This window comes from Anomaloglossus baeobatrachus, chromosome 1, assembly GCF_048569485.1.
Source record: "Anomaloglossus baeobatrachus isolate aAnoBae1 chromosome 1, aAnoBae1.hap1, whole genome shotgun sequence".
Lineage (NCBI taxonomy): Eukaryota > Metazoa > Chordata > Amphibia > Anura > Aromobatidae > Anomaloglossus > Anomaloglossus baeobatrachus.
In genome coordinates, this window is record NC_134353.1 from 197,861,748 (window position 1) to 198,005,926 (window position 144,179).

Here is a 144,179-nt window from a genome sequence, read left to right on the forward strand (position 1 = left end):
AGAACCAGTCTAGTACATCTGGGTGTCCGCCTCCAATAGGTGTATACTCCTAAAAATGGTGCACGACGGAGCACACGGTGACTCCATCTGCACCATTATAGTCAGTGGTCCTGTCAATGCATACGTTCAAAACCCGTTTTTGTGTGGCGTTCGAACAGAAGTCCCGATGGGGCCATTGAATGGGTAGAGGAACGCAGTGTGAAAGCGGCCTGAGATGATCCAATGCAGGAGTACAAGAGACGAGCAAAAAAGAGTTGTCACTGAATAAGAACCAAATTTTGCACTGCAATTTATATAATTGGTTATCATTTGCAATAGTGTTCAGACATGTTTTAGTGATTTGAATTGTTACTAAGTTTCCTCTAAATAAATATCAGGTAACTATCATAACAAAATATTCTGCATCTTTATATTTGCAAAAAATAAGAATATTTCAAATTACTGAAACTTTTATGCCTTAAAGGAGTTGTCCGACATAAACTCAAAAATTTTTGTTAAGCTAATCTGTGCTGTATTGTTATATAAAACACTCCTACATTGTTATTTCTTGTTTTCTAACTTTTTTTCCTCTTGTATTATCCCTTTATTCTCTGCAGCTCTTTGTTTACATTCAGCTCCAGCAAATATGATAACTTCCTGTGCTAAACCTCTCAGTCACAGCTGGCACCGCCCGCCCTCAGTGTCCAGCCTCGCCCCCTGCCAGCCCCGACCCCTGCCCGCCCCCTGCACACACACATTCCCTGTCAGTAATCTGCCCAGCACTGACCTGTTATCACTACAGCATTGGAATTAACAGCCCCACATCGGGCTCTGCGCTCCCCACCACATCGGGCTCTGCACACCACATACACATAGGGCTCTGCACACCACACACACATATGGCTCTGCACCGCACACACACATATGGCTCTGCACCGCACACACACATCAGACTCTACACCGCACACACGCATTGGACTCTGCACCGCACACACATAGGGCTCTGCACACCACACACACATAGGGCTCTGCACACAACACACACACAGGGCTCTGCACACCACACACACATCAGGCTCTGCACACCACACATACATAGGGTTCTGCACCGCACACACACATAGGGCTCTGCACACCACAGACATAGGACTCTGCACCGCACACACACATAGGGCTCTGCACACCACACACACATAGGGCTCTGCACACCACACACACATAGGGCTCTGCACACCACACACACATTGGGCTCTGCACACCACACACACATCGGGCTCTGCACACCACACACACATCGGGCTCTGCACTGCACACACTCATAGGGCTCTGCACCACACACACATAGGGCTCTGCACACCACACACACACATAGGGCTCTGCATACCACACACATAGGGCTCTGCACTCCACACACACATATGGCTCTGCACCACACACACACACACATAGGGCTCTGCACACCACACACACATCGGGCTCTGCACCGCACACACACATAGGGCTTTGCACCACACACACATAGGGCTCTGCACACCACACACACACATAGGGCTCTGCATACCACACACACATAGGGCTCTGCACACCATGCACACATAGGGCTCTGCACACCATGCACACATAGGGCTCTGCACTGCAAACACACATAGGGCTCTGCACACCACACACACATAGGGCTCTGCACCGCACACACATAGGGCTGTGCACTGCACACACATAGAGCTCTGCACCGCACACACACATATGGCTCTGCACCCCATACACACATCGGGCTTTGCATCGCACACACACATATGGCTCTGCACCGCACACACACATCGGGCTCTGCACTGCACACACACATCGGGCTCTGCACACCACACACACATAGGGCTCTGCACACCACACACACATAGGGCTCTGCACACCACACACACATCGGGCTCTGCACTGCACACACACATCGGGCTCTGCACCGCACACACACATAGAGCTCTGTACACCATACACACATAGGGCTCTGCACCACACACACATAGGGCTGTGCACCGCACGCACATAGAGCTCTGCACCGCACACACACATATGGCTCTGCACCCCATACACACATCGGGCTTTGCATCGCACACACACATCGGGCTCTGCACTGCACACACACATCGGGCTCTGCACACCACACACACATAGGGCTCTGCACACCACACACACATCGGGCTCTACACCACACACACACATATGGCTCTGCACCGCACACACACATAGGGCTCTGCACTGCACACACACATCGGACTCTGCAACCCACACACACATCGGGCTCTGTAACCCTCCCCCCTCAACAAACACATACAGCACTCTGTACCGACCCCCCCATCATTCTGTACCAACCACCCTACCCCCATAGGGAACACATGTAGGGAATACATACTTACCCCTCCTCAGTCCCCGCCGCTCCTGCAAGTTCGTCCGCTGTCTGGTCTGGACATATCAGCACAATATTGACGTCACCGCTATCCTGAACTGTCAGAGATAGACAGCAGGACAGTGATGAGAAGCAGCGCTCCCTCTCATCAGTGCTTTCAAATATATCGGCATCTGTGATCTGTGATGCCGGTACATTTGAATGTGCGATCCTGGGCAGGGGGCTCGGTGCTGGCAGTGACACCGTGGGCAGCCGCTGCCAGGCCCCTCCCCTGAGCTCACGGGTCACACAGCAGTGCCGGGGAAGGTTGCGGGGCGAGTAAGGGGAATGTGTGGGAGGGTGCAGGGAAGGGGGGCGAGGACTCACACACTGTACCCGCCCAGCAGGGTGGCAACATGCTGTTCACAAATTTGCATGTCAACATGCTCCTGCCCATGTTGACATGAAATGACCGGAAGCAGCAAAATCGCGGCAGGAGTGGTCACATGACCGCTCTGAGCCAGGGGAGAGGGGCTGACAGCAGGGCAGGTAAGTGGTCTCTATCTACTTACCTGCCCTAATGTATCCCCATAGGGAAATAATAAAAAAAGTCAAAATAAGCCGGATAACCCCTTTAATTATATGTAACAGTACAAGGAAAACTCTTTGATATCATAGAAACAAGAGGCAACTAAAAATTTCCATTGTCAGATTTGAATGCAGGAGGTAAAAATCATTAAGAAATGGCTTATTTCATAATTGAACCTGACAACGTTTCAAAATATGTAGAACGGTGTTATTTTTCTTGCTTTTTTTTGTATTTAATACAGAAGCCCTGAAGTTATTGACCTACAAAAGCTACATTTTTCAGCAATAGCAACACTAAATGCAACAGGTATAGCAAGATTACCGTAAGTGCCCGGGGCTTTAGAAATTCATTTCCCGATTAAAGGATATAGCTTGTTATGTGAAAGTCAAATTATCTGTTCTGTTCTCTGTAACATGTAGAGCTTCAGCTCCAAATCCAGTATCTTAGCTGGGGGCCCTCGGAGACTACTGAGCATCTGAGAGGAGTACATTGCAGTGATACATATAATAGTGCCTCAATAAATGACCACAGACAGCTTCATTCAAGGTGCACCGCACTGATAAGATGTAACAAGCAAAAGTAGTTTGAGTCTTACATGAGAAATACAATAGTGTAGTTCAGAATGATTGCTATAGGCTGCACATTCTGTCAATAATGAGCCAATTATGTTTATCATTTTTGCAACATCATTTAACTTGTGCACATGTAACCAATACTAAACCTTTAGTCATTCACCAGCCGAATGGCAACTAATCAGCAGGAGCTTAACCCTTGTGAAGTCTGGAGGATTTCTATAAGATGACAGAAAAATGTGGCAAGCTAAAAAACATCGAAAGCCACTATAATTTTTGTTCAGTGTAAACATTTATTTCTCATCGTTCACTCCTATTGTCTATTTTCGGCCTACAGGATGCAGTGATCGTTTTAAATATGTCATTGCATTTTGAGATTCATTGTTTTTTTAATTGGCACCAATTTCACTATTCTACAGCCTAATTGGTTTAGAGGCGAAAACAGTTGAACTCAACTAATTTGGTGGTGCTAAAAACAAATATGATGCTAAATTTGCTGATTGGCTTTAATTTTCAAGATCCAGAGAAGGTTGTAATTACATAAAACACCTTTCATGCAGCCTTATAGAAAAATGGCACCTTTATTATTTCATCATCATTATTGCATTGTTAGTATCTAGTCTAGTACATCATCTATTTAGTCTATTGAGACTGCAGTATTCTATCATCTTAGGGTGACCAAAAACGCCAACTCAGCTCCGATGCCGTAATCCTATATACAGTTGCATCACCTACTTTAATAAATGCTCTCTGTGTAAGTGTACCACCCTGAGAGGGGCCGAGCCGCTCGAGTTCTGGGCTGGGGTTGTCGGTGGCACGAGCGCCTCTGGACCGGGGGCCACGTCGCTCTGTTAAGGAGAAGGAAGTGGGGTGGTGGTGGTGTGGGACAAGGTGGGCAGTCGGAGGGGCCAAGTTATCGTCTAACGGGTCATGACGCTACCCACGGGTCGTGGTGACGGGATGCATCACTGCTGCGGCTGGAGTGGAGGGGGCTCCCGGGATCGGTGTTGAAGGTGCAGCCTGGATGTTAGCCCCTCCGTGGGTAGGGGCGGTGTGTCCCGGGGCCCGGTGGAGGAGGGACTGGCGACAGTGTTGTTGTCAGTGTGCAGGGTGCCGTGCTGTGGTGCAGTGTCGTGCCCGGATGGCACTGGTGTACTCACGATTAATTCACACTCAGAGTCACTGGTAAACCAAAGTTCGGGTATGGTTGTGTCCCGCAGCTGGCTGCTTGTGTCCATTGTGAGGCTGATGGTGGCCCCTTTCCCTTGCACCTCTTGTAGTAGTTTTCAGCTCCCCTGCCTGGGCAATGGTAGTCCGCTCCCCGGCGTTTAGCTGCCGGAGGAGCCCTCGGTTGCCCGCAGGTGCTGGCCCATCGGATGTTTGGACCTTTGGCGGTGGCTCTCACCCGGTATCGGTGGGCTTTTGCCTTCTTTCGGGACTTTGGGTGAGGATGAACCCGTGAGGTCAAGCCTGCAATCAGTCAATTTGCCTATACTCACTGGCTTCTAAGCTAGGACGGGGTCTGACTACCTGGTTTCTGGTGCTCCAGTACACGGTTGACTCCACGGTTGAGGGCCGGTGGGCTGCAACCCTGGCCCGGTCCCTACGGTTCCACCGGTTGCTGTACCGGTACTCCTGCAGGTGGCCACCACCATCTGCCTGCCTGACGTTATGGGGATCCCAGGCTCCAACCCGGGTCCCTGACAGCTCTGCTCCTCTACACCTCCTGTCAACTCTCTGTCCAAAAGTTCACTGTTTGCCTCAGGACAGTAGTCTCCTCGGTGGGCGTGCCTTTCCGCCTGACTACGCCTGCCTGGTGTGCCCTACTGGCCCTGAGGGAGGCATCAGGTCTCCCTTTCGGGTGACTGTGTGTGTCCTCACAAGGGATGGGGGGGGGTGTGTAATGTGGTAGGCATTGTTACCTGTGACCCCTGGGGTCCAGGGCGTCACATAAGGTATACAGCTTTAGGATTTCTTAACTTAGTTTTTTTAGCATATTGACATGTTTCTATGTGTTTTTTTTCAGATGGGCCTCATTCTTACATTAACAAAGCAGAGAATTTATGCTACATACGCAAAGAAGTTACTTTTGCGTCACAAAGGCGAAACTTGACTGATAAGGAAGGCCTACAATGTTTATTTTCACTACAGAAAGCGATCAGTACAAGAATTGGGCTCTCTGCTGCAATAGATGTGTGTGACACCCCAGGGCTGTGGGGTACTCGGTCCCGGGTGTGCGGTCCGCAGTGTGGAAGCAGTCATGGTCGCATCCGATGCCCGGTTCCATGACCCTGGGGGTCGGTCCAAATAAAAAGGGGTGAAAAATAAAAGAAAAATAAAAGAAAATAAAATAGAAGAGTTTTTTAACTGCGCCACTTGCGGTGTGCGGCCAGGTTATTGAGGCCGCCGCTGCAGGGTCCTGCTGGGGCTGGTGGAGTAGTGCAGCTTAGGTGTTTTGGGACCTTCACAAGCAGGGCTAGCCCCCAGCAGTGGATGATGGGGATTGTAGTGGGGAACTGTCTGTGTATGTGTACGGAGGTGATAAGGAAACAATCCACACCAGTATTGCAGTTTTAACTTGCCTTGTCTTTACTTGGTTTCAGGGCTTGGACCCGCTGGTGCCGGTTCCAGGTGTTCCTGCTCCCCTTGTTCTCCATGCCAGTTGTGACCTGAGGTAGCTGTCCTCCGTGAACTTTCATTTGTGTTGGGTTTCCGTGGCTTAGAGCTTCTCAGGAACTTCTCCGTTTCTGTCTTGGTCCTATTGCAGGCAGCCTGGACTATTTAAGGGATTCAATCTCCGGTCCCCTCTTTGCTGCTGATGCTTCAGACTCTTTGGTTGGTGATGGACCCTGGAGATCTTCTCGCCTGGCAAATTTAACAGTTGACCATAAAGTGTCCCGCTGTCCTAGGGTTTGCACCCCACCTCGTGCTGAGTCCTGTGAACCTAGGTTCCAGACTTCCACAGATGCCCCGAGGTTCCTGAAGTATTCCACTTCCACAGGTAACCCACGGTCCCTGGAGTCCTGGTTCCTTACTCCACAGTCCCTCACTCCTGTTACAGCTTTCCATTGTTACTGCAGGTCTTTCTACACTTTTCTTTCTTTACTTCACTCTTTCACTCCTCCGACTACTACTACTCTCAACTCCTACACCTAACCGACTCACTCCCTTCTGTCTTTTTCTCAGCTCCACACTACTTCCTCCCGCCAACTCCCCAACTGACCACTGGCCCCTCCCCTTGATGAGTCTCTCCCTACAGATTGGGTGGTAACTATCCAATCAGTGCCCATCACTTTTACCTGTTGCTAGGCAGTCCCAGTCTGGAATTGGGGTTATGTATGTAGCCTGAGGGTGCTGGTGTGTTGACTGGCACGGATATTCCGGGGTTTGGGTTTCCATGTTCCATTTTGTGGCACCTGGTACTGCAGGAGTGTTACATTTGCATAACATCTTACCCAGTGGCTGCATGGCAAGAGGCAATCTATGCCTTTGGTCATCCCAATGATCTGGAGAGAGCCAACCGATCACACTACCAATTGCCTTTTTTTTTATGCCTAGTATCACATACAGAAGAACTGCCAGTTTCAAAAATCACCAGAAACATTTTCAGTTAAGTCAAGTGAGGAAGAATAGTGCGCTTGCTGTCATGAAGCAGCTTACTCTCATGACCCAGACTTTCTGCCAGCAACTTAAACTGAACCATACCTTATAACACAAAGTGAACTGAATGATCTTGCAGGAAATTTGGATTATCCCAAGAGTAAAGCCTGTTTTACACGTTTCAATATGTCGTGCGATCGCATTTGCGATCATACCCGCCCCCATCGTTTGTGCGGCACGGGCAATTTCTTGCCCGTGTCGCACAATGCTGTAACCCCCCGACACACGTACTTACCTTCCAAACGACCTCGCTGTGGGCGAAGAACATCCACTTCCTGAAGGGGGAGGGACATTTGGCGTCACAGCAACATCACCAGCGGCCGGCCAATAGAAGCTGAGGGGCGGAGATGAGCGGGACGTAAACATCCCGCCCACCTCCTTCCTTCAGCATTGCCGGCGGGACGAAGGTAATCTGTGTTCATCATTCCCGGGGTGTCACACGGAGCGATGAGTGCTGCCTCGGGAACATTGAACAACTGGACATTCGATTTTTAGAAAATGAGCGACGTGTCAATGATGAATGAGAAGGTGAGTATTTCTGCTCGTTCATAGCTGTCACACACTACGATATCACTAACGATGCTGGATGTGCGTCACTTACGACGTGACCCCGCCGACATCTCGTTAGATATATCGTAGCATGTAAAGCCCGCTTAAGGCTGAGCTATTAGATTCCAGGCTACAGGAGTAGAATTTCATAGCGGGCAATGTTTGGATTTCTTGGTTTCGCAACTGTGATGAAGATCTTGTCTATTACATCTTCATAGAGGATGATCTTGTGGCATGCAAACACATGAACAGTTTAATGGAAGCTCTGGAGATACGTCATAATCCAGAGGAATGGAGGCTCTTCATTGATTTGTTCAAAACAAACATACAAGCCGTCTTGCTGCATAATGGCAATCCCTACCTTGAAATCCAGTTGGGTGTGCAGTCCACATGAAAGAAACCTATGACAACATGAAACAGCTGTGGAGGTATCTGAACCATGACCAACATTTGGGCCCCTCAGTGGTGCCTTAAAGGTGGTTGCCATCTTACTTGGTCTCCAGGGTGGAAACACAGAGTACTGCTGTTTTCTGTGTGAGTGGGATAGTCGTGCAAGTGGATCTCATTACAGTAAAATAGACAGACCTCTTCAACATTCACTTAAGCCAAGGAGTAAAAATGTCCTGCATCAAACACTTGCTGACCTACATACGATTTTGTTACCACCATTGCATATCAACATGGGCCTAATCAACAACTTCGTAAAGGCAATGAATTGCTTTCAAATTATCTCATGAATACATTTCCAAGTTTGAGTGAATCAAAGATAAAGGAAGGAGTCTTCATTGGACCTCAGATTCATAAGTTTCTTTCTCCGTTTGTTATAGGGCAAGGAAAAGACTGCATGGGTAGCATTTGCATTTGTGGTCATTAATTTTTTGGGAAACTCAAGAGCAGATAACTATGAAGAGTTGGTGGAAAATCTCTTCAAAACATAAGGATCTTGGCTGTTACATGTGCTTAAAGATTAATTTCTTACATTTGCATGTAAATTTCTTTCCAGTGAACTGTGGAGCACAATTAGAGATTTTACAGCTATGGAGAAAAGATATCAAGGAAAATGGAATCCATCAATGCTTGTAGATTATTGTTGAACAATTTTAAGAGATAATCCAATCCAGGAGTACAAGAAACAAGCAAAAAGGAGATGTCACTAATTGAGGACCAATTTTGTATTGCAATTTCTGAAACCCGTTATAGACCGCAATAGTGTTTAGACATGATTTAGTTATTTGAATTGTTGATAAGTTTCTTCTAAATCAATATCAGGGTATTGGCATAACAAAATATTCTGCATCTTTATAGTTGCAAATATAGTAATGTTTCAAAGGTTAAACATTTATGCATTATATACTGTACATGTAGCAGTAAATAGAAAACTGCATGCTCTAGTTTCTTCCACGGGTCAGATGAGACTCACCCGTTCAAGTCTATGGGTGTACAAAAACATTCGGAGCCACTGTAGAGCATTCATTTATTTTTATGGATATATTGCAATTCTTTAAAATAGAAAAGTGTAAATGGTCCTTAAAGTGATTTATAACTGCTGATGTAAAAAAATGATTGCATATGGATTGCATATAGATGTCAAGTGAGAAAAAATTGTCTAAAGTGGGCTTTACACGCTGCGATATCGGTACCGATATCGCTAGTGTGCGTATCCGCCCCCATCGTTTGTGTGACACAGGCATATCGCTGCCCGTCGCGCACAAAATCGCGCACCTCCATCACAACGGACTTACCTGTCCTACGACGTCGCACTGGCCAGCGATCCACCTCGTTTCTAAGGGGGCTGGTCGTGTGGCGTCACAGCGACGTCACACGGCAGGGGTCCAATAGAAGCGGAGGGGCAGAGATGAGCGGGACGTAAACATCCCGCCCACCTCCTTCCTTCCCCATTGGCAGTGGAGGCAGGTAAGGAGATGTTCCTCGCTCCTGCGGTGTCACACATAGCGATGTGTGCTGCCACAGGAACCAGGAACAACATCGCTAATTAGAAGCAAACGATTTTTTTGTTTTAGGACGACCTCACTGCGGCAAACAATTTTTGTCGCTTTTGTGATCGTTTTAGGTCGCACAAAAGTGTCACACGCTGCGATATCGGTAATGACGCCAGATGTGCGTCACTAACGACGTGACCCCGACGATAACTCATTAACGATATCGTAGCGTGTAAAGCCCCGCTTTAATGTTCTCTATGAAATAGGCAATTTTTTAAATGCTCATGTGAACTTAGCGTTATACTATCTGAACTTATTTATCCATTGTCTTGACTTAATGAGTAAGGTCACTGTTTTCCAGTGAGCACTTCATTAAGGCTGGTGTACCCTATGTCACTCTTAAATCACCTCCACTATCTTTGTTTTTTCAAATTGAATTTTTTTTTGTTCCCACTGGTCACTTGAACTTGTGATCCTTCATTAGTATTATATTGCATTTTAGAGCTTCTATACTGCTATGTATTATGCCTACATACCACACTGTACTATGATGGCACATTGTGGAAAGAGGGTAAGGGGCACTTTGCACACTACGACATCGCAGGTGCGATGTGGGTGGGGTAAAATTGAAAGTGACACACATCCGGCGTCACAGGTGATATCGTAGTGTGTAAAGCCTTTTTGATACAATTAACGAGCACAAAATCATCGTAATCGTATCATCGGTGTAGCGTCAGTCATTTTCATAATTTGGAAATGACCGATGCTACGATGTTGTTCCTCGTTCCAGCGGCATCACACATCGCTGTGTGTGAAGCCGCAGGAGCGAGGAACATCTCCTACCTGCGTCCTGTGGCTCACGCCAGTTATGCGGAAGGAAGGAGGTGGGCGGGATGTTACGTCCCGCTCATCTCCGCCCCTCCACTTCTATTGGCTGCCCGCCGTGTGACGTCGCTATGACGCCGTATGACCCGCCCCCTTAATAATGAGGTTGGTCGCCGGCCAGAGCAACGTCGCAGGGCAGGTGAGTGCATGTGAAGCTGGCGTAGTGATAATGTTCGCTACGCCAGCTATCACCATGATATCGCAGCTGAGATGGGGGCGGGGACTATTGCGCTCGGCATCGCAAGCATCGGCTTGCGATGTCGTAGTGTGCAAAGTGCCCCTTAGTGTACCGATACAATCTATGACCAATTTATTCTCTTTCTGGGACTATCACATGTATGTAATATAAGAGTGATATAAAAATACAACTGATCTAAGACCCGCAACACACATCCATTTTTTTTTGTACGTGTGCGGGACGTATTTGCACGTACCGGAGACACAGAGACATGGAGACCCATGTTATTCAATGATAGATGGCACACACACATAAAATCACACGGAACGTGTGTCCGTGTGGTAAGTATGTGTGTGCGCTTTTCTACAGGACAACATGTCTGTTTTTGGCCGGCAGCACGCAGGCACGGACCCACTTTAGTCTATGGGTCCGTGCCTGCACGGACCGCACATGGAGTATGTCCGTGTTCAGCACGTATCGTCCGTGTCCGTTTTTCATCACAAAATCTGAAACACTTGTTACCAATCTATCAGGTCAATTGATGGCCATTAATTTTGGCGACAAACATACATTTCCTGTCTCATTTGCACGCCAGACAGCAGCTGGGCACCTGTCCTCTCACTGCAGGGGAACTTTGAGCACAGAGAACACCACAGGTACTGAGCATGGCGCCCAGGATCGATACAGAGAGGCTGATTGGAGAAGTGGAGAGGCATCCAGAGCTGTGGGACACACGTGTTGATGGCTACCATGACAGGTTAATGGTGGAACGAGCATGGATGGCTGTGGCAGAGCTAGTCTACCCTAGGAATGGATGGTCTCAATGTACCCCTGGAAGGAAAAATAGATATGGTGAGTACAGATATTTGCATTGCTTCTGTTTTTACCTACATGTGCTCATTCTGTAGGCAGATTATATCCATATTTGTATAGTTTGTTTGGCATGTATTAATGGGCCTGACTCATTTTGAGCTACACTGGAGACTCACAAACAGGATAGGGTAGTTTTTTGGCCCTTTGAACTATTCATTGCAGTTTTCTAGTAATGTCAGCATGTGTATATGTGGCCTGCAAAGCATTTTATACGTCGCAGGGCAGGTAAGTGCATGTGAAGCTGCCGCAGTGATAATGTTCGCTACGGCAGCTATCACAAGAGATTGCATGTGCGACGGGGGCGGGGACTATCGCGCTCGGCATTGCTACAATCGGCTTGCGATGTCGTAGTGTGCAAAGTACCCCTCAGTCTATAGGCCCCGTCTCACACAGAGATAAATCTTTGGCAGATCTGTGGTTGCAGTAAAATCATGGACATATTGTTCCATTTGTACACAGCCACAAACTTGGTACTGATTGTCCACAATTTCACTGCAGCCACAGATCTGCCACAGATCTGCCACAGATCTGCCACAGACCTGCCACAGACCTGCCACAGATCTATGTGTGTGACAGGGCCTTAAATCTATGTGATATGGACCCTAATTACTTGTTTACAACATTTGCAAACGGATTATATACTATATATACCGTATTTTTCGGACTATAAGACGCACCGGACTATAAGACGCACCCTGGTTTTAGAGGAGGAAAATGGGAAAATAAAACTTTAAGCAAAAAATGTGGTCATGACACACTGTTATAGGGCGAGGATCTGCTGCTGACACTGTTATGGGGGTAATGTCCCCAAATTCTCTACTAAGGTACCCCATCCTGGTAATGATCCTCCTGCCTTGTATATGATCCTGCTGTAAACCCCCATCCATCCTGTTCACATACCCCCCCCATCCAGCCTGTTCACATGCCCCCCCCCCATCCAGCCTGTTCACATGCCCCCCCATCCAGCCTGTTCACATGCCCCCCCCCCATCCAGCCTGTTCACATGCCCCCCCATCCAGCCTGTTCACATGCCCCCCCCCATCCAGCCTGTTCACATGCCCCCCCCATCCAGCCTGTTCACATGCCCCCCCCATCCAGCCTGTTCACATGCCCCCCCCATCCAGCCTGTTCACATGCCCCCCCCATCCAGCCTGTTCACATGCCCCCCCCATCCAGCCTGTTCACATGCCCCCCCCATCCAGCCTGTTCACATGCCCCCCCCCATCCAGCCTGTTCACATGCCCCCCCCCATCCAGCCTGTTCACATGCCCCCCCCATCCAGCCTGTTCACATGCCCCCCCCATCCAGCCTGTTCACATGCCCCCCCCCATCCAGCCTGTTCACATGCCCCCCCCCATCCAGCCTGTTCACATGCCCCCCCCCCATCCAGCCTGTTCACATGCCCCCCCCCATCCAGCCTGTTCACATGCCCCCCCCCCATCCAGCCTGTTCACATGCCCCCCCCCATCCAGCCTGTTCACATGCCCCCCCCATCCAGCCTGTTCACATGCCCCCCCCCCATCCAGCCTGTTCACATGCCCCCCCCATCCAGCCTGTTCACATGCCCCCCCCCCATCCAGCCTGTTCACATGCCCTCCCATCCAGCCTGTTCACATGCCCCCCCATCCAGCCTGTTCACATGCCCCCCCATCCAGCCTGTTCACATGCCCCCCCATCCAGCCTGTTCACATGCCCCCCCATCCAGCCTGTTCACATGCCCCCCCATCCAGCCTGTTCACATGCCCCCCCATCCAGCCTGTTCACATGCCCCCCCATCCAGCCTGTTCACATGCCCCCCCATCCAGCCTGTTCACATGCCCCCCCATCCAGCCTGTTCACATGCCCCCCCAGCCAGCCTGTTCACATGCCCCCCCAGCCAGCCTGTTCACATGCCCCCCCAGCCAGCCTGTTCACATGCCCCCCCATCCAGCCTGTTCACATGCCCCCCCATCCAGCCTGTTCACATGCCCCCCCATCCAGCCTGTTCACATGCCCCCCCATCCAGCCTGTTCACATGCCCCCCCATCCAGCCTGTTCACATGCCCCCCCATCCAGCCTGTTCACATGCCCCCCCATCCAGCCTGTTCACATGCCCCCCCATCCAGCCTGTTCACATGCCCCCCCATCCAGCCTGTTCACATGCCCCCCCATCCAGCCTGTTCACATGCCCCCCCATCCAGCCTGTTCACATGCCCCCCCATCCAGCCTGTTCACATGCCCCCCCATCCAGCCTGTTCACATGCCCCCCCATCCAGCCTGTTCACATGCCCCCCCATCCAGCCTGTTCACATGCCCCCCCATCCAGCCTGTTCACATGCCCCCCCATCCAGCCTGTTCACATGCCCCCCCATCCAGCCTGTTCACATGCCCCCCCATCCAGCCTGTTCACATGCCCCCCCATCCAGCCTGTTCACATGCCCCCCCATCCAGCCTGTTCACATGCCCCCCCATCCAGCCTGTTCACATGCCCCCCCATCCAGCCTGTTCACATACCCCTCCATCCTGCCTGCTCATATACCATCCTGGTATATGGCCTGTATCCTATAGCACAGAGAAAAAAATAAACGTTTATACTCACCTTTTCCTCACTCCCTGCAGCACCGATCACATCTTCCTCTCTGGCACGCTGATCTGTGTGTGTGGAGCCGTTCCCCTGCAGCACGCGATGTCTTCCTGTCTGTGCCGATCAGCTGACCAGCTCAGCACAGATCAGCTGACCGGCACGGATCAGCTGACCGGCACAGACAGGAAGTCATCGCGTGCAGCAGGGGGGCGGCTCCACACACGGGGACGGGTGAGTGTACTGATTCACTGCACTCCGCGCTGGTAATGACGCGCGGGGGGCAGTGAATACAGCCGCACATGATCACTCCAGGCTGTAATTGCCAGGGGTGATCATGCCGGCTCTTTACTATGCGCGCGTCCCCGCTCGTCCTCCCGCCCACCTGTCAGTGCCGGCTTCAGCGCTGAGAGATGGCCGGGAGGATGGGCGTGCATATGTAATGAGCGGGCCCACGTGGTCACGAGCAGGCGCTGCTGCTGCCTGCTCGTGCCCCCGATGACCCACAGCACCCTCATTCCCAGCCGCAGCCCTATAGTCAGACCATAAGACGCACCCCCAACTTTCCCCCAACATTTGGGGGAAAAAAAGTGCGTCTTATGGTCCGAAAAATACGGTAATTCTTGAGTAAAATAATAGGAATGTACTCCAAACAGCATCAACATGCTAGAAACACTGTTTAGAATTTTTAAAATACAATTTAAATAGTATTTCCTAGTTTTTATATTATCATAGGTAGATGCCTTGGGAACTGACTGCTCCTGTGTTTGCTACATGTCATGGAGTCTGGAATTGATATTGGATAAAGTGGGGTTTAAAGAAAATGCTTATAATTGCCTAAAAAGAATTAAGGACATTTCAGCTGTATCTGGTAATATACGAACTATAAAACTACTATTTAGATTGTATTCGAAAACACAGTAAAAAGTGTTTAGAACATCTTGGTGCTGTTTGCAGTGCATTCTTCTCATTTTTGCTCTGTTTTATGGGTGGGAAGAATCCATGTTTGCACTCGTATCTTTGACTCTTTGTAATACCTTTCAAAAACACTTTTTGATCATTTTGGATGATATTTCTTAGATTATATTTCTATACATGAATGGGTATGACAACTAGGGTTGAAAAATTATAAGTCCAACACCAACTTCCAGCTAAAATCCTAGATATTTATGAAGATCAGTTATAAAACCAAACACTGGTTCAGTTCTGTAAGTTTTTTAGGTATCACGTGTCCTTAAATGCACCAAGCAAATATCTCAGCAATTGTAGACACTGTAGATATTTTTTTATGATTGTTTCTCTATAATCTTCCTTTTTTGTATCTTTTATCATGATTGATTACTGGTTGCCTAATAGCTATGTGTTATTGCACAACTAGTTTTTCATAAAAGTGAAAACAAACAAGTGCAATAAAGTTTTAATAAAATTATTCAGCTGCAGTAATTTATCGAATTTATTGCACAAAAGCGACTGACATTTATGAGAATACATAACGCATCGATCTTTTCTTACATAAATGACCATAAAGGCCGAATATCCGTAATGTGCGGATGGTGTTGCTGCTTACCACACTTCATGCCTTAGCACTTGTTCTTCTGTGTGACCATTGAGTTTATGCCATGTCCAGGGTTGCCAACTCGGAATTTATTTTTTCCCGGAATAACTAAGCCAAAAATCAAAGACAGACAACATTTTTTTATTGACACTTTGGAAAACCAAAATTAAATATTAAGATATTAACCTAGAAATGTCTACTGTTTCTGTCATGTAAAACTCTTGAAGGGTCCTTACCCCCCTCCCCACCGAAAGCTCGCACACAGATGCAGATCGCCATGATGACTATCTGATCTAGCTGTAGAGCAGGTATTTACGACTCGGGTGATGGTACAACTACAACCAAGGTAGTGCACTCAGAACCATCTCTTTGTTCTGTTGGAGGGAAAACTTCTAATACAGTTTTTACATGGCCCGTTAATGCTAGAAAAATGAAAAACATACTGCCAGAATCCCTGTGGAGCGCTGAATCCAACCCGCAGTCTCTGCTCACTCATTGAGTGATTAGACAGCACGTGGAGCAGAAGCATTCTTCCTCCCCCTGATATAGCAGAGGTGCATTGGTGACAAAAGACAGAAGACCAGGTGCGTGGAAGGGTGAGAGGGAGTAATAAAGATGGTGTCCCTAAGTGTGTCTGTGTATTTATTTCTAATAAAGTATTTTTTCTCTGTGTGGTATCTTTTTTTTAACCCTTTATTGGAGATTCTTAATGGCTGGGTCAAACTTGGCCTGACGCTAAGAATCTCGGGCTTAAGACCAGCTGGTAAAACAAAGCTGGTATTAACCCCTGATTACCCAGTGTGCCACCCGGCACCAGGACTGCTGGAGGAGCTGGATACAGCGCCAGAAGATGGCGTGTTGTGAATGCTAGTTATGTTTTGGCTGCTGGGAGGCTCCCTCTGGTGGCCAGGAATGGTTTGGACTTGGACCAGGTGTGTTGTGCAGTGGGTGTTTCCTTTGCTAACTCTCTGCTTATTTAAATCCTGGTCTGATTGCAGGCTGTTGCCAGATGTCAGTTGTTCTTTGTATCTCCAGCCTGCTTAATCCTGCCCTACACCACATCTTCCCCAGATAAGTGCTTGCTCTTTATTTATTGTCTGGTTCTTTTGTTTATCTGGGTTTGTCATTTGCTGTGGCTGGTTTCAGTTTATTTGCTTGCAGGGATTTTCCCCCTCAGTGGTTTGTTGGGGAACTCCCTGCAGTTCTGTGTGGAGTATAGCTCCTTTGGGTCCATGTGTTTGTGGCTTGTTGACTTTGTTATGATTCTTGTTTTCTGTTCATTGGTATGACAAGGGCACCTGGTATAGGACGGAGTTCAGATCGTGCGATCTGAGGGCCTTTTTGTATTATCAAGAAGTTGGTATTTTGCAGGGTTTTTCTCTGGCCTTCATCAGTCCCTTTCCTTTCCTTTCCTATTTTAGTCAGCGGGGGCCTCACCTTTTGCTGGTCCTGTCATCTACCTGTGTGTTGTGTTTTTCCTATATCACCGCAGTCTTTGAATGTGGGGGGCTAGCTATTCTTGTCTATTTTCTGAGGCAGAGAGTTATTAATCTTTCCTACCTTTAGGATAGTTAGTTCTCCGGCTGGGTTCGCGGTGCACAAGATGTTAGTTCACCCCTCGGCTACTTCTAGTTGTGATGGTTAGTAAGGGGATGGCGGCCAGATTAGTTGCCAATGCTCTTGTCACCTTTTGCCAATGATTTGTGGTGGTCTTCCATGGTTCCGGATCATAACAATTGCGCTTCTATGACTGCAATTCGCAGCGGGGGGCCCAGAAAGCTTGTGCCACCCTGGACTGTGGATTCCAATCCCCAGCTGCCTAGTTGTACATGGCTGGACACAAAAATTGGGCAAATCCCACGTCGCTTTTTTTTTTAATTATTTCATGAAATTCATGAAATAATTAAAAAAAGGGCTTCCTTATATTTTTGGTTTCCAGCCGGGTATAAATAGGCAGCTGGGGGTTGGGGGCAGCCCGTACTTGCCTGCTGTACCTGGCTAGCATATAACTAACTACATATTGTGTACATTATATATGTATATGTATATATATATATTAGGGGTGAGCGAATGTATTCGCCACTATTCGGTATCCGACGAATAATGGGGTATTCGAGGTATTCGGTATCCGAAGGCTAATATGGTATTCAGTTTTAAATATTATGACGGAACGGATCAAATAAGACCGCACTTTTATGCTTTTATTTTTATTCATATATTTACATTAATTATTATTAGATATCTTTAATCAATTTGACCAAGAGGAGTGGGGAGTTATTAATTTGCATGTGTTATCCAGTCTGCATTTTTAGATCCTACAGAATTCCTGAAATCTATAATAATTTCCATTCATCTCCCTTTTTTCCCCCCTCGGGATCAAATAATGATCTGAGGATTAAGTAAGATTTAGGTATTTTTTTTATACTCCTACCAAATATATCTGTTTCTGAAAGGACTTATTAATTACATATTAGATCATTACTAAATTATTTATTAATTGTATCTGTATCTGTAGTAATTTTTGAATTTTATTGAGTTTTAGTATATTTTAATGGTTTTTTATTAGGGTTGAGCGAATATATTCGCCACTATTCAGTTTCCGACGATAATGGGGTATTCGAGGTATTCGCTATCCGACTGCTAATATGGTATTCAATCCGATACTTTCATTTTCATTTCTGGACTTTCTGGCGCCTTTTTCCAGCCAATGAAAACATCTGATGTTGCTTGCCCTCACAGTAACGCCGCAGCCATCTTTGTTGTGGTGTTACTGTGATTGGCTTGGCCGCACGGTGCCATAGGGGCTATATAAGCCAGCGGCCATTATGGTCAGTTGGTCTCTCCCTCTCTCTTTCTTACTCACTGATCACGGGCATGGTGCTGCACGGCGTTCACACTGTGGCGGGTTCTCCAGCTTTTGAAAATGCCAGCCACACATTATTCCATCTCGTATTCCCTGCTTCCCCCGCCCACTGGCGCCTATGATTGGTTGCAGTTAGACACGCCCTCACGCTGAGTGACAGCTATCTTACCGTAACCAATCACAGCCGCCGGTGGGCGGATCTATATCATGTAGTAAAATAAATAAATAAATAATGTAAAACAACGACGTGCGGTCCCCCCCCCCCAAATGATACCTAGCCAAGATAAGCACACATCAGCGGGCCGTTATTCTCAGGCTGGGGAGGGTGAAGGCCATGGTTACGGCCCCCCCTCTCCCAGCCGAGAATATCAGCCTGCTGCTGCCCTGTGAATGTTGCATCCATTAGATGCGACAGTCCCGGCATGTTACCGGTCCTTCCCGATTGCCGTGATGTGGTGGCAATCAAGGTAATAGGCAGTTAATAGCAACCCATAGCTGCCACTAAGTCCAAGATTAGTAATGGCAGCGTCTATGACACGCCATCACTAATCTGTAAGTAAAGTAATTAAACACACACCGAAAAATCCTTTATTTGAAATAAAATACCAAAAAGCCCCTTTTTCACCACTTTATTAACCCTCAAACACCCAAGTCTGGTGTAATCCACATTGATTCAGCGACCTATGTGAGCGAGTGCTCAATGCAGCCTTATTCCGTGAACAATGCTGCAGAGGTAACTCCAGGTCATTTCTCATGGTTGGTGATGTCAACACATTACCGTTCGCGAGAATTTCAGTGCTGCTGTAAAGCACAACTCAGAGTGATGTCACTGACCGGCAGTGACCCTGCGAGAACTCAGATCCAAGCTCCAGCAGGGTCACTGCTCCATCACACATACTGTTGGGGTGGGGAAACACATACATCACAAATAAAAGCTGTAATAACCTCCATCTATCCATCTATCTATTCATTATCTATCTATCTATCGATCTATCCATTATCTATCTATCTATCCATCCATCCATTATCTATCTATCCATCCATCCATCCATCTATTCATCCATCTATCCATCCATCCATCCATCCATCCATCCATCCATCTATCCATTATCTATTATCTGTCTATCCATTATCTATCTCTCTATCTATCTATCCATTATCTATCTATCTATCTATCATCTATCCATTAATCTATCTATCCATTAATCTATCTATCTATCCATTAATCTATCTATCTATCTATCTAGCTATCCATCCATCCATCTATCAACACTCTGCAAAGCCTCATCAAGACCCACGTCCACGGCAAAAAACAGGGGAAAATATTTGCATGTTTTGTGGACTTCAAGAAGGCCTTTGACTCAGTGTGGCACTCAGGCCTGTTCCTTAAACTCCTGGAGAGTGGAATAGGTGGCAGAACCTACGACGTGATCAATAGCTCATACACTGAGAACCGATGCAGCGTGAAGGTTAACGGAAAGAGGATGGCCTTCTTCCGGCAGTGCCGCGGGGTAAGACAGGGCTGCAGCCTGAGCCCAACTCTATTCAATGTCTACATAAATGAACTGGCCTCAGCCTTGGAATCCTCCCCTGCCCCAGGTCTCAGCTTGCATGACCAAGAGGTGAAGATTCTTCTGTACGCAGATGACCTCCTGCTGCTTTCCCCATCCGAGAAAGGCCTCAAAGATAGCCTGGCTGTGCTAGAAACATTCAGCACCACATGGGCTTTGCCCATCAATCAAAAGAAGACCAAAGTCATGGTGTTTCAGAAGAGGAAGTATAACGAAACTTCCACTCCCTCCCTCACACTAAATGGCACCACACTAAAGAAGACCAGCAGCTATACCTACCTTGGTCTCGAGCGAAGCCAAACTGGGAGCCTTAAGCAAGCAGCAGAAACCCTGAAAGGGAAAGCATGCAGAACCATTTATGCTATCAGAAGACAACTGTACCAACTCAAACCACCGATGAGAGTCTGGCTCAAGATATTCAACAGCGTCATCACCCCTATACTACTGTATGGCAGCGAGGTATGGGGCCCAGTGACCTATCCAGACCAAACAAAGTGGGATTCCAGCCCAACTGAAGTCTTCCATCTGGAGTTCTGCAAATATCTCCTCCAAGTCCATCGCAGCACCTCAAACATAGCCTGTCTGGCAGAGCTGGGCCGATTCCCCTTATGGCTCAGTATACACAAGCGGGCGCTATCACACCAGGCGCACATGCAGAACAGCAACCCCAGCTCCTATCATCATAAAGCCCTGCTGAGCCAGAGCCCAGAGCAAGCCAGGAACCCCGGCAGCCAGTACAGCCAAAGTCAGCAACACACCTTGACAAAAGCCCAAATAAAAGATCTCAGAGAGCTGCAAGATGCAATACATCGAGGATTGGAAGAGTGAATTAGAGAACTCCCAGAAACTCACCATCTACCGGTCACTGTGGAGAGACTACACTCTGGCCCCATATCTGGAAAGGTTACGCCACCCCAAAGACAGGTGTCGCGGGCAGGGAGGACGCTGGCGCTGCTGCGCTCTCGCTAACGCTCGGATCCGGTGCTGCTGCGGCTGCTGCCACTGCTCGGTGGCTCGAGCGGTGGGCCGGATCCAGGGACTCGAGCGGCGCTCCTCGCCCATAGGTGAAAGGGGTGGTTGGTTTGGGGGATTTAGTCCGTGACGCCACCCACAGGTCATGGTGAAGATGGGGACCACCGCTGCTGGTGACGGGGATCCCGGGAGCGATGGTAGGGAGCAGCTGGGATGTTGTTTTCCCCCTCCGTGGGTAGGGGTCGGTGGTCCCGGGGCCCGGTGTTGTTGTGACGGGGAGACAGGGTTGGTGAAGTGCAGGGTTGCAGGGACAGCGCGGCGCGGTGCCGGATGGCACGGGTGTACTCACTCAGCAAGAAAGGTACAAAGTCCTCGGTAAACCAAACGGCTGGATGGACGGGTACCGCAGCCGGCTGCAGTGCTTCTCCCCGGACAGGTGATGGCGGCTGTCTTTCCCTGCACCTTGATGTTCTCTTTCTGACTACTATGGATTCCCAATGGTAGTCCGCTCCCCAGTGTATGGGTACCGGAGGAGCCCGTTTACCCACGGACGCTGGCCCATGGGTCTCTAGCCTTAGGCGGTAGCTGTATACCCTCACGGTGTGGGCTGTTACCTTCAATCGGGAGTTTTGGTGTTGTGAAACCCCTGGGGTTCCAGTCACATTCGGATCTGACTATTGTCGGCGGCTCCAAGCCTGGTCAGGGTCCAATGGCACTGCCTGTGTGTGCTGGCTTCACTTCGTTCCCTGGTCGGTACCGGCGGGCTGTCGCCTGTCCCGGTCCTACGGTTCCGCGTTGCTCCACCAGTCCTGCAGATGGCCACCACCGTCTGCCAACCTTGCTGTCAATGCCTGGGCCACAAACCCAGACACCCAAGTGTTTACTCCTCACTCCTCAAACTACTAAAATGTTCTGTCACTTTTCCCGCCTCCAGGCCTGTGAACTCCTCGGTGGGTGGAGCCAACTGCTTGACTCCGCCCCACCTGGTGTGGACATCAGACACTGGAGGGAGGCAACAAGGATTTTTGTTTGGCTGGTGTCCCTGTCTAATGGGGGTGGGGGGTGTTTGTATGTTATCTGTGACGACCTGGCTAGGCCAGGGCGCCACACAGGCAGACCCTGAGCTTGTACAGACTGAGTGCCCACAGCCTAGAGGTGGAAACAGGGCGGCACCGACAGACATACAAGCCGCAGGAGAACAGACTGTGCCAGCACTGCCAGCAGGGGGCCCTGGAGGATGAGGCGCATTTCCTACTGCACTGTGACAAATACTCAGGAGTGAGGGCCTCCCACTTCCAGATACGTACCGCTCATACCCCCGACTTTCCATTCATGGATGAGGAGAGGTAACTTTGCATCCTACTGGGGGAAGAAGAATCAATGGTGGAGATCGTCGCCCCATATGTCATCACATGTCATAAGATGAGGGGTACTAAAGACCTCCAAATGGACCATCATTCCCCAAATTGTGACCCCAACACCCTATCCCCACAACCCTAACCCACTCCCTTGTCACACTTCTTTTTTTGCTTTGGCAATGCTAATAGTTTTTTGGTCCTGCCAATAAAGCCTATTTGATTTTATTTGATTTGATAGATAATGGTTAGATAGAGGGATAGATAGATAGATAATGGATAGATAGAGGGATAGAGAGATAGATAGATGGATGGATAGAGTAATAGAGAGATTGATAGATAGAGGGTTATAGAGATAGATAGATTGATAGGTAGATAGATAGAGGGATAGATAGATAGATAAATAATGGATAAAAAGAGGAATAGAAAAATAGAGGAATAGAGATATAGATAGATAATATAGATATTTGGTCCTGCCAATAAAGCTTATTTGATTTGATTTGATTTGATAATGGATAGATAGAGGGATAGATAGAAGGATAGACAGATAGATAATGGATAGATTGAGAGACATAGATAATGGATAGATAGATGGATAGATAGAGAGAGATAGATAATTTATAGATAGAGGGATAGAGAGATGGATAGATAAAGGGATAGAGAGATAGATAGATGGATAAATAGATGGATAGATAGATAGATAGATCGATAGATAATGAATAGATAGAGGGATAGAGCGATAGATAGAAGGAGGATAGATGGATGGATAGATAGAGGGATAGATTGATAGATAGATAGAGGGATAGATAGATAATGGATAGATAGAGGGATAGAGAGATACATAGATAGATAATGTATAGATAGAGGGAGAGATAGAGTTATAGATCGATAGATAATGAATAGCTAGATAATGGATAAATAGATATACAGATAGATAATGGATAGATAGATAGATGGATAGAAAGAGGGAAAGAAAGAAGTATAGATAGATAGATAATGGATAGATTGAGAGACAGATAGATAATGGATAGATAGAGGGAAAGAGAGATGGATAGATGGATAAATAGATGGATAGATAGATAGATAGATCGATAGATAATGAATAGATAGAGGGATAGAGGGATAGATAGAGGGAGGATAGATGGATGGATAGATAGATAGAGGGATAGATAGATGGATAGATAGATAGTGGAATAGATAGATACTGTAGATGGATAGATAGATAGATAATGTATAGATAGAGGGATAGATAGAGTTATAGATAGATAGATAATGAATAGATAGATAATGGATAAATAGATATACAGATAGATAATGGATAGATAGATAGATAGATGGATAGATAGAGGGATAGATAGAGGGATATATAGATCCAATGTAGGAAGGAACAGGCACTCACCAGGTCTTTACTGTGCAGGGTACAGTTTATTTCAAACGTGGAGGTTACATGTGCGGAAAGGGCTGGTGGGGAGGGAGAGCACGCCAGACACGTCAGACGACGGCCGTTTCGCACTTACACAGTGCTTCAGCTGGTCTCAGGGATAGATAGATAGGTAGATAATGGATAGATAGAGGGATAGAGAGATAGATAGGTAGATAGATGGATAGATAAATAGAGGGATGGATAGCGGGATAGATAGAGGGATAGATAGCGGGATAGATAGAGGGATAGATATAAAAATAGATAGCTAGAGGGATAGACAGAGGGATAGATATAAAAATAGGTATAAAAATAGATAAATTGGGGGAGCAGATAGATAGATAGAGGGATATATAGATAGATAGATAGATAGATAGATAGATAATGGATATATAGAGGGATAGAGAGATAGATTGATAGATAGATAGACAGATAGATAATGGATAGATAGATAGATAAAAAAGGATAGATGGATAGATAGATAGATAGATAGATAGATAGACAGGCAGACCGATGTCAAACACATATATAATGTCCCATCTCCATGCATATTCTAAGCTGGCACTCTTCAGTTACTTTCATGTGTCACTAAAGGGTGCCTAGCCTTGTATGTAGCCAAACAAAAAAAAAGTTATTTAAAAAATCCAAATTGGAGGCCCCTAGGGTCTTTTTTTATAATTATTTATAAATAAATAATAAAAAAAAAATGTGGTTCCCCCCAAACTGGTTCACCAGCCAACGTAAAGCGGACAGCTGTGGTCTGGTATTCTCAGGGTGGGAAGGTCCATAGTTATTGGCCCTTCCCAGCCTAAAAATAGAAGGCCGTAGCCGCCCCAGAAGTGGCGCATCCATTAGATGCACCAATCCTGGCGCTTCACCCCAGCTCATCCCGTGCCCTAGTGCGGTGGCAAACGGGGTAATAAATGGGGTTGATACCAGATATGTAATGTCACCTGACATCAAGCCCAGCAGTTAGTGATGTCATGGCATCTATCAGATACTCGACATCACCAACTGTCTGTAATAAAAGTAAAAAAAAAATAGACGACAAAAAAAAAAATATTTGAAAAAGCACTCCCCAAAACATTCCCTCTTTCACCAATTTATTGTAAAGAAAATAAAATCCCCTATAATCCATTTTGGAAGTCCCACGATGACTTTGGACCTTATAGAATATGGAGGGCATGCTCAGGGAACGTGTCCCCCATTTTCTCGGATTGCAGACCCTCCATGTGAGGAGTGTGGATGCAAAGAATGTGCACCTACCCTCCCCGAGCCACAGCAGCAGAGTGCGTGCAGCCAGCACAGCTCAGCAGCCGTTTTCACTGAACACAGGAAGCTGAGCTGAGACTGACAGCCGCGCTCTGCGCATGCGCATACCGTGTATTGTGAAGGAGGAGGGATGCGGGGATCAACACTGCAAAAAGGTAAAAACACCGGGGGAACACCAGAAAACACCGTCGGGGTATGGGGGGTGACTTAGCTGGACCCGGGGAGGAGTTTTTTGTCGCATGTTATGGCACATGTGACAGAAATCAGAGGAAGAGGGCCAATGCGGGCAGCACTTTAGTGTCCTTCCTGTCATCTTGGATAAATCAGGAGGGGGCATAAATGCAGTGAGGCACCTTCTACAGGCTGTGCTCATACTGTTTCTGCCTTTTCCATCCATTTCAGCCTCTTCCTCAGTCACCACAGCTCACCGACAGGTCTAACATGAAATTATTCTGGTTTCCCATAGACTTGCATTGGTGGTGGAATATTTTCAAATACTCGAATAGCTGTGAGGTATTCGTCGGATATCCATCGAAACGAATAATAGGGTATTCGATTATCTCTAAGTTATATATATATGTGTGTGCGTATATATATATATATATATATATATATACAGTGTATATATATATATATATATATATATATATATATATATATATATATATATATATATATATATATAATTGGCTTATTCTGTCTGTCTGTCTGTCTGTCTTCCTCCAAAACGAGTCATTACAGTGACAACCGCCGCATTGGCCCTGCCCCCCGCACGCATTGGCCGCTCAGCTCGGCCCGGCCACGTCCCCCACACGCATTAGCAGCATGGTTAGGCCCGGCCACGGCCCCCAAACACTGTGCCCGCTCGGACACGCCCCCACACACTGTGCCCGCTTGGCCATGCCCCCCACACTGTGCCCGCTCGGCCATGCCCCTCACACACTGTTCCCGCTCGGCCACGCCCCCCACACACTTTGCCCGCTGGCCACGCCCCCACACATTTTGCTTGCTCGACCACGCCCCCAAACACTTTGCCCGCTCGGCCACGCCCCCCCCACACATTGGGCACTTATACATCTCCCCCCCAGGTCTACTCCACCTATTAGACACCTCCCGCAGGACTACTCCACCTATTATTTTTAGAGTTATACCCAGCTCACTGTGATATAAACTTTAAGGTGCATGGACAAAAAAAGGTCCATACAAAATAGAGATAGCTCTGGCACATTAATGAAAGGAATACGGGAACAGAATGCTTTAATGCTTCAAGATATTTATTTGTGCATAAGTCAAAAAAAGGTTTTCTGGACCAATCCAACGTTTCGAGCGTACACTCGGTCTTTCTCGAGGATAGGTTATCTGATGTAACAGCAGAAGAACAGAAAAAAGAATAATACAATAAACATGTGTATAATACATTAGGATTTACAAATTCCATACAGGATGGAAACAAAATCAAATGTCCATAAATTGTTATGCACAAAATGTGACATAATTACATGAACAGCTTGAGAGACATGAAAATTACATCCTATCAGAGAAAACAATCGGATCATGTGATACATGAAAGGAGTCAAGGTAGCAAACCATACACCCACCTATGGGGAAATAGTAGTAAATGACTGGTCGTCGTCAATTGGATATTAGAGTGGGCTAGCAAAATTGGAGAACCTCAAATAACGTTCAGGAGACAAATATCAATATGCTTTTTATGTCATATATGTGACAAATGGTAAACAAGAATATTTGTTAAGAGACCATAAACAAAGAACCCGGGAGTTCACCAGCGGTATGTATACCTTATGCACTGTTGAAGGAATAATGGATTTGGCGGTCCGCTTTTGTAGCTGGAATAATTGTACTAGTACTGTAACAACATGAGTTGATCTGGATAGATGAGATAAATGTAGGTTAACCTCAAAAAGTCAGTGTACATTTTTTTGGATTTTTCTGATACAAGGCTTAAAGGGATATGTTTCCATGAATTATAACGAATTACTGTTAAATCCATAGAATATCTACCTTGTGCGCTATATGGTAACAGTGGACACCGCTTTATGCAGCTCAGAAGGAGTACATATTCTTTTGTATTGCACAGACACAGGTAATTCTGGATCAACTGAATAACAATATAGAGGTTAGCATTAGTCATTCAATATATGGCACAGATTACATGATTATACCTCATCTTATCACAAGAAAATCATTATGGAGGTATATCTACCTTACATGTTGTCCGTCATTATAATGGATTATGTGCACAAATAAATATCTTGAAGCATTAAAGCATTCTGTTGCCGTATTCCTTTCATTAGTGTGCCGGAGCTATCTCTATTTTGTACTCCACCTATTAGACACCTACCCACCAGGACTACTCCCCCTATCAGACACATCCCCCCAGGACTACTCCACCTATTATACTCTTTCCCCCAGGACTACTCCAACTATTAGACACCTCCCTCCAGGACTACTCCACCTATTATACTCCTCTCTCCCCAGGACTACTCCTCCTATTCTACTCCTCCCCAGGACTACTCCTCCTATTAGACTCCTCCCCCAGGACTACTCCCACTATTAGACTCCTATCCCCCAGGACTATTCCTCCTATTATCCTGCTCTCTCCCCAGGACTACTCCTCCTAATATACTCCTCTCCCTCCAGGACTACTCCTCCTATTATCCTCCTCTTTCCCCAGGAATAATCCTCCTATTATACTCCTCTCCCCCCAGAACTGCTCCTCCTATTATCCTCCTCTCTCCTTAGGACTACTCCTCCTATTATACAACTCTCCCCCCAGGACTGCTCCTCCTATTATACTCTTCACCCCCCAGGACTACTCTTTTTATTATACTCCTCACCCCCCCAGGACTACTCCTCCTATTATACTCCTCACCTCCAGGACTACTCCTCCTATTATACTCCTCTCTCCCCAGGACTACTCCTTCTATTATACTCCTTTCCCCCCAGGACTGCTACTCCTATTATCCTCCTCTCTCCCCAGGACTACTCCTTCTATTATACTCCTCTCCCACCAGGACTACTCCTCCTATTATACTCCTCTCCCCGCAGGACTACTCCTATTATTCTCCTCTCCCCCCAGGACTACTCCTCTTATTATACTCCTCTCCCCCCAGGACTACTCCTCCTATTATACTCCTCTCCCCGCAGGACTACTCCTCCTATTATCCTCCTCTCCCCCAGGACTACTCCTATTATTCTCCTCTCCCCCCAGGACTACTCCTCTTATTATACTCCTCTCCCCCCAGGACTACTCCTCCTATTATACTCCTTTCCCCCCAGGACTACTCCTCCTATTATACTCCTTTCCCCCCAGGACTACTCCTCCTATTATACTCCTCTTTCCCCCCAGGACTACTCCTCCTATTATACTCCTCTCCCCCCAGGACTACTCCTCCTATTATACTCCTCTCTCCCCAGGACTACTCCTCCTATTATACTCCTCTTTCCCAGGACTACTACTCCTATTATACTCCTCTCTCCCTAAGGACTACTCCTCCTATTATACTCCTCTCCCCCCAGGATTACTCCTTTACTCCTCCTGTTATACTCCTACTCCTCCTATTATACTCCTCTCTCCCCAGGACTACTCCTCCTATTATACTCCTCTCCCCCCAGGACCGCTCCTCCTATTATCCTCCTCTCTCCCCAGGACTACTCCTCCTATTATACTCCTATCCCCCCAGGACTACTCCTCCTATTATACTCCTCACCCCCCAGGACTACTCTTTCTATTATACTCCTCACCTCCCAGGACTACTCCTCCTATTATACTCCTCACCTCCAGGACTACTCCTCCTATTATACTCCTCTCCCCCAGGACTACTCCTCCTATTATCCTCCTCACCCCCCAGGACTACTCCTCCTATTATACTCCTCTCCCCCCAGGACTACTTCTCCTATTATACTCCTGTCCCCCCAGGACTACTCCTCCTATTATACTCCTCTCCCCCCAGGGCTACTCCTACTATTATACTCCTCACCCCCCAGGACTACTCCTACTATTATACTCCTCACCCCCCAGGACTACTCCTCCTATTATACTCCTCTCCCCCCAGGACTACCCCTCCTATTATACTCTTCACCCCCCAGGACTACTCTTTTTATTATACTCCTCACCCCCCCAGGACTACTCCTCCTATTATACTCCTCTACCCCCAGGACTACTCCTCCTATTATACTCCTCTCCCCCAGGACTACTCCTCCTATTATCCTCCTCTCTCCCCAAGGACTACTCCTCCTATTATACTCCTCTCCCCCCAGGACTCCTCCTCCTATTATCCTTCTCTCTCCCCAGGACTACTCCTCTTATTATACTCCTCTCCCCTCAGGACTACTTCTCCTATTATGCTCCTCTCCCCCCAGGACTACTCCTCCTATTATACTCCTCTCCCCCAGGACTACTCCTCCTATTATCCTCCTCTCTCCCCAAGGACTACTCCTCCTATTATACTCCTCTCCCCCCAGGACTACTCCTCCTATTATCCTTCTCTCTCCCCAGGACTACTCCTCTTATTATACTCCTCTCCCCTCAGGACTACTTCTCCTATTATACTCCTCTCCCCCCAGGACTACTTCTTCTATTATACTCCTCTTCCCCCAGGACTACTCCTCCTATTATACTTCTCTCTCCCCAGGATTACTCCTTCTATTATACTCCTCTCTCCGCAGGACTACTCCTCCAACACAAACACACTGCACAAAACATACCTCATCCCAAAATACACACATCCACCCCCCCCCCCCCACACACACACACACAAACCGCACAACACACACAGCACCACACACACAACGCTGCAGACACACAGCACTCCACAAAGAACGGAACACACAAACAACACCGCTCTCACACACCCCCACACCCAGACAAAACGCAGAACATTTACAGTGCCCTACACAAACATTTGACAACTACACACAACAACATGTATATAATATATATATATATATATATATATATATATATATATATATATATAAAAAAAAACAAAAATCATACATTAACTACACAATAAATTCTACAATACCTGATGCATTAGAATCGGGCCATACCTGATGCGTTAGAATCGGGCCACCTTCTAGTATGTATGTATATATATATATATATATATATATATATATATATATATATATATGTACATAAATATATATGTGTGTATCTGTATATATAATTTCCTTATTCTGTCTGTCAGTCTGTCTGTAACGAAAATGACGTCATTACAGTGACAACCGTCGCATTGGTCGCTGGGCTCGGCCTGGCCCCGCACCCCTGCATGGATTGGCTGCTTGGCTCGGCCTGGTCCCGCCAACTGCACGGATTGGCCACTTGGCCAGGCCCCGCCTCCTCACGCATTGGATGCTTGGCCTGGCCCCGCCCCCGCACGCATTCCCCGAACCCACACAGAGCCCCGACTCCCAGGTGAGTGCTGCACCCCCAGGAGCCCACACCGGCAACCCAGCTGAGACATACCCTTTCGTTGCTGGGGTTGCCGGCGTACGCTGGTAACCATGGTACACATCGGGTAACCATGAAAACCGTTTTGCTTAATTACCCGATTGTGTACCATGGTTACCAGCGTATGCCGGCTCCCTGCCCATTCAGATCGTTGGTCTCCCACTGTCAAACACGCCGATACGTGCTGCACAGCAGGAGACCAACAAACAAAAAGTGAACCAGCACTGTCGCTTTGAATAGTTACCTGATGTGTACCCTGCTTACTAGCTTACCCCGGCTCCCGACACACGTGTCCCGGAGCCGGTGTATGCTGGTAACCATGATACACATCGAGTAACTATGGAAACCGCTTTGCATAGTTGCCCGCACGACAATGCCCCCCACACACTCTGGCCGCTCGGACATGCCCCCACACACTCTGCCCGCTCGGACATGCCCCCCACACACTCTGCCCGCTCGGCCACGCCCCCTACACACTTTGCCGCTCGGCCACGCCCCTCACACACTCTGCCCGCTCGGACATGCCCCCACACACTCTGCCCGCTCGGACACGCCCCCCACACACTCTGCCCGCTCGGACACGCCCCCACACATTGTTCCCGCTCGGCCACGCCCCCCACACACTGTGCCCGCTCGGCCACGACCCCCACACACTGTGCCCGCTCGGCCACGACCCCCACACACTGTGCCCGCTCGGCCACGCCCCCACACACTGCCCGCTCGGCCACGCCCCCACACACTGCCCGCTCGGCCACGCCCCCACACACTGCCCGCTCGGCCACGCCCCCACACACTGCCCGCTCGGCCACGCCCCCACACACTGCCCGCTCGGCCACGCCCCCACACTCTGCCACGCCCCCACACTCTGCCCGCTCGGTCACGCCCCCACACTCTGCCCGCTCGACCACGCCCCCACACTCTGCCCGCTCGGCCACGCCCCCACACTCTGCCCGCTCGGCCACGCCCCCACACACTCTGCCCGCTCGGCCACGCCCCCCACACACTCTGCCCGCTCGGCCACGCCCCCCACACACTGCCCGCTCGGCCACGCCCCCCACACACTCTGCCCGCTCGGCCACGCCCCCCACACACTCTGCCCGCTCGGCCACGCCCCCCACACACTCTGCCCGCTCGGCCACGCCCCCCCACATACACATTAGGCACCAATACACCTTTCCCCAGGACTACTAATCTAATAGACACCCACTCTGCCTGCTCGGCTACACCCCCACACACTCTGCCCTCTCGGCCACGCCCCCCCCACACATTGGGCACCTACACACCTTCCCCCAGGACTAATCCAATTAATAGACACCTCCCCCCAGGACTACTCCACATATTAGCAACTCCCCCCAGGAGTACTTGTCAGGACTGGTAGACCCAGGAGGTGGATCCTCTGGACCGAGCACCCCACCGGGGGGCAGGGTACATGGCAGACGGAGCACTGGCGTAGCCGGGATGGGAGCCGCGTCCCACAGGGGACGGGAAGACCAAAGTCACTGGTACAGGTGCCAGGTAGCAAAGACAAACAGTAGTCCAGGTAATGGGACACGGCACAAGAGGACCTGATCACCTAGCTCATAAGACTAAGCTTCAAGACACATTGATCAGGCGCCGCCCACATGGCAAGGCCAGTCTTATATACCCAGCACAGCGCCTCATGTCATTTCCTGCTGCAGGTGTGCTGGGCCTATAAGAGCAGGAGAGTGGGCGCGGCCTGGTCATATACAGAACCATGTGGCTAAGACTCAGACTCATAAGACCAGGAGCAGGACACAGGAGAGCACGAGCAGCAGCCATGACCGGTGGACACGTGGACTGGATCAGTGGTTAAGGAGCAGTGCAATGACGGTGAGGCCGGATCAGTGGGTACGGAGCGGTGCCAGGATGGTGCGACCAGATCAGCGGGTAAGGAGCGGTGCTGAGGCATCGGGAGCGTGACAGTACTCCTCCTATTATGCTCCTCTCCCCCCAGGACTACTCCTCCTATTATTCTCCACTCTCCCCAGGACTACTCCTCCTATTAGACTCCTATCCCCCCAGGACTACTCCTCCTATTAGACTCCTATCCCCCTAGGACTACTCCTCCTATTAGGCTATGTGCGCACGTTGCGTAAAAACATGGTTACGCTGCGCTTTGTAGCGCAGCGTAACTGCATGCGTCCTGCGGCCCCAGCACAGTCTATGGAGATTGTGCAGGGGCCGTGCGCACGTGGCGTCTAAGAGCGCAGCGCTTCGGCTACTGCCGAAGCGCTGCGCAAAAAGAAGTGACATGTCACTTCTTTCCTGCGCTTTGCCGGCAGCTCCTGCTCTGTCTATGGCAGGAGCTGCAGGCAGAGCGCATGGAATCGGCGCTCACTACGGACATTTCTGCAGCGATCTAAAGCGCACATGTGCTCTTCAGATCGCTGCAGAAATATCTGCAGGGCTAGTACGCAACGTGCGCACATAGCCTTATACTTCTCTTCCCCCAGGACTACCCCTCCTATTATACTCCTCTCCCCCCAGGACTACTCCTTCTATTATCCTCCTCTTCCCCAGGACTACTACTCCTATTATCCTCCTCTCCCTCCAGGACTAATCCTCCTATTACTCTCCTCTCCCCCAGGACTATTCCACCTATTATGCTCCTCTCCCCCTAGGACTACTCCTCCTATTATACTCCTCTCTCCCCAGGACTACTCCTCCTATTATACTTCTCTTCCCCCAGGACTACTCCTCATATTATCCTACTCTCTCCCCAGGACTACTCCTCCTATTATCCTCCTCTCTCCCCAGGACTACTCCTCCTATTATCCTACTCTCTCCCCAGGACTATTCCTATTATACTCCTTTCCCCCCAGGATTACTCCTCCTATTATCCTCCTCTCCCCCCAGGACTATTCCTCCTATTATACTCCTTTCCCCCCAGGACTACTCCTCCTATTATCCTCCTCTCTCCCCAGGCCTACTCCTTTTTTTATACTCCTCTACCCCCAGGACTACTCCTCCTATTATACTCCTCTCCCCCCAGGACTACTCGTCCTTTTATCCTGCTCTCCCCCTATTATCCTGCTCTCCCCTCAGGACTACTCCTCCTATTATTCTCCTCTCTGCCTAGGACTACTCCTTCTATTATCCTGCCCTCCCCCTATTATCCTGCACTCCCCCCAGGACTACTCCTCCTATTATCCTGCTCTCCCCCTATTATTATTCTCTCTCCCCAGGACTACTCCTGCAATACACACACTGCACAAAACATACCTCCCCCAAAACACACACACACCCACACAAACCGCGCAACACACACAGCACCACACACACACAACGCTGCAGACACACAGCGCTCCACAAGCAATGCAATACACACAACGCAACACACAAACAACACCACTCTCACACACCCCCACATTCAGACAACACCCGGAACATTTACAGCGCCCTACACAAACTCTTGGCAACTACACACAACATATATATATATATATATATATATATATATATAACACAAATCATACATTAGTACAAATTCTAGAATACCCGATGCGTTAGAATCGGGCCACCTTCTAGTATATATATTGTGAGATGCCGAGGGGAGAAGTACTAGAGAACAGGTATGTTTCCCCTCGGTTCATTTCATATGTCTCCATTAGTGATGAGCGAGCATGCTTGTAACTACTCGGTACTCGCACGAGTATCGCTGTACTCGGGCTGCTCGGCGGGGACCGAGTAATCTCGCGATACTCGTGCTGTACTCGTGGTCTTCATCCCTGCATGTTGGCGCTCTTTTGAGAGCCAGCCCTCATGCAGGGATTGGCTGGCAGACCACTGCAATGCCACAGCCCTGTTAGTTGTGGAATTGCAGTGATTGGCCGGCCTGCACAGCGTGACCGAGCCTTTATACCGGCCGGCGCGCTGTGCTCTGCTCACAGCTATCCAGACAGTCAGTGCAGGGAGAGTGTCGCTGATTCAGGGAAAGCTTTGCGGCCCTTTTTTAGTTAGTTCCGTAGCAGGGCTGCAAACAGTGTGACCAGAAGTCCTTCTCAGGACTATTCTAGTTGTATACAGGCAGGCAGGGTATAGCCAGGTCGGAGTACAGGCTAGTGACCAGAAGAGTCCTTGTCAGGACTATTGTAGCAGTATACAGGCAGGCAGGCAGGCAGGGTATATAGCCATTCCTAGTGGTGACCGTATACCAGCCTTCATCATATCTGGGGCTGGTGTACACAGTCTAAAACAGTCCAGATAGTGTCAGACTTCTCAGTAATTGTCGCTCTTAAAAACCAGTTAGGTTCTTATTGCGTCCATGCTTGCATTTAAAAACAGCACGTGTGTGTCTGTCGGTGGCAGCGTACAGGTGCACGTTTTGCACAAACTATTATATAACGCACAAGTCTAGTGTATAATACACGTCAGTCAGCAGTGTCTGATAGTGTCAGACTTCTCAGTAATTGTCGCTCCTAAAAACCTGTTAGGTTCTTATTGCGTCCGTGCTTGCATTTTAAAAACCGCACGTGTGTGCCTGTTGGTGGCAGCGTACAGGTGCACGTTTTTCACAAACTATTATATAACGCACAAGTCTAGTGTATAATACACGTCAGTCAGCAGTGTCTGATAGTGTCAGACTTCTCAGTAATTGTCGCTCCTAAAAACCTGTTAGGTTCTTATTGCGTCCGTGCTTGCATTTTAAAAACCGCACGTGTGTGCCTGTTGGTGGCAGCGTCAGGCTCCATATTGTCCCTGGATAGAGACGTGCATGATGGCCTGTAAACATGCAGTGCCCATTGTAAGGAAATGGGTCTATTGTAGTATAGCCCTTAGGCAGGGCAGCCAAAAATTTGGAGGCTCCACATTGTCCCTGGATAGAGATGTGCATGAGGGCCTCAAAACATTGTTCCCATTGCAAAGGAGCGGGTCTCCTGTCGTTGTAATGCCCATTCAGAAAGAATGGGCGAAAAAATTTACCACTGGGGGTATACCTGAAACAACGGCTTAACTATTGTAACGGTCACCATGATGGCGCATGAGGAGAAGGAGGAGCAGTCCAGCGATTAGCCAAAGTCCAGAAGTGTTTTACCATGGGTGAGTGGAGGTACATGGCAAATTCCCGTTACAAACTTTAAATTCCGCTGTCATTTGCTGGTGGTGTGTGGTGAAGTCTGGCCAAATCCAACCCTTGTTCATCTTGATCAGAGTCAGCCTGTCAGCATTTACAGTTGACAGGCGGGTGCGTTTATCTGTAATGATTCCACCTGCGGCACTAAAAACCCGCTCTGACAAAACGCTAGCGGCAGGGCAGGCCAGGACTTCCAAGGCGTAGAGAGCCAATTCATGCCACGTGTCCAGCTTGGATACACATTAATTGTAAGGCACAGAGGAATGTCGGAGTACAGTTGTTTGATCTGCAAGGTACTCCTTGAGCATCTGGCCAAACTTAGGATTTCTTGTGGCACTACCCCTCACCTCAGGGGCTGTGGTATGTGAGGGGCTGAGAAAACTGTCCCACATCTTAAAGACTGTTCCCCTACCTCTGGCGGATTGGACTTGTGCCCCTCTCGGCTGTACGCCTTGGTTGTCCACTGATTCCTGACCTATGCCGCTAGCGTTTTGTGAGGGGAATGCTTTGCCTACTTCCGTGACTATGGCCTTCTGGAACTGCTGCATTTTGCCTGACCTCTCCGCCTCGGGAATAAGAGACATAAAGTTCTCCTTTTAGCGTGGGTCTAACAGTGTTACCAACCAGTAATGATTGTCGGCCAAGATGTTCTTAACGCGAGGGTCACGAGACAGGCAGCTTACCATAAAGTCAGCCATGTGTGCCAGACTCTTAACAGCCATCACTTCAGTATCCTGACCAACACGATGACTGAACATGCTGTCCTCCTCCTCCTCCTCCTCCTCATCATCTACCCTGTCCTCTGGCCAGCCACGCTGAACCGAGGATATGACTGCATGTCATATCCTCAATTTGGCCAGAGAGTTGCTCCATGTCTTCATCCTCCTCCTCGTCATAGTCCTCCACTGCACGTTGTGATGAGACGAGGCTGGGCTGTGTGTTATCACCCACACCCACTACTGTTTCTTGCTCAAACTCATCGCGCTCCGCCTGCAATGCATCATGGTTGTTTTTTGAGCAGAGACCATTTTAGAAGGCAGAGAAGCGGTATGGTGATGCTAATAATGTCGTCATCGCCGCTCACCATCTTGGTGGAGTCCTCAAAGTTTTGGCGGATGGTGCATAGGTCGGACATCCATCTCCACTCCTCAGGTGTTATGTGTGGAGATTGACCCATTTCCCGACGGCTTAGGTGATGCAGGTACTCAACAACTGCCCTCTTCTGCTCACATATCCTGACCAACTTGTGCAGAGTTGAATTCCAACGCGTGGGGACATCACACACCAGTCTGTGTGCCGGAAGATGCAAACGGTGTCTTAAGCCGGCAAGGCCGGCTGAAGCAGTAGGTGACTTTCGAAAATGTGCAGACAGGCGGCGAACTTTTACCAGCAGATCAGACAGCTCTGAGTATGACTTTAGAAACCGCTGAACCACGAGGTTGAGCACATGGGCCACGCATGGAACATGTGTCAGCTGGCCTCGCCTCAAAGCCGCCACCAGGTTCCGGCTATTGTCACACACGACCTTTCCTGGCTTTAGGTTCAGAGTTGTGAGCCAGTGATCTGCCTGCTGTTTCAGAGCTGTCCACACCTCTTCTGCATTGTGGGGTTTGTCACCTATGCAGATTAGCTTCAGCACTGCCTGTTGCCGCTTCGCCGAGGCAGTGCTGCAGTGCTTCTGTGTCGCCCTGGACAAGCCAGGGGCCACAGAGCACAACACTTAAACACCCCACACTCCCTGCAGGCATATCATAGTCAAAACACAAAATCCTTGTTGCCTTCCCCAGGGGCTGTTGTCCACACCAGGGTGTGGAGCCAGGCGGTTGGTCTCCACCCACCGAGGAGGAGGGAAAACACAGGCAGTGAGAGTTAAGCTAAGGAAGTGGAAGGAGGAAAGTAGTAGAGAGGAGAAAAGTGACAGCAAAGAGCCTGAAGTTGGTCCGGGTGTGTGGCCTGGACAGGACAGCAAGGTTGGCAAGATGTGGTGACCGTCTGCAGTGGAGGCCGATTGGAGTCTGCCGTAAGGACCGTGGACGGGTGGTGACCCGGCCGTACCGGACCGGTATACAAAGAGAAGCCAGCACCATTGGCAGAGGACTTTCGGATCCCGGCAAGGCTTGGTGTCACCGTGAATTTGCCAAATCCGTTAGTGAAGGGGACCTCAGGGTTTCCAAACAGCCAAGTCCAGATAGAAGGCAACCGTCCAACCGTGAAGGGGAGACACCGCCACCGCCAAGGGCAACTGTCTCCCAGGGCCAGCGCCTGTGGCAAAAGGGGCTCCTCCGGCCCATATCCAGGTCGGGGAGCGTGTTACCGTTGGGAAACCATCACTACCAACACTTAACTTAGGTGCAGGGAGAGACAGTCATCACTAACCTGCAGGGAGGAACAACCGCAGCCGTCCGAGGGACCCGTCCATCCAGCCACTTGTTTTACCGTGAACTGTGTCATCATCATTGGGCTGAGTGAGTACCTCCGTGCCGTGCGGCACAGCGCTGCCCCTGCGACCCTGCACCTCATCAGGCCCCGCAACCCGCCTGTCATCCATCTCTACCCCATCACCAGGCCCCGGGACAACCAACCCCCCTACCCACGGAGGGGAGAAATAACAACAAAGCTGCTCCCTGTCACAGGCTCCCGGGATCCCCGTCCAGAGCAGCGGTGGTGTCCACACAATCACCACAACCGTGGGTGGCGTCACGGACAATATCCCCAAAACCCAAACCACCCCTTTTCACTCACGGGCGAGTAGCGCCGCTCGAGTCCCCGGGATCCGGCCATCGCTCGAGCCAACGAGCAGCAGCAGCCGTAGAGCAGCGTCAGCCAGACCCGAGCAGTGGGAGAGCGCACCGTCCCCTCCTCCGCCCGCGACACTTCCAGCTTGGGACTGGTGTGGAGGGTAAAGTGGATCAGGATGCGCAGGAGGAGGAGGAGGCTGAGGAGCATGACATTCCGGAGCTGTAGAGTGTGTGTGAAACCCTGACTGAGGTAGGGCCTGCAAAACTTGGTGTGTGAAGGACGTGTTCCGTCCCTCGCTCAGACTGGGTCCCAGCTTGCACAATATTAACCCAGTGTGACGTCAACGAGATGTAGCGGCCTTGCCCACATGCACTTGTCCACGTGTCTGTGGTTAGGTGGACTTTGGCTGAAACAGCGTTGTTCAGGGCACGTGTGATGTTTTGTGACACGTGGTTATGCAATGCGGGGACGGCACACCGGGAGAAATAGTGGCGGCTGTGGACCGAGTAACGTGGGACAGCTGCCACCATCAGGTCGCGGAATGCTTCTGTCTCAACCAGCCTAAAAGGCAACATTTCCAGCGCAAGCAGTCGCGAAAAGTTAGCATTTAGAAGTGTGGCATGTGGGGCGTTGGCAGTGTATTTGCAACTGCGTTCAAAGGTTTGCTGAATGGATAACTGAACGCTGCGCTGGGACAAGGACGTGCTTGATGATGGTGTTATTTCTGCGTGGGTAACTGCAGGTGCATGGCCGGAGGAGGCTTGTTCGCAGGCAGCATGGACAGGGGATTGGCTCGCATGCACAACCAGCGAAGACGTAGCAGTGACATCAGCAAGCACTGCTCCTCGACTCTGTTGTACTTCCCACAAAGTCGGGTGCTTGGCTGACATGTGCCTGATCATGCTGGTGGTGGTCAGGCTGCTAGTTTTGGTACCCCTGCTGATGCTGGCATGGCAGGTGTTGCAAATGGCCTTTTTAGAATCATCTGGAGCCAACTTAAAAAACTGCCAGTGTCAGAGTTCCGGGTTTTCCAGTTTTCTTTTGAAAGAGCTTGCCCTTTGTTAACATGGAGTTTTCTGTTCTGTTGCCCTACTTCCTGTCCATCTGTTTAAAAGCCGCCCCTAAAGCTTAGTCCAGTGCCTGAGTATACTGCTTCCTGTGTGCTCCTGCCCTGCTGCTTTTGGTTCCTGATTGTTATTCGGATCCTCTTGGAAAACAACCGACACCGACTCTGGACTTCATCTGGTATCATCTAGCTGTGCCTGGACTCCGTTTGCCGTCTTTGGTCGGCACTTCTGCCCGGTTCCTTCCGTTTAATACCACTCTGGACTCACATCACGTACGGACATTTTTGGACTTACCTATTGCCCTTTTGTGTCCCGGCTGCTGCGCATTTAGGGCTTCTGGGGTGATTGCCAGACAGTCCCTGTATAGGGGTTCGCTCTTGGTGGTCTCCCTGGGGGAGTCCGGTGCGCGGTCCCGGGAATTCCCTTTCGCTCCGTCCCTGGAAGGTATTTCCTGTATTTATGTTCTACTGTGTTTTTGTTCCGTTTATGTACATATTTGCTGGTTGCATATTATAAACGTCTTGCACCAAGAACTTGTCTCTGGTTGTCATTGCCCTAACGCAATCGAAATCCTCAATACATACAATAGTATTACAGCCAGACTCGGGAAGACCTAACATTTGTACAGGCACCTTGTGTCGTGTTGTTCCGGGGAACAGTTGCCTGACGTCTGCCTGGGGCCACCACTCTGCTTCTTACTGCCTGTTGGGATGCTACGCCTCCCTCCCCCTGTGCACTGCTGTCCTCGCTCTGCATATCCTCCTGCCAGGTTGGGTCAGTTACTGGATCATCCACCACGTCGTCTTCCTCTTCCGCACCCTGCTCCTCCTCCTGACTTCCTGACAATTGTGTCTCATCATCGTCCACCCCTTGTTGAGACACGTTGCCAACTTCGTGAGAACGTGGCTGCTCAAATATTTGGGCATCTGTACATACAATCTCGTCATGGCCCACTTCAACAGGAGCTGGCGAGAGGCCAGAATTTGTGAATGGAAACGTGAACGAACAGCTCTTCCGAGTGTCCAAGTGTGGGATCAGTAATGTCCGTGGACGTGTACTCGGCCTGGTGGTAGGAAGGAGGATCAGGTTCTGAAATGTGCGGTGTAGTATCACGGCTACTGACACTTGACCGTGTGGAAGACAGAGTGTTTGTGGTGGTGCCAATCTGACTGGAAGCATTATCCGCTATCCAACTAACAACCTGTTGACACTGGTCTTGGTTCAAGAGCGGTGTACTGCTGCGGTCCCCAAGAATTTGGGACAGGACGTGCGAGCGACTAGATGTGGCCCTTTGTTGTGGCGAAATTAGAGCTTGCACACAACCTCGGTCTCTGCCTGCACCACCATCACGTCCACTTCCTTGTTCGTTGACAACGCCCTTGCGCATTTTGCAATGCTGTGCTGATGTGTATTCACTAGACTTGTGCGTTATATCCAAGTTTTTGCAAAACTCACACAAATGCAGCGGAAAGCTGCCACCAACAGGCACACACGTGCGGTTTTTAAATGCAAGCACGGAGGCACTAAGAACCTAACAGGTCTCTATCCAGGGACAACGTGGAGCCTCCCAATTTTTGGCTGCCCTGCCTAAGGGCTATACTATAATACACCCACTTCCTGACAATGGGCACTTCAGGTTTACAGGCCATCATGCACGTCTCTATCCAGGGACAATGTGGAGCCTCCCAATTTTTGGCTGCCCTGCCTAAGGGCTATACTATAATACACCCACTTCCTGGCAATGGGCACTTCAGGTTTACAGGCCCTCATGCACGTCTCTATCCAGGGACAACGTGGAGCCTCCCAATTTTTGGCTGCCCTGCCTAAGGGCTATACTACAATAGACCCACTTCCTTCCAATGGGCACTTCAGGTTTACAGGCCCTCATGCACGTCTCTATCCAGGGACAACGTGGAACCTCCCAATTTTTGGCTGCCCTGCCTAAGGGCTATACTACAATAGACCCACTTCCTTACAATGGGCACTTCAGGTTTACAGGCCATCATGCACGTCTCTATCCAGGGACAATGTGGAGCCTCCCAATTTTTGGCTGCCCTGCCTAAGGGCTATACTATAATACACCCACTTCCTTCCAATGGGCACTTCAGGTTTACAGGCCCTCATGCACGTCTCTATCCAGGGACAACGTGGAGCCTCCCAATTTTTGGCTGCCCTGCCTAAGGGCTATACTACAATAGACCCACTTCCTTACAATGGGCACTTCAGGTTTACAGGCCATCATGCACGTCTCTATCCTGGGACAATGTGGAGCCTCCCAATTTTTGGCTGCCCTGCCTAAGGGCTATACTATAATACACCCACTTCCTGACAATGGGCACTTCAGGTTTACAGGCCCTCATGCACGTCTCTATCCAGGGACAACGTGGAGCCTCCCAATTTTTGGCTGCCCTGCCTAAGGGCTATACTACAATAGACCCACTTCCTTACAATGGGCACTTCAGGTTTACAGGCCCTCATGCACGTCTGTATGCAGGGGCATTGGTGAACCTCACAATTTTGGACTGCCCTGGCAAAGGAAAATACTACAAAGACTCACTTCCTCAAAATGGGCACATTAGACTCGAGGCCTTCATGTACGTCTCTTCTCAGGGACATCGGAGTGCCACACAATGTTTTCACGTAAAATCTTTCATGTATTAATCTCAAAAAGTAACATACACCAGCTCTATCTCACTATTGGGTATGTGCCCTTAACATTTCCGCCATGAAAAATCATTTTGGGGTCATTTTGGAAGGTTTTCTGGTGAGTCCGTAAAAATGGCGTAAAACGCGGACAAAATTGTTCACAGCTGTGACTTTTCAGTGATAAATGCTTCAAGGGGTCTTCCCCATGCTGTTGCCATGTCATTTGAGCACTCTTCTGAGACTTTTGTGACATTTTTAGGGTTTCTCCATGCTGCCGGGGGGTCATTTCACAAAAATACTCGGGTCTCCCATAGGATAACATTGGGCTCGTTGCTCGGGCCGAGTACACGAGTATCTTGGGAGGCTCGGCCCGAGCTTCGAGCACCCGAGCTTTTTAGTACTCGCTCATCACTAGTCTCCATGTATTGATTGTGGAGCGGTTGGCTCATGCAAATGGGCTGGGAAAAGTTGGGAAAGTTATATCTGGCTCAGCAATAAGTTAGTCAGTGAAGCCTGTTTATTTCATTGTAATTTTGGGCTCGGTTTTTCCTGGAGCAATCAGTAGGAATGGCAGTGGGACTGGTTGCTCCCTTCTCCACATTCAATCCAGGGTTTTGATTCCTCCCTTGATCAGCTGAAATAATCAGGAGGCATTCAGAACAGGGAGACTGCTGAGGAGAGGTACAGGCTCACGGCTGCTGGGGCTGAGACTCCATACCTCCACTGGCTGTGCTGAGGAACCCACACAGTAAGAGAATACTGTTTTGTTTGTTACATAGGTTTATTTTGTAGTTAGCATTCTGTTGCTGGTTAGTGGCCAGACGGCCTTAGACATTTATTTTACTGTTTTTGCATGTGTAACACTGAGGGATAAGTGTACACAATAAACACGGCAGTGGCCGTATCTGTTTGGAACCTGCCAGTCTGCCGCTGTCATCTGTGAATCCAAAGCCGCTCTCTTGGACCAAAGCAAAGATCCCAGCTGAGCTATATTCCCTGTCTCACAAATGGTGTCTCGAATGCGGGCATTAGTGGCTATTGGACTGTGACTGCAGATAAACCGTTCTGTGGGCATTGTCTCTTGTTAATGTCCTGGCTGAAAGCTCGTGTGCTGCTGAAGAGCCAAGAGACCAGCAATATGGAGGAGCTGCTGAAACAGTTGGTGTAGGCCAACCTTAACCAACAACAGACCAATGCCCAGCTACAACAGGCCAATGTCCAGCAACAACAGGCCAGTGCCCGGCAACAACAGACCAATACTTACCTCCAGAAGGCGCTGGAGCAGCAGCATCAAATGCACCAAGAGTAGTTAAATGCAATAAAGGAGGCCTTGGTTCGGCAGCCGCGAGACGCGGAGGACCATGCACAAAGCCCTGCCAGTGCGCGGAAAGCTGTACAAAAGACTTTACTTAAAATGAATGCTGATGATGATGTGGAATCATATCTGGCAGTGTTTGAACGTATTGCAGAACGTGAGCACTTACCGATGGACAAATGGGCTGAAGTGGTCGCTCCATTCCTGATTAGAGATCCGCAAAAGGCATATAATGATCTAAGTGGAGCTCATGCTATGGACTATAGTAAACTAAAAGGCGAAATCCTGGCAAGGCTGGGAGTAAACACATATGTACGGGCACAGCGGGTACATCTATAGACTTTTGTGGCACATCAGCCAGCTCGTTCACAAATGCATGACCTCATCCATCTGGTAAAAAAATGGCTGCAACCAGAAACTTTGACGCCCGCACAGATGGTGGAACGTGTTGTCCTCGACAAGTACCTGCGAACCTTACCGGCTAAGATCCAGAGGTGGGTCGGACAGGGTGACGCAACTAGCGCTGACCAGTTGGTGAATATGGTCGAGCGTTACAGCGCTTCTGAAAGCCTACTCCAGGGGACACTTTCACCTTGTTGGGGTTCTAGGAAATCGCCTGAAAGTCCTGCTAAAACTACTCCTTTTCCAAAAGAGAATGTTGCAACTAGGGGTAGCAGGTCCACAAAGGACTATGTTAGTGGTGTAATTTCTCAGCAAGTCACCAGGCCCAGACTGAGGTCCCCAACTGGGAGGCAAGGGCCTATACAGTGTTGGCGATGTCGTGGGCTCAGCCACGTAGCTGCTAACTGCCCATTAACTACAGAGCCTATGGACTGTAACACTACAAGGCGTCTGTCGTTATACATACAGTCAGTCTGTGCTGCGGAGATCCTCACAGGAAATGAACAACATGTGTGTTGCATTGAGGTCAACGGCTATAGTGTGAATGCCATCTTAGACTCTGGCAGTCAAGTAACCTTGGTACATGCTAGCTTGGTGGACCCTGGAGTAATAACAGGTTCAACTGTGGGCATTAGTTGCATACATGGCGATACTAAAAACTACCCCACAGCCTGGGTAACTCTTGCCTCGCCCTTGGGGGCCAAAAGACATCAGGCGGTGATTGTAAAGACTATGTTGCATAGTGTAATCCTGGGGAGAGACTTTCCCTTATTCTGGGACTTGTGGAATGTTAAAATTGGCGTGAACACCCCGGTTGAAGAAAAACTGGTGAACGATACCCTGGGGTTAGCCCCTGAGCCACTGGAGCAAGATAATAGGGGACCCAACACAGGGGTAGCGCCAGAATCTGTAGATTCTTCTCTGGCTGTGTTTGCAGGCGAGGCGGACACGCTAGAGTATGTTATAGAGATGCCAGGTCTTGAGGTGGCCTGTGATAATTTCGGGACCGCTCAACACCAAGATCCAACTTTAACAAGGGCATGGGAAAATGTGAAGGTCTCTGAGGGAAACCCAGTGTACCCAGGGGCTCACAATGGGTTTCCACATGTGGCAGTGCAACAGGGCATGCTATACCACATTGACAAGAGGCGAGGAGTGGTGGTGGAACAGCTAGTGGTACCCAAATCCTTTCGTCAGGTGGTTTTAGACCTGGCACATAAACATCCCTTGGGGGGCCACCTGGCTGGAGAAAAGACAAAAGACCATATTCTGCAACGTTTCTTTTGGCCGGGTCTGGTGGGAGATGTAACTCGGTACTGTCAATCCTGTCCTACATGCCAGTTGACTGCGCCTATGACACATTTTAGAAGCCCCCTGGTACCCTTGCCAATAATAGAGGTGCCCTTTGAGAGGATAGCAATGGATATAGTCGGTCCATTAGTTAAATCTGCCAGGGGTCATCAATACATTTTTGGTGGTACTGGATTACGCCACCCGTTATCCGGAGGCTGTACCCTTACGGAATGCCAATGCAAAAGCAATTTCAAAGGAGCTTTTGAGCATGTTTTCTCACACAGGCATTCCGAAAGAGATACTTACGGATCAGGGGACCCCCTTTGTCTCGTATTCTCAAAGAACTATGTAAATTACTAAAAATCTCCCACCTGCGTACCTCAGTGTATCACCCTCAGACGGACGGTCTGGTCGAGCGCTTTAATAAAACCCTAAAGGGGATGTTGAAAAGGTAGTGGATAAGGACGGGAGGGATTGGGATACTCTCCTGCCATATCTCTTGTTCGCCATACGAGAGGTACCCCAATCCTCCACGGGTTTTTCATCTTTTGAATTGGTCTATGGGCGGTGTCCCAGAGGCCTGTTGGATATTCACAAGGAGACTTGGGAGCAAGAGGTGACTCCTTACCGCAGTGTAGTTGAACATATAACACTTATGCAGGACAGAATTGCGGCAGTTATGCCAATAGTCAAAGAATGTTTGGAGCGTGCACAACGCGCCCAAAGCAGGGTGTACAACCGGGTGGCTATAACACGAGTTTTTCAACCCGGGAATCGAGTGTTAGTCTTGGTACCTACTGTAGAAAATAAATTTCTTGCAAAATGGCAGGGGCCATACGAGGTGCTGGAAAGAATAGGTGAAGTGAATTATAAGGTACACCAACCAGACAAGAGAAAACCCCAACAAATCTACCACGTAAACTTGCTTAAGTCCTGGCAGGACAGACAGAGTCTGGTAGTGGAAACTACCCTTGATAGTGGGCCTCGAGTGGCACCAACATCTGAGGTAAGTGACCCCCAGATAGTACCACCAGAGGTGGGTATTGCATACACGCTATCCAAGACCCAAATACAAGAAACCAAGGAGTTCGTACAGAGAAATGCAGAAACATGTGATGGTGTCTCCGCAGGCCTTCTTGCTTTGAATATTTTCCAGGGGGCATTGCTCTAGAATCACTGTGTTGAGAAACACGTGATGGTGTCTCCGCAGTGGTGGATGTTGATCTCCCTAAGGTCAACCATCCTTGCTCACATAGTCTTTTACTAGGCAATGTCCCACTAGCCAGATTCCTACTCCACACTGATGAGGGGCAAATACCCCGAAACGGCTGTCTGTGGATGGATACCATGTTTGGCATAGGTGGTCTCCTTGACTGGAGACTGCCCTTCCCGTGGTTGTTCCTTCCCGGTGAAAGACCTGGCTAGTTTCCTGCCAGCGTTGAGAAACATGTGATGGTGTCTCCGCAGGCCTTCTTGCTTTGAATATTTTCCAGGGGGCATTGCTCTAGAATCACTGTGTTGAGAAACACGTGATGGTGTCTCCGCAGTGGTGGATGTTGATCTCCCTAAGGTCAACCATCCTTGCTCACATATACATTTAAGTGTCTCTGTAGGTGCCAATATGCCTTCAAAACCTGTGATACTTTCCCTACAGTGTTGTAACATCCAGCGCCTGCGCAGTAGTTCGCGTCTACTCCGTTTTGGACTTACTCTAATTCTTGTAAATTGCTACTCTAATTGAGTAGCGCTGGGTATACCCGCGCATGTGCAGTACGCTGTTAGGGCGGATCTTTGATCATGTGACCATTCCAAAATGGCGGCCGCCATCGCTAGCGTCCTACACCATAGAGACTGGTGAGTAATCACTCCCTAATGATTTTTATGCTTTTATATAGGGCACAGTTTGATAGTTTCTGCACACTTTTCTCCCCTGAGGAAGCCACACGACAGGTGGCGATACGCGTGGGGTCACACGCCTCCTGCCTCCCCCCATGTACCTCTCCTCCCCCCCTGGTATTCCCTGCGCCGTCAGGTGTGAGTATGCTATCTTGCAGACTCAGTCATTCTTAGATTAGGTATATACCCACCAATCTGTGTCAGAGATATTTTGCTCTGCGCACCTGGGGTTGATTTTTCCAGCTTGTCATTTTTCCAGGGCATGACCACGGGCAGGTCGATGTTATAGACTGGATGACCATGGTTTATACAACTTATACTTACCCTAGGTAATACAGGTGTTTATTACTAACCCAATAATCCATGACCAGTGCTCACAGGGCATACTATCTGCGGCATATATACTTGTTATCTACCCCTCCGGTTGTGGATGTCTATGCCATCTATTTTACTTTGATGTAATCACTTGGGTATTTGATAGGGGTACTCTGAAAGCTCTATTAACTGATTTTGCATTGCTCGATTTGACCTGAACTTATTGAAACCCCTTTCTACCCTGTACCTTGAAACCGGTTATCCACATACCAGTGGGTTTACGTATATTAGGTCATCACCATCTACCATTTGTATTCATATGTTAGAGATATCCTCTATTATTTTACTCATGTATATGTGAAACCGTTTAACCACACACCGGTGGTTGTACAGTTAGGTCCAGAAATATTTGGACAGTGACACAATTTTCGCGAGTTGGGCTCTGCATGCCACCACATTGGATTTGAAATGAAATCTCGACAACAGAATTCAAGTGCAGATTGGATTGTAACGTTTAATTTGAAGGTTTGAACAAAAATATCTGATAGAAATTGTAGGAATTGTACACATTTCTTTACAAACACTCCACATTTTAGGAGGTCAAAAGTAATTGGACAAATAAACCAAACCCAAACAAAATATTTTTATTTTCAATATTTTGTTGCGAATCCTTTGGAGGCAATCACTGCCTTAAGTCTGGAACCCATGGACATCACCAAACGCTGGGTTTCCTCCTTCTTAATGCTTTGCCAGGCCTTTACAGCCGCAGCCTTCAGGTCTTGCTTGTTTGTGGGTCTTTCCGTCTTAAGTCTGGATTTGAGCAAGTGAAATGCATGCTCAATTGGGTTAAGATCTGGTGATTGACTTGGCCATTGCAGAATGTTCCACTTTTTTGCACTCATGAACTCCTGGGTAGCTTTGGCTGTATGCTTGGGGTCATTGTCCATCTGTACTATGAAGCGCCGTCCGATCAACTTTGCGGCATTTGGCTGAATCTGGGCTGAAAGTATATCCCGGTACACTTCAGAATTCATCTGGCTACTCTTGTCTGCTGTTATGTCATCAATAAACATAAGTGACCCAGTGCCATTGAAAGCCATGCATGCCCATGCCATCACGTTGCCTCCACCATGTTTTACAGAGGATGTGGTGTGCCTTGGATCATGTGCCGTTCCCTTTCTTCTCCAAACTTTTTTCTTCCCATCATTCTGGTACAGGTTGATCTTTGTCTCATCTGTCCATAGAATACTTTTTCAGAACTGAGCTGGCTTCATGAGGTGTTTTTCAGCAAATTTAACTCTGGCCTGTCTATTTTTGGAATTGATGAATGGTTTGCATCTAGATGTGAACCCTTTGTATTTACTTTCATGGAGTCTTCTCTTTACTGTTGACTTAGAGACAGATACACCTACTTCACTGAGTGTGTTCTGGACTTCAGTTGATGTTGTGAACGGGTTCTTCTTCACCAAAGAAAGTATGCGGCGATCATCCACCACTGTTGTCATCCGTGGACGCCCAGGCCTTTTTGAGTTCCCAAGCTCACCAGTCAATTCCTTTTTTCTCAGAATGTACCCGACTGTTGATTTTGCTACGCCAAGCATGTCTGCTATCTCTCTGATGGATTTTTTCTTTTTTTTCAGCCTCAGGATGTTCTGCTTCACCTCAATTGAGAGTTCATTAGACCGCATGTTGTCTGGTCACAGCAACAGCTTCCAAATGCAAAACCACACACCTGTAATCAACCCCAGACCTTTTAACTACTTTATTGATTACAGGTTAACGAGGGAGACGCCTTCAGAGTTAATTGCAGCCTTTAGAGTCCCTTGTCCAATTACTTTTGGTCCCTTGAAAAAGAGGAGGCTATGCATTGCAGAGCTGTTATTCCTAAACCCTTTCTCCGATTTGGATGTGAAAACTCTCATATTGCAGCTGGGAGTGTGCACTTTCAGCCCATATTATATATATATATAATTGTATTTCTGAACATGTTTTTGTAAACCGCTAAAATAACAAAACTTGTGTCACTGTCCAAATATTTCTGGACCTAACTGTACATATCTATACCAGGTTGTTACCATTCATTGTTTGGAGGTTCATTGTATTTATAAGAGGTACCCTCTATTATTATATTTATGTATTGGAGGCTGGCGTGGCGGGGAACCATGCCATTTTTGGCTTTTTAATTGTTTTTTGTGTACGTGCTCTTGTTACCTTTCTCCTTCCACTTTGTGTGTACAATAAAATTTATATAATTTTTTTCACAACTATAACATTGGAGTCGGTGATCCCATTTGTGGTATATCTTTCTTCTTTCTTTTTCTTCTGACCTTTATATACCAGGAAATCCCGAGGGGTGGTGCCCTTCCAACCCTCTTGCTTGCGTGTACGGTTAAAACCGTATCGAATACCTGAGGCTCGGAGACAAGCCATTGCCCGGGAACTAGAGAAAATGCTGGCGCTCAGGGTTATAGAGGAGTCCCGGAGTGAGTGGGCTAGTCCTATCGTGCTGGTGCCCAAGCCCAATGGGACTATCCGGTTCTGTAATGATTTTCGCAAGTTGAATGAGGTATCGAAATTCGATGCCTACCCCATGCCAAGAGTTGATGAACTTATAGAGAGACTAGGTTCAGCCAGATACATATCAACTATTGACTTAACAAAAGGTTATTGGCAGATTCCCCTCACTGACTCTGCCAAAGAGAAAACTGCCTTTGTTACGCCACAGGGACTGTTCCAGTACCGGGATATGCCATTTGGTTTGCATGGAGCCCCAGCCACCTTCCAACGACTAATGGATATTGTCCTAAAGCCCCATGTCCAGTATGCATCCGCATATTTGGACGATATCATTATCTTTAGTGATAACTGGGAAACTCATCTGCCAAAGGTGCAAGCTGTCTTGGACTCTCTAAGGACTGCCGGCTTGACTGCCAATCCCAAAAAGTGTACATTGGGGTTGGAAGAAGATCGCTATCTGGGATACATCATTGGTAGAGGAGTTATAAAACATCAGGCAAACAAAGTGGACGCCATTCAGAATTGGCCACAACCGGTCACCAAAAGACAGGTCAGAGCCTTTTTGGGGATCGTTGGTTATTACATCAAAAATTTTGCTACCATTGCAGCCCCACTCATGAATCTTACCAAGGGGTCAACCTCTGTCTCAAAGTGGAACGCAGAAGCAGAGGACGCCTTTCAAAGGTTGAAAAAGGCTTTATGTGACCAACCAGTGTTGGTTACCCCAAACTTTACACGGGAGTTTATTGTTCAAACAGATGCCTCTGGTGTTGGCCTCGGCGCGGTGTTTTCACAAGAAGTGAACGGCGAGAAACACCCAGTGGGCTATTAAAGCAGAAAACTTACGGAGGCAAAACAAAAAACTTCAGTGGCGCACAGAGCAGGCACGGCGCATGGGAATGCAGACGCGTTGTCTAGAACGCACTGCTTGCTAAGTCATTGTGTCCGACTCCACGGGCTCGAACAGAGGGGGGGGAGTATGTGAGATGCCGAGGGGAGAAGTACTAGAGAACAGGTATGTTTCCCCTCGGTTCATTTCATATGTCTCCATGTATTGATTGTGGAGCGGTTGGCTCATGCAAATGGGCTGGGAAAAGTTGGGAAAGTTATATCTGGCTCAGCAATAAGTTAGTCACTGAAGCCTGTTTATTTCATTGGAATTTTGGGCTTGGTTTTTCCTGGAGCAATCAGCAGGAATGGCAGTGGGACTGGTTGCTCCCTTCTCCACATTTAATCCAGGGTTTTGATTCCTCACTGGATCAGCTGAAATAATCAGGAGGCATTCAGAACAGAGAGGCTGCTGAGGAGAGGTACAGGCTCATGGCTGCTGGGGCTGAGACTCCATACCTCCGCTTGCTGTGCTGAGGAACCGACACAGTAAGAGAATACTGTTTTGTTTGTTACATAGGTTTATTTTGTAGTTAGCATTCTGTTGTTAGTTAGTGGCCAGACGGCCTTAGACGTCTATTTTCCTGTTTTTGCATGTGTAACACTGAGGGATAAGTGTACAAAATAAACACGGCAGTGGCCGTATCTGTTTGGAACCTGCCAGTCTGCCGCTGTCATCTGTGAATCCATAGCCACTCGCTTGGACCAAAGCAAAGATCCCAGCTGAGCTATATTCCCGTCTCACAATATATATAAATATACAGCTCTGGCAAAAATTAAAAGACCACTGCAAAATTTTCAGTTTTCTCTCTATAGGTATATTTTTGAGTACAATCTAAATTGTTCTTTTATTCTATAACTACTGAAAACATGTCTCTTTTTTTAAAAAATTAAAAAAAAAAATGTATGTGTTCCCGCTGTATTTTGATCGCTGGTCAGGTAAAGCCAGGCAGCTGGGGCAGGGATTCTCGGCAGCCCGCAGCCGCCCCTGGAAATGGCGCATTGCTTCTTAGTGCCACTTCCAGGCGCATTACCTGGCTCCTTCAGCGGCTCTGGTGCTGGGTGGCAAACTAGGTAATAAAGGGGATAATATCAGCTTTGTATTCTCAGATGGTACTAAGCCAGAAACTCATGGTGTCATACCAAATTAGACATGGCCACCATGAATTTCTAGTAAACAGTAAAAAATCTTTTTTATTAGAAATAAAACAAAAAAAATTTAGAGACTCCATCTTTATTATAAAAACAATCATTAGTCCGACGTAATCCACAGGTAGAGCAATGTCAATTCTGCTTCATCACTCTGTACAGACAGAGCATCGGCTAGTGATGTCACACCGTGTAAAGCCCGCTTTAGTCTCACTGCTCTTATAAGAAAAAAAATCAGTTTGTTATAATGAATAAACTTTCTTTGCTCTAAACAGAGGATTGCCCCTTCTCAAGTTTAGCTGTAACAAGATTATTAGAAAGATCTCTTTACTATTTAGTCGTAGATTTAAATATTGAGCTTTTTCCAAACTGAACCACCTCAAGATTGATATTCTGTTTTGGACTTCATTACGCCTATACTACCCTTGGTTGTTTTTTTCTGCACTCTTTTCAGATCATGAACTGGTATTTAAAATTCAAATTTTAAACTGAAGTCCTATAACTGACTACATCTAGGAGGCAGATAAAGTTGAAAGTGTGGTCCTGGGTGGGTAAGCCCAGTGCCGACGCCTCCATGGGGCCTCATAGTAGCTATTAGCGTTTCGCCATTGCTGTTCATCAAATTCTACTTTGAAGACAAAACTGGTAAAGTTTTCAGAAAATGAGTTCTAGATTTAAAAAGGGGTTACATTAGCATCATGCTCTCATGTGTGAATTGTAATAATGTGTTGTGATGTCATGGTATATATGTATTAACCCCTTAACGACCGCGGGCCGTAAAATTACGTCCTAAATGACATAATCTTACTGCCCGCGGTCCTCCGGCGGCAGCATGCCGCGATCGGCACACATCTCAGCTGATTTTCACAGCTGAGATGTGTGCCTGCTAGGCACGAGCAGAATCGTTATCTGCTCGTGCCGATTAACCCCTTATAATGGCGCTGTCAATACATGACAGCGCCATTATAAGCGCAATCGCGGTAAAGTTTTACTTACCGCCGAAACCGGAAGTCACGTGACGCGATCACGTGACTCCCGATAGTTGTCATGGTAGTACAGGGTCATGTGATGACTCCTGTACTACACATGAATTGGTTTCACTTTCGCTGTGCCCTGGGCACAGCAAAAGAGAAAGACAGCGTATCTGCTGTTTACAGCCTTCCAGCTGTGATCAGCAGATACTGCAGAGCGATCGGAATGCTGATCGCAATAGCCCCCTAGGGGGACTAGTAAAATAAAAAAAAAAAGTAAAAAAATAAGTTTTAAAAAATTAAAAAAAAACAAAAAAACCTAAAAGTTCAAATCACCCCCCATTCGCCCCATTAAAAATTAAAGGGTTAAAAAAATAAAAAATATACACACATTTGGTATCGCCGCGTTCAGAAACGCCCGATCTATCAAAATATAAAATCAATTAATCTGATCAGTAAACGGCGTAGCGGCAAAAAAATTCCAAACGCCAAAACGACGTTTTTTTGTCGCCACAACTTTTGCGCAAAATGCAATAAGAGGCGATCAAAACGTAGCATCTGCGCAAAAATGGTACCGTTAAAAACGTCAGCTCGAGACGCAAAAAATAAGCCGTCATTGAGCCTAAGATCCCGAAAAATGAGAACGCTACGGGTCACGGAATATGGCGTAAAACGTGCGCCACTTTTTTCGGACAAACTTCCGATTTTTTTTTAACCCCTTATATAAAAGTAAACCTATACATGTTTGGTGTCTACGAACTCGCACTGACCTGAGGCATCACACCCACACATCAGTTTTACCATATAGTGAACACAGTGAATAAAATATCTCAAAAACCATAGTGCTATCGCACTTTTTTTGCAATTTTTCAGCATTTGGAATTTTTTTGCCATTTTCTAGTACACAATATGGTAAAACTGATGGTTTCATTTAAAAGTACAGCTCATTCCGCAAAAAATGAGCCCTCACATGACCATATTGACTGAAAAATAAAAAAGTTACGTCTCTCAGAAAAAGAATGGCGAAAAAAAAAAACGGAAAGCGAAAAATCGGCCGGTCGTGAAAGGGTTAAAACACAAGTTACTGTAAGTTCCTTCAAGGAAGAGCTCATAACTATTTCAATTACATGTAAAGGCCAACATCATCCATAAAAGCCATTTCTGACAGCAATAATGAAATCTTTGACTTGAAAATTTTTAATATCTAAGGACAGAATATAAAATTGGCTATGAGACTACAAGAGACAGATGTTTGGGATATCTCACTAAGTTTATCCCCAGTTAACACATGTAGTTATGTGGTGGCACATTGCCTAAACTACAAGTTCAGCTCTTAACCCCTTCACGACATTTGACTTACTTATATGTCATGGTCGGATAGCGGTTCCCAACAGATATCATATAGGTACTGTACATCATGGTGATTATGTGGGGCACAGGAGCTGTGCTCACACGATCGCTGCTAGGAGCTTGGCATAAATTATCACCTAGCTCTGGCTGTCACGGACAGGGATGTTCCCCGAGCCCTCCCGGGCTTTTTACACCCCTAAATGGTGAGATGAATAGCAATCATAAAGAGGGAGGGAGCTCCCTGTACCATGCGATCGGGACCCTCACGACAAGATCACAGCAACCTGAGGTCATCACGATGATCTCTGCAATCCAGCAATGGCAAATCTGTTAGACTATGGCAGGAGAATGGTCTAAGAGGCTTTTCAGTGCAACACTGAGAGGTATGTAGCGCCCCTGAGACTCTCAGGCCACTACAAGGAACTGCATCCCCTTGGGGATGCAGGACCTACCCCCTGGGATCTGAAGTACCAGAGCCGATTCCACCAACACACATCTAAAATCCTAGTTCTCCTCTCCACACTGGACATAAAGGGTTAACAATGTAACGGGATGGTCTTCATGGGAACGAGTCCATGGGTATAGCCAGCCTAGTGGGAGGGGTTAGTCAGTTAGAAGTCGGGAGCACACAAGAGAGGTGTGAGGACGTGCCTGAGCTGGGTCCGTGTAACGGTGACCCTGGGGGTACAGAAGAGAGGTCGCCAGGACGGGTACAGAGATATCGCTAGGACCGGAGCACAAACGGGGCACAGGGCCCGAGGTCAAATGTCAAGTTTCAAGTGGTTTGATAAATACAGTGAGGACACCTTCACGGACGTCATTAAACCAAATAGTCCAGGGGCATCAGCAGTAAACTAGGATTGGGATTCGGACACTTACCTCCCCGCAGGGTCCGCACTGCACGCCATACAGAGAAGGAGACTGTACCCCAAAAGGGACAGTTGCGGTTCCAAAATGCTTCAAGCTAGGGGGATTCAATCTACAGAGAGTTTCGGGGACAGAGCAACCTGGGTCACTACATTGGCACTGGTCCTCCAAGGGACCAGAACCAGCAATCCCTGGGTCCACAGTGAGTAAACACTGTTAAAGACAACCTGGTGTGGCCTCCATTATTGTTGCACTACATCTCCCAGACCCAGCCCTACCTGCGGAGGGCTTACCATCACAGATGCCACTACCACCATCCCTGGGAATAACCACATTGAGCAGCGGCAGTTCTCCATTCTTAACCGCAACCCGCAGGTGGCGTCATGAACATTAGCTCTATTATCCCCTGTAAATACTCCCTTTTTATTAAGCGTCTCTAGGGCACGGGACCGGGCAACGTCCACCAGAGTTACATCCCTGACTTAAACTGCCCGGGACCGAGTACCCCCTTCCTTGGGCGGTACAGGTATAATGTATGACAATACTGGTGCTTTGCAATGCAATATACCAGCAATCAGAATACCAAAAGTTAACGTCCCATATATGGACTAAGAAAAAAAAAAAGGATAGGCTAAAAAATGTAAAAATATTCATAAAAAATTAGAACATAGAAAACAAAAAAAATGAAAAATATATTATAAGAATAAATACATATACTTATGTAAAAACAAAAATATACAAAAAAAAATTACCCACATTTTGTATTGATGCATCCGTAATATCTCGATTAGTGATGAGCGAGTATGCTTGTTACTACTCGGTACTCGCACGAGTATCACTGTACTCGAGCTACTCGGCGGGTACCGAGTAATTTTGCAATACTCGTGCTGTACTCGTGGTCTTCATCCCTGCATGTTGGCGCTCTTTTGAGAGCCAGCCCTCATGCAGGGATTGGCTGGCAGACCACTGCAATGCCACAGCCCTGTTAGTTGTGGAATTGCAGTGATTGGCCGGCCTGCACAGCGTGACCGAGCCTTTATACCGGCGGGCGCGCTGTGCTCTGTACACAGCCATCTCATATTCCCTGCTTTCCACGCCCACAGGCGCCTATGATTGGTTGTAGTGAGACACGCCCCCACGCTGAGTGACAGGTGTCACACTGCACCCAATCACAGCAGCCGGTGGGCGGGTCTATACTGTGCAGTAAAATAAATAAATAAATAATTAAAAAAACCGGCGTGCGGTCCCCCCCAATTTTAATACCAGCCAGATAAAGCCATACAGCTGAAGGCTGGTATTCTCAGGATGGGGAGCCCCACGTTATGGGGAGCCCCCCACCCTAACAATATCAGTCAGCAGCTGCCCAGAATTGCCGCATACATTATATGTGACAGTTCTGGGACTGTACCCGGTTCTTCCCGATTTACCCTAGTGCGTTGGCAAATCGGGGTAATAAGGAGTTAATGGCAGCCCATAGCTGCCACTAAATCCTAGACTAATCATGTCAGGCGTCTCCCCGAGATTCCTTCCATGATTAATCTGTAAATTACAGTTAAAAAACACACACACCCGAAAAAATCATTTATTAGAAATAAAAAACACCAACAAAGTCCCTCATTACCAATTTATTAACCCCGACAAACCCTCCATGTCCGGCGTACTCCACAGTCCTCCAGCGTCGCATCCAGCTCTGCTGCATGGAGGTGACAGGAGCTGCAGAATACACTGCCGCTCCGGTCACCTCCACGCAGCTAATGAGATGAGTATAGCGATCAGCTGAGCTGTCACACGGTGGCCGCGAATAACCTCAGTGACAGCAGCTGATCGCTATACTCACCTCAGTTGGTGCATGGAGCTGACCGGAGCGGCGGTGAGTAGCGCGATCAGCTGAGCTGTCACTGAGGTTACCCGCGGCCACCGCTGCATCCACCGTTGGATCCAGGTAACCTCAGTGACAGCTCAGCTGATCGCTATACTCATCTCATTAGCTGCGTGGAGGTGACCGGAGCGGCAGTGTATTCTGCAGCTCCTGTCACCTCCATGCAGCAGAGCTGGATGCGACGCTGGAGGACTGTGGAGTACGCCGGACATGGAGGGTTTGTCGGGGTTAATAAATTGGTAATGAGGGACTTTGTTAGTGTTTTTTATTTCTAATAAAGGATTTTTCGGGTGTGTGTGTTTTTTTACTATCACTTACAGATTAATCATGGAAGGAATCTCGGGGAGACGCCTGACATGATTAATCTAGGATTTAGTGGCAGCTATGGGCTGCCATTAACTCCTTATTACCCCGATTTGCCAACGCACTAGGGTAAATCGGGAAGAGCCGGGTACAGCCCCAGAACTGTCGCATATAATGTATGCGGCAATTCTGGGCGGCTGCTGACTGATATTGTTAGGGTGGGGGGCTCCCCATAACGTGGAGCTCCCCATCCTGAGAATACCAGCCTTCAGCCGTATGGCTTTATCTGGCTGGCATTAAAATTGGGGGGACCGCACGCCGTTTTTTTTAATTATTTAATTATTTCTTTCACTGCACAGTATACATACGCCCACCGGCTGCTGTGATTGGGTGCAGTGAGACACCTGTCACTCAGCGTGGGGGCGTGTCTCACTGCAACCAATCATAGGCGCCGAAAAGCAGGAAAGCAGAGAATACGAGATTGATTAATGGGCGGCCGGCTTTTTCAAAAGAGGAAAAGCCGCCGGAGTTTAGTGAACAGCCGTGCAGCGCCGGGCCGGTGATCGGGGAACGGTAAGTAAGAGAGAGGGGGGAGAATGACCGACAGACTGTGAGAGGGGGACAGACAAGACAGAGAGAGACAGACAGAGCTAGACCGACTGACGGGAGATAGAATGAAAAAAAAAATGACCCACCTCGCTAGTAAAAAGCACAAAACGTGCGTTTTGGACATCGGAGTGCCACACAATGTTTTACGTAAAATCTTTCATGTATTATTAATCTCCAAAAGTAACATACACCAGCTCTATCTCACTATTGGGTATGTGCCCTTAACATTTCCGCCATGAAAATTCATTTTGGTGTCATTTTGGAAGGTTTTCTGGTGAGTCCGTAAAAATGGCGTAAAACTCGGACAACAGTGTTCACAGCTGTGACTTTTGAGTGATAAATGCTTCAAGGGGTCTTCCCCATGCTGTTGCCATGTCATTTGAGCACTCTTCTGAGACTTTTGTGTCATTTTTAGGGTTTCTACATGCTGCCGGGGGTGATTTCACAAAAATACTCGGGTCTCCCATAGGATAACATTGGGCTCGGTGCTCGGGCCGAGTACACGAGTATCTTGGGATGCTCGGCCCGAGCCTCGAGCACCCGAGCTTTTTAGTACTCGCTCATCACTAATCTCGATCTATAAAACCAAGAAATATTTTCTTCGCAGAGGCGGACAGGAAGTTAGTGCTACAGTGGGGTCACTCCTCTAAGCTTGCAGATCACGTCGGGCAGAGGAAGACGAATCTTCTGATTTTGTGGCATACTGGTGCCCAACCCTGCAAAAGACATTGTGAACGTTGTTTCTGCCTGTCCTTCTTGTTCCCAGAATTAGACCCATAAGAAGTAAAATATATATTGGCATCCAGCCAGAAGCAGAAAACATTAGTTCCAGTCTCACTGCATTTACCCAATTCAAGCCACCAAATGTGTGTTATTATCTCTGGTAGGCAATGGCAAGTACGCAGTAAATGTAACGTGCTCAGGGTAGGAGTCATGGATGAGGACTTTACTCTCTTCACCATGGCATGCAACAGGCAACATTGGGGAGTGCGTGAGAACCTGTTTACCTTTGAAGAGTACCTTAAGGTCGAAGGTCTCTTGCATCTCTTCAGTTGCTCATGGTGTGGTACTGCTACGTTTACTACCTTTCAGAAACAGTCCATAACACGATGTTAAAACTTCAGATTCTTTGCTTGTAGACAACTTTACACACAGGTTCATACAAAGCACTCTTCCTTCATTCTACATTCTAACAAAAAGCAACTTATCAGCACAGGTATAAGGTATTTTCATTTCCTCCACCACAGAGGACGCCACAGAGTGAGGGCTGACTGGTACTACATCTATCTGGTACCTAGTCACACTGGTCCAGGTGTAACGCCATGACTATTAACCGCTGCAATGCATTGCTACTTTGCAGGGGGGCTCGTGGAGCTGAATCCCTGGTGCCAATTTCCCACAGCTGGGCAACCATTTACTCTTTAACAAGTACAAAAAAGAAACAAAACCGCTCACCACTGCAGAGACAAGCCTGAATATATCCTCCTGTTAGTCCCCTTTGGTCCGGCACGGATTACGGATTACGGCAATTTGACAGCTTTTAAATTCAAGGGTATAGAGAAGGTTTTTAAACCATTGAGAGGAGGCGACTATAGGAGAAAGCTACTTAATCATGAAAGTCTGTGGATTTTTATGTTGGATACCCGCCTCCCAAAGGGATTAAATAGCAGACATGATTTGATCTTATGCTATTGAGGTTTTTGAAAAAAAGAGAGAAATTTAACTTTTTTTTTTTTTTGGCTGACAACTGCGAGACTAATACAACAGCACTTTACACTTCCATTGTATGAGCGTGGTTGATTTGTTGTTGTAGATCTCAACACTGATATTTCTGTCGCTCATTAATATTGACATGTGTTCTGTTTGAGCCTTACATATACGGGTAGGCCTCGGCTGACAACTGCGAGACATTATAATTTTTTTTTTTTCTCTCTCTCTTCTTATACCTGTGGGCAATGTCCTTTTTATATATCTTGCTTCCTATAATGTGTTTTGACAAACGAATGTGATTATTTACATCTATAAAGTGGGGTTTTATTGTGTCTATTGATTTTCATATCCATTTATGGGAAAAAAAAGAAAGAAAAAGGGATATGTATATTTATATATATAAGATTTTCATACCTAAATGTTAATTGATATATATATTTTTTTTCTGTACTTTATGTGGATGGATACCTATGTAATTTAAGGTTAGATAAATACTTCATGGTCTTTTTGTACTTTTCTCTTGTGAATTTGTGATTTTACCTGAGCAGCGTATACTCCCCTATATAATTAATTTATTGAGAACATGTGAGTTACTTCGCTGCTCAGGAAAAACATTTATAAATATCCTCTTAATCTTGTACTGACTACGACCTGAGGAAGGCGTTCCGCCGAAACGCGTAGTAGTATACATCTGCCGTGCATCAGTGTGAACAAGCCGGTGTCTTTACTTGAGAAATGGATATATATTTTTAATCGAGTTGATATAAATAAAGAAGCATTTTTATTTATCCCTTTGGAGTCCAGCTGGATTTTTCCACTGCTTTCTTCCATTTACTCTTTAAAGTTTCCCATTTTACGCTGGCCAAACATTACAATCGCACTTTTCACAAGCTTGTTGGTTGGGGTCCCATCATCTGTTGCCTCTTGGAAGCTAACCTTTCATCTTTAACCTGGTTGCTTATTCTTTCTGACACAGCCTGCTTGCTTTGCTTCACCACACACCACACCACAAATCTGACTCTCTTCTCTCCTCTAACCAGACACCACGTCTCTCTATATAACCCTCACACTCTTGTTCCTTGTCTGACTGTGCTTAACCTATACAGGAGAAACCAGGTATCTGTGGCTAGTTTTGGTACTGGGGCTTACTCACACTCAACCCTATGATATACTATACCCAACAATAACTTTTCTATACCTCCTACATTGAAATACCTTACCAACATTACTATGAATTCTATTTTCTACCATAAACCTCTATACTATACATCTTACATCACACATTAGGCACTAAAATCATTGATATCTTCGAGGGAGAGGGGTGTTATTACACGACTGTAGGTCACCTTCTTACATAAAGAGGCACATGCAGGTTTTCAGTTCAAATACAATGTTTTATTCACACTGGTAGCAAAAAAAAAACCTCCCAAAACTCAGTATTAGGGTATGTGCGCACGTTGCTTTTTACCTGCTGTTTACCTGCTTTTTTGCTGCTTTTTCTTCTGCGCTGTTTAATGCCAAAATGGATGTGTTCTTCTATTCAAGCAAAGTCTATGGGAATTTGGGTTTCTTGTTCACACTATGTTGTTCAAAATGCTGCCTTTTTGAGGCAGAACTTTGGTCAAAAACTCAGCTTTTCAAAGAAGCAACATGTCAATTGTTTTTGCCATTTGGGTTTTGCACTGCAAAGCTGAGTTTTTGAGCAAAGTTCTGCCACAAAAAGGCAGCATTTTGAACAACATAGTGTGAACAAGAAACCCAAATTCCCATAGACTTTGCTTGAATAGAAGAACACATCCATTTTGGCATTAAACAGCGCAGAAGAAAAAGCAGCAAAAAAGCAGGTAAAAAGCAGGTAAAAAAGCAACGTGCGCACATACCCTCACATCAGATATGAATGCAAAGTAAAACTCCAGCTTGTTAAACAGCAAAGATTAGGACAGACATGCCACTCTATTCAGGTATGGTGTTCCCACAAAACACATTTCAGCTTTTCCAGCCAAGACACTGAGGAGTCAAGGCTGTCTATTTATGCTGTTCTAACTTCTTCAGCATTGCCCCAAAAACCCAAAATAGCAGAGAAGGTCCAGGCCAGGGCTTGAGCTACCTCCTGCTGCTCACCAGTGCGAGAGGCATTTGCTGGCATCAATAGATCTCCCATCTCCCCCGTACCGCTCACTGAATTAAAATATTTTTCTGCTTTGCTAGTTTTGCACACAAACATTTTTTTTAATGAAAAAGAAATGTTTATGCATTGCCAAATTCTAAAGTCTAACTTTTTGATTTTTCCTCTGACACAGCCTTGCTTTTTTGGGATAATTTGATGTTTCAGTGATACATTTTTTTTTACATATGACTTTTTTTTGCATTTTCGTACATTTTATTGTGCTTATTATATTGTAACTCTGAGCTTAAGAAGCAGACTTTGAATTAAAATTTTGAGCTATTCCAGACCTGTTGTTCAATGGCTAAGCTGGCATTTTATGCTAAAGAATCTTTAAATAAATAAAAAAATTTTCTTGATGTTTTCACAACTAGTTAATATGATCAACTAATGTGGATTGTTAATATACATACAGTACTTCTAAAATATTTTATTTACTAAGAACCAGTTAAACTAAAAGGGGACACTGTAAATTCCCCTAGTCTGATTCAAACTTATCTTTTAAGTGTAGGGCCTACATATTGAATCACAGGGGCCATATTTATCTTGTGCAGCCATAATAAAACTTATGGCATTTGTTATACCCCATATAACTCTTTCAGGGTAAATTAATCTTCCATCCATTCTATGTGACAAGAAACACCAAGGGTGTCTGATTGTAATTATGCTCCTTTTTAGATTCTTTTTTCCTATCTAGCTTTTTAGATAAAACATTATTAAAGTTTTGATGAATTACGGTATTAGGGGGTATTCACTTTTATCCTTGATGAACTCTTGCAATCTTATCAAAACAGCAGGAGAGCAGAAAAGGAATAAAAATAATGACCAAATGCATTTCACGCCATTAATTTGATAGAAGGTAGACATTAAATGTTCTTCTGCATCTTGCAAAAATAAAAAGATGTGACAATCAACATCTTGATGGATAAGAACACAGGGCAGTATATTTACCAAAACTGTCTAAGTTTTAAAATAGAAAATCTTAAAGTGTCTAGATTAATCAAAGTTCTTTGTGCTGTTTAACAAATCTGTCTAATTTTAAGACTGTAAAGACTAAATTTATGCAGCCTGAGCTGACTTACTTGAAACCAGAAATGTGGGCAGCATGGTGGCTCAGTGGTTAGCCCGGTATCCCTGGGGTCCTGTGATCAAACCCCCCCAAGGCCAACATCTGCAAAGACTTTGCATGTGGGTTTTCTCCACATACTATAAAAGACATACAGTGGCCGTTCATATTAGCCTCATCACAAACAACCACTACCCCCATAGTCCCATCCCCAGTCATTTTATTGACACCCAGGGTCACAGAACCAGGCGAGGCCACTTCGGTGTCCCAGAAGAAACACCGCGGCCAGGCGACGAGTAACCCCCGACCCCGTAGGCGCGTCATAAACAGATAATACAAGGGAGCAGATATGGGAGATAATTTTGAAAGGGCAAAATGGGAATAGCTAGAAAAGTGAGGTGAGGCAATAGGCCAGTATAAAGAATTGGCTTTTTAGGGCATGCTTAAAACTGTGAGTATTGGAAAAAATTTTTGAATTGTTCTGGGTAGTACGTTCTATAAAATAGACGCATCTTGTGAGAATCTTTAGAGATAGGAGTGGGAGGTTCAGATTATAGAGGATGTCACTCTTAGGTCATTAGCGGCATGGAGGGCACAGGTAGGGTGATAGACAGAGATGAGGGAGGAGATGTATGGTGGTGCAGAACTGTGGAAAGCTTTGTAGGTGTGAGTGATAACTCTCTATCAGACTCTGTAGCTAATGGGCAACCAGTGCAATGGCTGGCACAGGGTAAAGGCATCAGTATTGCGGTTGAAGAGGAATATGATTCTGGTTGCTACAGTCATGATAGATTGGAGAGGGGAGAGTTTCAGAAGAAGGAGTCCGATTAGTAGAGAGTTGCAATAGTCCAAATGAGAATGTATAAGAGTGACAATAAGAGAGTTTACAAAGTCAAAAGTAACAAAAAGGTTGAATTCTAGAGAAGTGTTTGAGTTGTTGGTGACATGAAGAGAGCAAGTGATCAGTTGTAGGAAGTAAAGGAGAGATCTGAGTCAAAAATAACCTGAAGACAATGGGTGTGCTGCTGGGGAATAATGGTAGAACCACAGACAGAAATGGTAATCTTGGGTTTAGGAATGTTAGTAGAGGGAGGAAACACAAGTTCAGTCTTTGTCAGATTCAGTTTTAGATAGAAGGAAGACGTGATTTTAAAGGCAACAGACTGACAATCATAGGTATTATGTACTAATGCAGGGGTGATGTCAGAAGAAGATTTGGATAATTGGGTGCCATCAGCATAGAGATAATACTCAAACCAAGTCAACTAATGGTTTGTCCAATAGGGGCAGTGTACAGGAGAAGAGGAGGGGGCCTAGGACTGAACTCTGAGGAACCCTGATGTAAGAAAAAGAGAAGAAGAAGACTATTTGTCAAAATATAAAGTGAAGGATTAGACAGAGGGGTAGGAGGAAAACCAGGAGGAGCAGCTGGTGATCCACAGTGTCAAATGCAGAACAGAGATCCAGTAGAATCAGCAGGAAGTAGTGACCATTAGATTTAGCTGTTAGTAGATCATTAATCATTAGAGACTTTACTAAGGGCAGTTTCAATAGAGTGTTAGAAGCAGAAACCACATTGAACAGTCAAGTGGAGCGTTATCTAATAGGCTTCCCTGTATTTTGATTACCAAGGTTTGATTGCCAGACAGCATCTGTGATTGGCTATTGGGTCCCTCACACATATAGTAGTGTAAAAATAAATAAATAATTAAAATGACGTAGCGCTCCATGGTACTTTTGATTCTCAGAGCAAATAAAGCGGAGGGCTACGGGCTGCCACCCCCATCTGCCTAGCTTTACCTTGCCTGGCAATCAAAATACAGGGAAGCCCATTAATTGTTTTTTTAATTATTTAAAAAAATAATTAAAAAATAAATGCATGCGTTCCCACTGTATTTTGATCGCCAGTCAAATAAAACCAGGCAGCTGGGGACTGGGACTCTCAGCGTGGTAAGGCCCAAGCATTCTGGGTCCCCCACGCTAAAAACCACAGCCTGCGGTTGCTCCTGGAAATGGCGCAATGTTTCTTAGTGCCATTTCCAGACACTTTACCCGACTCGTCCAGTGGCCCTGATGGCAGTGGCATACTGGGTAATAAAGGGGTTAATACGAGCTTTGTATTCTCAGCTGCTACTAAACCCGAAATTCATGGTGTGACACCAAATTAGACATGGCCACCATGAATTTCTAGTAAACAGTAAAAAAAAAACACAACACATAGAAAATTTTTCTTATTAGAAATAAAGCAAAAAAAAAAATATTTGAGACTCCATCTTTATTATAAAAAAAATCCTTAGTCCGACAGGGAGAGAAATATCAGCTCTGCTTCATCACTCTGTATAGACAAGCATCTCTACAGAGCAAAAAGTAGTCTGACAATGAGGATATGATTCCACTTACATATGACTCCTGCGAGTCTCACATTGGTATCACCCGACACAGTGTGCACTCTCCTGACAGGAGCGCCTCAGCTGCATAGAAATACATGCAGCTGACCCGCTCCTGTCAGGAGAGTGTGCGCTGTGCCGGATGATACCGATGCAAGACTCGCACAGTGAAAGTCAAAGTGCAATCGAGTCCATGGCTCATGGTCTCGGGTCAACCCTGACATCACCGCAAACACGGCTGAAAAAAGCCGAAAACGGCCGAGTGACAAGCAATGCAGTGAATACCACCAGAAGTTAATGATCGGACCCGGAAGCAGAAGCGTCCGTGAGACAGCGGCTCTGTAGGATGCATCGTGGGACTCACAGTCAAGCAAATTGAAGCAGTTAACAATACTGATACTTAAACTAATGTGCCCAAACACACAACTTGTTATTCTATAGCAAACATAGGCTAGATTAGGAGCAATGGGAAATAGGACAAAACTTCAGTGTGCAAATGAGTGAAATAATTGGATCACTAAAGGCCCAGTCACACACAACGACTTACCAGCGATCCCGAAAACGATGCAACCTGATAGGGATCGCAGGTAAGTCACTGGGAGGTCGCAGGTGAGATGTCACAGTCAGATCTTACCAGTGATGCAGGAACAATACAGGTCGCAGTAGTGACCTGTATAACGATCTCAGCAGTCACTGTGACCCTGTCCCAGAGTGTCAAACACAGCGATGTGTCCTGCCCAGCAGGACATCACCTTTGAAGAAAATGGCCTGGACCATTCTGCAAGGACTAGAGATCTCACAGCAGGGGCCTGATCGCTGGTAGGTGTCACACATAACGGGATCGCTACTGCGTCACAGAAACCGTGACTCAGCTGCGATCTCGCTAGCAATCTCGTTATGTGTGACGGTACCTTAAGTGGTGGACAAACTTTACCTGGACAGATTATTCCTGATTTCTCTTGTTCCATGCTGAAGATCAGATCAGATTTGACACAAGCAGCATAATTCAACCTTTCTGTCAAGTGTCAACAGTTCAGACTGGTGGATGTGGAGTAATGGGTTATGAAATATTTTCTTAGCACAACCTAAGTTTTAAAACACGTGTTATGACATTAGGACATGAGACTTACTTAAGAACTACTACTGACAAAGTTCATTGCATCATGTCAACTGTTTACCCTATAATAGACAGACACCTTAAGCAAGACAATGCACCATGCCTCAAGGGTTAATAACTTTACTCCCCTGGCCTTCTCAATGCCAAGATGTTAATCCTATAGAACAGTGTTCCACAAAGTCGTGTCATCAAGGGCCACCAACAGTGCAAGACTCAGAATTTCCTTAGAAGTGCACAGGTGAGAATTCCAACATTTATGGTATACTAAGGAAATCCTGAAAATGTGATCTGTGGGTGGCTCTAGAGGACTGGAGTTAGGGAACACTAATTTAGAGCATCTCTGAGATTAAATAAAATAAGCTTATTAATGAATGTTTGTATCTTCAACATGTTTTCCATACTTTGTCCAAGACAAATTGCTGTGATTTTTAGACCACAGGATATCCAATATTCTCCTGGATGGGTGTCTACAATATAGTAGCCATAGATTTTAAGTCAAACAAAAATGTGACTGCCTCAGTACAGAGTAGAAGGTGTTCACTTTGTTCTTCCATATGGACATATTTTTATAGAGATAATCCCAGGTAATGACTACACCGTGTGCTGAATTATTAGGCAAGATGTATTTTAGAGGATTTTATTTTTATTATTGATCAACAACTATGTTCTCAATCAACCCAAAAGATAAATATCAAAGCTTAATATTTTTGGAAGTTGGAGTCTTTTTTTTTTTTTTTTAGATTTGGCTATCTTAGGAGGATATTTGTTTGTGCAGGTAACTATTACTGTGCAGACTTAATAGGCAACTTAATAAAAACTAAATATATTTCCATCTCACTTGTTTATTTTCACCAGGTAAAAGAATATAACTGCACAAAATTTAGAAATAAACATTTCTGACATGAAAAAACAAAACCCCAAAAAATTAGTGACCAATATAGCCACCTTTCTTTATGATGACACTCAACAGCCTACCATCCATAGCTTCTGTCAGTTGCTTGATCTGTTTACGATCAACATTGCGTGCAGCAGCCACCACAGCCTCCAGACACTGTTCCGAGAGGTGTACTGTTTTCCCTCCCTGTAGAGCTCACATTTTATGAGGGACTGCAGGTTCTCTATGGGGTTCAGATCAGGTGAACAAGGGGGCCATGTTATTATTTTTTCATCTTTTAGACCTTTACCGGCCAGCCACGCTGTGGAGTAGTTAGATGCATTGGATGGAGCATTGTCCTGCATGAAAATCATGTTTTTCTTGAACAATACCGACTTCCTGTACCACTGCTTGAAGAAGTTGTCTTCCAGAAACTGGCAGTAAGTCTGGGAGTTGAGCTTCACTCCAACCTCAACCCGAAAAGATCCCACAAGTTCATCTTTGATGATACCAGCCCATACCAGTACCCCACCTCCACCTTGCTGGCGTCTGAGTCGGAGTGGAGTTCTCTGCCCTTTACTGATCCAGCCTCTGGCCCATCCATCTGGCCCATCAAGAGTCACTCTCATTTCATCAGTCCATAAAACCTTTGAAAAATCAGTCTTAAGAAATTTCTTGGCCCAGTCTTGACGTTTTATCTTATGTTTCTTGTTCACAGGTGGTCGTTAACAACATGTAAAAAAAGTATTATTTGATCAAAGTACTCATTTGCCTAATAATTCTGCACACAGTGTAGAAAGGAAGGAAAACATTTAGACAAGATACAAGGTCTGGTTTGGTTATATGGCGTATCATGTCCAGAGGAACATAATTGATGTTATAGATTTGATAGACACAAAAAGAATGAAAAAAACTCCAGATGAAACTAAACATTTTACTGGATCAATGAGAGAACCAAAAATATCATCTTATTCTAATAAAATTCTCAACTTGAATGAAACATCATGGAGTATTTATTAACTGCTTGAACCAGCTTTAACATCATTGACTGTCTGATTATTTGTTTGTGGCTCCTGCAAGAAATCTGGAAAGACTGTCATTTGATTGCCATTGTATATTAGTCAAGCCCTCATTCCTCAATATGGCAGCTTTGTCTGATGAAAGCAACACTTTTGTCAATATTAGACGTGTGTAATTTCTTGCTATAGGAGATTCTGATAACTTATGATTGCTCAATCGCCAATGTTTCTATAGGCAACACTGACATTAGGGGTATAATAGCCATGAAAGGAATGGCCTACAAACCTGAAGGAACTATATATTGTATAACAACAATGGGAGAGCTAAACCTTTACCTGATGTACAAGTCTTAGCTTGATGGAAACATCATTAACTGCTTGTATGAACTTACCTTTAACGTTATTGAATTTCTGCCTATTTGTTTGCGCCTCCAGCAAGAAATCTGGCAAGACTCCAGTTTGAGTTCAATTGTACAGAATAAGGAATGCTGTTTTAGCAGTTTTCAATATGGCATCTTTGTCTGACCTTTGTTAATTGTGGCAATGGGTAATTTCCTGTTATAGCAGATTTTGATAATTACTTATGCTTGCTCAATCGTAAAAGTCTATTTAGGCACAGTCTTTTGAAGCCAATTCTGTACAACCTCAGCATTGTTAGACTTCATTGCTTCTTCCATCCATCCTAAGATTCTAATATTCGATCTTCTTGATCAGTCTTCTAAATCTAATACCTTTGCTGTCAACATTTTAGTCTACTGTTGGGTTTCTAACTTCTTTATAATAGCAGATATTAAGTCCTGTGCTTCACGTCTACCTCATTTTTGAGAGGTTATCTTTCATTGTGGATTCAAAGCTCAGGATTTTTTTGCCACATTGTTATCACTCAGGAAAGAAACTTCTCTGATATTAAATTACTTTGCTCAGCCAAAGCTGGTGGTGCTAATAGAATATCAGACAAGGTTGATTCTTCCATTATAAAGGGAACTTATCTAGTGATTCATGCTGCACAGACCATGGGCAGCAAGAAATAGGGACAGGCTAAATCATCGCAGACTTTTTTACTAATTTAAAAAGGAACTGGGTACAGAGAGACCAATCATCTGGACAAGTCACCAGTGACTTTTTTCAATTAATCACAGTTAGATTAACAGGTGTCTCTAAAGGGCAAGACTTATCAATAAAGCTGAGCTCAGCAGGGAGAAGCTGGATAAGACCTACCCAAATGTTCTCAACCTTTATTTTTAGTTTTTTTAATTGATTTGATTTGTTTTCTCATAGCAAAATAAAAATGCATTTAATGAGGGAGTCTGTCCCTGATTCATCCTGCTGATTGGTTGGACAGCATAAGACATGTTCCTTTTTTACAAAATTGAGTACTAGCACTGGTTAAAGTATATGTAGTCTCAATCTCATGTTGATGCTTACAGTACTGTATCTTACTGAGGTTCTGAAGGCGGTTTTCACCTTCCTGACAAGGGAAACTTTTACAATTGTGACCAGTGTCACTTTCTGTAATAATAACTGTGGATTGCTTCAATATTTCCCAGTGATTTGGAGCTTGCTTTTCATGACACATTGTACTTCATGTTAGTGGTTAATTGAACTTGAAATATTTTATGTTTATTTATGAAAACATCAGAATTTTGGTGAAAATTTGGAAAACGTTTGCAATTTTCAAACTTTCAATTTTTATGTACTTAACTCCTACATGACCTAGGACATCTATGTAGGTCACATTACTTGCAGCTTTCTTTTCAGCTATGCCCATACAGTTTTAATAGGATTGAGATCAGGGATTTGTGATGGCCACTTCAAAACATTGATTTTGTTATCCTTGAGCCACTTTGTAACCAGTTTTGCAGTATGTGTCGAGTCATTGTCTATTTGGAAGACCCATTTCTGCCAAAGCTTTAAGTGCCTGGCTGATGTCTTGAGATGTTGATTCAGTATTGCCACAAAATCTTCTTTAATCATGATAACATCTATTTTGTGAAGTACATCAGTCTCTCCTGCAGCAAAACATCACACAACATGATGCTGGCACCCCCATATTTCCAGTTGGGATGGTGTTTTAAGCATCAAAGCTTCTCCCTTCTACCTCTAAATGAAATGATGGTCATTATGGCCAAACAGTATCAGACTTGTGCAAGTCTAAAATTTTCTTCCTGAGATCTTGGTTGATTTATTTTGACTTTCCCATGATGTTGTAGAAGCAGTGTGTTTCAGGTGTAAATTAAAATACATCCACAGGTGTGTCTCTAATTAACTCATATTTGCCAATAAACCTATCAGAAGCTTCCAAAAACATGACATCATCATATGGGCTGTCCCATATTGTTTAAAGACATAGTACTCTTGGTGTATGTAAACTTTTGACTTTGCAGAAAGTAACAAAAATGCCTTAAACATTCTCTCTCTCTCTCTCTCTCTCTCTCTCTCTCTCTCTCTCTCTCTCTCTCTCTCTCTCATTATTATGGCATTTGGAAAATATAAGTACTTTTGGTAATCCTAATTGAGGTTTATTCTGATTTCATGTCAGATAGTGAGCAAAACATTCATATGTGTCCTATTATATAGTGTATGTAAACTTCTGAATTCAATTGTATATTGTGTCAATATGCTCACTGCATCACTAGTTGATATGATTATTAGGTGTAGTTTGCAAAATGGGGTCATTTATGGAGAGTACTGCTGTTTTGATATCTCTGGCTGTGCCAATGTGACATGGCACCCGCAGATCATTTCAGCCAAGTCTGCACTCTAATATGGTGCTCCTTACCATCTGGCAGTGTACTGAGCCTGCCAAGTAGTTTCTGACCACATATTGGATATTGCCGTACTCAGGAGAAATTTGCTTAACAAGTTTTGCAGTACAATTTTCCCTGTCAAAGAGTTCCAAGAAAGTAATCACCGGGCACTAATCAGCTGTCGACCGACTTATCACTATGGACGTTCCCCCATTCAAACTCCAGTGCAACTTTCTCTGGCAGAATTACAGCTAAGTTCCAGACAGTGGTGCTCCTTCCAGGTAAACATCCCATCCATGAACAGAAAAAAGAAAAAGAGGGCACAGTCAGGGATCAATTCTATAGTTTATCTGCTGTGCTGTGCACTCCCCCCTCCTTCCTGCTGTTTTTATGTACCACCTTGTGTTAAAATAAATGGTTTAACTGGATACGGCAGCCCGGTGAGTGCCCTCCTTTTCAATTTCCCCTGTTTCCGTTGTTAAAATATAAAATGTGGGCCTTCAGCATTATTTTTCTTGATAAAATGAATAATTTTATTTTAACAGCCAAATATAAATTCTGTGAAGCACCAATTAGATCAAGTTGCTCACCACACCCTCTAGAAAAATTCCTTGTATGCTGTTACAAATATGGAGTTACATAGTTACATAGTTACTTAGGTTGAAAAAAGACCTAGGTCCATCTAGTTCAACCTTCCTCCACCAGTTCTACATTTGGTCATTAAGTCATTTATAACCAACAATGTTTTGTGTACTGAGGAAATCATCCAGCCCTTTTTTAAAAGCTGTTATAGTATCTGCCATTACTACCTCTTGTGGTAGGGCATTCCACAGTCTGACCGCTCTAACTGTAAAGAACCCTTTCCTATTTAGGTGTCGGAATCGCTTTTCTTCCACTCGCAGTGAGTGCCCCCTGGTCCTTAGTACTGTCTTTGGAAGAAATAAGTCATGTGCCAGTCCTTTATATTGACCACACATGTATTTATACATATAAATGAGATCTCCTCTGAGACGTCTTTTTTCTAAGCTAAACATATCTAACTTTTTCAACCTGTCATCATATGGGAGGCCTTCCATTCCTTGTAATAGTCTAGTTGCCCGCCTTTGAACTGACTCTAACTTCTGAATGTCCTTTTTAAAATGTGGAGCCCAAAACTGGATCCCGTATTCCAGATGTGGCCTTACAAGTGATTTATAGAGGGGTAACAATACGTTGGCATCACGGGATCTAATCTCTCTTTTTATACACCCTAAAATCTTGTTTGCTTTAGCAGCTGCTGCTTGACATTGAGTGCTGCTGCTCAGCTTATTTGTAATGAGAATACCCAAGTCCTCTCCTGTTCTGTAGTCCCGAGTTTACTTCCATTTAATGTATACGCAGCTATAGGATTACTCCGTCCTAGGTGCATTACTTTACATTTATCAATATTAAATCTCATTTGCCAAGTATCTGCCCAGTCATTTTTGAGGAATTTCTGCTGTTTTGGAACACAGCGATCCTAGATATGCAACATAGCATCCGCAATGTATTCCAGACAATTGCAAACTAGTTCCTTCCCTGGAGTTCCTTCCCTTCCAAGGTCTGCCATGTACCCAAACAAGAGTGTGTGACAATACAGTGTATATGGGGTATTGGGGTACTCAGAAGAAATGGCACAACAAACTGCATGGTCAAATTTATTTTGTTACCCTAGTGAAAATGAAAAATTTGGGGCTAAACAACATTTTTTGTCAAAAAAATACGTAGTTACTTATCGGTAACATATTTTTGAGAACCCCTTACAGCACCATGGAGAGGGGGGATCCGCCATTCAAGGACAGGTAATTATTCTAATTTTCTGAGCTAATGACTTTTGGGTATTCAACATTAACAGAAGTAAACACTTGAAATAGATCACTCTGTGTGTAATGACTCTATATAATGTATGCGTTTCCCTTTTTGTATTGAATTATGAAATTGACTTTTCGATATTCTAATTTATTGAAATGCACTTGTGTGTGTATATATATATATATATATATATATATATATATATATATATATATATATATATATATATATATATATATATATATATTGTGAGGTAGCGTGGTCGGCTGCGCAGCAGAAGACACGGGATCCAGGCATTAAGGTTCACAGCACACGGTTTAATGTTCAAACAAAAGTCCACAACAATATACATGTGCCTCTCCAGCAGAGAGCTCAGGGAGTTCTGTTCACTCCCTCACACCCGGCACACCTGCCCTTGTTCCTGTTTCCATTTAACCCTTCCTTCAGCCTGTAGGGATACAGCATTAACCCTAGAGTGGATTTACTTTCTATCATGGAGTGAGCACAACCGGGGCGAGACATACCGGCCGTCATAGATAACCCCGGTCACAGTCTCACATACCCCCCCCCCCCTCAGTTCAAGCGTGCGGGGTTGAACTCCCGCCATCAAACACGGGCCGTGGGACAAGGCATCGGCGTTGCCCTGCAACCTACCGGCCCGGTGTTCAACCGTAAACCGGAAGTTCTGCAGAGAAAGGAACCACCGGGTAACCCGGGCATTCCGTTCCTTGGCGGACCTCATCCAGACCAGTGGAGAGTGATCCGTCACCAAGCGAAACTGCCGTCCCAGCAGGTAATAGCGTAGGGACTCCAAGGACACTTGATCGCCAGGCACTCCTTCTCCACTACGCTATAATTCCGCTCGGGTGGGGTGAGCTTCCTACTTAAGAAGGTGACGGGGTGTTCCTCCCCCTGAACCACCTGAGACAGCACTGCCCCCAGGCCGACCTCTGAGGCGTCAGTCTGCACTATGAACTCCTTCCGGAAATCAGGGTGTACAAGAACGGGCTGTCCGCACAGGACCCCCTTCAGGGCCCGGAAGGAGTCCTCGGCCTGCGGAGTCCAGCGCACCATGACGGACTTCTTGCCTTTGAGAAGGTCCGTCAAGGGGGCTGATAGTCCCGCAAAATCCTTTACAAACCTCCTGTAGTACCCCACGATACCCAGGAAGGCCCTAACCTGCTTCGTGGTCATGGGTCTAGGCCACTTCTGGATCGCCTCAACCTTGTTAATTTGGGGCTTAATCACTCCTTGGCCTATCACGTAGCCCAAGTAGCGGGCTTCCGTGAGTCCCAACGCACATTTCTTGGGATTGGCTGTCAATCCGGCTGTTCGAAGCGTGTCCACCACCGCTTGTACCTGTTCCAAGTGGGTCTGCCAATCGGAGCTGTAAATAATGATGTCATCAAGGTACGCTGATGCATACGCCTGGTGGGGTTCCAGCACCAAGTCCATCAACCTCTGGAACGTGGCCGGAGCGCCATGTAACCCAAAAGGCAAGACAACATAGTGGAAGAGACCCTCCGGCGTAACAAAAGCGGTTTTCTCCTTGGCGGACTCCGTCAGTGGCACCTGCCAGTACCCCTTGGTCAGGTCGAGCGTGGTAAAATATCGCGCCTGTCCCAGCCTATCAATCAGCTCATCCACCCGGGGCATGGGGTAGAGATCGAACTTGGATATTTCGTTCAATCTCCTAAAGTCATTGCAGAACCTTAAGGAGCCATCGGGTTTTGGTATTAGGACAATCGGACTAGCCCATTCACTCCGGGATTTTTCGATGACCCCCAGGCGTAACATTGTCTTTACTTCCTCCGATATGGCTTGTCGTCGAGCCTCCGGTACCCGGTATGACTTCAGGCGTACCTTCAGGTGGGGCTCGGTGACAATATCATGTCGTATCAGACTGGTCCTACCGGGCAGCTCGGAGAAGACATCGGGGTTCTGCTGAACCAACCGTCTGGCCTTTCGCCTCTGGGTCTTGGTGAGGGCTTCTCCAATCCTTACTTCCCGTTCCTGCCAAGGTTTTAATAGGTTGACATGGTATATTTGTTCAGGTTTCCACATACCGGGCTGCAATACCTTATAGTTAACCACCCCGACTCTTTCCTTTATCTCGTAGGGGCCTTGCCACTGAGCCAGGAATTTACTCTCCGCCGTGGGGATTAATACCAACACCCGATCCCCGGGTTTAAAGGTCCGCACGGTGGCTTGTCTATTGTAGCGGCCGCTTTGCGCGGCCTGAGCCTCCTGTAAATGCTCCTTCACAATTGGCATGACCGCGCTTATGCGGTTCTGCATTCCTAAAATGTGTTCAATCACACTTTTATGGGGGGTGGGCTCTTGCTCCCATGTTTCCTTTGCCAGGTCCAACAATCCCCGGGGATGTCGCCCGTATAACAACTCAAAAGGCGAAAACCCCGTGGATGCCTGTGGCACCTCACGGATGGCAAACATCAAATAGGGAAGCATCATATCCCAGTCTTTCCCGTCTTTTGAAATCACCCTTTTTAGCATGGTTTTCAGGGTTTTATTGAAACGCTCGACTAAACCGTCCGTTTGAGGATGATACACAGACGTACGCAACTGCTTGATCTGGAGTAGCCGGCATAGCTCTTTGGTCACTTTAGACATGAATGGGGTCCCCTGATCTGTAAGGATCTCCTTGGGCAACCCCACCCGGCAGAACACAGCAAACAACTCCCGAGCTATAAGCTTTGCTGCAGTATGTCCGAGAGGTATCGCCTCGGGATACCGGGTGGCATAGTCAACGATCACTAGGATGTGTTGGTGCCCTCGAGCGGACTTTACGAGGGGCCCCACCAGATCCATCCCTATCCGTTCAAAAGGGACTTCTATAATGGGTAACGGTACCAACGGACTGCGAAAATGGGTCAGGGGTGCGGTAAGCTGACACTCCGGGCAGGTTTCGCAGAACCGTTTTACCTCCCCAAAGACCCCGGGCCAATAGAACCTTTGCAATATTCGCTCCTGCGTCTTCTTGACCCCTAGGTAGCCACTCATCAGGTGTTTATGAGCCAAGTCGAGGACCCGCCGGCGATACGGCTGGGGCACCACCAACTGCTCTACCCCCACGCCCCATATTTCATCTACCCGGTAGAGTAAATCTTGCTTAAGAGCGAAATGGGGGTACCTTACCTGGACACCGGGCAGCTGTGCCACCCCGTCAACTACTGTCACCCGACTCCGGGCATGTATTAACGTAGGGTCCTGGAGTTGGGCTGTCCCAAACGTATCCGGGGACGCCTCCAACTCTGGGATGGGCTCGACCATCTCAGCCTCTCCTGCCAATACCTCTAGGGGTGACCTATCGGGTTCACACTCTGTCCCTATCATGGTGACCCCTACGGCAGGCGTCCCGGATTCAGGATTGTAGGGCTCAGGTCCCGGACTGACCAATATCTGAGGGGACTTAGGGGGTCCCCTCCATAAAGTCCAAAAATAGGGCAGATCCCTTCCTAGGATCACGTCATAAGGAAGTGTGTTAAGAAGTCCCACCTCATGTTGCACCTGACCGCAAGGTGCTGTGATGGTGACAATCCCCGTGGGATAGTCTCGGCGGTCCCCATGTATGCAAACCACCCCCACGGTACGTCCTGTGGCCTTTACTTTAGCCCTCAAGGTGGATCGCACAAGGGTCACTAAGCTTCCGGAATCCAACAATCCTGTAACCGGACATCCATTCACCTGTATTTGGCACAAGTGGGGCTCCGTCTCTGGTGAGACCAGGTCAGCGGTACACACCACCTGAGCATACATTGAACCCCGCCGGGTAACCCCACAATCCATGGGCTCCGTGGTGAGTGGACACTGGGCTTCCATATGTCCCACCCGCTGGCACCGCCAACATCTAATAGGGAAGGAAACCCCCTTGACGGGTTGTCATTTAGGGTACAGAACCTTCCGGACCTCAGGAACGGCGGGCGCGGCCTCAGACGGGACGGTAGGGGACTCCTGCACCGTTGTCGGCGATGGGTCCTTGGCCCTAGGCTTGGAGGGGCCGGACCGCCGGGCGGTACGCAAAGTCTCAGTGTCCCGTATCAAGTCCTGCGTAGCCACATGCCGCTCTACCAGGGACACTAATTGGTCGAGGGTACTCGGGTCACCCTGTCCTACCCACCGTTGAACGGTGACGGGTAAAGTGCGCACAAAACGATCAACTACTACCCTTTCCACCATTTGCGCCGGGCTCAGAGTGTCAGGCTGCAACCACTTTTTTACAAGATGCAACAAGTCATAGGCCTGGGAGCGTACGGGTTTGGCTTCCTCATAGAACCACTGATTTACCCGCTGAGCCCGTACATAGGTATTCACCCCCAACCGAGCCAGTATTTCAGCTTTCAGGGTCACATAGTCAATGGCGTCCTCGGTACAGAGGTCCAGGTACGCTTTTTGGGGTTCCCCCGTCAGATAGGGCGACAATACCTCAGCCCACTGGGGGGTCGGCAGCTTTTCCCGCTCGGCCACCCGCTCAAACACCGCCAGGAACGCTTCCACATCATCCCCCGGGGTCATCTTTTGCAACGCTTGTCTCACCGCTTTCCGGACGCTGCCGTCGTCACCCGGTCCCGGGGTTGTTGCTGCCGGTCCGGCACGGATCGACTTGGCCAGGAGAACCATCTGTTCTTGGTGCCTTTTTTCCTGCACTTGCAAGGATTGCTGCTGACGTTCCAACGCCCGGAGCAGGTGTGCATTGGTCTGTTGCTGCTGTTCATTAGCCTGTTGTTGCTGTGCATTAGCCTGAGCCAGCTGCTTTAGTATGTCCTCCATGGCATCACCAGGTTTTGGCTGTAGTATAGCCGCTCGAATCCAGGACATGTGCTACCGGGTCACCAGGGATGGATGCTACACCTCACCGGCTGTCATGCCCGCCGATTCTCCACCATATGTGAGGTAGCGTGGTCGGCTGCGCAGCAGAAGACACGGGATCCAGGCATTAAGGTTCACAGCACACGGTTTAATGTCCAAACAAAAGTCCACAACAATATACATGTGCCTCTCCAGCAGAGAGCTCAGGGAGTTCTGTTCACTCCCTCACACCCGGCACACCTGCCCTTGTTCCTGTTTCCATTTAACCCTTCCTTCAGCCTGTAGGGAAACAGCATTAACCCTAGAGTGGATTTACTTTCTATCATGGAGTGAGCACAACCGGGGCGAGACATACCGGCCGTCATAGATAATCCCGGTCACAGTCTCACAATATATATATATATATATATATATATATTGTAACAATGCAACTCACTTTGCTGCGGGTTGAGGCAATAACACGTACGGTTTCATTTGAATAGTCCGGCTGGTTTATTTAAAAGTCCCATAAACGGCTCCAGAGGAAACATAAGGCAAGCCTTTTCGGCCACAATGGTACAAATAAAAAAAAATAAGTCCTTGTCCCTTGCTTGGGATAACCAGTCCTCTTTCATACACTGAGATCCACTCTGTTAAGGTCTAGCAACCTTCAGGCACAGATAGCATATGAGACTAAGGGTACCTTCACACTTAGCGATGCAGCAGCGATCCGACCAGCGATCTGACCTGGTCAGGATCGCTGCTGCATCGCTACATGGTCGCTGGTGAGCTGTCAAACAGGCAGATCTCACCAGCGACCAGTGAACAGCCCCCAGCCAGCAGCGACGTGCAAGCGACGCTGCGCTTGCACGGAGCCGCCGTCTGGAAGCTGCGGAGACTGGTAACTAAGGTAAACATCGGGTATGGTTACCCGATGTTTACATTAGTTACCAGTGTGAGCAGGGAGCAGGGAGCCGCGCACATTAGCGCTGGCTCCTTGCTCTCCTAGCTACAGTACACATCGGGTTAATTAACCCGATGTGTAATGCAGCTACATGTGCAGAGAGCAGGGAGCCGCGCACACTGCTTAGCGCTGGCTCCTTGCTCTCCTAGCTGCTGTACACATCGGGTTAATTAACCCGATGTGTACAGCAGCTACATGTGCAGAGAGCCGGAGCCGGCAGCACAGGCTGCGTGAGAGCTGCAGAGGCTGGTAACTAAGGTAAATATCGGGTAACCACCTTGGTTACCCGATGTTTATCTTGGATACAGCTTACCTCAGCTGTCAGACGCCGGCTCCTGCTCCCTGCTCGCTTCATTTGTCGCTCTCTTGCTGTCACACACAGCGATCTGTGTGTCACAGCAGGAGAGCGGCTTTGAAGAAAACGAACCAGGGCTGTGTGTAACGAGCAGCGATCTCGCAGCAGGGGCCAGATCGCTGCTCATTGTCACACACAGCGAGATCGCTAATGAGGTCACTGCTGCGTCACAAAAAGCGTGACTCAGCAGCGATCTCGGCAGCGAGCTCGCTGTGTGTGAAGCACCCCTAATGGTCTCCTTTTATATCCAAAACCACACCCAGAAGTGTAGGTATGTGAGCAGCCAGGACCAGCCCGTCTCTCCGGCTGCTTGTAAAACCCGGCCCTGTTATGCCCTACTATTTTCCCTGCACTACATGTACTAGAGCTTACTCCTGGGATTACATTACAGAGGATAACCAACTCTGTGACACATACCTCCCATCAACTATATGACCAGGAGCCCTTTTATATACCTCCCCCCTGAGCCTAAAGTTGTGGGGCATGGCACCTTCTACTGCTAGACAAGGGAGTCTCGATAGGGCATCAGCATTACCATGCAGCTTCCCGGCTCTATTTTCAACATGGAAGTTATAATCTTGCAGGGCTAGAAACCAACGGTTGACTATAGCATTTCTCCCCTTTTTCTCCCTCATTCACCTAAGTGGGGCATGATCTGAGACCAGTCTACCTAGTCTACCAGTCTACCTAGCAGGAAGTATCGTAATGTGTCAACTGCCCATTTTATGGCCAAACATTCTTTTTCTACAATAGAATAATTTTTCTCACAAGTTAACAGTTTCCTACTCAGATAAATAATGGGATATTCTTCTCCGTTTATCTCCTGAGACAGGACCGCTCCTAATCAGACATCTGAGGCATATGTCTGGACCACAAATTCCTTCTTGAAGTCGGGTGCACCAGGGCCAGCTGTTTACACAAAGCCACTTTCAATTCTTGAAATACTGTCTCTGCCTCTGAGGTCCACTTGGCCATAGCTGATTTTGTCCCCTTAAGGAAGTCAGTCAGGGGTGCAGCTACCATGGCAAAGTTTGGAATAAATCTTCTATAGTACCCCACAATTCCTAGAAAGGCCTTAACCTGCTTCTTTAAAAGTCGTCTTGGCCAATTCTGCATTGCATCCACTTTGTTAATTTGGGGTCTAATTTCACCTCGACCCACCACATAGCCCAGGTACTTAGCCTCTTCTTTCCCCAAGGCACATTTTTTGGATTGATAGAAAATTCCGCCTTCCTCAGAGTATCGAACACCGACTGGACCTTTCCCAGATGACTTTCCCAATGAGAGCTAAAGATTACAATGTCGTCCAGATATGCCGCTGCGTAACTCTTATGGGGTGTCAAGATCTGGTCCATGGCCCTCTGAAAGGTGGCCGGAGCTCCCTGCAGTCCGAACAGCATCCGGGTGTATTAGAAGCATCTGTCAGGCGTAGAGAAGACATTCTTCTCCTTGGCTTCTTGTGACATGGGAATTTGCCAATATCCCTTTGCTAGATCCAAGGTGGTTATGTGGCGCCCTGGACTAGCCAGGTCGTCACAGGTACTACAACATGCACCCCCACCCTGAGACAGGCACATCAGCCAGACACAAAATCCTTGTTGCCTCCCTCCAGGGGCTAATGTCCACACCAGGTGGGGTGGAGCCAGGCGGTTGGCCCCACCCACTGAGGAGCTCACAGTCCTGGAGGCGAGAAAAGCAAAGCAGATCAGTTAGGGAAGTGGAAGAGTGAGGAGTAAAGTGGTAGTAGAGGAGCAAACTGACTGTGTCCGGGTACGTGGCCCGGGCACCGAGAGCAAGGTTGGCAGACGGTGGAGGCCGTCTGCAGGAGAGGCAGATCAACGTGGAACCGTAGGACCGGGAACGGGCGGTGGCCCGCCGGTACCGAACCGGGGAGCGAAGCGAAGCCAGCACAAACCGGCAGGGCCTGCGGACCCCGACCAGGCTTGGAGTCGCCGTTAAATAGGTCAAATCCGTCAGTGACCGGAATTCCAGGGGTTTCCTAACAGCCAAGACCCGATTGAAGGCAACCGTCCAACCAGCAAAAGGAAATACAGCTACCGCCACAGCAAGAGTTCCAAGGGCCAGAGCCTGCGGGCAAAAGGGCTCCTCCGGCACATATACACGCTGGGGAGCAGGTTACCGGTGGGAAGCCATCGGGACCGAACATACTCAAAGGTGCAGGGAAAGGCAGCCACCACCAACCGTCCGGGAGAAACCACAGCAGCCGGCTGCGGGACCCATCCATCCAGCCGTTTGGTGTACCAGAGACTTTGCATCCATTTGTGGCTGAGTACTACCATGCCATCCGGCACCGCGCTGCGCAGTCCAAGCGACCCTGCACCTTGCCAACTCTGCCTCCCCGACACCTCACCGGGCCCCGGGACCACCAACCCCCTACCCACGGAGGGGAGAGAAACATCCCAGCTGCTACCTACCATCGCTCCCGGTATCCCCGTCAATAACAGCGGTGGTGCCCAACCTCACCACAACCCGTGGGTGGCGTCACGGACAAAATCCCCAAACCGAACTACCCCCCTTTCACTCATGGGCGAGGACCGCCGCTTGAGTCCCCGGATCCGGCCCACCGCTCGAGCCACCGAGCAGCAGCAGCGCCGGACCCAAGCGTGATGAGCGTAGCGCCCCACCGCCCGCGACAACTTGGCGTCATGAACAGGATCTTACTGTTCTACCGGCTGGTAGAAGTGCGCCTTGTGTCCCGCCGGTGGTGTCTGGATGAATAATTTCAGAATCCGCCATCTTGGGCGCGAAGATTTTCCCGCTCGAGCGTCTTCTCGAGCAGTGGAGGCGCGAAAGCCGAAGCCCCGCCCCTGAAGAGGAGGTGCTGAGAAAAGACCAAGGGGGGCGGAAACAAGATGTCTGCGCCCGACGAAGCCGCTGAAAGAGCGGCGGTTGCAGCCGCAGCGGCGCCTGTGAATGAGAATGGGCCAGGCCGTGCTCCGGCCGCATGAGCAGGGGAGGCCGCGGCCCCTGCCATTGCTCAGGTGATGCCGTTCTCCTAGCCCTATGTGCCTGAAGCTACCTGGCTGCTGCAGTATGACGGGAAACCTGACGCTTTACAGGTCTTCCGGAAAAAGCTTAACCCGGTCTTAGAACTGTATCCCCTGACCGATAAGCAACGTGCAGCGGTAGTGTTGGGGCAGCTAATCGGCGCGGCCGAGCAGGAGATGGAGACCTGGACCGAGAGGGAGCGGGCCTCTGTGGCCACTAGCTTTGAAAAGCTACAGATTGCCTTCGAGACCCGCACCGAAGCCGAGCTGCGGATGCTGTTTTATCAATGTCGACAGCGGCCTGCAGAGAGTATCAGAGACTATGCCTTGCGCCTGCAAACTTCCCTCCGTACACTGAAGCGGGTGGATACCATTAATGATGTGGACAGCAACAAAATTTTAGTTGAGCAGTTCGTGTAGGGGGATGGGATCCCCGGAGGACCGCAAGCAGCTCCGGCTGTGGGCCCTAGAACACCCTAATGTGGACTTTGCCATGCTGAAAGAATGGGCCATCACAGCTCTGCAGCCCCCAGCATCCGACGTCCCTGAAGTGGCCCCATGGCCAGCTGAGATGGCTCCCATCGTGGTAGCCCCTTCTCTTCCCGTTCCCTCGGTGCCTGCAGCCCCTGACTGAATGATGGAGGAGCTGGCTGCCCAGGTCCGTCGCATGGATGGAGACCTCGCCAACATCCTTGCCGCAATGCAGCCTTTGACGAAACCCAAGCCCCCGGGGAGGATGCCGCTCGCCGACAGCCCGAAGGACGTCCCCTGGATGCAGCGGAGAAGGGCCAATGACTCACGGTATGGACCTCCAATTTGTTACAGGTGCAGCAAGCCCGGCCACTACTCCCGACAGTGTCCGTTAAACGAGCAACCCCTGGGGCCAAGGGCCAATCCTCAGGAGTAGAACCCAGTGGCCCCCCAGACTGGCGGGACCTGTACATCGGAGTCCGGCCCATCATCCCTCTGGCAGTGGACGGCATCCCGCTGATGGCACTCCTGGACACTGGATCCCAGGTAACCACGATACCCTACACACTGTATCAGCGGTATTGGGGGAATGATGAGCTTGCCCCCCCAGACGGTAGCATGACACTGGTCACAGCCGATGAACTCCCTTTGACCCAAGTGGGGTACAAACAAGTAGCCATGACCATGGGACGGGCTGAACTGCAGCACCAGGGAATGATTGTGATAATGAATGAACCCAGCGACCATAACCCAAAGGTAGTGCTAGGGACTAATGTGATGGAGCACTGCATGAGTGAGGTGTTGACCCTACTGCAGCAGCTGGCAGCCACAGCAGCAGGAGGCCGACAGAGGGCTGTGCAGCATGAGATCCGGGCCTTGATGTATCGGCAGCAAGTGAATTCAACAGGAGGGGAGATTGGGGGAGTGAGAGTGATGGATGCGGCCCCTTTGATTGTGCCTCCCAAGAGTGAGATGATGATTTCGTGCAGGGCTGCGGTAGGTCCCCAGGGACGGGATTACCTAGCCATGGTAGAGCCCATGCCCTCCGAACACTGGCCCACAGTAATGGCCGCCCGAGGGGTGGTAGACGTCAAGAAAGGGAGAGTGCCCGTAAGGGTGTTAAACTGCGGGGATGAGGAGGTTAGGCTTCCCCGATACACTACCCTCACCAAGCTGCTTACTCTAGACCCCCACACCATTCAGGAGGCCGTTCCCCCGACCTCACCGCCTCCTGCCAGTCACCACCTATCCCCGGAGCGGTTAGATGAGTGTGTCAAGAGTTACATGTAGGCACTGATGATACCCCCACACATCACAAAGAAGGGGTATACAGGGTGGTACAGGAGTACGAGCAGGTTTTCAGCAAACATGTTCAAAGACATGTTGAGGAACATGAAGGAGGCGGGGGTTATTCGGGATAGCTGCAGTCCCTGGGCCGCCCCGCTGGTGCTGGTAAAGAAGAAGGATGGCACCATGAGGATGTGTGTGGATTACCGGAAGATTAACCAGATAACGCATAAAGATGCCTATCCTCTGCCCCGTATTGAAGAGTCCCTGGCCGCGCTGAGAACCGCTAACTACTGCTCTACCCTTGACCTCACCAGTGGGTACTGGCAAGTGGCCGTGGCACCTGAAGACCATGAGAAAACCGCCTTTGCTACACCCATGGGACTCTGTGAGTTCAACAGCATGCCGTTCGGGCTGTGCAACGCCCCTGGAACCTTCCAACAGCTGATGGAATGCTGTCTGGGACATCTGAATTTTGAGACCGTCTTGCTGTACCTGGACGATGTAATTGTATACTCACAGACGTATGAAGCCCACCTGGAGCACCTGGCGGAGGTGTTCGCGTCCCTTGCCAAGTACGGGATGAAATTGAAGCCCTCCAAGTGCCATCTATTGAAACCCAAGGTGCAGTACCTCGGACATGTGGTGGGCGCGGAAGGCGTCGCCCCAGATCCCGAAAAGATCACTGCCATTCAGGACTGGCCGAGGCCGACCACGGTGAGGGAGGTGAGACAGTTCCTGGGTCTGGTGGGCTACTACCGCCGCTTCATTAAGGGATACACGAAGATGGCCGCCCCCATGCAAGACCTCCTCATGGGACAGACCAAGGGTGGCAGGTCCCCTGGAACCCAGTTGGCGTGGGAAGAAAAGCATGAAGAGTCCTTCCGCCAGCTGAAGACTGCCTTGACCGGGGAAGAAATCCTGGCGTACCCCGACTACAGTCTCCCATTCATCCTCTACACCGATGCCAGTAATGTAGGCTTGGGAGCAGTCCTATCCCAGATCCAGGACGGAAGAGAGAAGGTGATCGCTTATGCTAGCTGGAAACTCCGACCTACGGAAAGGAATCCTGAGAACTACAGCTCTTTCAAGCTTGAGCTCTTAGCACTGGTGTGGGCCATCACCGAGCGATTCCGCCATTACCTAGTGGCAGCCAAGTTCATCGCTTATATGGACAATAACCCGCTAACCCATCTGGCTACAGCTAAGCTGGGTGCATTGGAGCAGCGGTGGGTGGCCAGGTTGGCCAATTATGACTTCACCATCAAGTACCGAGCCCGCCGTAAAAATGCTAATGCTAATGCAGACGCACTCTCCCGGATGCCCCACCTGTTGGGAGAAGGGTCGGATGATGATGACCTCGAAGAAATCGAGTTGCCTGCGTTCCACCGGCCGCCAGCCGAGAAGTTGCATGTCTGTCAACAACAAGTGAACTTATATCCGCTGCCCAGCCAGGGGTGGCAAGAAGCCCAGGACCAGGCACCTGCTGTCTGCTTGGTCAAGACCCTGGTGGAACAAGGCTCTGCCGGAATAGACCCTGCCGCCCCCGCCGAGGCACAACGACTGTGTAGGGAACGAGCCCGGCTGTACCTGCACCAGGGGAAGCTGTATCGGGAATTGATAAACCCGAAGACCCACGAGAAGGTTCGCCAGCTGGTGATTCCCCAGACTAACGTGCCCACTGTCCTGCGGGCATACCATGACGGTGCAAGGCACTTTGGGTGGAAGAAGCTGGAGATGCTGTTGAGGGAGCGATTCTATTGGAGTGGGATGCGGGAGTCTGTGGAGGCCTGGTGCCGAGAATGTGGTCCCTGTGCACTGAGGAGAAGGGATGAGGCCAGCCAAAAGGCCCCTCTGTGCCCAATCATTACGCATCAGCCACTGGAGCTGATCGCCCTCGACCACGTGAAGCTCACCCCTAGCCGAAGTGGATACACCTACGCTCTGACCATTGTAGACCACTATTCAAGATTCATGGTGGTTGTCCCAGTCAAGGACCTGACCGGCCGCACCGCCACTAGAGCATTCCAGGCCTATTTCTGTCGACTGCACGGGTACCCAGAGAGGGTGCTTACCGACCGGGGCCCGGCTTTCGAAGCAGAGGTGTTTCAAGAATTCTGCCAGTTGTACGGCTGCAAAAAAATTCGGACCACGCCTTACCATGCCCAGACCAATGGCATGTGTGAGAAGATAAACCATCTGGTCCTGGGTCTCCTCAAGACATTACCGCTAGCGGAACCTGTGGCCAGAAAAGCTACCTGACCTGGTCGATATGTACAATAACATCCCTTCCAGCTCTACCAAATGTACACCGGCGTACCTGATGAGAGCTCAGCCCGGTCGGCTGCCAGTAGACCTAGAGATGGGTTTGGAAGCCCCAGAAGCCCTCCCTTCGACTGCTGGATGGGACACTCGGCGAAGAGCACAGTACCGACAGGTCCAAGAATACGTAGAAACGAACTTGAGTCGGAGTCGAGGACAGCAGAAGCAGTGCTTCAACAGGAAGGCTCCTGCAGGTCCCTTTCAGCCTGGGGATCTAGTACTGAAGCGAAAGAGAAGAACCCATAAGCTGGATGATCAATGGGAGAAGGCCCCGTATGTCATACAACCCACTGAATGGGAGAATGGGAAGGCCTACCAGATCAGTCGTCACCAGGGGAAGACTTTGGCCATGGTTTTCAGGGACCACCTGAAGAGGTCCCCACCGCCATTGAGGGTGGCAACTGAAGCTCCGGTCCCCATACCGGCTGGGGAGAAAGAGAAAGGGGTAATCCACACCATGATGGGCGATTTCTTGGCAGACTGGCCTACGCAGAACGGCGCAGTGATTCTTCCAGTGATACTGTTCCCACAACCCGTGGAGGAAAAAGAGATGGAAGAAGCCGACAATGAGCCAGTACCCAGGGATGCGCCTGTACCCAGTTCCCCTATGTCTCCGCCTGCCCCACACGATAGACGGGAAGAGGAACCAGTTTCCTCTGCCCCACTGCCTGTCACCACTGACATTGGGCCCCGAAGGTCCACACGTCCCAACCTAGGTCGACCCCCGCTTAGGTACAGGGAAACTACCATTTAGGGGCATTATGCGTTGAGTGTGTAAATAAGAGAATGAATGACATTAATCAACCGAGTTCTTCATCTGATTGTCCATGTGATTATTCCGGCCGTTGCCGGCAAGTAGTCCCCGTAGGGACCCTTTGTACCGTTGCATAAGAAACTGCTTATGGACATGCCTGAGAACTTGCAGGGCACCCACAAACTGGTGGAAATGTAAATTTGTGGGGCATCTTTTCAGTTGCCACCTCCGGAGAGGCTGATTTGGAGGATGGGCCTGGAGGAAAGAGATGGCCCAGGCCCGCGACTACTGCAACCGGTGACGATCCTCCGGGGGTCAGGGGTCTCCCATGGACGTGGGGTCCCCTGAAGTGACAGTCGGGTGCGAGACACCGTACCCGTTGCCGCTCGGGCAGCCTGGATCTGGACTGGGGTCAAGGGGTGCTGCCCACTTCTTAGGGGCAGCATCAGGGCCAGGTTGTTTGGGTGGGAGAGCGAAAGCCGACCGTTATTAATAAAAATGTGTTTGTAACGTTAAAGTACCGTGCCTCCCGTTAAGGGAAGATTTATAAATATGCTTTGTTGAATGTTTTCACATGTTTTATATCTTTTGCAGTTGAAAAATAAAACCGGTGATGGACGGGCAGCCCGCGGACGGTCTGCATTTAACCAAGGGGGAATTTTGGGCCCTGGACTAACCAGGTTGTCACAGGTACTACAACATGCACCCCCACCCCGAGACAGGCCGCTGCGTAACTTATGGGGTGTCAAGATCTGGTCCATGGCCCTCTGAAAGGTGGCCGAGCTCCCTGCAGTCCGAACAGCATCCGGGTGTATTAGAAGAATCTGTCAGGCGTAGAGAAGACATTCTTCTCCTTGGCTTCTTGTGACATGGGAATTTGCCAATATCCCTTTGCTAGATCCAAGGTGGTTATGTGGCGCCCTGGACTAGCCAGGTCGTCACAGGTACTACAACATGCACCCCCACCCCGAGACAGGCACATCAGCCAGACGCAAAATCCATGTTGCCTCCCTCCAGGGGCTGATGTCCACACCAGGTGGGGTGGAGCCAGATTGTTGGCCCCACCCACTGAGGAGTTCACAGTCCTGGAGGCGGGAAAAGCAAAGCAGATCAGTTAGGGAAGTGGAAGAGTGAGGAGTAAAGTGGTAGTAGAGGAGCAACTGTGTCCGGGTACGTGGCCCGGGCACCGAGAGCAAGGTTGGCAGACGGTGGTAGCCGTCTGCAGGAGAGGCAGATCAACGCGGAACCGTAGGACTGGGGATGGGCGGTGGCCCGCCGGTACCGAACCGGGGAGTGAAGTGAAGCCAGCACAAACCGGCAGGGCCTGCGGACCCCGACCAGGCTTGGAGTCGCCGTTAAATAGGTCAAATCCGTCAGTGACCGGAATTCCAGGGGTTTCCTAACAGCCAAGACCCGATTGAAGGCAACCGTCCAACCAGCAAAAGGAAATACAGCTACCGCCACAGCTAGAGATCCAAGGGCCAGAGCCTGTGGGCAAAAGGGCTCCTCCGGCACATATACACGCTGGGGAGCGGGTTACCGGTGGGAAGCCATCGGGACCGAACATACTCAAAGGTGCAGGGAAAGGCAGCCACCACCAACCGTACGGAAGAAACCACAGCAGCTGGCTGCGGGACCCGTCCATCCAGCCGTTTGGTTTACCAGAGACTTTGCATCCATTTGTGGCTGAGTGAGTACTACCGTGCCATCCGGCACCGCGCTGTGCAGTCCAAGCGACCCTGCACCTTGCCAACCCTGCCTCCCCGACACCTCACCGGGCCCCGGGACCACCAACCCCCTACCCACGGAGGGGAGAGAAACATCCCAGCTGCTCCCTACCATCGCTCCTGGGATCCCCGTCAATAGCAGCGGTGGTGCCCAACCTCACCACAACCCGTGGGTGGCGTCACGGACCAAATCCCCAAACCGAACTACCCCCCTTTCACTCACGGGCGAGGAGCGCCGCTCGAGTCCCCGGATCCGGCCCACCGCTCAAGCCACCGAGCAGCAGCAGCAGCGCCGGACCCGCGCGTGGTGAGCGCAGCGCCTCGCCGCCCGCGACAGTTATATACTGTGCCAGCTCCAGCCTCTCCATCAGCTCATCGACACCAGGCATTTGATATGTGTTACGTCCGGGTGGTGAAAACTCTGGACCGTACACCGGTTTCCCCTGAGGAGGCAGCCAGGCCGGTCACCCCACCAGAGGGTCTTGATGCACGGCAGCCGAAGCACTATTGGTAGCCAGACAGTCCGTAGGGGAGCTGGAAAGGTGGATGTTACTGAACACACGGAGTTCTGGACGGTAGTCCGGGTGACGAGGCTCAGGGTCCAAGGCCGGGTTGAAGGGTCAGGCGGGGATCCGGAACCTGCTGAGCGATGAGACGGGTCACCCAACGGAGCCAGGGACTGGAGACTGGCGGAGCTGCAGAGGTGGTGGAACATCCGCCGTAGTCACCGTCAGGAATGGACGTGGTTCGGAGCGGCTGGCGTGGCAGGACAGGCTCTGCGAGACAGACCGGGTTAATTACAGGGCAAAGCAATACGGGGACCTGAACTCCTAGCTTACTAAACACGTAGAACAGGACCCGCCCACCAGGAAAGAGAATCCTAATATACCCTGTACCTGTCTATGTAATTTCCTGTTTGAAGGTGCTGGCCCTTTAAGAAAGGGTCAATGACCGCGCGCGCGCCCTAATGCGCATGCGCGAGGCCCGTGTGCCAGAAGCCAGTCCAGGGAGCGGTGAAGAGGAAGCAGGGGTGCCCGGCAGGGTGTCCCACGTCGCTGAGGAGCGCCAGGAGCGGGGAGCTGGACGCATGGAGGGCGCAGGCGAGAAAGAGGAGACCGGGACCGAAGTGGTGAGTCGGGGACGCCGCCGGGAAGCGGGGAGCGGGCCACGGGGACCGGAGAGCGGGTTACGGGGACCGGGAAGCGTGACAGTACCCCCTCCCCCACGCCCCCCTCCCCGCAACCGGGACAGGAAAGCACGAATAAGAGGAGTGCCAACATTCTCCCGGGGCTCCCAGGACCTATCCTCGGGACCATAACCCGCCCAGTCCACCAGGAAGTATTGCTGACCTCGTACAGTCTTCATGGCCACGATATCCCTTACCGCATAGATGTCATCATCAGCGATAGGAGGAGCAGGACTGGCAGCAGCGGAGAAGGGACCAAGGACGACCGGCTTGAGCAAGGAGACATGGAAGGAGTTGGGTATCCGCATCGTGGCCGGGAGCTGCAGTTTGTAGGAGACTGCATTGATCTTGCTGATGACTTTAAACGGCCCGATGTAACGAGGACCCAACTTGTACGAGGGTAACTTCAATCGGACATATCTGGATGCAAGCCAGACCAGATCACCTGGGGAGAAACACGGGGGATCCAGGCGCCTCTTGTCCGCATGTCTCTTCATCCGCGAAGAAGCACGTTCTAGGGAAGACTTGACAAAGTTCCATATAGTCGTGAAGTCCCGAACCAGAGCATCTGCTGCGGGGACATCGGAAGCCGAGGATACTGCCAACGGGACAGAAGGCTGAAGTCCGTAAACGACCTGGAAGGGAGAGCTGGAGGTGGACTCGCTGATGTGTTGGTTGTGGGAGAATTCAGCCCAAGGTAGGAGCGTGGACCAATCGTCATGATGGATATTGACGTAGTGGCGCAGGAAGGAGGTCAGGATTAGAGATGAGCGAACCGGTCCCGGTTCGGCTCGAGGCGGTTCGCCGAACGGGGGGTCTGGCTCGAGTTCGGCTCGTCGAACGTTCGACGAACCGAACTCGAGCCCATAGGAAACAATGGCAGGCAATCACAAACACAGTAAAACACCTAGAAAACACCCTGAAAGGTGTCCAAAAGGTGACAAACAACTCACAACATAACACAAACACATGGGAAAGTGACAAGGACATATACTCATGTGAAAACAAAACAGCTGGACAAGGAAAAAGAGGGAGACACACAGATATATGAGTATATGCAAAGAAACATCGATTCCATTATTGTGCAACTTGAGCCCTGCTCATTTTAGGCTTCCAATCTGGATAAATTGCCTGAGCTCGCCACGTACGCCTTGAGGATCTTGTCGTGTCCTGCAGCCAGCGTTCTCTCGGAACCTGTCTTCAGTGCTGCTGGGGGTCTGCTGGCAGATAAGCACACGTGTCTGTCCACTGACAATGTGGACCTGGCTCTCAGAGGACTTTTCTTCCCCTGGGTCAGCCAGGGGAGGCGAAAGGCACGCGTATTTTTGAGAGTGCTTCATGCAAAGCATCTTTTTCTTTGTCAAAAGGGGGGCTCAACCGATGCCAGTCAAGTGGGGTGTGTGTGGCCCAGTTAGTGGCAACGAGGGAGACTGTGGTTGGAGTCCCCTCGCTGTGTCTCTAAAAGAACCAAGATGAACAAGTCATGGCTCTCAGAGGACTTTTCTTCCCCTGGGTCAGCCAGGGGACGGGAAAGGCACGCGTATTTTTGAGAGTGCTTCATGCAAAGCATCTTTTTCTTTGTCAAAAGGGGGGCTCAACCGATGCCAGTCAAGTGGGGTGTGTGTGGCCCAGTTAGTGGCAACGAGGGAGACTGTGGTTGGAGTCCCCTCGCTGTGTCTCTAAAAGAACCAAGATGAACAAGTCATGGCTCTCAGAGGACTTTTCTTCCCCTGGGTCAGCCAGGGGACGGGAAAGGCACGCGTATTTTTGAGAGTGCTTCATGCAAAGCATCTTTTTCTTTTTCAAAAGGGGGCTCAACCGATGCCAGTCAAGTGGGGTGTGTGTGGCCCAGTTAGTGGCAACGAGGGAGACTGTGGTTGGAGTCCCCTCGCTGTGTCTCTAAAAGAACCAAGATGAACAAGTCATGGCTCTCAGAGGACTTTTCTTCCCCTGGGTCAGCCAGGGGACGGGAAAGGCACGCGTATTTTTGAGAGTGCTTCATGCAAAGCATCTTTTTCTTTGTCAAAAGGGGGGGTCAACCGATGCCAGTCAAGTGGGGTGTGTGTGGCCCAGTTAGTGGCAACGAGGGAGACTGTGGTTGGAGTCCCCTCGCTGTGTCTCTAAAAGAACCAAGATGAACAAGTCATGGCTCTCAGAGGACTTTTCTTCCCCTGGGTCAGCCAGGGGACGGGAAAGGCACGCGTATTTTTGAGAGTGCTTCATGCAAAGCATCTTTTTCTTTTTCAAAAGGGGGCTCAACCGATGCCAGTCAAGTGGGGTGTGTGTGGCCCAGTTAGTGGCAACGAGGGAGACTGTGGTTGGAGTCCCCTCGCTGTGTCTCTAAAAGAACCAAGATGAACAAGTCATGGCTCTCAGAGGACTTTTCTTCCCCTGGGTCAGCCAGGGGACGGGAAAGGCACGCGTATTTTTGAGAGTGCTTCATGCAAAGCATCTTTTTCTTTGTCAAAAGGGGGGCTCAACCGATGCCAGTCAAGTGGGGTGTGTGTGGCCCAGTTAGTGGCAACGAGGGAGACTGTGGTTGGAGTCCCCTCGCTGTGTCTCTAAAAGAACCAAGATGAACAAGTCATGGCTCTCAGAGGACTTTTCTTCCCCTGGGTCAGCCAGGGGACGGGAAAGGCACGCGTATTTTTGAGAGTGCTTCATGCAAAGCATCTTTTTCTTTTTCAAAAGGGGGCTCAACCGATGCCAGTCAAGTGGGGTGTGTGTGGCCCAGTTAGTGGCAACGAGGGAGACTGTGGTTGGAGTCCCCTCGCTGTGTCTCTAAAAGAACCAAGATGAACAAGTCATGGCTCTCAGAGGACTTTTCTTCCCCTGGGTCAGCCAGGGGACGGGAAAGGCACGCGTATTTTTGAGAGTGCTTCATGCAAAGCATCTTTTTCTTTGTCAAAAGGGGGGGTCAACCGATGCCAGTCAAGTGGGGTGTGTGTGGCCCAGTTAGTGGCAACGAGGGAGACTGTGGTTGGAGTCCCCTCGCTGTGTCTCTAAAAGAACCAAGATGAACAAGTCATGGCTCTCAGAGGACTTTTCTTCCCCTGGGTCAGCCAGGGGACGGGAAAGGCACGCGTATTTTTGAGAGTGCTTCATGCAAAGCATCTTTTTCTTTTTCAAAAGGGGGCTCAACCGATGCCAGTCAAGTGGGGTGTGTGTGGCCCAGTTAGTGGCAACGAGGGAGACTGTGGTTGGAGTCCCCTCGCTGTGTCTCTAAAAGAACCAAGATGAACAAGTCATGGCTCTCAGAGGACTTTTCTTCCCCTGGGTCAGCCAGGGGACGGGAAAGGCACGCGTATTTTTGAGAGTGCTTCATGCAAAGCATCTTTTTCTTTTTCAAAAGGGGGCTCAACCGATGCCAGTCAAGTGGGGTGTGTGTGGCCCAGTTAGTGGCAACGAGGGAGACTGTGGTTGGAGTCCCCTCGCTGTGTCTCTAAAAGAACCAAGATGAACAAGTCATGGCTCTCAGAGGACTTTTCTTCCCCTGGGTCAGCCAGGGGACGGGAAAGGCACGCGTATTTTTGAGAGTGCTTCATGCAAAGCATCTTTTTCTTTGTCAAAAGGGGGGCTCAACCGATGCCAGTCAAGTGGGGTGTGTGTGGCCCAGTTAGTGGCAACGAGGGAGACTGTGGTTGGAGTCCCCTCGCTGTGTCTCTAAAAGAACCAAGATGAACAAGTCATGGCTCTCAGAGGACTTTTCTTCCCCTGGGTCAGCCAGGGGACGGGAAAGGCACGCGTATTTTTGAGAGTGCTTCATGCAAAGCATCTTTTTCTTTTTCAAAAGGGGGCTCAACCGATGCCAGTCAAGTGGGGTGTGTGTGGCCCAGTTAGTGGCAACGAGGGAGACTGTGGTTGGAGTCCCCTCGCTGTGTCTCTAAAAGAACCAAGATGAACAAGTCATGGCTCTCAGAGGACTTTTCTTCCCCTGGGTCAGCCAGGGGACGGGAAAGGCACGCGTATTTTTGAGAGTGCTTCATGCAAAGCATCTTTTTCTTTGTCAAAAGGGGGGGTCAACCGATGCCAGTCAAGTGGGGTGTGTGTGGCCCAGTTAGTGGCAACGAGGGAGACTGTGGTTGGAGTCCCCTCGCTGTGTCTCTAAAAGAACCAAGATGAACAAGTCATGGCTCTCAGAGGACTTTTCTTCCCCTGGGTCAGCCAGGGGACGGGAAAGGCACGCGTATTTTTGAGAGTGCTTCATGCAAAGCATCTTTTTCTTTTTCAAAAGGGGGCTCAACCGATGCCAGTCAAGTGGGGTGTGTGTGGCCCAGTTAGTGGCAACGAGGGAGACTGTGGTTGGAGTCCCCTCGCTGTGTCTCTAAAAGAACCAAGATGAACAAGTCATGGCTCTCAGAGGACTTTTCTTCCCCTGGGTCAGCCAGGGGACGGGAAAGGCACGCGTATTTTTGAGAGTGCTTCATGCAAAGCATCTTTTTCTTTGTCAAAAGGGGGGCTCAACCGATGCCAGTCAAGTGGGGTGTGTGTGGCCCAGTTAGTGGCAACGAGGGAGACTGTGGTTGGAGTCCCCTCGCTGTGTCTCTAAAAGAACCAAGATGAACAAGTCATGGCTCTCAGAGGACTTTTCTTCCCCTGGGTCAGCCAGGGGACGGGAAAGGCACGCGTATTTTTGAGAGTGCTTCATGCAAAGCATCTTTTTCTTTTTCAAAAGGGGGCTCAACCGATGCCAGTCAAGTGGGGTGTGTGTGGCCCAGTTAGTGGCAACGAGGGAGACTGTGGTTGGAGTCCCCTCGCTGTGTCTCTAAAAGAACCAAGATGAACAAGTCATGGCTCTCAGAGGACTTTTCTTCCCCTGGGTCAGCCAGGGGACGGGAAAGGCACGCGTATTTTTGAGAGTGCTTCATGCAAAGCATCTTTTTCTTTGTCAAAAGGGGGGGTCAACCGATGCCAGTCAAGTGGGGTGTGTGTGGCCCAGTTAGTGGCAACGAGGGAGACTGTGGTTGGAGTCCCCTCGCTGTGTCTCTAAAAGAACCAAGATGAACAAGTCATGGCTCTCAGAGGACTTTTCTTCCCCTGGGTCAGCCAGGGGACGGGAAAGGCACGCGTATTTTTGAGAGTGCTTCATGCAAAGCATCTTTTTCTTTTTCAAAAGGGGGCTCAACCGATGCCAGTCAAGTGGGGTGTGTGTGGCCCAGTTAGTGGCAACGAGGGAGACTGTGGTTGGAGTCCCCTCGCTGTGTCTCTAAAAGAACCAAGATGAACAAGTCATGGCTCTCAGAGGACTTTTCTTCCCCTGGGTCAGCCAGGGGACGGGAAAGGCACGCGTATTTTTGAGAGTGCTTCATGCAAAGCATCTTTTTCTTTGTCAAAAGGGGGGGTCAACCGATGCCAGTCAAGTGGGGTGTGTGTGGCCCAGTTAGTGGCAACGAGGGAGACTGTGGTTGGAGTCCCCTCGCTGTGTCTCTAAAAGAACCAAGATGAACAAGTCATGGCTCTCAGAGGACTTTTCTTCCCCTGGGTCAGCCAGGGGACGGGAAAGGCACGCGTATTTTTGAGAGTGCTTCATGCAAAGCATCTTTTTCTTTGTCAAAAGGGGGGGTCAACCGATGCCAGTCAAGTGGGGTGTGTGTGGCCCAGTTAGTGGCAACGAGGGAGACTGTGGTTGGAGTCCCCTCGCTGTGTCTCTAAAAGAACCAAGATGAACAAGTCATGGCTCTCAGAGGACTTTTCTTCCCCTGGGTCAGCCAGGGGACGGGAAAGGCACGCGTATTTTTGAGAGTGCTTCATGCAAAGCATCTTTTTCTTTTTCAAAAGGGGGCTCAACCGATGCCAGTCAAGTGGGGTGTGTGTGGCCCAGTTAGTGGCAACGAGGGAGACTGTGGTTGGAGTCCCCTCGCTGTGTCTCTAAAAGAACCAAGATGAACAAGTCATGGCTCTCAGAGGACTTTTCTTCCCCTGGGTCAGCCAGGGGACGGGAAAGGCACGTGTATTTTTGAGAGTGCTTCATGCAAAGCATCTGTTTCTTATTCAAAAGGGGGGTCAACCCATGCCAGTCAAGTGGGGTGTGTGTGGCCCAGTTAGTGGCAACGAGGGAGACTGTGGTTGGAGTCCCCTCGCTGTGTCTCTAAAAGAACCAAGATGAACAAGTCATGGCTCTCAGAGGACTTTTCTTCCCCTGGGTCAGCCAGGGGACGGGAAAGGCACGCGTATTTTTGAGAGTGCTTCATGCAAAGCATCTTTTTCTTTGTCAAAAGGGGGGGTCAACCGATGCCAGTCAAGTGGGGTGTGTGTGGCCCAGTTAGTGGCAACGAGGGAGACTGTGGTTGGAGTCCCCTCGCTGTGTCTCTAAAAGAACCAAGATGAACAAGTCATGGCTCTCAGAGGACTTTTCTTCCCCTGGGTCAGCCAGGGGACGGGAAAGGCACGCGTATTTTTGAGAGTGCTTCATGCAAAGCATCTTTTTCTTTTTCAAAAGGGGGCTCAACCGATGCCAGTCAAGTGGGGTGTGTGTGGCCCAGTTAGTGGCAACGAGGGAGACTGTGGTTGGAGTCCCCTCGCTGTGTCTCTAAAAGAACCAAGATGAACAAGTCATGGCTCTCAGAGGACTTTTCTTCCCCTGGGTCAGCCAGGGGACGGGAAAGGCACGCGTATTTTTGAGAGTGCTTCATGCAAAGCATCTTTTTCTTTGTCAAAAGGGGGGGTCAACCGATGCCAGTCAAGTGGGGTGTGTGTGGCCCAGTTAGTGGCAACGAGGGAGACTGTGGTTGGAGTCCCCTCGCTGTGTCTCTAAAAGAACCAAGATGAACAAGTCATGGCTCTCAGAGGACTTTTCTTCCCCTGGGTCAGCCAGGGGACGGGAAAGGCACGCGTATTTTTGAGAGTGCTTCATGCAAAGCATCTTTTTCTTTTTCAAAAGGGGGCTCAACCGATGCCAGTCAAGTGGGGTGTGTGTGGCCCAGTTAGTGGCAACGAGGGAGACTGTGGTTGGAGTCCCCTCGCTGTGTCTCTAAAAGAACCAAGATGAACAAGTCATGGCTCTCAGAGGACTTTTCTTCCCCTGGGTCAGCCAGGGGACGGGAAAGGCACGCGTATTTTTGAGAGTGCTTCATGCAAAGCATCTTTTTCTTTGTCAAAAGGGGGGGTCAACCGATGCCAGTCAAGTGGGGTGTGTGTGGCCCAGTTAGTGGCAACGAGGGAGACTGTGGTTGGAGTCCCCTCGCTGTGTCTCTAAAAGAACCAAGATGAACAAGTCATGGCTCTCAGAGGACTTTTCTTCCCCTGGGTCAGCCAGGGGACGGGAAAGGCACGCGTATTTTTGAGAGTGCTTCATGCAAAGCATCTTTTTCTTTGTCAAAAGGGGGGGTCAACCGATGCCAGTCAAGTGGGGTGTGTGTGGCCCAGTTAGTGGCAACGAGGGAGACTGTGGTTGGAGTCCCCTCGCTGTGTCTCTAAAAGAACCAAGATGAACAAGTCATGGCTCTCAGAGGACTTTTCTTCCCCTGGGTCAGCCAGGGGACGGGAAAGGCACGCGTATTTTTGAGAGTGCTTCATGCAAAGCATCTTTTTCTTTTTCAAAAGGGGGCTCAACCGATGCCAGTCAAGTGGGGTGTGTGTGGCCCAGTTAGTGGCAACGAGGGAGACTGTGGTTGGAGTCCCCTCGCTGTGTCTCTAAAAGAACCAAGATGAACAAGTCATGGCTCTCAGAGGACTTTTCTTCCCCTGGGTCAGCCAGGGGACGGGAAAGGCACGTGTATTTTTGAGAGTGCTTCATGCAAAGCATCTGTTTCTTATTCAAAAGGGGGGTCAACCCATGCCAGTCAAGTGGGGTGTGTGTGGCCCAGTTAGTGGCAACGAGGGAGACTGTGGTTGGAGTCCCCTCGCTGTGTCTCTAAAAGAACCAAGATGAACAAGTCATGGCTCTCAGAGGACTTTTCTTCCCCTGGGTCAGCCAGGGGACGGGAAAGGCACGCGTATTTTTGAGAGTGCTTCATGCAAAGCATCTTTTTCTTTGTCAAAAGGGGGGGTCAACCGATGCCAGTCAAGTGGGGTGTGTGTGGCCCAGTTAGTGGCAACGAGGGAGACTGTGGTTGGAGTCCCCTCGCTGTGTCTCTAAAAGAACCAAGATGAACAAGTCATGGCTCTCAGAGGACTTTTCTTCCCCTGGGTCAGCCAGGGGACGGGAAAGGCACGCGTATTTTTGAGAGTGCTTCATGCAAAGCATCTTTTTCTTTTTCAAAAGGGGGCTCAACCGATGCCTGTCAAGTGGGGTGTGTGTGGCCCAGTTAGTGGCAACGAGGGAGACTGTGGTTGGAGTCCCCTCGCTGTGTCTCTAAAAGAACCAAGATGAACAAGTCATGGCTCTCAGAGGACTTTTCTTCCCCTGGGTCAGCCAGGGGACGGGAAAGGCACGCGTATTTTTGAGAGTGCTTCATGCAAAGCATCTTTTTCTTTGTCAAAAGGGGGGGTCAACCGATGCCAGTCAAGTGGGGTGTGTGTGGCCCAGTTAGTGGCAACGAGGGAGACTGTGGTTGGAGTCCCCTCGCTGTGTCTCTAAAAGAACCAAGATGAACAAGTCATGGCTCTCAGAGGACTTTTCTTCCCCTGGGTCAGCCAGGGGACGGGAAAGGCACGCGTATTTTTGAGAGTGCTTCATGCAAAGCATCTTTTTCTTTTTCAAAAGGGGGCTCAACCGATGCCAGTCAAGTGGGGTGTGTGTGGCCCAGTTAGTGGCAACGAGGGAGACTGTGGTTGGAGTCCCCTCGCTGTGTCTCTAAAAGAACCAAGATGAACAAGTCATGGCTCTCAGAGGACTTTTCTTCCCCTGGGTCAGCCAGGGGACGGGAAAGGCACGCGTATTTTTGAGAGTGCTTCATGCAAAGCATCTTTTTCTTTTTCAAAAGGGGGCTCAACCGATGCCAGTCAAGTGGGGTGTGTGTGGCCCAGTTAGTGGCAACGAGGGAGACTGTGGTTGGAGTCCCCTCGCTGTGTTTTACATGCTTTTAGAAGGGCATGAAATGGCTTGGAGGTTGACTTTCATCATATGCAAACTGTTGGCTACCAAAATGCTGCCTTTCCAACAACTGTGGTTATAGGCAATGAGGAACATACTGATGAAGATGAGACGCAGATACCCGATTGGGATGACAACTTAAATATTCGGTCAGGGCAAGAAGAAACTCGGTCTGAGGGGTAGGGGAGTGCAAACACAACAATTGATGATTAAGTTCTAGATCACACCTACTGTCAACCCACAGTCAGACACTCGAGGAGGTCAACAGAGGCGGTGGAGGAGGATGCAACCGACGTCGAAGTAACCTGGCGCCTTCCTGGACACAGTCGGAGCACTGGTAGCACGTCTACAACTGCATCCTCAGCCACCACTCTGCCTCTGAGCATTATTCGGGGTGGATCAACAGGTCGCATGGCCTCTAAGCCTTGCCTAGCCAGGTCCTTTTTTGACATAGAAAAAGATCGCCCAAATTATGTGATCTGTAAAATTTGTCATGGTTCTCTTAGTAGAGGTCAAAACCTCAGCAGTTTGACAACTTCTTCCATGAATCGTCACATGAATAAATATCATATGGCCCGATGGGAAGCTCACCGTGCTGCAATGCGGCCTAGCGGAGCGAACCATCCACCGCCTGCCCCTTCCAGTGCATCCGCGCGCTCGTCATCTTCTAGGACTGTGGGGACAGCTGTCACACCTGTTTTTCCACCCACAACTTCCACCACTGTAACCGCAACAGGCAGTTTGCTTGGTAGGTCGTCAGTTGGTTTGGAAGGGGAAACAAGTGAGTGTGTACAGCTCTCTCAGACATCGATAGCACCAACTTTGGATGAAGGCAACATCATGTCTCCGCCTGCACTTTCCTCACAAAGCTGCATTTTTCCAGGGACACCCGACTCAACACCGTCTACACACAGCAGCCAGATCTCTGTCCCTCAGATGTGGTCAAATAAAAGGCCACTTCCTGCGACCCATGACAAAGCGAAGAGGTTGACTCTATCCCTCTGTAAGCTGTTGACTACAGAAATGCTGCCTTTCCGCCTAGTGGACACACAGGATTTTAGAGACCTTATGTCTGTCGCTGTGCCCCAGTACCAGATGCCTAGTCGCCACTACTTCTCTAAGAAAGGTGTGCCCGCGCTACACCAGCATGTCGCACACAACATCACCGCTTCCTTGAGAAACTCTGTGTGTGAACGGGTGCATTTCACCACCGATACTTGGACCAGTAAGCATGGACAGGGACGTTACATGTCGCTGACTGGCCACTGGGTAACTATGGTGATAGATGGTGAAGGGTCTGCTGCACAAGTCTTGCCGTCCCCACGACTTGTGTGTCAATCCTCTGTCTGTCCAAGTTCCGCCACTGCTTCTGCATCCTCCACCTCATCTGGGTCCTCCACCTCCGCCCCAAGCCTGCCTGGTCAGGCCACCAGCGTTCTCACTGCGCAGAAGGAATCACGCACCCCTCATTACTATGCTGGTAGCAGAGCGCAACGGCATCAGGCGGTCTTTAGCTTGACATGTCTTTGAAATAGGAGTCACACAGCGACTGAGTTGTGGGCAGCTCTGGAGACTGATTTTGATAAATGGTTGTCTCCACTCAACCTGCAGCCTGGTAAGGCCGTGTGCGACAATGCTGCAAACCTGGGTGCGGCCCTTCGCCTGGGCAAGGTGACACACGTGCCTTGTATGGCTCACGTGTTTAACCTTGTTGTCCAGCAATTTTTAACACACTATCCCGGCCTAGATGGCCTTCTGACCAGGGCACGGAAACTGTCTGCAGTGCTCACTTCCGCCGTTCAACCGCCGCACCTGAGCGACTTGCATCGCTCCAGAAGTCTTTCGGCCTGCCGGTTCATCGCCTGAAATGCGATGTGGCGACACGCTGGAATTCAACTCTCCACATGTTACAGCGACTGTGGCAGCACCGGCGAGCCCTGGTGCAATACGTCATGATGTATAGCCTGGGCCAACGAGATGCAGAAGTGGGGCAGATCACCCTGATGGAGTGATCTCAGATCAAGGACCTATGCACCCTTCTGCACAGTTTCTACATGGCGACGAATATGTTTAGCGCTGACAATGCCATTATCAGCATGACGATTACAGTCATTTACATGCTGGAGCACACGCTAAACACTATTCGTAGTCAGGGGGTGGGACAACAGGAAGGGGAGGAACTACAGGAGGATTCATATGCGCAAGACACAACAACATCACCAAGGTCCAGACGTTCATCATCACCAACGCGGCAGGCATGGGACCATGGGGGACAGGGATCAACAAGGGCGCATGGTAGCAGGTGAGATGTTGAGGAAGGTGCAGGAGGACATGAAGATATGGAGGACGAACTGTCCATGGACATGGAAGACTCAGCAGATGAGGGGGACCTTGGTCAAATTTCAGTTGAAAGAGGTTGGGGGGAGATGACAGAGGAAGAAAGAACGGTTAGCACCTCTATGCCACAAACACAGCGTGGACTTGGTGCGCATGGCTGCGCAAGACACATGAGTGCCTTCTTGTTGCACTACCTCCAACATGACCCTCGTATTGTCAAAATTAGAAGTGATGATGACTACTGGCTTGCCACACTATTAGATCCCCGGGACAAGTCCAAATTTTGTGACATAATTCCACCCATAGAAAGGGACGCACGTATGCAGGAGTATCAGCAGAAGCTGTTACTCGATCTTAGCTCGGCTTTTCCACCAAACAACCGTGCAGGTGAAGGGAGTGATTCTCCCAGTTGTAACTTGACAAACATGGGACGGCCTCGTCATCTTCAACAGTCTACCCGTACCAGTAGGACCGTATCTGGTGCTGGTAACAGCAATTTTATGGAATCTTTTCATAATTTTTTTAGACCCTCCTTTGCAAGGCCACCAGAGACAACAAGTCTGACACATAGTCAACGGATGGAGAGGATGATACAGGAGTATCTCCAAATGAACATCGATGCAATGACTTTGCAAATGGAGCCTTGCTCCTTTTGTGCTTCAAATATAGAAAAATGTCAAGAGCTCTCCAGTTACGCCTCGAAGATTTTGTCGTGTCCAGCTGCCAGCGTTGTCTCTGAACGTGTCTTCAGTGCTGCTGGGTGTGTGCTGACAGATAAGCGCACGCGTCTGTCCAGTGACAATGTGGACAGACTGACGTTCATCAAAATGAACAAGTCATGGATCCAGAAGGAATTTACTACCCCTGTGTCATCCTGGGGAGAGTAAATGCTTGTGGATTTGGAATGTGCTTGATGCAAATCAAAACATCCTGTTTGCAACTAGGGCACAAGTGCTGCCACTGATAAGGTGTCTGTGTGGGGCCCAATTTTTGGAAAAAAAGGGAGACTCCGCTTGGAGTAACCCTTGCTTGCTGTGTTTTTTAAAAATGATACAAGATGAACAGATCTGAAGGCAAGATGAAGCCAACATCATGTCTCCGCCTGCACTTTTCTCACAAACCTGCATTTTTCCAGGGACACCCTACTCAACACCGTCTACAGACAGCAGCCAGATCTCTGTCCCTCAGATGTGGTCAAATAAAAGGCCACTTACTGCGACCCATGACAAAGCTAAGTGGTTGACTCTATCCCTCTGTAAGCTGTTGGCTACCGAAATGCTGCCTTTACGCGTAGTGGACACACAGGATTTTACAGACCTTATGTCTGTCGCTGTGCCCCAGTACCAGATGCCCAATCACCACTGCTTCTCCAAGAAAAGCATGCCCGCGCTACACCGGCATGTCGCACACAACATCACCACTTCCTTGAGAAAATCTGTGTGCGACAGGGTGCATTTCAACACAGATACTTGGACCAGTAAGCATAGACAGGGTCATTACATGTCACTGACTGGGCACTGGCAAACTATGGTGAGAGATGGAGAAGGGTCTGCTGTACAAGTCTTGCCGTCCCCACGAGTTGTTTCAATCCTTGTTCTGTATGTAGAAGTTAATACACTGCTTCTGCCTCTTCAACCTCGTGTGGGTCCTCTACCTTTGCGCAAACCCTGTGTGGTCAGGCCACCCTTCCTTGCAACTGCGCACAAGGACTACCACACACCTCCTTACTATGCTGGCAGCAGAGCTCAATGCCATCAGGCGGTCAAAGTTTTACTTTGAAATGTATGGGAAATGTGAGTCACACCGCTATTACAGAGAATAGTAGTCAGGCAGGGTCAAAACATTAATTGAGGAACAGGAACAGAATGGGACGGCCAGGACTTAATCAGAAAACAAGCAGAGGTGAAATGCGTATCGGCCAACAAGGTACATAAACAGCAAGCAGGAAAAGTAGTCAGGTAACAAGCACACAAAATCATAAAACTGAACTGGGGGTAAAATTAACCAGAGGTTCATAGCTATGTCTGGCAGTGGTCTGCAGACAGGATGGGCATAAAAAAGGGTGTGGTGTCTTCCCATTGGTTGTAGCTGAATGATGGTATTTCATCTGTGAGATACCCACCAGCTACATTCAGCCAGAGATTCTGCATCTGTCAAGGTAATGCAGCCCAGTGGGTGAGCATAACCTGCGTCCACCTGCGCCGCTGGCATCGACTACTCTCCCATCATCAGCACTATTCATGAAAGGAACACGTTGTCACCTGGCGACCGGAGTACAAATTGACGGAGCGGACTCCGTTGGTGACTTAACAGCCGTGTGCGGCAATGATGCAAACCTGGCTGCGGGCCATCCTCAGGGCAATGTGACACACGTGCCTTTTATGGCTCACGTGTTGATCCGAATTCTCCAGCAATTTTTAAAACACCATCACGGCCTACATGGCCTTGTGCAGCGGGCACGCTCGCTATGTGCTCACTTCCATCGTGCGCACACAGCAGCTCAACAACTTTCATCACTCCGGAAGTCTTAGGGTCTGGCAGTTAAACGCCGGAAATGCGATGTTCCGACACGCAGGAATTGGAATCTGCACATGTTGCAGCGTGTGTGGCAGCACCGCAGAGCCCTGCTGAAATACGGTAAGACATATAGCCTGGGATAAGTTGATCCAGAGGTGGTGCAGATCACGCTGCTGGAGTGGTGTCAGATCAAGGACCTATGCACCCTGCTACACAGTTTTGAAATGTCGACGAAGATGTTTAGCACTGGCAATGTCATTCTCAGCGTGACAATTCTGGTCATCTACATGATGGAGCACACTGTAATTATTATTCGGAGTCAGGTGTTGGGACAAGAGGAAGGGGAGGAAGTACAGGAGGAGTCATATGCGGAAGGGATAACAAGATCTACGAGGTCCAGATGGTCAGCGGCACCTATGCGGCAGTCATGGTGAGGGAGAGGGATTAACAAGGGCGCATAGTATCAGCAAAAAGTGTTGATGAAAGTGCAGGAGCCCATGAAGAAATGGAGGACGAACTGGCGATGGGCATGGAAGACTCAGCAGATGAGTGAGAGCTTGCTCACATTTCGGTTGTGCGAGGTTGTGGGTAGAGGGCAGAGGAAGGATGCACGATTCTCACCTCTCTGCCACCAACACACCAAGGACTTGGTCCTCCTGGATGCACAAGACACATGAGCGCCTTCTTGCTGCACTACCTACATGACCCTCGGATTGTATGAATTTGAAGTAATCCTGAATACTGGGTTGCCACACTGTTAGATCCCCGGTACAAGACAAAATTTGGCGAACTAATTCCTGCCATAGAAATAGACGCACGTATACAGGAGTATCTGCAGAATGTGGTACGCAATCTTAGATCTACTTTTCCACTAAACACCAGTGCTGCACAGAGTGAATCTCAACGCTTTGTCATGGATAGGAGGAAATGGTCTTTTACTTGTCCACATCGGAGGGACCGAGGGATGGCTGCTGTGCTGAGATGGCGTTGAGTACGGTGTCCCTGCACAGTTGCACTTTTGGTCATATCCCAAAATGAGTTGAAAAAGGACAGATGCTGTTGGAAAGGGGAACAGGTGTGTTGGAAAGGGGAAAAAAATTTTGGTCCGTGGATTTGGTGGTTAAACAACTGTAACATTTGCTGAAGAAACAACATCTGTTACAGTGGGACTGGCAGATTTGGATAAAGTGGTATATAATCTGTGACCGCTATATAACAAAAATTAATAAGAAAAGAAAGAGAAAGGTATATATCACCTTCAGCAGTCAGTGTCCACCGTGCTCCCAGTTGGAAAAGGAGAGGTTGGCAACTTGAAGGTTTGGTGGAGGATACAGAGCTGTGTGGCTATGAAACTAATAGTAGCCTGAACCGAGTTAGACGCCATTCGGATCTGGAGACTGTGAGCCCTGTTAGCGTCACAGGGTCCACATGCCCACCCAGCCCAGGAACTCCCTGTTAACAACACAGGGGCCATTGAGTACGCTGACCGTGTGCGTAGGGGCCACACCTGTGGACAGCAGGCGCATCAGCAGCAGCAGGCCTGTTAATGCCACTGGGCTGCACAAGCAGGACTGTTAGGACAGGAGCTGGTCTTAACCGTTCTGCGTTACCAACTGTGGTGGTGGCCTGCATCCACCACCCTATCCCTGCCTACCTCTGGCCTAAAGCCGCAATGGGTTCAACACATGGAGGTGTGCTCTTTCGGAGCATAATAGAAGACTGCGCACCTCCTTGTTGGCTCCAGCCCCTTTTATAACCTGGGTCCGCCCCAAACCAGGGTGAACCACAATGCACCTCCTGGAGACAAAAGCAGAGTGACACGTCATGAGTGGCATAACTAGCGTCCTATTTGGAAACGCAACTTCAATGATGACCTCATGGCTGCCATGACCCAAACACCTCACCAGTCATCGTCTGACCATCAATAATGCGGTGACAAGTCATAGGTGTGGGCCTCTGCAAGCCATTTGGGAGGACACCTGATGCCCTGTGGTCTATATGGGACCCCCACATCAGGGCCAGGGCCAAAGAGTTCATTACCGGACCTAGTCTCTGATGCAGGAAGTGCCTGAGCATGCTCAGTAGCATGAAATACAGTCTCTGAAAAAAGACTATCAGCTTTAGCATGGTGTCTAGGCACAAAACAGGACTTAGACCCGGCACAGAATGCAAGCACCTGTGCAAAGAGGCTTTTCACACTTAGTGTGGGAGCATGCGCTGTATCCCGAAATGAAGACTTAGCGTCAGGAATGGCACAGTCAGGCTGAGCATACTCACTAGGCGAAACACTGTAATTATGCTGCAGCTGGGGTACATCGGCACACGCATGCGCACTAGCTGCCTCTCCACACTTAGACGTGGAGGGGAAATTTGTCTTGGAGATGCTGTCTATGAACAGAAGGAAAAGCTAAAGGAAGCCTGACTTTCTATCCCTCCGAATTATGAAATGCAGCAATGAATTCCATGAGTTTGCTATAACATTAGCGTAGCTAAATGTGCATGAGGGTGTGATGTAGAGGTGCTAGAAATAGCTTGTCACCAGTGGGGCACTAATGGAATACAACAGCCAGTTCTATGATGCCACAAAATGGCAGTATTTTGTGCTATCATTATAGCTTATTAAAAACAGAGCACGAGGTTGTCATGCAGAGGTGCTGCACATAGATTTGCAGTAGTGTGAATAGACAAAAGTACAATAGCCACGTTTAGGATACAACTAGGTACAGTGAGTGTTTGCTAGTATAATGGCTGAGTTTAAAAAAGTTTGAGTGTGCAATGCAGGCAGATGTCCTGCAAATATCGTTCCAATACTGTGAATTGACAAAAGTACAATAGCCACGTTTAGGATACAACTAGGTACAGTGAGTGTTTGCTAGTATAATGGCTGAGTTTAAAAAAGTTTGAGTGTGCAATGCAGGCAGACGTGCTGCAAATAACGTTCCAATACTGTGAATAGACAAAAGTACAATAGCCACGTTTAGGATACAACTAGGTACACTGAGTGTTTGCTACTATAAATGGCTGAGTTTAAAAAAGTTTGAGTGTGCAATGCAGGCAGACGTGCTGCAAATAACGTTCCAATACTGTGAATTGACAAAAGTACAATAGCCACGTTTAGGATACAACTAGGTACAGTGAGTGTTTGCTAGTATAATGGCTGAGTTTAAAAAAGTTTGAGTGTGCAATGCAGGCAGACGTGCTGCAAATAACGTTCCAATACTGTGAATTGACAAAAGTACAATAGCCACGTTTAGGATACAACTAGGTACAGTGAGTGTTTGCTAGTATAATGGCTGAGTTTAAAAAAGTTTGAGTGTGCAATGCAGGCAGACGTGCTGCAAATAACGTTCCAATACTGTGAATTGACAAAAGTACAATAGCCACGTTTAGGATACAACTAGGTACAGTGAGTGTTTGCTAGTATAATGGCTGAGTTTAAAAAAGTTTGAGTGTGCAATGCAGGCAGACGTGCTGCAAATAACGTTCCAATACTGTGAATAGACAAAAGTACAATAGCCACGTTTAGGATACAACTAGGTACACTGAGTGTTTGCTACTATAAATGGCTGAGTTTAAAAAAGTTTGAGTGTGCAATGCAGGCAGACGTGCTGCAAATAACGTTCCAATACTGTGAATTGACAAAAGTACAATAGCCACGTTTAGGATACAACTAGGTACAGTGAGTGTTTGCTAGTATAATGGCTGAGTTTAAAAAAGTTTGAGTGTGCAATGCAGGCAGACGTGCTGCAAATAACGTTCCAATACTGTGAATTGACAAAAGTACAATAGCCACGTTTAGGATACAACTAGGTACAGTGAGTGTTTGCTAGTATAATGGCTGAGTTTAAAAAAGTTAGAGTGTGCAATGCAGGCAGACGTGCTGCAAATATCGTTCCAATACTGTGAATAGACAAAAGTAAAATAGCCACGTTTAGGATACAACTAGGTACACTGAGTGTTTGCTAGTATAATGGCTGAGTTTAAAAAAGTTAGAGTGTGCAATGCAGGCAGACGTGCTGCAAATAACGTTCCAATACTGTGAATAGACAAAAGTACAATAGCCACGTTTAGGATACAACTAGGTACACTGAGTGTTTGCTACTATAAATGGCTGAGTTTAAAAAAGTTTGAGTGTGCAATGCAGGCAGACGTGCTGCAAATAACGTTCCAATACTGTGAATTGACAAAAGTACAATAGCCACGTTTAGGATACAACTAGGTACACTGAGTGTTTGCTACTATAAATGGCTGAGTTTAAAAAAGTTTGAGTGTGCAATGCAGGCAGACGTGCTGCAAATAACGTTCCAATACTGTGAATTGACAAAAGTACAATAGCCACGTTTAGGATACAACTAGGTACACTGAGTGTTTGCTAGTATAATGGCTGAGTTTAAAAAAGTTAGAGTGTGCAATGCAGGCAGACGTGCTGCAAATATCGTTCCAATACTGTGAATAGACAAAAGTACAATAGCCACGTTTAGGATACAACTAGGTACACTGAGTGTTTGCTACTATAAATGGCTGAGTTTAAAAAAGTTAGAGTGTGCAATGCAGGCAGACGTGCTGCAAATATCGTTCCAATACTGTGAATAGACAAAAGTACAATAGCCACGTTTAGGATACAACTAGGTACACTGAGTGTTTGCTACTATAAATGGCTGAGTTTAAAAAAGTTAGAGTGTGCAATGCAGGCAGACGTGCTGCAAATATCGTTCCAATACTGTGAATAGACAAAAGTACAATAGCCACGTTTAGGATACAACTAGGTACACTGAGTGTTTGCTAGTATAATGGCTTAGTAACAATGAGTTGTAGTGTGCAATGCAGGCAGACGTGCTCTGCAAATGTCTTTGCACTAGTGGGACTATAGCAAAGTCCAATAGCCACGTTTAGGATGCCACTAGGTACACTGAGTGTTTGCTAGTAAAATTGCTTAGTTTAAAAAAGTTGGAGTGTGCAATGCAGGCAGATGTGCTCTGCTAATATCTTTGCACTAGTGGGACTATAGCAAAGTCCAATAGCCACGTATAGGATGCCACTAGGTACACTGAGTGTTTGCTAGTATAATGGCTTAGTTAAAATGAGTTTGAGTGTGCAATGCAGGCAGACGCGCTATGCAAATGTCTTTGCACTAGTGGGACTATAGCAAAGTCCAATAGCCACGTATAGGATGCCACTAGGTACACTGAGTGTTTGCTAGTATAATGGCTTGGTTAGAATGAGTTGTAGTGTGCAATGCAGGCAGATGTGCTCTGCTAATGTCTTTGCACTAGTGGGACTATAGCAAAGTCCAATAGCCACGTATAGGATGCCACTAGGTACACTGAGTGTTTGCTAGTATAATGGCTGAGTTTAAAAAAGTTAGAGTGTGCAATGCAGGCAGACGTGCTGCAAATATCGTTCCAATACTGTGAATAGACAAAAGTACAATAGCCACGTTTAGGATACAACTAGGTACACTGAGTGTTTGCTACTATAAATGGCTGAGTTTAAAAAAGTTTGAGTGTGCAATGCAGGCAGACGTGCTGCAAATAACGTTCCAATACTGTGAATTGACAAAAGTACAATAGCCACGTTTAGGATACAACTAGGTACAGTGAGTGTTTGCTAGTATAATGGCTGAGTTTAAAAAAGTTTGAGTGTGCAATGCAGGCAGACGTGCTGCAAATAACGTTCCAATACTGTGAATTGACAAAAGTACAATAGCCACGTTTAGGATACAACTAGGTACAGTGAGTGTTTGCTAGTATAATGGCTGAGTTTAAAAAAGTTAGAGTGTGCAATGCAGGCAGACGTGCTGCAAATATCGTTCCAATACTGTGAATAGACAAAAGTAAAATAGCCACGTTTAGGATACAACTAGGTACACTGAGTGTTTGCTAGTATAATGGCTGAGTTTAAAAAAGTTAGAGTGTGCAATGCAGGCAGACGTGCTGCAAATAACGTTCCAATACTGTGAATAGACAAAAGTACAATAGCCACGTTTAGGATACAACTAGGTACACTGAGTGTTTGCTACTATAAATGGCTGAGTTTAAAAAAGTTTGAGTGTGCAATGCAGGCAGACGTGCTGCAAATAACGTTCCAATACTGTGAATTGACAAAAGTACAATAGCCACGTTTAGGATACAACTAGGTACACTGAGTGTTTGCTACTATAAATGGCTGAGTTTAAAAAAGTTTGAGTGTGCAATGCAGGCAGACGTGCTGCAAATAACGTTCCAATACTGTGAATTGACAAAAGTACAATAGCCACGTTTAGGATACAACTAGGTACACTGAGTGTTTGCTACTATAAATGGCTGAGTTTAAAAAAGTTAGAGTGTGCAATGCAGGCAGACGTGCTGCAAATATCGTTCCAATACTGTGAATAGACAAAAGTACAATAGCCACGTTTAGGATACAACTAGGTACACTGAGTGTTTGCTAGTATAATGGCTTAGTAACAATGAGTTGTAGTGTGCAATGCAGGCAGACGTGCTCTGCAAATGTCTTTGCACTAGTGGGACTATAGCAAAGTCCAATAGCCACGTTTAGGATGCCACTAGGTACACTGAGTGTTTGCTAGTAAAATTGCTTAGTTTAAAAAAGTTGGAGTGTGCAATGCAGGCAGATGTGCTCTGCTAATATCTTTGCACTAGTGGGACTATAGCAAAGTCCAATAGCCACGTATAGGATGCCACTAGGTACACTGAGTGTTTGCTAGTATAATGGCTTAGTTAAAATGAGTTTGAGTGTGCAATGCAGGCAGACGCGCTATGCAAATGTCTTTGCACTAGTGGGACTATAGCAAAGTCCAATAGCCACGTATAGGATGCCACTAGGTACACTGAGTGTTTGCTAGTATAATGGCTTGGTTTTAATGAGTTGGAGTGTGCAATGCAGGCAGACGCGCTCTGCAAATGTCTTTGCACTAGTGGGACTATAGCAAAGTCCAATAGCCACGTATAGGATGCCACTAGGTACACTGAGTGTTTGCTAGTATAATGGCTTGGTTAGAATGAGTTATAGTGTGCAATGCAGGCAGATGTGCTCTGCTAATGTCTTTGCACTAGTGGGACTATAGCAAAGTCCAATAGCCACGTATAGGATGCCACTAGGTACACTGAGTGTTTGCTAGTATAATGGCTGAGTTTAAAAAAGTTAGAGTGTGCAATGCAGGCAGACGTGCTGCAAATATCGTTCCAATACTGTGAATAGACAAAAGTACAATAGCCACGTTTAGGATACAACTAGGTACACTGAGTGTTTGCTACTATAAATGGCTGAGTTTAAAAAAGTTTGAGTGTGCAATGCAGGCAGACGTGCTGCAAATAACGTTCCAATACTGTGAATTGACAAAAGTACAATAGCCACGTTTAGGATACAACTAGGTACACTGAGTGTTTGCTACTATAAATGGCTGAGTTTAAAAAAGTTAGAGTGTGCAATGCAGGCAGACGTGCTGCAAATATCGTTCCAATACTGTGAATAGACAAAAGTACAATAGCCACGTTTAGGATACAACTAGGTACACTGAGTGTTTGCTAGTATAATGGCTTAGTAACAATGAGTTGTAGTGTGCAATGCAGGCAGACGTGCTCTGCAAATGTCTTTGCACTAGTGGGACTATAGCAAAGTCCAATAGCCACGTTTAGGATGCCACTAGGTACACTGAGTGTTTGCTAGTAAAATTGCTTAGTTTAAAAAAGTTGGAGTGTGCAATGCAGGCAGATGTGCTCTGCTAATATCTTTGCACTAGTGGGACTATAGCAAAGTCCAATAGCCACGTATAGGATGCCACTAGGTACACTGAGTGTTTGCTAGTATAATGGCTTAGTTAAAATGAGTTTGAGTGTGCAATGCAGGCAGACGCGCTATGCAAATGTCTTTGCACTAGTGGGACTATAGCAAAGTCCAATAGCCACGTATAGGATGCCACTAGGTACACTGAGTGTTTGCTAGTATAATGGCTTGGTTTTAATGAGTTGGAGTGTGCAATGCAGGCAGACGCGCTCTGCAAATGTCTTTGCACTAGTGGGACTATAGCAAAGTCCAATAGCCACGTATAGGATGCCACTAGGTACACTGAGTGTTTGCTAGTATAATGGCTTGGTTAGAATGAGTTGTAGTGTGCAATGCAGGCAGATGTGCTCTGCTAATGTCTTTGCACTAGTGGGACTATAGCAAAGTCCAATAGCCACGTATAGGATGCCACTAGGTACACTGAGTGTTTGCTAGTATAATGGCTTAGTTAAAATGAGTTTGAGTGTGCAATGCAGGCAGACGCGCTATGCAAATGTCTTTGCACTAGTGGGACTATAGCAAAGTCCAATAGCCACGTATAGGATGCCACTAGGTACACTGAGTGTTTGCTAGTATAATGGCTTGGTTAGAATGAGTTGTAGTGTGCAATGCAGGCAGATGTGCTCTGCTAATGTCTTTGCACTAGTGGGACTATAGCAAAGTCCAATAGCCACGTATAGGATGCCACTAGGTACACTGAGTGTTTGCTAGTATAATGGCTTAGTTAAAATGAGTTTGAGTGTGCAATGCCGGCAGACGCGCTATGCAAATGTCTTTGCACTAGTGGGACTATAGCAAAGTCCAATAGCCACGTATAGGATGCCACTAGGTACACTGAGTGTTTGCTAGTATAATGGCTTGGTTTTAATGAGTTGGAGTGTGCAATGCAGGCAGACGCGCTCTGCAAATGTCTTTGCACTAGTGGGACTATAGCAAAGTCCAATAGCCACGTATAGGATGCCACTAGGTACACTGAGTGTTTGCTAGTATAATGGCTTGGTTAGAATGAGTTGTAGTGTGCAATGCAGGCAGACGCGCTCTGCAAATGTCTTTGCACTAGTGGGACTATAGCAAAGTCCAATAGCCACGTATAGGATGCCACTAGGTACACTGAGTGTTTGCTAGTATAATGGCTTGGTTAGAATGAGTTGTAGTGTGCAATGCAGGCAGACGCGCTCTGCAAATGTCTTTGCACTAGTGGGACTATAGCAAAGTCCAATAGCCACGTATAGGATGCCACTAGGTACACTGAGTGTTTGCTAGTATAATGGCTTAGTTATCAGTTGGAGTGTGCAGAGGACAAGAGGGTACAGTGGCAGGATTGTGGTGCTCTGGGTAGAGGAATGGAAGCCTGCCTTTCTATTCCCTCCTAATGGTGAAATGCAGGTAGGAAATCCCTGACCTGGGCTACACAGACGCTGTTGCTGTTTGCAGGACCTGTCACCTATGGCTCTCTGACCCTGCCGGTTGGAGCCCTTAAAAGGACTGCTATAAAGTGCTCTCCCTAAGCTGTCTAACGCTGTGTATGCAGCGCATACAGCTGTATCGGCTATAGGACTCAGGAAGACGGAGCTGCGACAGTGATGTCTGACACCAAAGACGCAGAAGGCAGATAATGGCGTCCGTGAAGAAAATGTCCGGTTTTATAATGCAGGGACATGTGACATGCAGATCCTATCACACATGCCGTTGCTTCTCTGGCTCAAAGTCCACTTAGCTGTGTGTGTGTCTGGGATTGGCTGACATGCTGGCCCGCCCCACAAGACGCGCGCGCTTAGGGAAGGAAGACAAGAAAAAAAAAAAAAAAAAATGGCGATCGCCATTATAGAAACAGCAGTGATCTGAAGGCGCTGTTCACGCACACTATACACTGAAATGTGATAATAGTTTGATTCACAGAGTGACTTACACTATTACAGCAGAAACCAAGCTATGATTTAGCTGTTTTTTGGCTGCTAGAACCGTTCTCGAACGTTTCTAGAACTACCGAGCTTTTGCAAAAAGCTCGAGTTCTAGTTCGATCTAGAACATGCCCCAAAATCACTCGAGCCGCGAACTGGAGAACCACGAACCACGAACCGCGCTCAACTCTAGTCAGGATCTGATTGACCCATTCCACTTGGCCATTCGACTGAGGATGGTAGGCCGAAGAAAAGTCCAAGGATACTCCCAGATGTTTGCAGAGAGCCCTCCAGAAGCGCGAGGTAAACTGAGTTCCTCTGTCAGACACAATGTGTGCGGGGAAGCCATGCAATCGGAATATGTGCTGTATGAAGGAGTCAGCTAGCTCCTGGGCAGAGGGCAGCCCGGCCATGGGAACGAAGTGAGCCATCTTTGAGAAGCGATCCACCACAACCCATTTGACCATGTGTCCGGAGGATAAGGGTAAGTCCGTAATGAAGTCCATTGCAATATGTTGCCACGGAACGGAAGGAATGGGCAGAGGCAGAAGACGTCCATATGGTAGGTGATTGGGTGTCTTGTTTCGGGCACAGGATGGACAGGCTGAGACGAAGGATGCGACGTCTTTACGGAGGGACGGCCACCAGTAGTGACGGACAATCGTACTCCAAGTCTTCTTCTGACCAGCATGGCCGGCGATCTTCGAGGCATGGCCCCAGTGCAGGACTCTCTGTCTGTCAGTATCTGAGACATAGGTTTTCCCAGGGGGTATCTGAGTTAGAGCGACAGGAGTCACCGGAATGACTTTACTGGGGTTGATGATGGGCTGGAACGTCTCCTCCTCCAACTCCACGGGCACGAAGGACCTGGACAAAGCGTCTGCCCGCACGTTCTTATCCGCAGGCCGAAAATGGAGTTGGAAATCAAATCGAGCAAAAAACAAGGACCAGCGGGCTTGTCGCGGGTTCAGTCTTTGGGCTGACCGCAGGTACTCCAGCTTCTTGTGGTCCGTGTATATGATCACAGGGTATACTGCTCCCTCCAAGAGGTAGCGCCATTCCTCCAAGGCCAGCTTAACGGCCAGTACCTCCCGATCCCCGATGGTGTAGTTGCCTTCGGGTCCCGAGAAGCTCTTGGAGAAAAATCCACAAGTGACCATCTTTCTGGAGGAGGAGTTCTGCATCAACACTGCCCCGGCTCCTGAGGAGGTGGCATCCACCTCTAAGGTGAACTGTCGGTTCAATTCAGGGCGATGGAGAACCGGGGAAGAAGCAAACGCCTGTTTCAAGGAGCAGAACGCGGCATCGGCCGCCAGTGGCCAGTCCTTAGGATTAGCTCCTTTCTTAGTCAAGGCAGAGAGAGGCGCAGTCAAGGCAGAGAAGTGCGGGATAAATTGACGATAATAGTTCGCAAAGCCGAGAAAGCGTTGGATAGCCTTCAGTCCGGAAGGAGGAGGCCAGTTGATGATGGCAGACACTTTCTCTGGGTCCATCTGCAGGCCAGTGTCCGAGATTACATAACCCAGGAAGGGAAGAGACGATTTTTCAAAGACGCACTTCTCGTACTTGGCGTACAGACGGTTCTCTCTAAGCCTCTGGAGAACTAGCTGCACGTTCTCCCTGTGGGTCAGTAGGTCCGGAGAGAAGACCAGGATGTCATCCAGATAAACCACGACACAGACATAGAGGAGATCTCTGAACACGTCGTTCACCAATTCTTGGAAGACTGCCGGAGCATTACACAGACCAAAGGGCATGACACAATACTCGTAGTGCCCATCCCCAGTGTTGAATGCGGTCTTCCATTCGTCTCCAGAGCGAATGCGAACCAGGTTATAGGCCCCACGGAGGTCCAACTTGGTGAATACACGAGCTCCTCGGAGCCGATCGAATAGTTCGGGGATAAGTGGCAGAGGGTATTTGTTTTTTACGGTGATCTCGTTTAATCCCCGGTAGTCAATGCAAGGGCGCAGATCACCTTTCTTCTTCTTGACGAAGAAAAAACCTGCTCCGGCAGGGGACGAAGATCTCCGAATGAACCCCTTAGCCAGGCTCTCGATGATATAGGCAGACATAGCCCGTGTTTCAGCAGGGGACAAGGGGTATATCCTTCCTCTAGGAGGCGTAGTTCCTGGCAGTAAATCGATGGCACAGTCGTAGGGACGATGAGGCGGTAGTACCTCTGACCTCTGACTCCTTTTTATCAAACACGTCCGTGAAGGACCAGTAGGCAGTCCTGGTAGAGACTCTGGAACCGGAGGTCGTTGGATGGGCTGGATGGATTTCAGACATCTCTCATGACACGAGGAGCCCCATCGGGTAATTTCACCTGTACTCCAGCTGACCGACGGTTCGTGTGCCCGTAACCATGGGAGTCCCAGCAGGATCTGATGAGACATGCGCGGGAGGACGTAGAAGGTGATCTTCTCGGTGTGCAGAGCACCGATCCGTACTTCCACAGGCTTGGTGATCAGTGAGACGTTGTCAGAGAGTGGTCTCCCATCTACAGAGGCGATTACCAGCGGTTTTTCTAGTGGGAGGACAGGTACCTGGTACTTATCCACCGTGGCCTGCTGGATGAAGTAGCCTGCTGCTCCGGAATCGAGATACGCCTCTGCCGTGAACCGGGTCTCTTCTGTAGTGACTTGAATAGTCCAGGTAACGGAGTCTGAGAGAGTCCCAGCACCTAGGGTGGCCTCTCCTACCAAGCCTAGGCTTTGGAGTTTCCCGGCTTCTCGGGACAAGAGCGTAGCAGGTGTGTGCCATCACCGCAGTAGAAGCAGAGACCCTTTGCTAGTCGTTCTGCTCTGCGTTGCTCAGACTGCCTCAGGCGGTCAATCTGCATGGGCTCGTAGGTAGACGCGCCAGGTGACGCCAACTGGGGAGCGATGGACTTCTGGGGTGGGGAGGAGTGCCTTATCGGACGCCTTTCGCGGGACACCTCTTTGGATCGTTCCTGAAAGCGAAGATCCACTCGAGTCGCTAGAGCAATCAGGGCATCCAGGGTGGAAGGCACATCACGACCAGCCAGCTCATCTTTAATACGACCCGAGAGTCCCTCCCAGAAGGCGGCGGTTAGGGCCTCATTGTTCCACCCTAGTTCCGAGGTGCGGAAGCGGATAGCATATTGGCCCACCGTCAGAGTCCCCTGACGTAGCCGGAGGAGGGATGAGGCAGACGCGGAGGCGCGTCCGGGCTCGTCAAAGGTGCTCCGAAAAGCCTGCAGGAACTCCTGGATGTCGGTGGTTAACGGATCCTCCTCCCACAAGGGGTTCATCCAGGCCAGTGCCTCTCCCTCTAGATGGGACATCATGAACGTGACCTTGGCTTGGTCAGAGGCAAAAAGGCGCGGCAGCAGCTTGAATTGGAGGGAGCATTGATTTATGAATCCCCTGCAGGTCTTCGGATCTCCGGCGTACCGGGGTGGTGAGGCCAAACGAAGTTTGGAAGCATCCGAGGAGGCTGCCACGGGAGCTGCGGCCGTGGATTGTGCAGTGGAAACCTGAGATGCCAAGGACGTGGCCGTTGCTTGTAGCGTGTTCAGGCGGGTATCCACAGAAGACATGAAGGACAGCATGCGGGTCTGGGTCTCGCGCTGTCGTACGAGTTCCTGCTGCAAGGCTAGTGCTAGTGCTAGTGCTTTGGCGGGATCCATGGCCTGTTCTAGCTGTTACGTCCGGGTGGTGGAAACTCTGGACCGTACACCAGTTTCCCCTGAGGAGGCAGCCAGGCCGGTCACCCCGCCAGAGGGTCTTGATGCACGGCAGCCGAAGCACTATTGGTAGCCAGACAGTCCGCAGGGGAGCCCCGCCCACCAGGAAAGAGAATCCTAATATACCTGTCTATGTAATTTCCTGTTTGAAGGTGCTGGCCCTTTAAGAAAGGGTCAATGACCGCGCGCGCGCCCTAATGCGCATGTGCGAGGCCCGTGTGCCAGAAGCCAGTCCAGGGAGCGGTGAAGAGGAAGCAGGGGTGCCCGGCAGGGTGTACCACGTCGCTGAGGAGCGCCAGGAGCGGGGAGCTGGACGCATGGAGGGCGCAGGCGAGAAAGAGGAGACCGGGACCGAAGTGGTGAGTCGAGGACGCCGCCGGGAAGCGGGGAGCGGGCCACGGGGACCGGAGAGCGGGTTACGGGGACCGGGAAGCGTGACAGTACCCCCTCCCCCACGCCCCCCTCCCCGCAACCGGGACAGGAAAGCACGAATCAGAGGAGTGCCAACATTCTCCCGGGGCTCCCAGGACCTATCCTCGGGACCATAACCCGCCCAGTCCACCAGGAAGTATTGCCGACCTCGTACAGTCTTCATGGCCACGATATCCCTTACCGCATAGATGTCATAGTCAGCGATAGGAGGAGGAGCAGGACTGGCAGCAGCAGCTGAGGAGCGCCGGGAGCATGGAGGGCGCAGGCGAGGAAGAGGAGACCGGGACCGAAGTGGTGAGTCGGGGATGCCGCCGGGAAGCGGGGAGCGGGCCACGGGGACCGGAGAGCGGGTTACGGGGACCAGGAAGCGTGACAATATGCATCAAACTTGGCGACTTCGTTCAGATTCCATGAATCATTACAGAACCTCCATTCTCCATCCAGATTTGGCACAAGGACAATCGGGCTTGACCAGTCACTCTTGGATTCCTCAATGACTCCTAAATTCAACATTCGCTTCACCTCTTTGGACATAAACTCTCGCCAAGCCTCAGGAATCCGATAGGATTTCAAGTTCACCTGCGTGTTCTATGTTCTATAACCTGAGTACACCCAGGTAAATCCGAAAACAGGTCTCTATTCCGCTGGAGCTATTCTCAGCACTGCTGTTTTTGGGCTTTTGACAGAGACTCATCACAATTACATCTTCAATGTCAGTTTCTGACTTGACTGCCAAACATGAGGTTTCCCAAGGGTCTCTGTCTTGCCATGGCTTGATAAGATTTATGTGGTAGACTTGATAGGGTTTCTATCTCCCCACTTGGTAAACCTTGTAGTTAACGTCTCTAAGTTTTTCTACTATTTCATAGGGGCCCTGCCATTTGGCCAGAAACATACTCTCCACTGTTAGAATTAGCACTAGCACTCTGTCTCCGGGACTGTACTACCTCATCCTGGCTGACTGATTGTAGAGCCTTGCTTTAGCTTCTTGTGCCTGGAGGAGAAGCTTTTTTACGATGGGCATTATCTTACCCATTCTCTCCTGCGTCTGGGCAACATACTTAATGACGCTCCAGTAGGGGTTCACTTCCGCTTCCCAGGTCTCCTTTGCTATATCTAAGAAATCTCGCGGATGTCGGCCATACAGGAGTTCAAATGGACAAAAGCCAGTGAAGGCTTGTGGAACCTCCCAGACAGAAAATAGTAGATACGGTAGCAAACAATCCCAATTTCGCCCATTCTTCTCAATTACCCTCTTGAGCATGCTCTTTAATGCCTTATTAAACTTCTCCACCAGACCATTCATCTGCGGATGGTAAACCAACATCTTTAATTGGTTAATCTTGAGGGCCTTATACAATTCCCGCATCACCTTGCTCATGAAAGGTGCCCCTTAGTCAGTCAGGATCTCCTTTGGTAGTCCTGTTGGGGCAAAGATGTGAACCAACTCACGGGCTATACTTTTGGTGGATGAGTTTCTCAGGGGCACTGCTTCTGGGTAGCGCGTTGCATAACTGAGGACCACCAATATATATTGATGGCCACGAGCATACTTGATGAGTGGACCTACCAAGTCCATGGTAATTAGATCAAATGGACCTTCTATGATGGGTAACAGCACGATGGGACTGCGGAAGTGAGAAGTTGGAGCAGTTAGCTGGCAGGTGGGACAGGACCTACAATAACCCTACTCTCTCGGTGACATCTGGGCCAATAAAACCTCCTAGTAATCCTCTCTTGAGTTTTGTCTATGCCCAGATGGCCACCCAAGACATGTGAATGGGGTAAGTCCAACAGTCTCTGCCTATAGGGCCCCGGTACTAACAGCTGCTCAACTGTTTCCTCTCCTACCTTGGTGACCCGGTACAACAAGTCCCCACCCATCATAAAATATGGAAAACTACTGTCAGTCCTGGATCTTGAGCTATGCCATTTATGACTGTTCATTGCCCACAAGCACACACAAAGGAAAACAGTCAGACATTGGCTGTGGTGGGGCTTTCTTCAGAGCGATCCGGCTTTTACCTGAGCAACCAGCCACTTCCCACTTCCCCGCAAGTCCCATATAACAAAGAAAAGTCCCAGCCTAGTATAATGGGGTGCAACATGTCCTGGACCACGCCCACCTCATGGGAATCAGAACCTTGGGTTGTCTGAATGAATACTCTAGCCATAGGATAGTCTTTAGCATCCCCGTAGATACAGCAGACTCCGATCTTTTTTCCAGGATCAAGTTCAGCAGTAGTGTCTCCCTTATCAGGGTCACCAAACTACTCGAGTCTAATAGACCAGTCATTGGCACCCCGTTTGCCTTTACGGGATATGCTTTCGGCCCCTCACTGGATGGACAGTCCACACTGCAGGCTGGATATGCATATTAGGAACAACGCCAAGCCAAGCTACAGTCCATCTGTTCAGTGGTCAGGGAACAACAGGCAGCAATATGACCTGGACCACGGCATCAAAAGCAAATTATGTCCCCAGTTGAGACCTTCGGACAAGCTCCGCCAACCCTTTGGACCTTGGACGTCTCGCCGCCTTTTGGGTATCTGCCCCCTGTTGGAAACCCCAGTATGTGGATGGTAAGTTCTGTTGCCTCGCCAAGGACCCCTGTACCAGCTGGTATCGCTCGACCAATCTGATCAGGTCGTCGTCATTCTGGAGATCACCCTGGGCAAGCCATGTCTGTACTGGCCTCAGAAGGGAGTGCACAAACTGGTCCATAACAACTTGCTCTACCATTGTGAGGTTTCAGACTTTTTGCCTTGTTTTCTGTCATTTTGCTTTAATCTGTTTTTTTTCCATTGGCCATCTTGTTTCCTGTTCTGCTGCTCTCAGTCAATATGGATTCCTCAGCGTCTATGTTCCTGCCCTGTTCCTTCCCAATTACCTGCTTAATCTGCGTCAGCTGATGGACCAGTCCTTCTGAATCCTGTTTGCAGTCTGCCTGTAACCTGGGCTCCTGAAGTCTTTGGAGGAACTACCTTTCTGTCATCCTTTGCTTTGGATCCCTGGAACTCATGTCCACACAGCAACCCTTCTACTGTGCCATGGACACTTACAAGTACAGTAAGAGAGACTGAATTATACCTGGAGACGTCTGCTGAATTTTGAGGATCTATTCCTACTTAAATTGTTCCAAGCCTCTGCATCCTGCAGCTGTTTAACCCTTCTTGTGCTTTGTGCACTTACTTGTATGAATAATATAAGAACTCATTTAGCAAACCTGTGTCCCTGTGTTTCCTTTGTACCCTTGCACTAGACTCTATACAAACAGTATTTAACACCTTACAACCATCTGAGCTGGGGTAGAAGATTCCGGCAGCAACCATTTTTGGACCAGGTGTGACAAGTCAAACATCTGGGAGAAGAGTGGTTTGTCACGTTGATATGCCCAGCAATGGACCCATTGTACCCTGACAGTCATTGTCACTCCCATGCAAGCCAAAATTTCCGTTTTTAATTTTGCATATTCTTGCGCGTCTTGTTGGGACAAGTCATAGTAGGCCTTCTGCGGCTCTCATTAAGTATGGCACCAGCACCTCAGTTTTACAGGAGTCTTTCATGCTCCACAACCCTCTTGTGCATGGTTAGAAATGCCTCTATGTCATCTCCAGGGGTCATTTTCTGCATGGCTCTCCTTACCGCCTTCCGGACGTACGAGTCATCACCTGGCCTCTGAGTCGGATCTGTCACTGTTCTACGTATCGCCTCTGCAAGAAGATTTATCTGCCGCTGCTGACATTCCAACGCTAGCTCCTGCTGCTGTTGCTCCCACTATTACTGCCACTGTTGTAACAACAGCCTGTTCGTCTGCTGCTGGGCCTGTTGTTGCTGCTGGGCCAGCACCTAATGCTTATTCACTTCCTCCATCTTGTGTGAATCAGCCTGGCCACTTATAGCCGCCTTCACCCAGGTTTTTTTTTCTGTGTTGTTCCAATAGACATAAAGGAAATAAACGTGTTTTACAAAACATGTGTAAATGCAATAATTTTCTGGAATTTCAAGGATGCCAATACTTTTGGCCATGACTAAGTATATATACTGAGCAAAAATATAAGTGCAACACTTTTGCTTTTGCTCCCATTTTACCTGAGCTGAACTCAAAGATCTAAAACTGTTTCTATGTACACAAAAGACCTTTTTCTCTCAAATATTGTTCACAAATTTGCCTAGATATGTGACGCCCTGGCGCCACCAGTTGGTCATACAGATTAGACCCCCGCACAACACCTTCCCTCATAGGGTTACACACAGCCGACCTGAAACCCTAGTCCCCTCCCCCAGGGAAGGACAGGCACACCAGTGGGCGGGACCAGGCGGATGGAGAACGCCCACCTAGGGGTCTGGAGAGCCCGAGGTGGGAAAAGCAGTCAGTTCAGTCTGAGTTGAGTTGAGTTGAGTTAAGAGTTGAGGAGAGGAGTAGGAGGTTGAAGTTGACAGGCTCGAGGGTTGGAGCCCTGGTGCATTGGCTAGGTGGCAGACGGTGGTCCGAGGTGGACCGGGGATGAGTTGGAGCCCGCCGTTACCGACCCCGGAGAACCGGCCCGGACACCATGCACAGAGGGGGTACTTGGACCCTGAAGCCAGGACCGGATCCAACGGCCTAGTTAATTACCAACTGAGGGCAGAATTGGAGGTCTTGTCTCAATCAAAGTCCCAAAAGCAGACAACCACCCACAGAGAGGGATAGGGCATCCGCCAGGGCCCGGTAGATCCCACGGGTCAGCGTCAGCGGGCACAGCTCCCAACAATAGTACCGGGAGCGGACTCCCGCGTTCCACACCGGGAAGTCTACCACATCACAACACAGTGCAGAGGAAAGTAACACAGACCACCAGCCCGGGTGGGGGACCAGAGTACACCCGGCCGCGGCGGCCAGCCACCAGCACCTTGGTTAACCACTGGACTTGTCTGATTTTTTTAACCGTGAGTAATCTGAGACTCCCTGGTGTGACCAGGCGCGCCGGCCCCTGCGATCACTGTCCCCTGCACCAAGTCACCGGGTCCCGAGGCAACCATCCCTACCCACGGAGAGGTTAACAACCAGCTGCCATCCCATCGCCCCGGGTGTCCCACAGGAGTAGCGGTGGTGCCATACTTCACCACACACCGTGGGTGGCGTCACAGACTGACTACGGAAAATCCCGTACAAATACGTATCCCTTTGATATGGAGTGTCCGCGTGACCCCCGGGTCTGGAGAATCCCTCGAGCCACACTGCGGGTCCAGATCCGAGTAGCCCAGCTGCTACTGACATTGGGGGCGACACAGATATGTGTTAGTGAGCACTTGTACTTTGCCGAGATAATCCATCCACCGCACAGGTGTGGCATATCAAGATGTAGATTAGTTAGCATGCACAGATCCCACAATAAAAAGCCACTCTAAAATGTGCAGTTTTATCACACAGCACAATGCCACACAGGTCGCAAGTTTTGAGGGAGTGTGCAATTGGTATGCTGACTGCAAGAATATCCACCAGAGCTGTTCCCTGTTAATTGCTTCTTCATTTCTCTACCATAAGCCAGACTGCTCCAAAGGTGTTTCAGAGAATTTCAGTACATCCAACTGACCTCACAATAACAGAAAACTTGTAACCACACCAGCTCAGGACATCCACATCCAGCATCTTCACCTACAAGATCGTCTGAGGCCATGCACCCGGACAGCTGCTGCAACAGTCTGTTTTTGCATAATCAAAGACTTTCTGCACAAATTGTCAGAAACGGTCTCAGGGAAGCTGATCTGCATGCTCGTTGTCCTCATCAGTGTCTCAACCTGACTGCAGTATACTCACAGTCGATAGAATCTGGCATGTTGGAGAGGTGTTTTCTTCACAGATCAATCCTGATTTTCACTGTACAGGGCAGATAGCAAACTGGCAAATGGTGGTCACACCAGATACTGATCCTCCCGGACTCCCCCCAATAGTGTAACATCTTGATATGCTAAACCTGTGAGGTGGACGGATTATCTCGGCAAGGGAGAAGTGCTCACTAACTCACATTTTGACAAATTTGTGAACAATATTTGATAGAAATTTCGGGTACATAGAAAAAGTCTTAGATCTTTGAGTTCAGCTCATAGAAAATAGTAGCAAAAACAAAAGGGTTGCGTTTATATTTTTGTTCAGTATGTATTATATACTTAAAACAGGAGTTTGGAGATTATCTAGATGCAATTTTCCACCAGCTATTTCTAGTGATTACTGGGAATTGGTTGATCCCTCATCTCTTTGAAGGAACTTAATGAAGGCCTATTGTAGGTATTCAATAATAAATTACTTGGAACAGATGGAATTTATATTAAATTTTAAATGAAATGCAGTAACATTTTTTCCAGTATGGTACCAAACCTCCATAGACGTATTTAACCCTAGGATTCCCCCAGAGTCTTGGAACAAAGTAATAATCAGAATTAATTTCAAGTCCAAAAACACCCTCTTCCAACCAAGTATTATAAACTAACATTTATCATTGTCTGTGATGTAAAATTACTTATTTCCGTAATATTTTAGCAATTGTTTCCCTAAACTTATGAATATTATACTGATTAAGTAGGTTATTTTCCCAATAAATCAACAGCAAACAATATTTATACATTATACTCTAGTTTGCTATTTCAAGAAGCCAAAGAATGTAGACAGACTTACAGTTTCCTTAAATAAGATTATCCTGCTAAGTTTGTTTCTAAACAATCCACTCTGCCAGCTACCACTTCTGCCAACATGGATGTGTGGAGCTGCTATGTAACCCTGTCCAGGGGAGGATATAATCCTGGTGCAGCTGAACCCAGGCCCGAAGGTGGAGAGGGACTCATACAAGGCGTTTTACACTGAGGGTAATCTGGCCTGTTGTTCGAAGCCTAAAGGCCCTGTCACACACAGAGATAAATCTGCGGCAGATCTGTGGTTGCAGTGAAATTGTGGACAATCAGTGCCAGGTTTGTGACTGTGTACAAATGGAACAATATGTCCATGATTTCACTACAACCACAGATCTGCCAAAGATTTATCTCTGTGTGTGACGGGGCCTTAAGGCTCTAGAGGGCCCATTTTCAGATTTCAATCATCACTAGTGGCGTACAGGGAACATGTGCAGGAGTTATCATCACTGCATCTCCACTTCACAGTATTGGCAGTGTAGGCAGTGGAGCCACAGGAATCCATCCTTAACTTCCTGCCTGGCGGTTTCTCCATAGCACAGGTGCACACAGCTTGGTGATGTCAGCACACCGCACGTGCCTGTATCATTTGAATAGTACCTGGCCAGATAAGAAATAGTACTGTGGGGGACCTTATGAAGTGAATGACTTAATTTTTCATATACACCAGTTAGAGGACAAGGGGGAGGGGGAGGATTGGGATTGGAATAAGAGGTGGAAGAGGGACTTCAAAATCTTATAATGAACAGGACAGGAGGATGTTATAAATGGATTTAAAATTAATTGGATGGTGGTGGAGGATGCTTTACTCCTTCATAGCATCCTGCCCACCCTCACAGCACAACTCATTATATGGCCCTCATAGCATCCTCACCACCCCATAATTTATTCTGCGGCCAACATAGTGTCCTACCCACCCCAACATTTATTATATGACTCAGATAGCATCCTTCCCACCCCACAATTCCTTATATGTCTCTGATTGCATCTACCGCCACCCCACAATTAATTACATTTGGGGCTCATAGCGTCCTCCCCACCAAACAATTCATTATTAGGCCCTAATATAATTCTTTCCACCTCATAATTCATTATATGGCTCTGATGCCATCCTCCCGTACCCCACCCCATAATTCATTATTTGGGCCTGATTGCATCGGCCTTTATGCCACAATTCATTATATGGCCCTAATAGCATCCTCTCCACCCCACAATTTATTACATAACCCTGATTCCGACTTATCCAGCCGTCTAATTCAATATGAAGCTGTCAAAACAATAATCATTTGGGGGAGGACATGTAATTATAATGAATTGGGGAGAGGACATAAAATGATAATGAATTGGAGGAGCAGGTAGAGCACAGTTGTGGACGGCTGAGGAGAGTGATGGTAATGAATTGTTGAAAAGAGTACAGTGGCTAATTATTTAATAATATTGAGTTGGGAAAAAGTGGCTACTCAAAATTACTGTCATGGCTGAAAGTTTTGGTACCATAAAAAAATAGTTTCAGAAAATGAAGTACACGAACGAGCAAAAGGGTAGCAATGTTTTGAACTATTTAATTTCAGGCTCCATATCTCACCATCCAGTACAGCTTTGAGCATAAGATTACCATCATTTTATAGAGAATCATCTTGGCTATTTCATACGTAAATTTAACTTGCAACTATCTAGTATATGATTAGTTATGCAGATTCTTTTCATGTCACTGTATTGTTACTGTTTTGCTCCTAAAAATCTCAATTTTTTTTATTTTGTTAGTATTTTGTAAATCCAACTTTGTTCTTCAGGGTAATTTCCTACGAATTTCATAGCTTTTATCACAGTAATAACTTATTCTAGGAGAATATGATGCTGTCATTTGATAATATTTGACTCTTTCTGATTTTACACAATTAGCTTTATACTTTTGTCTCTCATGGTTCTGATTTTTCTCAACAATATCAAGCAATTATGCACATTCAACTGAAGAAACTCTTTGTGATGCATTAGTGGGAGTGGCAGAATTTAGGAACTCCAAACTTATTCTCAAATATCTGAATCAATGGTTGTGATTTGACATTTTCAATGAGAGTTCTGTACAACTCTTCAAATATGGACATAAATGCAAATGTATATTCTTTATAGTCAATTTGTAATTTTCTTAGAATTTTAAAATGTCAAAAATTGTAATTAATTGTACTGTATGGAGATGAAGTTATGATCGTGTTTTCCCCTGAAGACACAAATTGTGTCAATGCTGTGTAATTTATGATAGAGATAAGTTTTAGTAATAAAAGATGGGAATGTATAATGTAAGATGTAGCAGTATTGATAATGTAACGTGAAATGTTATTGTATAATATAAGACATAGCAGTGTTTTGTAGGATGTGATAATGCAGAGCATTATAATGTGTGTGTATAGAAAAAAAAGTAAAAAGTCGAGTCGGCCAAGCTGCAAACTGTAGGAGCAGACTGAGTTAATGATGGGACAAGTTAATAGGGAGAGGTTAGCATGCAGGTAAAGAAACATGTTTCCATTTAGAACTTGAGACGGGGACTAGTTTGGAGCTAGAGCAAATGTGTTTCTGAGTGTTCAGCAGGGCTGCATGATATGGGTGACCCTATAGCTAAAGGAAACTGGAGCTAGGGATAGTGTGAAATTGGAGGTGAAAGGTACACAAAGAATTCAACGTAATGAGGTCAGCGTGGTGACCAGGAGAACTTGGGAGTGGGATAGTTGGTTCCTCATACAGGATGCTCAGCAGCGAGGCCCCAAACAGTCTACGACTACAGAAGGTGAGGGGCCTTATTACACAGAATGTGAGATGAAAAGTGAATCCTAGATGGAAAGTGCAAAACCATCTGTAGGGCGAGGGTAGGGTGAGGGTAGGGTGAGGGTAGGGCTTCGGCCATAGTGGCAACCTATCTTTTTCACAAGAAGAACTGCATGCATAGTCGCAGAAAGGGATGGAATCACTCTCACGGACGATACTGTGATGTTGAGCTGAGTGGTGGTGAAAATGAGGACAGGAACAACTAGGTTGGAAGGAGTGGAGGGACTATTGGTGGATAAACATTATATTGAGCAAGAAACGTCTGAGAAGATGTTACTGTGTATTGTGTACTGTGTTGGTCACATTACATTTAAGTAAAAGACTTTGTTTTAAGAAATGGCGGTCTCCTATGGCCAGCCAAAGCCACTGGCAAAGTGCAACCTGCAAGGGCGAATTGCCCTCACGACACAAGTCCACACACCCACCCAGGACCATCTCATCTTACCTGTGGCGTACTAGGTCGCAAGAGAACATCACCTCGCTCCCGTCTAGCGCCCCATACCATGCTATACCACTTTGTTACAGTACATCAGAAGACATTTTTAATGCTAGGTGTCTGGAAAGAGTTACAGGAAGCCACATTTTAAAAATTAGATTTTTCTTCTTATTTATTAAATCAAACTAATCAGCAAATCTGTCAAATATCTCTGAATTTCTACACACATGGGGTTTAGTATCATATGGTATAATTTTGCATAAACATGATAAATATTCCCAGACTTATCTGGAACAGGACTTCTATGGCTTTGATCCTCCAGTCTTCTATTTCTTGTGACCTTCCTACATCAGTTAATGTCTCCTCCTGCATCTAATCCTACGTCACTTCCTAGTTCAGCAGAGAAAAGGTCACCTTAAGCAGAGACTACAGACATACAGTATGTCTCCTTTCATCTTCAACATCACAATCAATATTACTAGCAGCCTCTTCCACTATAGCTTGTTGTAGCACCCCTGAAGCCATCAGGGAGCTACAAGGTACTGCATCCCCACCAGGATGCAGGTCCTTCCCCCTAGGGACCCAGACAACCAGTGCCAGTAACAACCAAACACTACAGAAAATCCCTGTTTTTCCCCAATTATCCCCCATAGAATGGTACCAGGCTAGGGTCGGACCAATGGATGGCCGCCTAGAGATGGAGCCAATCCAGTCCATTAGACAACCAGGTGGGAGGGGCAGATAGTGGAGAGTCAGACAGTGGAGAAGAGACACAGTGGTAGTAGTAGTCGAGAGGAGTGTGTCTGTGACAGTGAAAGTGAGCAGACGGACTAACCAGAGTGAATAGTGACCTGAGGGCCCAGGCGGTTAGTTGTCGGTAGAGTACTCCCAGAACTACACACCAACATGGTACAGAATCCTAGGTCAGGCAAAAGCTCCAGGTGTGACGCCCCTGGCTATCAGGTCGTCACAGGGTAGTGCACAATTTTCCTTTCCGTACAGTATCCATCTCCTCCTTGGTTCCAGGTGCCACCCAATGATGTTGCAAACACCAGCATGCAAATCTCAGTCACACACACCAGTGGGTAGGACCAGTGGAGAAAGGGCCACCCACCTAAGAGTCAGGCAGACTGGTGGGAGGTGACTGGGCAGTCGTCGGCAGGGGAGCACGGAGAGTAGTAGCTCTCAAGTAGCTTTCAGGGGGAGAGCAGGCTGGGGAGTTGGAGCTCCCAGGACAGCGAGCAGCAGCTGTCATGATGTGAGGGGCTGAGGGGTAGAAGCTCCCGAAAGGTCGGACTAGACTGGAACACAGCAGAGCAATATCATTGGGAATGGTCACCTGGACGGGCTCCCCTTCTGAGCGGCAGCGGTACTCCAGGACTCTTGGTTTAACTACAGTCTGTGTGTTTACTGGCCTTCCAAAACAGCACCAACCTCATCCAGCACCACGACTACCAAATGTGAGTTCTCTGCTCCCTGTCTTCCAACCTCCCAAACCTACATCCCACGGCATTCTCCTCAACCACCAAGTCCCGGGGTATCCCCCTATCCGTGGAGGGTCACAACACCCGGCTTCCCCATTCCATCACACATGGGTACTCCCCAACTGCAGCGGTGGTACTCCTGATTACCACATACCACGGGTGGTGTCACAAACTCTAACACTATCCCCTGTAGAAAATAGCCTCATCATTTGAGTGGCCGCACGACCCCTGGGTCCGGAGACCCCTCAGGCCACCGCGGATCCGGATCCGAGCAGCCCGGCTGCTGACACGGGGGGGGGGGGGTGGGGGCACACAGGCAGACCTGATAAAAACTGCACAGTGAGGGGACCATTAAGGACCTCACTAACCTTGAAGTTTGGGACTCAGTAGCAAAGGGAGAATCGGGAACAGGACCAGAGGCTCCAACCCCACAAGGTTCACGCTTCCGTCATACAGACTGCTGTAGAAGACAACCAGGAGGGCACCCCCAGCCGCTCTACGCCACGGGGACCACCAACCAAAGACATGTGCAGGGGAAAGAAGCCACCAGGTCACTAAACCGGCACTGGAACAAAGGGGACCTATGGTTAAGACCAGTCAGCCTCGGGTGACCGTTACCAGCTTGCAGTGAGTAAAAAGAACCAGTTACACTGAAACTCCTGTTGTGGCCTACCTTCTTTCAACACCTGTTTACCAAACCTATCCTCTGGGGCCTGGCCCTGCTTGCAGAGGGCCCAACATCAAGACTGCCACTAACACCAGCCCCAGTAGTGAACATTGTGCAGTGGCGGCTCCGTCCCTATAGACGCAAAACCGCAAGTGACGTCACGTATAAACTTTATTCAACAATCCCCTGTAAATTCCCCTTTTCAAAAAGTACCCAGGGCATGGGACCGAGCAAAGTGACATTCCTCAGTTATACATTGCCTGGGACCGAGTACCCCATAACCCTGGGCGACACATTATACACAGTTACACTTGGATTTCTCAGAGACAAATCTATGAAATACATCAACTGCAAAATATATTTCAATTTCTCTTTTTCTTCAGTGAAAGACACCAGCTTAGAATCTAAATTTATGTTTTCCATTTCACATTCTGCATATAAGCTAACTTAAAAACTTCTAAGTTAGATTTATCTGAAGAAATAAATTTGAATCTACTTTAAGAAAAAGAAGGTAATAACATCCATTTTTCTTACCAGGAGATAACTCCTTGTAGCTCCTTTGTGACTCCTTTCTGACTTTAATCATCAGCACAACTAGCACTTCTCAGCACATCTGACACTTGTTGTACTTCTTTTACTTCTTAGTACATCTGAAACATATAGTATGTGTCCTCATCTAGCACTCATAGTACATCTGGCACTTGTAGTTCTCCAGACAACATAGAAGCTCGACTTTTGTGCTTGTTCATCACTTGTATTTTGCAAACTGCTCCAGGTCTCTCATATTTAAAGGCGCCTTCTCCCAACAGCAATTTTAAGATCTCTCCACAGGTGTTCTATGGGATTTAGATATGGACACATTGCTGGCCACTTCATAACTCTCCAGCACTTTCCATCCATTTCTGGGTGCTTCTTGAAGTATGCTTAGGGTCATTGTATAGATGAAAGACCCATGACCTAGTAGTCTCGGACACAAACCCAGCTTTCTGACACAGAGCACTACATTGCGATCCAAACTGCCTAGATCCTAGCAATCTATGTTGCTGAGAGACTACAGCAACTAACAAAACCAGCACTCCCCTGATGAGTATTACTGGTAACGAAACGCATTGGGAGTAACCTTTATGATCTGCACTACATGGGAATGATTCATTTGGATCTGCATTCTTTGGGATGACAAGATAAATCTGATCTTCCTATGTGACCGTCTCATGGAAACAAGTGGTAGGTGGCGACTATACTAACAAAAGGGTCGACCATAATATGATAATCCTGTACCATGGATCGGTTATACAACTAAGAAAACAGTGAGATCTTTATACTTTATGATACAGATGACTGTGTTTTGAAATAGTGTCTGTTGGTCACTGATATGTATTTGTAGTTCCTCACTATTTTTCTCACTTCTGAGGTAAAAACTGTGTGTTTTGTACCTTTCCCACTGATTAAAATCCCAGTGATCCTTTTAGGGGCGGTTCCCCACTAAGGATACTGTGGAGTACAATTATAGAGGGCTATAAACAAATTATTAGCCTCTGGGAATTTGTATTACCTGTGCCTCATATGTCACTGGTCATGTTTGAGCTTTGGGACCCAAGTGACATGTGATTGTTTTTATAGTCACGTTTTTATATGACCGATGGTCTTTTAAGTTCACTATTAAAAGCTATGTTTTAGGAGTATATTATTTCTATTGGTGTACTCTCCTATACCCATTTTTTGCTGGGTTATCTTTTGACTCTGGGTGATTACTATTTAGTATCCAGCTGATCTAGATAGTTGACTTTTGGCAACTTTCTCCCATCTCCCTACTGCATCTCAGGATCTCAGCCGCAGTGATCTTGAGGCTCTTCTTTAAATTTCACCAAGGCTCTTCTCCCACAATTGCTCAGTTTGGCTGGACAGCCAGGTCTAGGAAGAGTTCTAGTGGTCTCAAACTTCTTCCATTTAAGGATTATGGAGGCCACTGTGCTCTTAGGAACCTTGAGTACTGCAGAAATTCTTTTCTAACCTTGGTCAGATCTGTGCCTTGCCACAATTCTGTCTCTGAGCTCTTTGGGTAGTTCTTTTGACCTCATGATTCTCATTTTATCTTCCTTGCACTGTGAACTTTGTGGTCTTATATAGACAAGTGTGTTCCTTTCCAAATTAAGTCCTATCAGTTTAATTATACACTGCTAGACTCCAATGAAGGAGTAGAACCATCTTAAAGAGGATCACAAGGAATTGGACAGCATGTGACTTAAATATGAGTGTCTGGGCAAAGGGTCTGAATACTTACAACCATGGGATATTTCAGTTTTTATTGTTTAATAAATTTGTAAAAATGGCAACATTTCTGATTTCTTTCTGTCAAGATAGGGTGCAGAGTGTAGATTAATGAGAGAAAAAAATAACTTTTTTGAATTTACCAAATGGCGGGAATGAAACAAAGAGTGAAACATTTAATGGGGTCCGAATACTTTCCATACCCACTGTATTTATGTAACAATAAAAATTAACAAAAGGTATACATATTTGGCATTGCCATATCTGGAACAAGTCGATCAATAAAACTGTTACACTTATTAACCCCTTCAGTAATAGTGGTAAACAAAAATAAACTTGGCAAAAAAACGATGCTTTTTCATCGTAACACTGACAAAAAGTAAAATAATATGCGATCAAAAAGTTGCATGTAAAAAAAAATGCTAAAAATGTCATCTTCTCCCTCAAAAACAAGCCCACACTCTGCTCAGTCAGAGGAGAAAAAAAGCTAAAGTTCTTAGAATATAGCAATGCCAAAACAATTATTTTTTCTCTAAAATTGTTTTTATTGTATAAAAATGACAAAACATATAACATATGAAATGTGTTATCGCTGTAATCATTCTGTTCTGAAGAAGAAAGCCATCTTAACTTTCCCACATAGTGAACAGTACAAAAAAATAATAATTCTGAATTGCTGTTTCACGTTCATTCTGCCCCCCAAAAATCGGAGAAAAAGGGATCAAAAAATGTTATGTGTCCAAAATGGTAACAATAAAAATGTCCACTCATGCCACAAAAACAAACCCTCACATGACTATCTGGCAAAATATAGAAACATTATAGCTCTTGGCGATGCAAAATTTTTTTCGGAATATATGCATTTTTTGTGTGTGATTGCAGTCAAGCACAGAAACCTAATATAAATCTGATATTGCTGTAATTGCACTGACCCAAAGAAAATCATGTAATCACTTATACCACATGGTATGGTAAATAAAAGCAATTCTTGACCTGTTGTTGATTTGTTCATTCTTCCTCTCAAAGATGCAGTAAGGCACGGCTCACATTTATCCTGTGCTTTACACCGAGCACTTAAACCAAAGTATACTTGTAAATCTCTGAAATATGTGTTTCCTACAGAGCACGAGCTGGGCCCAATGTACAGACACTCCAATGTACTGGACACTACAATGGCAGAATTGTAATTTTCACTCAGCAACAATAAGTGGTGCTTGTTTCTGGAAAACACTCATGGAGTTAAAATCATAACTACACTTGTAGATAAATTCCCAGAGGTGTGTAATTTCCAAAATGGGGACACTTGAAGGCATTTTCTGCTCTTCTGGCTCTTATGGGCTGTGTATATGAAGTCTGCAAACTATTTTAGGAAAATCTGTGAGAATATTGAAATAGCGCTCCTTCCCTCTGAAGTCTCATTGTGTAGCTAAACAGTGCTATACAGCCACATGTGGAGTATTGCCACGTTAAAAAGAAATTGTGTGGCAAATTGTAGTGCCATTTTTACCCATTTCCCCTTATCAAAATGTAAAATCTGAGGCTAAAACAACATTTTTGTGCTGAAAATGCAATTATTTTTTTTTCACCGCTTAATTGTATTAAAAACCGTGCCACACATGTAGTGTCAATATGATCACTGAATGCCTAGATGAATTAAATGATGGGTGTAGTTGTTAAAGTGGAGTCACTTATAGTGGGTCCTACTTTTCTGGCATCTCAGGGGCTCTGCTAATGTGACATATCACCCCAAACCATTCCAGCAAAGTCTTCACTATAATATGGAACTTCTTCCCTACATAGCTTTGCACTATGCCTCAAAAGTAGTTTTTGACTGCTTATCAGATATCAGCATACTTAGGAGAAATTGAAGAGCAAATTATTATGTCCATTTTCTTCTTTTACCTTTGCAAAAATGAAAAATTTGGGGCTACAGTAAAATGTTTGTGGGGAAAAATGGGATTTCATATTTTCAAGGCTCAACGTTATAAAATACTGTGAAGCACCTATGGGTTCAAGGTGATCACCAAACATCTAGATAAATTTCGTGAGGACTGTAGTTTTCAAAATGCGATTATGAAGGGTTTCCACTGTTTAGTAGAGATGAGCCACCCCCCTAGCGTTCGCCACTTACGCCTTGGGGATCTTGTCGTGTCCCGCAGCCAGCATTCTCTTGGAACGTGTATTCAGTGCTGCTGGATGTGTGCTGACAGATAAGCGCACGCGTCTGTCCAGTGACAATGTGGACAGACTAATGTTCATCAAGATGAACAAGTCATGGATCACAGAGGACTTTTCTACCCCTGTGTCATCCAGGGGAGGCGAAAGGCTGGTGTATTTTTGAGAGTGCTTCATGCAAAGCATCTTTGTAAGATTGCAACTGGGGGACAACTGATGTCAGTGAAGTGGTGTGTGTGTGGCCCAATTTTTGGAAACGAGGGAGACTGTGGTTGGAGTCTCCTTGCTGTGTTTTACATGATTTTAGAAGGGCATGACATGCCTAAGAGGTTGACTCTCAGCATCTGCAAGCTGTTGGCTACAAAAATGCTGCCTTTCCACCTTTTTTACACAGAGGATTTTTGAGACCTTATGCCCATCGCAGTGCCCCAAGAGTCGATGCCCAGTTGCCACTCCTTCTCCAAGAAAGGCGTGCCCGCGCTACACCAGCATGTCGTACACAACATCACCGCTTCCTTGAGAAACTCTCTGTATGACAGGGTGCATTTCACCACAGATACTTGGACCAGTAAGAATGAACAGTGGCGTTACATGTCGCTGACTGGGCACTGGGTAACTATGGTGAGAGATGGAGAAGGGTCTGTTGTACAAGTCTTGCCATCCCCACGAGTTGTGTGTCAATCCTTCTTCTGTATGTAGAAGTTCCTACACTGCTTCTGCCTCCTCAACCTCGTCTAGGTCCTCAACCTCCACTCAAAACCTGTCTGGTGAGGCCACCCGTGTTGTAACTGTGCACAAGGAATCCCGCACACCTCTTTACTATGCTGGCAGCAGAGGTCAACACCATCAGGCGGTCAAATCTTTACTTTGAAATGTATGGGAAATGTGAGTCACACCGCTAAGGAGTTGTGGACGGTTAGCTCTGGAGACCAAGTTTTATCAATAGTTGTCTCCACTCAACCAGCAGCCAGGGAAGGCCGTGTGTGACAATGATGCAAACCTGGTTGCGGCCCTTCGCCGGGACAATGTGACACACGTGTCTTGTATGGCTCATGTGCTGAACCTGGTTGTCCAGCATTTTTTAAACCACTATCCCGGCCTATATGGCCTTCTGCAGAGGGCACGGTGAAACGCGTGCCTGGATCCACACACTCATACGGGCTGTAAAGGATAGCCTAGAGGGAAGCCACTCAACAAGCTGCACCCCTAGAACCCTGAAACCCTTTAACCCATATACAGGGATTTGGAATTACACAGGGCCAAAGGTGATCAATGCCTGTGGAAGGCTGCAGTCCGAGAGAGTAGTAGTCAGGCAGGGTCAAACCATGAATTGAGGAACAGGAATAGAATCGGACGGCCAGGACTTAATCAGAAAACAAGCAGAGGTCTAATGCGGATCGGGCAACAAGGTACATAAACATCAGGCAGGAGACATAGTCAGGAAACAAGCGGTAGTCAGCACACAAAACACAACTGGGCGGAACAGGAACCAGAAGGTCAGAAATATGTCTCGCAGTGGTCAGCAGACAGGAGGTGCCTACAAAAGGGTGTGGTGTCTTCCCATTGGTTGTAGCTGAATGATGTTATTTCAGCTGTGAGACAACAACCACCTACAGTCAGCCATTGGTACTGCATATCTCAAGGTAACCCTGCCCAGTGGCTGTGCAAAACCAGCGGCCACCGGCGCCGCTGTCATCGACTCCTCTCCCATCAACAGCACAATCTACGAAAGGAACATGGTGTCACCTGGCGATTGGAGTACAAGTTGCTGGAGGGGACTCCGGTGGTGACATAACAGCCGTGTGCGACAATGATGCAAACCTGGGTGCGGCCCTTCGCCAGGGCAATGTGAGACACGTTCCTTGTATGGCTGACGTGTTCAACCCGGTTGTCCAGCAATTTTTAAACCACTATCCCGGCCTACATGGCCTTCTGCAGAGGTGCTCGCTATGTGCTCACTTCCACCGTTCACACCCAGCAGATGAACAACTTGCATCGCTCCAGAAGTCTTTCGGTCTGCCTGTTCACTGCCTGCAATGTGATTTGCCGAAACGCAGGAAGTTGAATCTGCACGTGTTGCAGCGCCTGTGGAAGCACCGGCGAGCCCTGCTGCAATACGTTATGACTATGCAATACGTTAGCCTGGGCAAATGAGATCCAGAGGTGGGGCAGATCACGCTGCTGGCGTAGTCTCAGATCAAGTACCTATGCACCCTTCTTCACAGTTTACAAATGGCGACGAAGATGTTAAGCGCTGACAATGCCATTATCATTATGACAATTATGGTCATCTACATGCTGGAGCACTCTAAACATTATTCAGAGTCAGGTGGTGGGTGAAGTGGAAGGGGAGGAAGTACAGGAGGAGTCATATGCGGAAGGGATAACAAGATCTACAAGGTCCACACATTCAGCAGCACCAAGGCGGCAGGCATTTGACGGTGGGGGAGAGGGATTAACAAGGGCGCATAGTATCAGCCAAAATGGTTGAGGAAGGTGCAGGAGCCCAGGTAGAAATGGAGGACGAACTGGCGATGGGCATGGAAGACTCAGTAGATGAGGGAGAGCTTGATCACATTTCTATTGTGCGAGGTTGGGGGGAAAGGGCAGAGGAAGGAAGCATAATTCTCACTTATCCGCTACCAACACAGCAAGGACTTGGTCCTCCTGGATGCGCAAGGCACATGAGCGCCTTCTTGCTGCACTACCTACAACATGACCCTCGGATTGCCCGAATTCGAAGGAATGCTGACTACTGGGTGGCCACACTCTTAGATCCCCGGTACAAGACAAAATTTGGCAAAATTAGTCCTGCCATAAAAAGGGACGCACGTATGCAGGAGTATCAGCAGAAGCTGGTACACAATCTTAGATTGGCTTTTCCACTAAACACCACTGCTGCACAGAGGGAATCTCAATGCTTTTTCATGGCTAGGAGAAAATGTTCTTTCGCTTGTCCACATCTGAGGAACCGAGGGGTGGCTGCTGTGCTGAGATGGCGTTGAGTAGGGTGTCCCTGCACAGTTGCAAATTTGGTCATATACAAACTGAGTGGAAAAAGGCCATATGCTGGTGGAAAGGGGAACAGGTGTGTTGTAAAGGGGAAAAAAGTTTGTGTCCGTGGGTTTGGTGCTTAAGGAACAGTAACATCTGCTGAAGAAACACCATTTGTTACGGGGGGACTGGCAGATTTGGATATATCCCAATCTCTAGTCGGGGTCCACCGTGCTCCTAGATGGAAAAGGAGATGCTTGCAACCTGAAGGTTAGGTGGAGGATACTGAGCTGGGTGCCTCTGAAACAAATAGTAGCCTGAACTGAGTTAGACGACAATTGGATCTGGAGACTGGGAACCCTGTTAGCGTCACAGGGTGCACACACCCACCCAGCCCAGGAACTTCCTGTTAACAACACAGGGGCCATTGGGTACACTGTCCGTGTGCGTAGGGGGCACACCTGTGGACAGCAGGCGCAGCAGCAGCAGCAGCCCAGTTAATGCCACTGTGCTGCAGTAGCAGGACTGGTAGGACAGGAGCTGGTCGTAACCGTTCTGCGTTACCAAGTGTGGTGGCGTGCTGCACTGACACCCTATCCCTGCCTACCTCTGGCCTAAAGCCGCAATGGGTTCAACACATGGAGGTGTGCTCTGTCTGAGCATAATAGAACACTGCGCACCTCCTTGTTGTCTCCAGACCCTTTTCTAACCTGGGTTTGCCCCAACCAGGGTGGACCACAATGCACCTCCATGAGCCAAAAGTAGAGTGCCATGTCATCAGTGACATAACCAGCGGCCTATCCGGAACAGCCACTTCAATGATGACCTCATGGCAGCCACGCCCCAAACACCTCACCAATCATCGCCTGATGAACAATGATGAGGTGCCAAATCATAGGGGTGGGACTCTGCGAGCCAGTATGGAGTGGCCACATCATCAAGACACCTGATGCCCTCTGGACTATCATGGAATGACACCTCACGGACATTGCCATTGAGTTCCTTTATGGACCTAGCCTCTGATGCAGTAAGTGCCTGAGCATGCTCATTTGCCTGAAAACAGTCTCAGAAAACAGACTATCAGCTTCTGCATGCTCTGTAGGCCCAACACAGGACTTAGACACGGCAGGGAGTCCAAGTAATTGTGCAAAGAGGCTTTTCGCACTAAGTGTGGGAGAATGCACAGTAGCACAAACTGAGGACTAAGGGGTACTTTGCACGTTGCGACATCGCTAGCATCGGCTAGCGATGCCGAGCGCGATAGTACCCGCCCCCGTCGCACATGCGATATCTTGTCATAGCTGCCGTAGTGAACACTATCGCTACGGCAGCTTCACACGCACTTACCTGCCCTGCGATGTTGCTCTGGCCGGTGACCCGCCTCCTTCCTAAGGGGGTGGGTCGTATGGAGTCACAGCGACGTCACACGGCAGGCGGCCAATAGAAGCGGAGGCAGCGGAGATGAGCGGGACGTAAATATCCCGCCCACCTTCTTCCTTCCGCATAGCCGATGGAGGCAGGTAAGATGTTCCTCGCTCCTGCGGCTTCACACATAGCGATGTGTGCTGCCGCAGGAAAGAGGAAAAACATCGTATCTCCTATTGGTGCGACATTATGAAAATGACCGACGCTACACAGATCACCGAATTTCGAAGCTTTTGCGATCGCTTATCGGCACATCTAAGCTTTACACGTTGCGACGTCATTACCGGCGTTGGATGTGCGTCACTTTCGATTTGACCCCTACGACATCGCAGTAGCGATGTCGCAGCGTGCAAAGTACCCCTTAGCCTCAGGAATGGCACAGTCATGCTGAGCATGCTCACTAGGCGAAACACTGTACTTCGGCTGTGTCTGTGGTAAATCGGCACACGCATGCACACTAGCCATCTCTCCACACTTAGATGTGGATGAAGAAGCAGCCAGCTGGATGACCAGAGGGACGGACAAAAGTGGCAGCTGACACCTGGGCACAACTGGAACCGCAGATGGCTGCTTGCGTCTACGGCGGCACCGATTTGTAACACCAACTACTAGCCAAAATAAGAGGTGTACTTCTTCCCTTGGATAATCTGATATGATCCCTTTTTTCAGGGACACGACCATCGCTACCAAATGTAGATGAGGCAACAAAAAAGCAGGTGCTTCAATGGATCCATCAAGTGGCTTCTCTTCCACCTCCACTTCAATATCACAAATACTCCATTCCTCTGTGGCGTCAACCCACTTGCACTTGCTTCCAAACAGCTCACAAGTTTCCACCAGACCTGCTGAGTATGGGGTAACAGAGATGGTTGAGTTGGCAGAGCTGTTCAGTCACACAATAGCCTCGGAATCAGAGGTCTGCTACAAAGCTGCAGTAAGTACAGACAAGGAAATGATCTGCACTGATGCCCAGAAACTTTGTAAGTCTGATCCAGGACCCGATGATGAAGGTGCTGATCATAATGTACACTCTCATTACCAAACTGTAAATCATCCTGGTGGAGACAATGGGGAACATGCTGAGGAGACTGAGATACCTGATTGAAATGACAACTTTACTATTCGGTCAGGGCAGGAAGAGGTTGGCTCAGAGGAGTAAGGACAAGGGGAATGAAAACACACAGGGTGATGATCAGGTTGGAGACCACACTTACTTTCAAACCAAAGTCAACCAGTCAATGAGGTCAGCAGAGGAGGTGGAGGAGGATGCTACTGACGACGAGGTTACGTTGCATCTTCATGGACAGAGACAAAGTACTGGGAGCATGTCAACAACTGAATCCTCAGCCATAACTCTGCCTCTGAGCAGAAGTTGTGGTGGCTCTGCAGGTTGCATGGGCTGTAAGCCATGCCTAGCCTGGGGCTTTTTATATATCGCAAAAGATCACCCAAGTCATGTTATCTGTAAGATTTGTCACCAATCTCTAAGTAGAGTCCAAAAAATCACTACTTTGAGTACCTCGTCCATAAACTGTTACATGGATATGAAGTGATAGCGTGAGGGTGTATTGATGAGCTTTATCCACTGTGAATGCAACATGCGTATTTGCCCTTCATTGCATGCATTGTTGCAGAGTACCCACAAGGGACTGCTGTTTTTTTGCATCTGCCTTTGACTGTTTGGTCACTATAGCAATAGCAAAACGGTCTTCGGCTGAGGACTTGGAGAGCAGAGGAGGAGGTGCTGTCTGTGAAGTGAAGAAAAAGCTAAAGGTGTGCGTATCAGCAAGGAGCCACCGCGGAAACACTTTGGTGAATTGTGAGGGGACTCGTGTTGGAGTTTGGTGAGGAGGACCATAACCCCTGTGAGCAGCATCCTGTGCCGGAAACCGACATTCTTCCGGTGCTGCCTATACTGTTTACCGGGAGAGGATTGTAAACTCTGTATGGACGGCAACTGGACACCACAGTACACTGGTACGGTAGGCTGGGACCAGACAGTAATGCGTGCACTCAACACTTTGTTTTCTTAGCAAAACACATATCTGTTCTGCTTAGGCCGACTATATAGACAATAAGACTTGATGCCTCTGCTCTGTCAATTTGTCAGTTACAGTTAAACTCATAGAGGGACAGCGACACATGTTTGCATTGACTGTTGCTTTACAACATTTCCAGGACTGTGTTGCTGAGCTGTGTGGTTTGCCTTCACACTGTTATCATCTGCCTTATCTTTGAGGTTTCAGCTAACAAGGGTATTCGGGGGGGTAATGGGTTTTGTCTATGTTTAGGTAGATAAGTTGTGACGGGACACTGGTAAGTCGTGTTCGCACACACACACACACACACACACACACACACAATTACTCCTGCTATGCAGAGGGATTACCAGGTAGTGGGCAACTATTTAGACAGTCCCTTGGTTAGGCAAAAGTTGTTGAGCAGGGGGTATAAATCGCCATTACGAGTGTCGCAGCATAGGGGTGTAGGCTTTTGGAATTGGGCATAGATTCTTCTATTCTTTCAGTTTTATGCATGGTTCTTATTGTTTGTTTTTAAAATGTTAAGCAATCATTTATCAACCCAACTGCCTAGAGTCCCTTTCCTATTGTGTGGTTTTGCTGTATACTGGGGAGCCCAGCCTGTACACTACTTTAAATTAATCATAAGTCGCAATGGGAAGTTCACTGTGCTAAAATGCGGCGTAAGCGGGGCTGTGCAAGCACCGTCTGCATCATCAAGTGCATCTGCATGCTCTTCATCCTCTGTGACTGTGGGGACAGCAGTCACACATGTTTTTTGACGCAGACCTTCCACCCCTTTACCCGTGACAGGCAGTGTGATTGGCAGGTCGTCAGTTGTTTTTGAAGTGGAAACAGCTGCTGGTGTTGAGCTCTCTCAGACATCAAGAGAACCACCTTTGGATGAAGGCAACATTATACCCACGCCTGCACCGTCATCACAGATTGCCTGGACTACCTGCAGTTGAAAATTGCATAATAGAAATAGAGAGGAGTGTAGAATGCTCATGTGGTGTACCTTGCTTTACAGGACAGGAACCCAAAAGTAGTATCCCTGACAATTTTACTATGCCCCTAAAAGTGTCAGCACTGTTTGCTATAAAAATAGTGTAGCAAAATTGGGAGGTGTGTAGAAAGCAGAGGTAGTGTACCTTGTGGGGCACCAGAAGAACACTAAGTTAGTATCCTAGACACTTTTTGTATGCCACTAAGTGTCAGCAATGTTTGCTATAAAAATTATAAAAAATAGTGTAGCAAAAATGGGATGTGTGTAGAATGCAGAGGTAGTGTACTTTGCGGGGCACCAGAAGAACACTAAGTTAGTATCCCAGACACTTTTTGTATGCCACTAAGTGTCAGCAATGTTTGCTATAAAAATTGTGTAGCAAAAATGGGCAGGTGGGTAGAATGCAGAGGGGGTGTACCTTGCTTGGCACCAGAGTAACAGTAAGTTAGTATCCCAGACACTTTTTGTATGCCACTAAGTGTCAGCACTGTTTGCTATAAAAATAGCGTAGCAAAAATGGGCAGGTGGGTAGAATGCACAGGTGCTGTAGGTAGCAGGACAGCAAAGGAAGCCTCAGTTTCTATCCCTGCCAATGAAAAAATGAAGCAAGGAATTGCCTGAGCTGATGTAGCCAGACACTGTTATCTAAAGCCCTGAACAACGTTGGCACGGACCTGCCTAGCAACAATGCCTATGAACGGCTGTAATGCAGCCCTGAAAAGGGCTGAAATTACAAGTAGTCCCTAATCCCTAAAGTGCTGTGTAGATTGCACTGTATGTCTATAGCGCACACAGCAGCAGCAGCAGCGGGAGTGGGAGCAGTGACTGTCACCCACCCACAGCAGACAGATAATGGCAGAGACGGGGAAAATGGCCGCGTCTTATAGGGCAAGGACATGTGACATGCACAGCCTATGACACATGCCCTTGCTTGTCTGGCAAAAATCCACTTTGCTGTGGGTGTGTCTGTGATTTGCTGACAACCTGGCCCGCCCCACTGTACGCGCGGTTAGAAAAAAAAAAAAAAAAACGGCGATCGGCATTCTTTCAGCACTCAGCACCAGCAGTGATCTAAACCCCATCCCCCCGCACACTATGCGCTGAATTTTGATAATATCATGATTCATAGTGACTCACACTAGTACAGTGTGAAGCCAGCTAGTAACTAGGTACGCTTTTTGTTGATTGAACCGTTCTCGAACGTTACCCGAACTACCGAACTTTTACCAAATCGTTCGAGTTCGTCGAACGACTTGAACACCCTCCAAAATCACTCGAACATGAAATTGGCGAACCTCAAACCTCGAACATCGCTCATCCCTACTGTTTAGGCACATCAGGAGCTCAGCAAACGTGACATGGCATCTGCTATCAATTCTAGCCAATTTTGTGCTCCAAAACTGAAATAGCGCTCCTTCCTTTCTGAGCTCTGCAGTGCAAACAGTAGTTTACCATCAAATTTGAGATATCGGTGTACTCGTCATGAGAAATTGCACAACAAATTGTACATTTTCTTCTCTTACCTTTATGAAAATTAAAAATGCGGGACTGAAACAATATTTTTTGTGGAAAAAAGTAAAATTTTCATTTTTTCATGCTACATTGCTTTCATTCATGTGAAGCATCCAAAGGGTTCATGAATGTGGTTTTGAGCATTTTGAAGTATGCAGTTTTTAGAATGGTGTCACTTTTGGGTATTTTCTGTCACATAAGCCCCTTAAAGCCACTTCAAATGTGATGTTGTCCCTAAAAAATTGTTTTTCCAAATTTTGTTGGAAAAGGGAAAAATTGCTGATGGACTTTTAACCCTTCTAACTTCCTAATAAACAAATCATATTTCAATAATGGTGCTTATTTAAAGTAGAGCTATACCAAATGTTATTTATTAACTATTTTGTGTGTGGTATTTCTGTTTATGGGCATGAAAAATTCAAGGCTTAAAAATTGCTAAATTGCAAAATTTTCTGTTAAATTTTCAATATTTTCATAGATAAACACGTATTATATTGAACAAACTTTACTACTAAGAAGTACATCATGACAGGGATAGATATTCTATGAATCATCTATATATATAATTGCCTTATTCTGTCTGTCTGTCTGTCTGTCTGTCTTGCTCCAAAATTGTGTCCTTACGGTGACACAAAGCTGATTGGCCACTGGGCTCGCCATGGCCCCGCCCCCCCGCACGGATTGGCCGTTCGCCTCGGCTCCGCCCCCCCATGGATTGGTCGCTCGCCTCGGCCTGGCCCCACCCTCCGTATAGATTGGCCGCTCGCCCCGGCCCTCCGCACGCATCGCCAGACATAACCTTGCGCTGCTGGGATCGTGACGGAGCCGGTGTACGCTGGTAACCATTATACACATCGGGTAACTAAGGTCCCTTAGTTACCCGATGTGTATCATAGTTACCAGTGTACACCGGCTCCGTCAGGATCCCAGCAGCGCCAGACATACCCTTGCGATGCTGGGATCTTGACGGAGCCTGTGAACACTGGTAACCATTATACACATCGGGTAACTAAGGTCCCTTAGTTACCCGATGTGTATAATAGTTACCAGCTTACACCGGCTCCTGGTACACATGTGCAGGGAGCCGGCATTATACTCCTCTCCCCCCAGGACTACTCCTCCTATTATAGTCCTCCTATTATACTCCTCTCTGAGTATAATAGGAGAACTATTATAGCATGGGGGATGGAGCACGATGGGGTGCGCAGCATGGGGGATGTAGCACGATGGGGGGTGCGCAGCATGGGGGATGTAGCACGATGGGGAGTGCGCAGCATGGGGGATGGAGCACGATGGGGAGTGAGCA